We start from the raw sequence: 143,435 nt of genomic DNA on the forward strand, positions 1-143,435 counted from the left end.
CCCCTGAGGTTTGTATAAACATTTCCACAAGGATACAGATAAGGAAGAAAAAGAAAAAGACCTTATGTAAACACTGGATGGCGAGAGACCAGGAGATATTATTAGTTTATTAGGGCTTTTAAAATACTCAAAAGCTCAACTAAAGGAAAATGGAATTTGCTTTTCATTTTAACCTCTGTTATTGTTGCTTGGGTCAGTAATACAATAGAAGCAGGCCTCTTGGGAGACACATGATATTATGAAGATCACGGAGAGGGCAGAGAGGGAAGGTGCAGAACTGTGAGTCTGGTGACCTGCCCAGCCAGTGAGGAGTGGGGCCCGGGAGTGGAGGGGCTGTCCTTTCCATAAATTAAGGAAGGCCAAAGAGTGATGCCTATTCAACAGCACCTTCCCACTGTGCTGTAGAGGATCTTACCTGGCTCTCAGCTGCTTCTGGAACCCCGCCCCCCACGCCGATCCTGCCTTCAGTGCCTGTGTCCCCAGGGGCACACAGACCCGTGCCCCAGTAGCATCTCTATGTGCTGTTCCTTCAAGGTGGAAAGCTGTCCCCAGAAACTTAACTTAACTGACTCCTCATCTCCTCAGGTGTTAGCTTCAATACCACCTGCACAGAGAAGTCTTCCCTGGCCAGCCATTAGGTGGTGTATCTGTAGAGGTCACAGTCTCGGAAGCCTACCAGGCAAGTCTTCGAGTTACCCATCTCCATCATATTTCCATTTTGTAGAAAAGGCAGACAGACAGTTAACCTATTAATTCCACACGAAAGTGTTGAGAACCACTGTCCCAAGAGCGTGAGGCTGAGGGGTTTTCGGGGCTCAGGCCTTTCCCGGGAGTCTCGGGCAAACTGTCATGATTTGGTCACCCCAGGTCTCCTTTCTCTCCAATAAAACAACACGCGACAAACTATCTCTGGTATAATGTTTATTTAAATAGTAATCTTAAAAAGGCTTTATACAAATCATATAAACACAGTTTGACATTGCTGTTTGTTTCCTTTTTACATTGAAGAATCACAGTAAAAGCTCTCAAGTTCCCGTGATCTGGCTCAGCCAGCGAATGGTCGAACACCTTCAGCTGCAGACCCTGGAAAAGTTAACCTTCAGTATGACGGTTTAACTTTCCCCCTTGTTTTCTTGCCACTCATGCTCATTCCTTGGACCCTCATCCCTGCCAACTCCTCATTCCCACCTAAGAGAGAAAGCGACCCTGTGGCCCTGGTGACCATCTAGTCCGGGAGAGCGTGGAGGTAATGCGTCATTCAGTACAAGGCAAAAACGGAGATCAATACTGTGAGTCGGGTTTCCCAGAGGGAATGACTGAAGGAGATGGGTCGGCCGGTCTACCTGCAGATAGAGGCAACAAATGCACCAGGGTGCCCCCTGGCCAAGTTGTATAATCGGGCCCCACTGTCTTTCTGTCTCGTCAGAGCCCAGCCTCCAGTGTTGGTGAGGTATCTACACGTGGCCCTGGGTGGCCTTTTTGTTCGGCATTCAGGGCCCATGGTGAATATGGATACAGGGGGATGCAGGTGGAGTTGTACATAACTTAGAGGTGAACTGCAGGCTGGAGACAAGGCTGGTCTTTGGGGAACTGTAAAGTGGCCCACTGGGCAGGAGACAGCCAGACCCCCAGAGTAGGTTTGTGAGCTTCTCTTCTTCTGCAGGCCACTTCTGGAAATCCCTAGGACTCGCTAGCTTCCGGAACACTGAGCGACACGGGAAGGCGAAGAGGAGGGTAGACTAATTAAAAACTTGCTTCTGCTGTATGCCCAGCTCAGGGGGTGCCTCAAGCTAAGCCCTTGGACTTGACAATGTTACTTTTCACCTCTAACTACCACTGTGCCAACAAATGCCGAGATCAGCAGTTAACTCAGGCCCTAGGTCAAAGTCAAAGTCACAACAACAACACCGAGTCCCACGTGACCGTTCACATACACAGTAGATACAGAGAACTCAAAGGCGGCAACGACACAGACACATGTGAATAAATAGCTGTCGGTATGAAGTCTCCCTCTCTGCATACAAAACACCGGGACGTTACCTTTTGAACCAGCGTTTCCGTAAGTTAACGTTTAAAAGAAACGGCCGGTCCCATTCACCCTTCCCCTTTCACCTGGGTGTGAGACAAATGCCATTGTGGGTGACCATAGCAGCAAAAGTGGTCGGACAGTTTACCACTGATATGCAACAGGCTGGGCACACCGGCTGGACTTCAAATGCATTTCCAGCACACCGGCAATCCTTAGGCGTTGCTACAAAATCAAGATTTGGACCTTGATGTGGACAATCTTATCGTTCACACAGTTTCACTCTATTCCTGATGCCTCCCCTTCTGGCGCAGTTGAGAGTCATCTAGGGCTATGACTGCCACCGGGGTAGCAGGGCTCATGCCATTAGTAGGATCAGCGGTGACGGGGGTGGGGGGGCGACCGGGAGTGGAGCCATTGGGGTTAGGGAGGGAGGAATGCCTTCACTTGTATGATGTTCACTGATTCTGACATAGAGGGAAAATACATTTTTCTTCACTTTTTCAAGGCACTTAATAAAAAACACATAAAACTGGCATGTGTGTGTGTAAGAATATCAGCCTCTCTGGGGCTCAAGCACTGCTGTTATGTTTTGGTTCATGGAGCCTGCAGACTTCTGGTTAGACTTCCACACCTCCCAGCTCTGGCTCTCCCGAGAGGCGGAGGCGGTGGCTGTAAACCCTAAGGAGAAATCGATGTTTACTAGCCTGTCAGAGAAACTAGCTCATCAGAATGTCTCTGTACAGTCTGCTCAGCCTTTGCTGTCACGTGACCACAGTGGTTGGACTTTTTCTTCCCTCCCCACTGCTCTCCTTCCCACCCAGGGCACAGTCACATCGCACCGACAGAGAAAACATACCGATAGCCTGTATCCCTCCCACCCCATCTTTGAGAATATCAAAGGGCATGTGTGTGCACATGTGTACATGTGTGTGCGTGTGTGTATGTACATGTCTTAGAAGAACAAGGGGGAGGGAAAAGCAAAAGCAAAACCACCACCAGAGGCCCCACGAAGTAGCCTCACAGCCATAAGTTCTGGTCTGAATGGCTCCTATTCACAAAGCAAGTTAAGGCGTGTCCACTTCTAACATGGAGGTGCTTTCTATGGATTTTGACGTGTGAAGTTTCCATTCTGGTTTGTTTCAAATCGCATGTAAGAAAGAGCTGTTCATGCTGACCCTAAAATGGCAATTTTCCCCTGGATAAAAAAAGTTAAAGGCAACAACATCCTACTTAAATGCTAGGACTGGAACGGCAGCTTGTAGGGTTGGCTGCAGAGTCTGCGCCTTAGCCAGTCCCATCCGTCAGGAGAGGATCAGAGGACGGGAGAAGCTGGACGGCTTTTGTTTTTTTTTTTTTTTAGTTTTTTTCCTAAAGATGGAAAGTCTGAAAAGACTCTGCTTTTCAAGTGTTGATTAGAAAGAGAAAGTAGAGGATGATGATCACCTCTCTGCTTCTATGCCAGAAAGTCATTCTCTTCTGCCTCTTTGAGTTGCTCACAGACCAAAGAAAGAAAATATAATAATAATAATAATAATAATAATAATAACAACAAACTCAGAAACAAAATAGAACTGTGACCCCCAAAGAGATGAGCTCCGTCTTTGTCCCAGCAATGGCTCGGCCACCGCGGTGCCGGGTGGGTCATAACCCCCAGCGTGGCTGCCTCTCCCCTCCTCCCTCAACTTGCCTGTCTGTCCTGTCCACACCTTTGGTCTCCTGGACCGGTTTGATCGAGATTATGGCATTCAGTTCCCAAAGGAAAAAAAAACAACAACTGTAATCTTCACTAGCCCCTCTTGCTGGAATGAAACGTCAGGTGTGATTTGGGTGTAATCCGTCACGCCTCTGAGCAGCACTTCTGGTGGTTCATCTTGACCTTGTGCTTGAGGCCGTCGTAGAGCTCGAAGTTGTAGTTCTCCAGCGTGGTGCAGCTGCGGGAACTCAGGCCGGAGTAGGAGCAGGTGCAGTAGAGCAGGAGCCCAGCGCACGTGGCACCCAGGAGGACGCCCAGCGAGCTCATGGCGATGATGGTGATGAGGATGGGATCCAGCGTGTACAGCCAGCTCTTTTCTTTGTTTTCCGAAGGGGCACCGGACCCTGAGGTCGAGGAAGAAGAGTTGCTCCAGTCCACTTCGTACTCGTCTGCAACATGAAGGACATGACAAATGGCCCTCAGGGCTTCTCCCTGCAGGGTGGACTCACTGGGCCTCCCCAGCCCAGTTTAGAGCTCCTTTGGAGCACAGGTAGGGAAGCTGGAATTTACAGTGCCTGGCTTTAAAGCCCAGCCCATTCTATCCACGTTCTAGCTGTGTAACTTTGGGCAGGTTATTTAACCTCTCTTTGCCTCAGTTCTCTCATCTGTAGAATGGGGATAGTAATAAAGTCTACTTCATGGGGCTGTTAGGAGAATTAAATGAATATTTATAAAGTACTGAGTGTCCAGCACATCCTAAGTACAGTCTAAGTACTTGATACTTAAATAATTTGACTCATGCCAAGTAAACACATTATAACAGAACTACCAGGGTGTCTTTGGAGCGACTGCGGGGACCCTGTGTCTGGACATCCTTCTTTCTTTGCCTCCTCATCCCTTATTTCCAGCTGCTTCAAGTACTGGAAATCAAAGGACAGGCTGAGACTGTTTGCCTGTGAAGAGTGTCTCAATTTAGCATTTCTGGCCATCCAAGCAGCAGATTTTTTTTTGAACCGCCAGACCTCACTTCCTACCTCACTAACGGGTTGAATTCTGTACCTTCCCCGGATTCATACATTGAAGTCTGAAACCCCAGCACCTCAGAATGTGACCTTATTTGGAGATAGGAGCTTTACAGAGGTGATCAAGTTAAAATAGGGTAAGCCCTCATTCAACGGGACCAGTGTTCTCATAAAAAGGGGCATTTGGAGACAGTCGCAGATGGCAGTATGCCATGTGGGTATAGGTGGCCATCTGCTAGCCAAAGAGAAAGGCTTGTAACAGATCTTCCCCTCACATCCTCAGAGAAAACCAACCCTCTTGACACCTTGATCTTGGACAGCCAGCCTCCTGAATGGTGAGAAATAAAGTTCTGTTGTTTAAGCCACCCAGTCTGTGGTACTTTGTTAGGCAGTCCGAGCAAACTACTATATTTCTATAGTGCCAAGGCATGCCCACTTCATGACTCACTGTGTGGGGTTTCCTAATAATTCCATGCAGAAAGCAAGGTGATGGATATATTTTGTAATAAATGAGGAAACTGAGGTTTTAAGAAATTAGGTGGCCAGGTCACTCACTCAAGGTCCCAGAGTTAGCAAGCAGTTACACTGGGACTTGGATCCAGGCTTCCTGCCTCCTTCTGCCTCTCCCTCTCCCCCCTGTGGCTGGGCTTCGGCTGCTGATCCGCAGCAGCCTCTCCACGGAGGCCAGTTGTACAGCTTTGTCCATAAAAGGAGCGTTAGCCTGGGCTTTGCGGGGAGAGTCTGCATTCAGTTAACAAGGTGCTGTTTGGATTAGTCACTCTGTTTCTGTAACTACACTTGAAGTGTTTGATTAAGGTCAGGTTAAAAGCAGCTGCTCTATAAACTGCTCTTCTTAAATGCATCAATCTTGGTCTAGAGCTATTCTTGGAGGGGCACCTTTGTGATCCCTCTCGGAGATCAACTCCAGCACTCAGAGAAGCCCCAGAAGCCCCGCGCTGCTCTGAGTCGGGGGGAAGAAATTACATCGACATGGTCGCTCGGTGGCCCTCCAGTCACGGCTCGTGCTTTGGCCTTTTGAAGTATGTGTGTTTGGAGGGGGAAAATAGAGCTTGGAATAATAGGAAAATACAAGATGGGCAGCGTGAAAAAGAAACATAAATCTTGCAGCAAGCCCCAACCTGGAGTCCTGGACAGTGTGAGAAGGGGGGCTACGAGCCAGGGATCTGGAAACCATGGCAGGCCTGGGAGAAAACTCACATTTACACGCATTCGCTCATGCCCTTTTAGGAAGGCGGTTAGTGGGTTCAAGCCATGACTTGGGTAGAGGAGCCTGGCTTTTACTTCTACAGGGTTTATCCAGATTTGAAGTCCATCAGTGTTGAGAGTTGCCTGACATAGGGGACCTGTTTCGGATTAGGCAGAGGGAATTCAATAAACTTTCAAAACTCCAAATTTGACCTTGACAGAGCAATTGGTGGTTTCTGGCCTTCTAATACCCTGGGCATTATCTTGGTTGACGTCTTTATAACCAGACTTGGATTTCATGATTATGTGCTAAATCACAGCAACACTCACCGTCAATTTCATCTTCATAGCCCCCTCTCCCATGTACTTCTGGGATGTCCACTGTAATGAAAAAGGAAACAGACAAATCGAGTTATAATAAGTTCTACCACCATGGCTGAAAGGCAGAGTCTCAACCTTTCTGAAAACGACTCCCCACGATGGTGGGCAGCAGAGCATCACATCTGCTCTAGAACACTCATTGGGTATGTTACTGGAGCCTTTCTCCTCAGATGGTTTGTCTTTGTTTCCAGGAACCAGAAGAACAAAAGCAGTAAGAGAGGTCTTTAGTGCCAAGTAAGTCCTCCCTTGTGTCTTTATAGTGATTGTTTAAGACAACTTCAACGCCATTATCTGCTCATCCTCAGCTGCCATTACTGTGATGTTCATTTAGTAGAACACACTGCCCCTCCTTATATGCATGCATCTAAGAGGACTCAAGGTACAAGAGTCTTTCTCTTCTGGATTTCAAATAAATGTATGGTAATTTAAGGAAGTCACGTTTCATTGTTATGTATTTTAATGTAGATGTAGAATTGGAAAGAACGTCATAATGCCTATTCACCCTCACATATCTGTGCTAATATCTCTCCTCCTTCCTTCCCTGTGTATTTTTTCTCTTGGGTTTCTTCAGTTTCGAATAGATCAAACATGGGCATCCAATCTGACTAGCCCAGGCTTGAATAGAGCTAAGTTAATTTACTCTGAATTTTCTGCAGTATTATCACTACTTTTTTCTTTTCTTTTTATGATAATTTTTGGGGGGAGGGCTGTAATACAGGTGTCTCTATTCATTAGGCTGTCCATCTTATGGAAATTAGAGCCAATAAAAACTACCTGTTTAAAATGGTAAAACATTAAATAGAGAATCAAATATGTGGTGAAGAGCAGGGTTTTATCATCTCTTCCAATCTCACAAGTTAATTATGCTTGTCTAGGCTGTCAGCAAAGTGGCACCAAATGAACGTGTGTGGCCCTTTGGGAGTTTTATTCAGTCCAAAGTCAGGCAGACAAACTTGAAGTCAGCGCTATAAGTTGATATGCAAAAATCAAAATTTAAGACAAAACCCCAAATTGCACACAGCTAAAGTATCAAACACAAAGAAAAAAAAAAAGAACATCAGACTGGCCTGAACTTCTCCCTCATCAGCACAACACCTCAGGAAGGATCTGCTTGATCATGACCTGAACTGAGGATCAATCCATCACGGCCACGCATAAAGTTCAGTCCTTTCCTGGAGTCCGTAGTCATAATTGTATTAGAAGACCTCCTCATTCCTGGCCAAAGTGCTAAAGCACATTCTCATCCTCTTGGTCGCTAGGAAGGCATGCACAAAACAACGTGCCAAGACCCCCCTTGAAAGGACTGACGCCATGTGGCACTGATCTGCCATAAATCCAGCCCGTTCCTGGCAGGTTTATAGCGCACCAACTGGCACCCGCAGGCCAGGCCAGCTTCCCCAGCCCAGTGCCCATCCCCTGCATTGTTCTTGAGGCCCCTACATTGCAGCCTGTTTCCTTGGAATGAAGACATGAACGTGAATCAACCAAAGGCAGGTGGTGTCTGTCATAGGGATCAAATCGAGCTTGTGAAAGTCAACTTGGAGATTTTTTTAACCTTATGAAAAAAACAACAAACGTGGAAGGAAGCCATCCTATTGCCAACAAATAATCGTTTTGATGAGATGCTCATAGGTCTTAATGCCTTCGTGGTTAAAATATAAAGAACACTGGATAAGGTGGTATGTTATGAATCAGCCTAGAACAAAAATTGTGGGGCTACTGCCAGTGGGTTTTGGGCCAAATTGCTTTGAGGTAGTTGGTCTTTGCCAAGGCTGTGATGAATTCTTTGAGGCTAGACTGCCATCTTATTCCATCTCACCGCTTCAGGGAAGAACTCTTAGGGTTCTGTTGACGATGGGCTGGAAAGGGCTGGATGTGGCATGGGTCTTAAAGAAGAAACGGTAAGAGGGTGGTAATGACTTATGAGAACATTTTGTCCCAGGAGATCACAGCCTCTTGTCTCTGGAGGCAGAGGACTGGATGAGATTTGTAAGAAAATGGACCAATGAAAGAGGTCTATGAAATCGATTGCCTAGATATGACTGATATTTCTGCAGATTCTGAGAATCAAAGCCTACTTAAAGTGAAGAACACATTAGTGGCTTAACTTGGCTTTTGACTGCTCCCAGCAGTTTGGGTGATGAGAAGGGGTTGAAAAAAGGATAAGTTAATCAACATTTTCAAAAGTGCATCTGCTCACCAAGCCTTAAAGAAAGAATGTCACACTGGGGAAAACCCAAATAAAGGGAACATTCGTACAAAAAGCAATTTAACTTGATAGCAATTTTCTCCAGTCCCTGTGCTAATATTCTTGATATCTGTGTTTGATTAAGAGCATTCTTTCTCAAAATCCTCTTTACCCTTCACAGGCCACCTTCTTTTTCTTTTGAGCCTTGTAGGTAAACCTCAGCCCGTTTCCTCAGGGTGCTGGCAGGGAGGGGTGTGGTCCTGCCACGGGGTCCCTGTAGTTCTAGCAAAGAAAAGGCAAAGGTTCAGAAGAGGGAGAGTGATGGGCTGGGAGCTCGAGGCAGAGAGTGTGGGCAGCACCTTCCTGGGAAGGGAAAATGACAGCCCCAGGATGGGGACCCAGCTTGGGAAGTGAGGCAGATGGCAAAAGTATGGGGCACGAGTGACTTGGAATTTTGTTTTTGATTTTTGTTTTTAATGAAGAAAAACTTGGAGAGAAGCTTCCATGATTCTGTTCTAGTGTGTGGGTGTGAGAGGGACGAGGGAGTGTGGAATGGGCCACACCTTTAGGAGAACACAGACCAGAAATGGATTGACCACCCACATGACTTCCACTTTCAACCTTTGTGCTCACATGACCTTACTTCCTTTTGGGCCCCGGTATGGGTTCAATCTCAGGCCAGTCTGACCGCCAAGCCTGAATTCTGACTCTTAGTACTGAGTTATGGCCGAAGTAGGGCCCCTCCTCCCCAAGTCTGCCCTCAAGTTCTCTGCGCATGGGCAGGACACTACAACTGCCACCACAGTCCCGTTACCCCATTCTAATAGACATAAAGGTCTGCCCATCTTGGGTCCTAGTCGACTGGACACACGCTCTCCTGCATCTCCTGCAGTCGACTGGACACAGCTGTTTGCCTGCATCAATGACTCCCCACTTTGATGAGAACAAATGACGACCACTCATGACCATGACTGTGAAGATGTGGTGATCCGAAATGCAGAGCTTCACATTTTCCATGATAGACATTACTCAGAGAGGTAAGGCTGATAGAAATTATTTTTCATCAGCCAACAAACTAACCAATCAGCCAACCACCACTTATTAAGGGGGTTTCCCAGGTGCCCGGGAGCCATACTGAGGACTCTGGGAAAGGAAGATGTATGGGATCAGGTATTTACAATCAAGGCCTTCCCTGTGGTTGGGAAGCAAAGACTCGCCCACGCCAAAACAGCACACAGGACAGAGGCGCACTGTGGCGAGGACTGCAAGTGCTGCTGGAGCCCAGGGCAGGGAGTGGGCCAGTGAGGCCGGGCCACTGCCAGGAAAGGAACCTGGGGGTGAGGAGGAGGGTGCTTGCAGAACTGGGGCTGCAAGGTGAGGGTCGGGGATTCTAGGAATGGTTTCAAACATGGTACCTGAAGCTTTTTACTCATGCACTGATTTCTTGGTTGGGGGTTTGAGTTCATTTTTATCAGATCCACTGAGAAATTCAAAGAGATTGCCTTGGCTGGCCACAAATCTTCCTCCCTGTGCTTCCCGACATGAGTCAGGTCTCCGTTCCCAGCTGCTGCAGAGCAGCATAATGAGAGGAAGAAGTGCTCATGAGTGCCCAGAAGGGAGTTTAACAGAGCTTAATAGATTTGGAGTAATCAAGTGAGCAGAGTAGCCTACTTAAAAACAAACAAACAAACAAACCCCAATTCAACAAAACATGGTCATTTTCATATTGACATTGAACCTCAGACTGAAAGTCCTCCTGTTTCCCCAGGTGTCCCTTTCCTTAGCAACATCAGGAGGTGGATTAGATTCATAGCGATGAGTGATTCAAGATAAAGCTCCCATTATCCTGACTTTTCAGAGCAAGAGTTATTAAAACACACACTGGACAGCTCCAGGAACTCCCTCCACCCTAGAAGAGTCAAATGTTCTCCAGGGTCCTTATCAGTAGATCGCAACACTATGGCACGAAGGCTAAATGGTCATACGTAGGCAAGAACCAAATTTAGTCTAGGGAGATGTTTCCCCCAAGGGGTCAGGAACACTGCCTGGTGGGTGAGACCACCCATGCTGTTGCAGGGGAAACACCGCAGACACTCAAACCTGCAACCGGGAGGGAAATTCCCCGCTGAGCACGATCTTGGTCTCAAGCAAGAATACTTTCTCTCATGGTCCTTTCGCTCTCTCTCTTTACACACACACACACACACACACACACACACACACACACACACACTTTATCCTCTTTTCTCCTTAGCATACTTCCATTTTTTCTCTTCTATTAAGATTCTTTGGGGTTAGTTCGTTTTTCTGACACAGAAAACTTGCAACCTTCACTTTCACTACTTCTGCTCTGTTGTGGTCCACTGTGTGTAGGGGCATCGACATTGCTCTGTGTACTTTCCGCAGTGTAAAGGGTGCTTTGTAGGATTGCTCGGAGAGTAAGGAGTCTGCCCCACACTACTGGCTACCTTTAGATAAATGATTTATGACAGTCTGTCCCTGGGTCACTCGCACACAGATCATTTCAGGACACTGACATACACACTGGTTCTCTTTGGAGAGTCCCTTCCATGCCAACTCGGAGCAGTGGATTGAGAGGCTTGGTTGATGCTGAGGACAGGTTTGCCCCCCAGAGTGCGTTAGCAGAGAGACCGTAGGGCCATCCGCTCTGTACCCGAAGGGAAGCCACACAGATTATGGAGGAGTGGAGGGCTGGGAGCACTGGCCTGGACACAGACCGCCTACTTCTTGTTTGCATTCTGCCACTGCCCGGACACGTCATCGACCTCCCCGAGTCTCTGCTCTTTCGTAAAGTAACCGCTGATCTTCTTCCCTGTTCTAGAACTCTATCGTCTTCATGGGTGGAAAATGGGAAGGCAGTGAGGGCCCTTCTGATTAAGGCTCTCTGAGGAGGCCTGCAGGTTGGAGGGGACAGGGCGCCGTCTACAGGAAAGGGCTCACCGCCCCAGCCTTCACCCCACATCCGTCCTCCCCCGGAAGTGGCTGCGCCCTGAAGGCACCGATCTCGAGGTGCGCGTGGGAAGGGCAGACCGTGGAAAGGGGACAGATACATGGGTGCCATGCGGTTCTGTGTTTGCAATACTCGCTCATGAGGCTCAGCAGCCAGTCCTGCCAACTGGCAGTCCAGGAAACGACGGCGTGGGTAACCGTGCCCCACATTTTAAGCCTCCACCTTAACAGAGGCAGGGCTGAGAAAACCTCAAGGAACGCCAGCCTTAACACACAACCCACCAAACTGCAAGCGGCCTTGAAAGCAAGGATCGAAGAGACTTCCATGCAGAGAATCATGGGAATCACTCATTTTCACAGGTCCCAGTTGTCATCGCTTCTATTTTAAAGAGGAAGAAATTGAGGAAGGAGGGCAGAAAATGCAGTAAATCACTGAACAAATCAGCAGTAGAACTGAGAGCAAGCCACGTTTTCAACACCTTGTTTTGGGGATATGATTTGTTTGGGAAAAGCTCTCGGCCACTTCGAGCCCCTGTTGAAGTTCATTCCAAGTTCCCGAACCCCCAGAGCCAGCGACACCACGGGGCTGTTTGGATGGGAGTGGCCTTCAGAAAACCCTCTCAGCCATTCCATTTTGACCCCAGCAGGAGACACAACACTGGGACCAAAATAAATGAGAAGTAATGAAGGACTAGGAGATATTTCTTGGCCCTTTAAAGTGTTTAATTTAGTATTGGCTACAGGTCCCCCTCCCCCACAACACTCAATTTCCCTAGTTTGATTTGCTCGTTCCCAGTTGCTATAAAAAGCCAAGAGTTCAGATGTTAATCTAAACTTTGTCAAAGCTCCTCCACAGAGTCAGGCTACTTGAAAGTCATTCACCCCTTGCTGGGTTTGGCTTGCGTTTAGAAGCGCCACCAGAAGAGCCCTCATCATGAGTTTCCCTCTCTTGGGCTATAGCCAAATGTATGGAAAGTCATGGAAAGAGATATTTTATTTTGGAGTTTTCAAATGGTTTCAAGCTGGAAAGGAAAAGGGGGTTTGGTTTGAGATGTTACAAGAGTCTGAACTTAAATTAGGCATTATTTTCTATTATCGTTAATTGAGTAACTGGGAGGAAACACTAAAAAGGATTGGAAACTCCAGCTGCAATGAGAAGGCTGTGAAATGACCTAATAATACTTTCAAGTGTGGCGGCAGAGAAGCAGCGGAGGCCGGAATGGCTCCGCTGGGCCCCCACAATGGCGTGAAAATGAGAAGAATGCAGCCGGAGAGAAGCCGGCTCTGGAGAGAGGCTTCACGAATGCGCGGGCTGGGAAAATCCAGCAACGCCGTGGAAGACAGTTCTGGAATCTCTTCTTTACTCTGGGTCTTAGAAAAACCAGAGATGTCTTCCATCCCTGTAAAAAGGATGTCTTCTTAAAGATGGCTCCTCGTTTTCTACAGGTTCGTGAAAACCCCCTCTTAGGGTTGTATCTCACCAAGACGGTTGGTTATGCTTCCGAGCTGGGCAGTGTTTCTGAACACACGAATAAATGAATGATCCTGTGATGAGATTTTGGGTGTTCCCACAAGGTACCTCTCTCTACCCATTCCAGAGGTGATTTCCCTAGAAGCTCGCTGGCGACCGATGTAATTACATATATTTATGTAAATAATGAGAACACAATAGAACAGTTGCTCTGGCTTTAGTTTTGGTCCCCTCTAAGAATGCGATGAGTTGGAGGAAACAACCAATTCTGCCTTTGTGTGACGGAATCTAATCCATGCTTTTCTGGGAGAGGGCTTTGGTGGAGGGAGGGCAGCGAGAGGGTAAGGATGCCGGAAGAGAGAAACGGGGCCACCGAGAGAGGAGAGGGAGGAGGCTGAAGATGAACACCTGGCACAAAGGCGGAGGGTGGAGGCTGGCCCTGCTGGTGGGGGCGGGGGGGTGGGGTGGGAACAGGAGGGGCGATGGCCGCCTCAGGAGTTCCAGAGCAGACGGTGATGATGCTGTGGACCCAGGGCTTCTCTCGGACACTGTTACTGAGCTCACCGTCTTGGTCTGCACCTGGCCAAGGCTGGTGGGGCACCCCAGGTCTCCTCTGATGCTCCCACATCACCGCCCCATCTAGGTCCTAATGCCTGTCTTCCTACCTCAGTACCAGCTATTGGAACTGCCGTGGAGGGGAATGCCGACAGGGGTCCCCAAGGTCCTTATACCCCCTTTCCCAACTCCTTGATGGCAATAGGGAATCAGTGGGGGACAAAACAGTTCTTTAAATGCCTCTGCTAAAATAAAGTCTCAAACCAGCAGGCTAGCTGAGAACAGGAATCCAGTCAAGGCCACCTCTGCTCAAAGCTTTCTCTGCACTCCCATCATTATGGGAGCTAGCTGCTCTCTAACAAGGTACAGAGAACTCCAGTTCAGGCAACCTGTTAATGAGTCCTGCTGCCGGGGAAAAATCGCTGTGGTCGAAGGCCAAGACATGGTGTACTGTCACGCCAGCTGGTATGTTAGTTAGTGATACTAAAAGGGTTCAATTTTGCACAATTATACACAGAAGACAAAACAAGGCTTATGTGTGTATGGTGACATGTCTCTTAGCTCACCCACACCTCAGGCTTATGCTGGGTTTTTTTTCCTGAACCATCCAGAGCTATCCACACAAGCCTCCTGCCCAGGAGTTAGCAGTCCTGGATTGCTGGCAGAGCACAGAAAGCCCACAAAGCCCATATACGGCCGTAAGAACGACCCATGATGCTCTGAGTCCAAGTCACGTTTTCATGACCGCTTCGTCTCAGTGCGCAGCAGAAATCAGGGCAGTGCTCTTGGAAGAAATGGTGTTTTGAACTAACAGGTCCCTTGGTTTCTCTTTCATTTGCCACTCCTCCCTAGAGCCATTTGCAGCTGGTAGCTTTGCCTGCACATACGAACCTCCCACTAGAAAACAACCTTGTAGCCTGGTGCCTCCCCTGGGTCACAGGAGCCCCGAACCTCCTCAGAGGGAAGCTGGACACTGCCTTCCAGCCCAGAAAGCCTGCTCCTCTCAGGGTCGGTGTGGGGCCCTGGTCGCAGGCCCCAAGGACTGCAGGGTCTCAGTCGGCATGTAGACCTACTCGTGGCTGCTGGAACGTTTTAGTCTGCAGTACAGTACTGCGCACTGACCTTAAAGGATGTTTTTTACATGAATTTTTTAGTAGAAAGCATAAATAAATAACAGCAAGGCACAGCACAGTCACTCTTTGAGGAAACCAAGTGGAACTCATTAATCATGGAGAACAGGGCTCTGCCTGCTGAACCCAGGCACAGAATTAACTCCCGGGCCACAGCTGCTGCAGCTCCGGTGGGCTGCCGCCCACAGCCAGGCCCACATTCTCCACATAGTGGAAGTGTTTTTGCAAAAGTCCCCAGGATTAAAATTCCCTTCGGCGAACACTATCCAGAGAGAAGCTACTGGGCCCACGTTAGAGAAAGGGAGACAGTCACAGAGGTTACGTGGCTTGTGCACAGGTGACAGGGATGTCCACTACCTTGTTACCCTCTCAAAGAGGGACAGGTTCATTTAAAAGGAAAACCTCAGCCAGGTGAGGCACGTACTAAAGTGAAGACGGGCACACCATCGGGCCCCAGAATTCCACCGGAGAGAAATGTGCACAAAGAGGTGACGTCAAGGATGTTCATTGCAACATTGTTTGTAATGGTGAAAAACAAACAGACTGGGCACGATCAGACCGCTCACCAGCGGGGGAGCAGTTAATAAACTATGGTGCTTACACATGATACGGAATGCTGTGCAACAGCTAACATCGCCAGGGTCAATCTGTCCGTGCGCACTGATGTGGCCTTGCGTCGTCGCCAAGTGAAAAGAAGCAAGCTGTCCGAAGAGAGCCAACGCAAGGATTCCATTTATGCAGAACCAAACCAAACCCCAACCGGACCAAACCACAGAATTAGACATGCATGTATATGTTTGTGAAGGCATAAAGCAAGGCCTGAAAATCTCTACCTCCAACCATCTCTCGTGGTTACACTTGCTGGGGAGGGGAGTGAGGATGTAGTCATGTATAACTTGTAAAAAAAGAATAAAAAAGTTAAAAAAAAAAGAAAAGAAACCAGTCACCGTCCCCAAATTTTCCCTGATCTGCTTTAGGATCGATAAGCACTCTAGTCACAGCCTCCCCAAATGGTGCTTCCCTAATGAACACCCAGTGCAGCCGTTGGCACGTCTGCTGTCGACTCTTCGAACTGCCTCTCCTGTTTCTTGGTCCAGTGCCCATGGGACTTCAGTTTTTTTGGACTCTTGGGGGTCAGAGACTGAAAAGCCCAAGAATAATTACTTTACCCAGAAGAGGAGAGTGATTCTGGGTTACCTGCCCACCCCCTGGGCTTGGGGCAAGAATGGTTTCTACCAGTTTTCCAGAAACACCTAGATTCCCCTTTGTGCCATTCCACGCTAAAAGGAATTTTGCCCTTTGGTGATTCCCCAAACCCTGAATCTCTTCATTGCTTAGGTTTGGGGCCACAGGGAACCCCTCCACAGTTAGTACAGTGGGACTCTGGCTGAGGCCTGTGGCCTGGGGCCTGACACCTCCTGAGGGTGCAGCTTTCTGATTACATCTAACCTCCAGACATCCTCCAGTGTGCCCGATCCCTGTCAGGCTTCGTGAATTCCTACACTCTTCCCAGCCTTTAATTTATTAATGTGAGGCGATGCTTTTCCCTGCCGGCTGCATGGCTATCAGCTGGTGTTCCCCTCTCCCCGCCTTTTTCTCGGGTTGGATGCGTTTTGTGTTTTCTTTGGGCCGTCACTGAAGTGGATGAAAGGCAGACTACAGCTGTGCGCACCCCAGTGATGTGCGCAATTAAGGACAGAAAACAAGCCGCACGGACAGATCTGCAGGTTGGCTCAGACGTGCAGCCAGCAACACAGACAAATCAAAACCTGAAACCGAAGCTCCTTCCATCGAAGATTACAGAAAGGCCACATGGTGTACATAAAACAACTGCCATCCGTGAAGAGGGGCGGGGACAATAAACACAGGGCTGCAGCTGATTGGCTGGACTTCAGTTATCTGGGCTAGGAGGGTGGTGTCTGCTTCAACAGCAAGAATGCCCATTTAAACAGTCATAAAGGGCCAGGTAGGAGCCCAAACAGACCATGCTGCGCCTCGACATCTGGTATTTATGATCCATGGGACACAATTTCTCTAACGTTTATGCTGGAGTTCAATCTGAAACACCACGCTGATAATAGCGCTGTGTCTGATGCCTAAGATTAGAGTCCTAACAGACTTTGCCCTTTTGGGGCAGAGAAAGAACCTTGGGACTGGAACCAAGGGGGGGAAGAGCAATGATGATGACGTTGGCAAAGGGGGCTTCAAACACAGCAGTGCTAATGAAGCACAAACAATAGCTAATTTAATTTAGTCTGGTAAATTTGGCCCCAGGCCAGGCCAGGAAAATGTTGACTGAGCCCGGGTCTTTGCCAGAAAGATATACTTTTTGAGATGTTTTCATTTCATCCTTTACTAATGGGAACAAATGGCTTTAAGGAAAGCCAAATGCTATTTAGACAAAATGGGTAACTCTGCTTGTCACTGGGGGAACAAACGGGCTCTCATCAGAGACACTCTACTCTGCTCCCCTGCCCAGGGTGGAGGCATCTGCATGGCACCATCGGTACGAGCAGAGCCTCCTGGAAGGTCTGAAAACCGGAAGCCCTTTGGTTTCCGGAGGAGGTTGAAGAGCCATAAAAGCACTTTTTCCTGGATCTAGGTTTTGCGGGGGGTGGGGTGGGGAGAAGGACTCTGGTGGAAGCTGGGTCTTCTGGACAGGTCCCTTGTAAGACCTTTCATCATGGCTCTCAGACCCCTGAGGAAGCCGCCGGGTGGATGGAGTGCTCCATGAACGGGCAGTGGTGGGAGACCCTTCCACGGCCTCTTCTTCACCGCGTTCGGGAAACACTGAACAGCTGGGAGGTTGTGGTTCCTAGATTTTTCTCCCCTAATCCCCCCATGATAGAAATATGTTATATAACTAATCACTAACAACCCAAAGAAGAGAACCAAAGAAAAATACCTGTCAACGAGACCGGGATTTTTTAATAAGTTCCCCCAAGCCCCTCTCCTCAGTTTTTATAGAATGTTCCTTTTATAAATGGCTCTGCCCTGAGAGTTCCAGGTTCACAGCAATCACATCATTGTCTTTATTACTTGCTCCAAAATGAGGTCTGGAATATCTCTGAGCCTCGGACATGCTACAAGTTCCCCCTTGGCCTGTGAAAGTGCTCACAAATTGGAGATCAGCATTGCCCTGGAAGTAATAATGAGGTATGTTGCCACCTCTCCAAAGGAAGTTTATCTGTCTCCGCAGAGCCAAGTACATAATTCAGCCCCACGGGACCCATTCCCCTGGGGACCCTTTGAAAGGAGAGTGCAATCTCCAGGGGTTTGCCATCAAGAGAAATTTTGTGGAAATCACATTGAACAATGTAGCACTTAGCAACTTCTGCAAACATCCCACACCAATCATAAAAGTTAGCTCAGCTGCACAAACTGGATAAAACTCCTAACGAGCAGTAATAAAAATACTCGAAAGAAAAGCTGGCATTTCAGCCTCAAAGAGAAAACCCACCTACCTCCCACAGAAAGGCCCTGTGGCTCAGAGGACAGTCTGTAAACTGTGAAAACATCAGTTTGTTCAAAGCCTACATTTCAACTTTGTTCTCACAGGCAAAGGAGAAAAGAAAAACCCAGATGTTTGTATAAAAAATATTGACATTTTATTACATTCCACACAATACATTTTCAAATAGTTTCCAATGTCCACAAGTTATTTTGACACACAGGCAACTGAGCAATGCAAGAGTTGTCACAGTTACAGGGCGAGGGGATAAGAATGGGAAGTTCCAATGTTTAGGTTTTCTTGTTTTTTTTTTCTCTTGTCGTTGTGGTTGTTCTTTGGTAATTTTTGATTTTTTAGGTGTTTGCTTGCCTGCTAGCTTCATTTTCAAGACAGGGTCTTTTGAAAGATGGGGTGTCAACCTCGGGAACATGACTGTATCTCCTATACTATTCTGGCTTTAATACCAAAAATGTGGGATAAGGGAAAGGACAATTTTACTTTATTTTAAGCATCCTGTTTTGTTAATGGCAATGATATGATCTTCCCCCCCTTTCTTTCTGCCTTTGTCAGCAATTAGGGGTTAGCAATTGCCAGCACAATGTCAAGGAAGGGTTTTCACCCAGAGATAAGGGTTTCCTTCCTGGGTCTGTTGACATGAGACCTCTACTAAGGCAAAAACTTGAACAGCCCGAGCTAGACCTTCAGTTCATTCATCCACTCATTTCTATTTTATTAGTTGCTATTACCTCTTTGTCTTCCAGGCAGCAACTCTAAACACATGCACGCATGCATTCACCTGTCCGGTCTATTTTTCTTGGAAGAGAGTGAGCCTTCTCTTCCTCTAGGAAACGCAGAATGTTGCTTTTTAAAGCGGCAAGTCATGATTTTATGGAAGAGCTGCCCTTTTAGCATAGTACCTGGATAACACTATGAAATTTGCTGGGGCAGAGAGAGAGAGAAAGAGTGTGAGAGGCAGAGAGAGAGAGAGAGAGAGAGAGAGAGCGAGCGAGCCCCAGTTGAAATGCATCATGGGATTCACAAAGATTTATTTGAGCAGTCTCATGTTCTCAACTATGGCATAAAGATGATGCCACATGGGGCATCAGATAAAGATTCAGCAAATTCACAAAGTTGTTGTCATCTTCTTTTAAAGAAGGGAAATCCTCAAGGGTATGCGGTAACTCAGACAGTTGCTACACTGGCTGGATTTTCCAGGTGTAATTTCCTGACACATGCTTCCATGGGTGCCTGCAGGGATGCCAGTCATTTCGAGGGAATGCCTGGCCCCACATGCAAGGCTGGATGTGGACACGTGACATAAAAGGCCCTTAGTGACTGGCATAGAAGTCACCACATGGTATCCTGGGTTCCTGCCCCTCCTCCCTCTCCCTACTTCTCTTTTCCATCTTCAACCAGGCAAAGGACTCTTCTTGAAATGTCAAGGTGGCTCATACTCTAGCCTTTCATCTTTTCTTTTCTTGGCAGGGCGGCTGTGGTTGAGACAGAGCTGCTCTTTGAAATAAAATTAAGAGTGGGAGAGCACCATTCTTTTAGGAGGATGAGACAAACCAGATGCGAAAGTCAGTGTGTATGCTAGAGGGATGATGCGGATATTCTGAGAGAATGCTAAAAGTCTCTCCCAAGCAGCCGGAAAAAAAACCCCAACAATCGTTAGTATTTTGTTCTCAGAAGGTACCCGGAGGCTTTCAGCCCAGGCAACCACCACCACCTTTGGAGAGAATCTTAACACTTTGCCAGTGGATCCCTAGCAGGAAGGTGAGACAAAAACAGCCTGAAGGGGGACCCCAGTACTCTGAGAATCTCATGAAAGTACACATTTTCTATCAATGAGATTAACTCCATTATGGTATCTACCCTTTGCACAAGATCATTAGGCCATTTATCTCCAACATCCCTCTCCCTGTGTTGCTTAGAGAGGACAAATGGGCAGCAACAGATTTATCTTCATTATACTCTCTCTTGCCGATACGGCAACATCTGGAAACGCCAGGCCAGCCTATGAGGGTGTATTTGCCAGATGCTATGAATGCGTTAAGGGGTAGCGCATTGGTACATTTAAAAAACAATTACTCTTTATTCTCTCATCATATTCCATTAAGTCAGGTGGACAGCCTTACATTTTAGTGGCTGTAGGTTCAGGCACACAACAACACCACGAAAAGAAAGCAAATGATCCCTTTCCCCCCGTATTTTACAAATGCTATCACAATGACCGATATAATACCAAAGAATACGCTTTGTAACATTCTTACGCAACTCTGTCCAAAGTTGGGACGATGAATCCCCTCGGGTGAGGAGACGAAAAGAACGTTTCAGTCCTTCCTCCTCCTCCCTCCCCTCCCCTACCTCCTCTTGCTCTCTACATATAAGCTACTGCTTTTCCTACGTCAGCCTCAGTTCCCTCTTTCTCTATGACTTATTCCAAGATTGGACTTAACTGATAAAAGCTAAACATTCATTATGAGCTTCTCTTTTATAAGGCAACATGAGACAGATTTGCTTCAGGGCTGGAAGTAGGGGTGGTTCCACTCACACCCAATGGCTGTTATCTTGCTACTTCAAAGACGCCAGGAGACGTGAAGGAGGTCACGCCCGAGTGTGTCTGAGTGCATCGCGGGGAACCTTCTTCTTGGGTCAGGTGGGTGGGGGTGGGGATAGGGATGGGAAGGGCCACGTTTCAGTTCATGTGGCCTCTAGTTTTTTTTTAGGTACCTGGAAATGACAATGGTAGCCAACAGAAAGCCAGCCAGAGCTAGCTAAGGCAACAAAAAGCTTCAATCTCTTCTCCAAGTAAACAAAACTAGTATCGTATATTATTTTCTTGTAAAATGTACCCCCGGAGAAGTAACACAAAAGTTAAAGGGGGCCCTCTCGGAACACACCCACACATTTCCCCCGACAACGAACCAGTCTCTCACACCCACCCACACACACACACGGCGCTACTCACGCACGCAAAATGTATATTATGTACAAACACACAGATCCAGGTTTCCCCTTGAGCCTCCCGGCAGACTGCCCACCGAGAGGAATTACGGGGTAAGGCAAGGGGAAGGATCAGGGAACCAGTCTCTGGAAGAAAACCAGCTGGGCCTTGAGCTGTGAAGTGCTTAGGGGTGTATCTCTTCTCACATTTGAAGATGCAACATTAGACTTGGGGTCGGCTGGTTGGTTTGGTATCAACAAAAGGAAAAAGGAAAAAGAACTCAAGAAACATGGTCAGGATGGATAAGGGTGCACAGGGTCTGGGCCCCGAGAGAGAGAGATGTCTGAGAGTTCACACAGAGACTAGGCGAGGAGAAAAAAGTGCAAAATCGAGGCAACATGTTTGCAGTCTTTCTTGTTTGTTTTGGGCGCTGTCCTTGCTTCGGGCCTCAGCAGTGCGAGCTGCGGTCTTGCTCTAGCTTAATGGTTAGGGTGGGCTCCACCGCCAGAGGGGCCCCGTTGGTGTAGTGGGAGGTTTTGTAGGTGATGGAGTGATCGGTCTTCTTGGCCGCATAGCGGAACCGGTGGTAGTGGAGCACCAGGGCCAGCGCGACGGAGACCAGCACCAGCACGGCGCCTCCGGCGGCCATTACGTAATACCAGTAGACTGGGATGGGCTGCACGGGCACCGTGTCCACTGTGGGCTCGGTCCCTGGTAGGAGGGTGCCCCCTGGTGGAGAGACACAGAAGAGTGTTGCTAGGCTGAGAGCATGCAGACTAATAAAAAAATTAATTAAAAATAAAAAAGAAAACACACACATGCTTTGGAGTGGATAGGGAAGGGGAATAAGGTGACACTATTTCATGGCAAGTACTTCTTCTACTACTATTTTGTGGTAGGTACTATCAGACCCATTTTACAGATGAGGAAATAGAGGCTCAGAGACGTTAAACCAACACTGGTTATGCTGCAAGTAAATAGTAAAGTATGGGATTCACCCAAGATGTGTATGATTAGACAGCTCTATTTTTCTTTCTGTTGCACCACAATTACTCTATAATACATAGAAGCGGTATAATTCTCTCTCTCTCTCTCTTTCTCTCTCTCTCTCTCTCACACACACACACGCCCCCCCAAGAAAATGATGTTGAAATGACTTCTGGGATTCTGTAAGGCTGATTCCCCGAATGTGTAGAAATACAGTATTTGGTCTGGCTGGCCTGCATTTTCAAACAGTGTATTAATTAGGCTGGCTAGACTTGAAGGTAAATTCCACATTGGATTGCCAAAGCTTCCATGCCCACTCAAATCAGCCTTGTCTTGTCTAAACAGGTCAATTACCACAGTCAAGCAATGACTAACGATTCAGTTTTTTAATTGGATAGAGGACCTTAAAATCTGATTGGAAGGATGTTACAGTAAGAAAGACATGTGGGCACAAAATGATAGTGGGTGTGTGAGAGCGAGAGTGAGTAAGAGCAAAGGGAGGGAGATCATTCTTAATCACAGAAAAGACAGAGGAGGGAAGAGAAGCTAGCAGAGGATTTAGAAGGCAACCGCATTCGCTGGCTGGCCTCTGGTTGCCATGGAGATGATGTAGTAGATTTAAGCCCAGGGTAACTCTGGGGAAAGACTGGCTGGAGTCCCACTTGATGCAAAACAGTACTACAACTCGATTCTCCCAAAGATTTACATCAGATGAGGATCTGGCCCAGAATGGGACTAGGAGCTTTTGAGCTTGCCAAAACCAAACATGATCTTTACTTCTGAAAAATGATGTATGCTTAACCTATGAAAAATTCCTCCCTAGCTGCTCACACCAAGGGCCAGTGGCCAGAAGGATGTATCCTCTCCATCCATGGGCTGCCCTGGTGGGGAGCCCAGCCATGCTGCTGCCTTCTCCATACATCGCTGGTCCCACTCTGTGGGTGTATCTCTGCTCAAGACGCAGACAGAGCTTATGCATATTTTCAGGCCTCCCCCACAGGACCCGGAGCTCCTCAAGCAGAAGAACGCATCTCATCTTGGTTTCCACCCCCGGGTGTGCAGAGAAGGCACTCCATAGATGCTTGTGATTAAATGACTGAACCGAGGCAATGACTTCTACTTGAGTCAGTGTCCACCCACTCCTGCAGCCCAAGCACCGGAACTCCTCTCTTTGGTTGGAAGGGGGGATAGCTGAGGGGTGGTCAGACCCTCTGATGTCTTCTCACAAGTGGTATAAAAATGAGAGCATTTTTCTTGAAAATCTTGCGGAGCCTGTCTACCTCCTCAGATCTTAATCACTGGTTCCTCTAGCCTTAGGCCTCCCTTCTGCTAAGGTACAGGGTTCGTGGACCCCTTTCAGGCCATCTGAAGTGCCACAGTATTGGAGGAGCTTTGACAAGATGTGTCACACAGCATATGCCCTGGCAGCCTCATCCACAGCCCCCAGGGTGGAGAGGACCCCAGAATCCCGGGGTCCCCTCCCTACCCTGTCTGTGTGGTCACCTTCATCATCACCTCGTCTGTTTTTATTGATTCCCAAACCATTTCTGGAATCGGAAAAGTGCTCCCCCACCCTGACCATATTAAGAATTATGCATAGAAACAGAGGAAAGGAAAGCAAAGTGCTAAAAGCAGCTCCTTGAAATGGCCAGCTTTGGAGTCCCAGTGACTAGTGTCAACTCATTATTCAGGTCACCAAGAGTATCTGCTGCCTGGCAACCATCCTGCTGTTGGGTTTTTGTGTGGGCTCAGAAGAATGCATAAGGAACAAGTGTGCAGGAACAGCCCTGAGTTCCTCCGTGCCAGCGCCCCTCCCCAAAGGGAGTCCTTGGGCTCGCCTCCGATGTAGATGGGGCTGCACTGTGAGGGCCGTCCTCTAATGAAGCTGCCGCTCACCCGTGAGAGGAAAGGAAGGCGATCAATCCACAGGGATTAACTCCCCACCCAAAGCACCTGACCAGACCACAAAGGCAGGGATGCAAATGTTTGCCAAGTGGAAAATGGTCACAACTGCCCACATTCCCTCCATCACCACCTAGTTTCAGTGCAAAGGGCTGCTGCCCCTCAGCTCGAACGCTGGTTTTCAACATTAAATATACCACCCAGGGCTCCGAGGGCTGGGGCCGAGGAAGGATGTGGCCTTAATGCTATTCCTGAAGCACTTCTGGTGACAGAGACAAAGTTGGAGCACTGTGGGAGCACCCAGGGGACCCACTGGAGGAAGGTGACATTGCAATCTGGGGATTACCCATTCAAAATCAGAGATAGACCCTGGCCTCAGAGTTCTGCTCTGCTTCAGAAGGCTAGCTCCACTTTGGGTAGGAGACCCTCTTCCTCTTTGCGAGCCACGCTCCCTCTCTGCAAATTGTCAACATGTAGTGAATGACATCGGATTGGCTCCTTAAATGATTTCCTTAAACACTGGTTTGGAGAAACGAGAAAACAAATTACGTGAGTTTGTGCTTTTAATGTTAAGGGAGTTACAAAACAGAGGTTGTACCTAATACTCCTTCCTGCATCTCCAACAGGTGATTTTTGGGTGACCTGCAGTTGGGGGTCAGAGAGCCTCCGAACATTCACAGGCTAAAGAGACTCAACTCCCACAGGCAGGTGGGTCGCTGGTTGGGATTCCGGCTCTGCGGCAGCCTTCAAGGGCTCTATGCTAATGAGGCTGTGGTTTGCCAGAAAAGGAAGGTGATGGATCAATAGCAGTTCAATCCCTTTCTAAAGCATTTTGCTACAGCAGCAACCCAATGAGTATCAGATGGCTGGATGGACGGACGGATGAATAAATAGATGAATGTACTTTGGACCAACTTTCAGATTCCCTGAAAAATGTTAATGACCCTGAAGTCTTTACCTAACAGTTATTCTTGGAAAGGGCTACAGATTCAGCTAGCTCATGCTGTGCCTCTAGGTAAAGTTGCACAGAAGGTGCTCCCTTCAGGCAGATTCTTCCTGCATCAGGTGCCTGGGTTGGGGAGTGGCAGTATTTTCTCCCCGCTTATACACTCAGCGGCATGGGGTGGCTGGGCTGTTGCTTTACCTTAAAGGAGCCAGGGTGTGGTCCCTGACATGGGAGAAAGAGCGCAGGTGAGACTTGAACCTGGTCTAGAGCTGGTCAGGTGCTGACCTGAATGTTCCCTTTGATTGCTCCAACTTCATCTGCTTATTCACATACCTTCTTTTTTCCCAATTGGAAAATCAACTCCTGAACTATTTTTTTATTAATTACCCCCGCCCCTCACCCCCATTCCCCACAGAGTTTTCTCCTTGTGTGATAACGAGAAACATATTTAAAGAGTCAGTAACTGCAAGTGTATTTGCAAGGCTAAACAGGCCTTCATCTGTAAAGGTTCTGAGCTCTCTGGAGAGGGGGAGAGTGAACACACAGAATTTGAATTTGGAGAAACAATAAATCTGAAGAAACCATGCACGAGAGGAAAGAAAGGAGAGGAATTACGTAGTGGGAAGCGCTCCTTCCCTTCGTGCTGTGAGAACGGGGTTCCTGGATGTACATGGAATTGGGAAAGGCGGCCAGAAACGGAGCAGCCACACGGGGGCGTTTCCCAGGCCGTGGGCACAGGGCTACAGGCGTCAGGTGGATTATGCTCTTTACTTCTCATGATTCTCAGATGGGAGAACTGAGAACTTAGGGGGGCAAGCGAGTTTCTCCTGGTTTTACCTGGAGGAAGATTGAGGAGGAGGGCGGAGCAACATGCAGTGAGACCCTAGAGATAATGGCCCAGGGCCCTCAGAAGATGCTCACACCAGGGAAGGGGCAGGGGCAGGACCAGAAGCACGTTCTGCGCTCAAACCCTGGGCTCACAGCAGGGGCCGGCAGGTCCGCCTGGCCCGCCCCGCACACCACGCACACCGCGCACCGCACATTTGATTAGCACACAGCCTCCCTCATTTGCTCACTTAGTGCTCACGGCGCGCCGCCTTTGCGCTCAGGGGCAGCACTGCGTCCTTGCCCCGGGGCCTCACAACGCCCACCACAGTAGCTCTCCGGCCTTCCACAGAGAAAGCGGGCAGACCCCGGCTCTCGAACCGGCCAAGGCCCGCTCCCGTCCTGCCGCCTCCCGCCATCGGAACCTGTCTGCGGACCACCTCGGTCAGGTCGGGGTCTCACGGAATCACCCAGAAGAGAAACCATCTGTTGCAGCCAAGTTTACTGCACGGCCTCCGGACCCCGGGCAGTCGCCCAGGTTTCCTACAGTAATGTTTTGAAAGACAACAGTGGCGAGTCATCTCTTTCAGAAGGGGAAAAAGGGTTCAGTGCAAGTAGGAATGGTCTGTGGAGTCCTTTTTGTGTAGGTCGAACCTAAAGTGTTGGTGAAGGGGCATTTCAGATAAAAGCTTTATTGAATTTGGGAGATTAAACAAACTAAAAAAAAAAGGTTGGCTTCTCTAGAGCAGTTTACAGAAGATAGTAGAAGAATGTGGTCTGTTTGGCAAAAGAATGTGAAAGTGTGAACTATCCCGGAGACATGACTTACAAGCGGTGTCTGAGCTGCGGAGGCCGCGCTGGCCCCGCCCCCGGGCTATCTAAAATGCCTCTATTATTTTTTTAAGCACAGAACACAGACTTATGCAGAAAGGATTTTCTACCCTGGTGTTCTAATCTTGCCGAAAGATTTTAAATCCGGGGGATTCCATGCTCAATGGGCGAATGTAGACCAAAAACAAAACTGCAGAATTTGTATGAAGATGGAAAGTATTAAAAACGTTTTTCTTTCCATCCCACTTTAAAAAAAAATGTGAATTGCGTCCTATACGACAGCTGTTTCAGGAACAGTTTGAGTTATTGCATCAAAAAATAAATAAAAACAATGCCTCTAAATTCAGATCTGTGGTTGGTTGGCTCTAGCCTCGGAGGCTCCACCCCTCGTCGGCAGCGCGGCCGCTCCTGTCTTTAGACTAAGGCTTGTCCTTTCTGTGCCTGGAGGGAGGAAAAGTCCACCAGAGAAGCACTCTTCTCGCCTTAGAGACACTGACACCAGCAGCCATTTAGATGAACGGTGAACCTGCAGGGGGCACGTGCCCGGCCTCTGTGCCCCGGAACAGCGCCGAGCCCCGGCGGCCCTCACAGAGGAGGCCTCCGCGCCCCCTTAGGCAGGCAGCGGCAGCCGGGCAGTTCCCCGGTTTACACACATCTGATCTCCAGGCTTCCTTGCTCAGCAACACCTAGGCCTCATCTGGCAGCTGGAGACGGAGCGGGGCGCAAGGAGAGGGAGTCACCCAGCACAGCTGCCTATCTGGAACCCTGGCAGGGTGTAGGAGCACTTCTCTGCCTTTCATCAGAGGATTACGTGCACAAACACCATTTAACCCTCACTGCGTCTCAGAAGTGCTTCTAGTGGAGAGAGCTGTGGGGAGGAATGAGCCACGGAGAGCGGGACTTGGAGGCCAGGCCCAGGTCCTGTGCCCTGGGGTGGCACACCCCAGGTGGGCACAGGTGGGCAAAGCCTCTGGGAGGCGGACGACAGGGAAGGAGGGTGGGAATAGGGAGGGGGACGCGGGCCAGTTGGCACCAAGGAAACAGAACGTGAGACCTGATGCAGAGTCCAGGCCCACCCCCCCAGCTCCGTTACTGCCCCCAAATGGCTCTCTCTGACCACTACTCCCCTCTGTGCCCATGAGAAAGGCCTTTGATGTTCACTTTCTCCTGGCTTTACCTGCACGAAAACTGTGGAGGGCTGTGGAAAGTGAAAACCAAGCCCTGTGACCCTCAGACCTGGTCTGAGACGTAACATCCACACTCACAGTCACGGACAGGACACACTGAGGTTCCTCTCAGCATCCATCATTCTTGGCCCTAACCACCACCTTCCACAGGGCACCCAGCCAGGGACTGCTGTGGGTCTCTAATGGGCAGGGTACCAGACGAGTCTCTCTGCTCCTGCTTTGCTCAAAGCCCATAGCCTCTACCCAGAACGAGAACTCTCGTCTCCACGTGAGCGGCTAAAACTAACCCCCTGGCCAACAGCTACAGAACTCTGACTGTGGGCTTTCTATATTTTCACTGGCTCCTTTATTATTCTTTTCTCTTTTATTGAAAATAGAAAAGTATTGGTTAATAGGAAATAATCCATCACCTTAATTACTCCACTTCTGTTTTTGTTTTTTTCCCTTTACACCTAGTTTTTCATTTGTCACAGCTCAAATTCTAGAAAAAGATACATGGCATACTCATGTTTGTATCCAGTGTTTAAAAAAAAAGAAAGAAAAGGAAAAAAAATGTGCACCCAGGCTACATTGTTTAAAATGTGACTCATAACAACAAGAAAAAAGTCTTTTTAAAAATCACATGACAACTCAGTGCATTCATCCTCTCTTCTCCGTGTCCCTTTCCCTGTGGCTCTTTTTCTCCATGGCTTGTTTCTCGTCACTACTGACTCACACCCTGCTATGCAATCGAAGTGTACACACTAAGCAGAAAACACAAGGTGATTTGAACAAAAGGAACGTTTCATGGCAAGAAACAAAGAAGAGGCAGAAAATGAAAGAGGCTTCAAGATGAAAAAATCAAGAATATCTAATGAGCCCAGGTCCAGAGGCCACTTTTACGGCATTTCCTTCCAGATTTACCCAGTACACATTGGTGTCTCCTGAAGAATGAACACGCTCCTGTCTCACGGTTAACTTCTAACGGGGAAGAAGAACAACTCCAATTCAAAAAGACACACTAACAATGTAAAGGCCTGTTGTTAGTGGTGTTTTACCTTCCACTTCCCATATCCTGCCACCCAAGCCTGCTTTCTCTTTCTGAGGGCAGAGGCTGACTTAACCCCAGGGCACCCATACCCCTGCCCTGACCAGGAGAGGAATGGCATGCCCGTTGCTAGGTTAGACAGAGCAAGTGGTCCTCTTTCCTCTCCCAAATGGAAAGCTTTGCTTGAATCAAAACAGAGTTGCGCACTGAGGTCCAATGGGCCTCCATCCACACGAAGACACTCTGGCCTAGGCTCTGCTGGCCACCAGTTTGGAGGTCGGTGTCAAGCCTGTCAACGGGACCAAAACCATCCACTCTCGGTTCTGCTCCTCCTCTCGACTCTGCTCCTCGGCCAAGTCTCTGCTCCCCCAGACTCGGTTTCCTCCTTCCCTAGATGCCCTTTACCCCCCAAGACAACAGGCGTGGGCCGATCCATGCCGCCTGTGCTCTGCCTTTGCCTAGCCCTAGACCAGCCAGCCAGAAGCCCTGGAAACTCCTACCTTCAAATCACTAAGCTCTGTGTTTATTTTGGCTAAATGAGCGCGGTGGCTCTGATGATATTTTATTTATGTATTTTTTACGAGGGAACATGACTGGACTGCGAAGCCCCTTGGTAAACACAGCCTCAAGGAGAGCACATGTGCCCCGGTTTGTTTATTCTCTTTCGGAAGCAAAGCACTCAGCCACCGGACCTGTCAGTCACGGACCCGGGCAGGCGTGCGTGCGCGCACAGAACGGCGTCTGCGGCAGGGGCTGGAAGTCTTTAACCAGCCTTCCTGGGAGCTTCGAATCTCAACAGCCAATAAGAGTCCCATGAAATCGCACGAGTGCAGGTTTCACTTCCCCATCGTCAACGTTACCTTGGGTCCTGAAGGTCAGCACTTGAACTCTACCATAATCCAAGTCGCTCAGTTTTGACCTCAGCTTTCCTCCCCGTGCTCAGATTCGCATTGACATAAATCACACACCCAAGACGCACCAACACGGGCACAGGAATACTTTCAACACTTGCACATGTGCAGCCGGGAGTGGGGAGGGAGGCTCGCGAAGGTGAGAAAGGAAGAAAGATAATCTGCGTGGGTCTGTCATCCCCTGCTCTGCCGCCCCCGTCCTCGTCTATTGTCCTCATCTATTGTCGCAAGGCTGTGCGTGATGAGTGGCAAATTAGGTGACATGATTTGGAGTCAGAGAGCGCATCTAGGTGACACACCAGGAATTCATCTCTTTCTAGCCAGGAGCTGGACAGATTAATGAGAGTGAAGATAATGAGTCTGGACTTCAGATATAAAACTGACTTCTCTTATCTCTGAAATGCTGTCACCTGCAGGGTTAAGGCCAGCGGGGACAAACAGGGCCCATCAACCTTGCAGGTGTTTGCATACATTAGGTTATGCAGAGCCCATCCTCAGGTGAGGGCAGTGTCTCTGAGTGTGCTGTGACACCCAGGCCAACTGTCCGGAAGCATTTAGAGTGGCCTCTAAACGCGTAGCACTGGAACCTGAGTGGAAACTTCAGCAGTGTCAACTAACCGGATTGCAAAGAGGGCACACTGTGAAACCCGCTGCATTATAAAAGCACCAGCAGAACCATCCCCCCGCCTGGAGGCCTTTCTCCTCATACAACCGCTAACCCTGCTCCCCCTAACCCAAGCCCCCATGAGGCAATCATCTCAAATTCTTCTCTCTTTGATCTGCTCTTTATTTACTGTATTAGGGAGAAAAATGTCCTTTTCTGTTTTTCAGTCCTCTTTTCAAAGGCTTCTAATTCCAGTCATCAGATGTGCCTCCTAATTCCCTTTATTAGACACCAGCTCCCGAAGTCTACAACTTTTCCTCCTTCAGATTATCCCTCTGTGTTTTTCCCCTCATTTTCCTCCCTCGCAACGCCGCCTGCCCCTGAATCTCGCTGAGGGTTAATGGAGACTGCTGCCTTGGTGCCCTGGCACTGGAACTGGAAAGAAACCATCTTCAGGCTCAAATAAATCATTGCCACCTCATTTCACTTTTAATTTGCTACTGATTTTTTTTTGGTTCAGTTTCCCCACAGCCTCTCCTTTCTCACCACTCACGCGTTTTCAGCCTCATTGCTCCCCGTTGGACAATGCAAGGCTGAAAGGTTTATCTGTAACCTATTTGTCTCTATTATAGGTTCCTAAACTTTAATTAAACAGGAGACAGCGAGGATCTCAATCCTCCTTTCCCTGTCTCTACAGGTGTTGCTGGTGCCATCTAGCGGCGGGAAGGTGTGGTGTTTGTTTTCTCTTGAGACACGTGTTAAATTTGGAGGGGTATCCCCTCCATCAAATTCACATCACATGAGGGGAAGGAAAAGGCATGCAGAAAAAAAATTTTTTTTACCTTTAAAATTCTCACCTGCAAAAGCTGAGATGGGTTCTGGAAAAAAAAACACAAGAAAACATTTTGAGTTAGATAAGGGGAAGAAAGAATCGGACAAACATAGGGCATGATGATGACTTCCATTAACTTTTTAAAAAAAAAATACTCCTCAGAACATGTCCCATTGCCTGCACATGCTCTAGACTGCATCTAACACACGATCATCACAGGGGCCGGTGGGTGGAGAGAGATTCTCAAAGTTGCTTTGGAACAAAAAGCCCTTTATAGGGTAATGGGTCCCAGAAGCATTGTAATCAGTCACTTACCACTGATTACTTTCTCAGAGTCTGGATTACTTTTAGATGCCCGGGGCCTGAGAGCTGCCTGAAGGGACTGGGGTGGTCCCAGGTGCTTCTGACATCATCAGGCACGCACACACGCTCGGGACCCTTGTGCCAAGAAAAGCACTTGGTGAGTTATTACTGTCACTGAGCTGACAGAAATCAGGTTCTGTGCCTTCTCAGGATCCCCTCTTGCTATTAGGAGCATCTGTGGCTCCGATAGAAGATGGCCAGGGTGCTCTAGGGATGGGTAGAGTGCATGTATCTGAGGTGGGCTGGCTGCTCCGCACTCTGTCCGAGGGGACAGTCATGATGTCCTTCCTCTACTGGTCACTGTGTGTGCAATGGTTAATCTTACACTAATTCTGGAACCTTGAGCATTGGCGGTCTGAGCTTCAAAGCAAAATCTATGGTGTTCCTTCACGTGCCATAATTTGCCCTGCAGTTCATTCATGCAAAAGAACTACTTGGGTAATTATGTTATCACTCTGATATAACATATCTACCCTTTTTGCTCACCAGTAAGGCTTCCATTAAAGCCATCAAACCTTTCCAGCATGTAATTCTGACTGGCAGTTGTTCTTGTCCTCAAGCATTTTCTTTGTTAAAAGCTTGAGTCTGGTGATGGGGTCTTGGCACCCCGAATCTCCATACACTTTGTGCATGTCTGTTTCTGAATGGGAACGGGGCGATAAGACTTCCGCTCACCTGACACCCCTACCACCCAAATGCTGCCTAAGACACAGCGACACTCACACCTCACCTCCTGCATAGGCAGGTTGCTGCCTCCCCCACTGGGAGACCACTGTGTCTGAAAAGGGTGTGCTGCCTTCCCTTGTGTACCCCAGCCCTCAGTGTCTTGTTTGGAGGGGCCACGGAGAGACCCGTACTCAACATACCCATGCAGTTCTCCAGCGGGACATCCGTGCTGATCCGAATGTCATCAATGGCAATTTCTCCTGAATGTCCTTTTCTGATAACTCCCTCGAACACAATCTAGAAGCCAGAAGAACACGAGCCATGGTTAGCTGAGCTTCCTGGTGCAAACAGTGCAAGGGTTCCCAATTTTCTGTGAACTGCAGCTTGAAATGTGTGTGTGTGTGAGAGAGAGAGAGACTCCTCCTGGCACACATCTGCTGGCCACATGGTGAGGTGCTTGAAAATCTTAATTTAAAAAGAGTTGGTTCAAATCAAATATGTCTTTGAAAGGATTAAAAAATATATATTACAAGGTGACAGCTATTGTTCAGTAACTCGAATGTATTGATTAAAAAGACCACATTTGGGGTATGTTTAAAGAAGGGTTAACATTTCCCTAGCCATTTTTGAGCTTCCTTTCTCATAAATCTTTCAAATGCCCACCCCAAGTATTTGGAAACTCAGGAGACACGAGCAGGGAGGGGTAAGGGGAGAAATAGGGCACACAGGTTCGGATAGCCTTGGGAGGAGCACTGTTTTATGGCTCTGTCATTACAACCAGAAAGGAAAGGATTTGTTCCTTCACCAATAGTTTACTGAGCACCTACTGTGTGCCAGGCATGAGGATGGTTACAAAACCTCATAGACAAGGTCCGTTGAGAATCTCACCATCTAGTGGGTGAGACAAAAATGCAAGCAGATACTTACACTATGTTGTCATAAGATTTAAAGCAGGAATGCAGGTGGGGGTGGGGAGAAACGCGGGACACCCTGCCACCTCAAAAGTGACCGCACACGGCACACAGAAGCCCCTCCGCTCTCTGGTCCTCAGCCATTCCCCACTCTCACGCTCGCCAGATTCTCTCCGCAAACGAGCACTCGTCCTCTGGCAAGCTGAGCGAGCAGTTGGCTGCCTCACCAGCCATCTGTTGCTGCTTCTCGTCTGGGGAGGAGCAGGTTAATGCTTTGGCTGGTTCGCAGTCACCTCTTCCACGGCGCCTACTCTACCCAAGTTTCAGGCACAGCTGCGCATACCCATCTGTGCCTCAGTCTCTCGCTCTGTGGGGCAGAGATAATAGAACTACACTCCTGGAGCCATTGGGAGAGAAACCACTCATTTAGGGATGAGTCTCTCTGGTCTACTGGCCGTTAGGCACAAACAGCCACCCTCCCCTTCCTGTGTTCACACGCGGGCCGGGACAGGTCCCGGAGGTTGTGCCCCTGGCTCCACAGGAGTCTGAGCCTCTCCACGGGCCTCTTCCCTGTGTCTGGGGGGGTGTGTTTGTGTTTATTTCCCTGGCTTCTGTGTCCCTTTGTCAGCCTACCTGATAGCAATCTAAAATAAAATGGAGAGAAGAAACATTTGCTGGAGAAGATTTCAGCAATATAAAAGGCAATAGGAGGAACAAAGAACCAAGTCTGGGTGTAGAGATAGTCACATTCTGAATAACAAATAAGAGTGTCATTTAGTTGCCATGGCAACGTGAGAAACACAATGAAAACAGCAGTGCTTAACCACGTTCCCTAATGATGAATGGGCATGGCCCTTTGAAATATTGAAATACAGATCACCACGACTCCCGCGGATCTCCGCACCCACCTCCCGCCACCACCCCACCTGATACTCCATGTCGTAGCTGGGCAAGATGATCCGCCCGTGTTTCCACTCGCTGCCCTGGTCCTCGCGGATGACCCAGAGGAGCTTGCTCTCCTGGCTCGCTTCCCGCAGCACCTGCAGCGCCACCCCGCGGCCGCCTGTGGCTTGGTACTGGAACTCCATGCACACCGGGCTCCGTGGCAGGTGGACGGGCGGGCTGATGAGCCGGGCGTACTGGCCCTCTCTCCGGCCATCACTCTGCAGCCTCAAGAAATTCCTGTCATCTGGGGAAAATAAACCAAACAGAGGTTTTCTTGGTAAATGCCAGGGTAAGACACCGGGTTTGCAGCTGTCGCTTCTCCAGGGGAGAAGCAGGGATCAGAGTTTGGGTGTCTTGTTTTTTCTTGTCCTTGTTCTCCAGGTCCGGCATCCCTTTCTTAAGGCTCCTTCAGAGCCTTGATTCAAGTGCTGCGTCCTCTTTGAGCCCTCTGACTCTTTCCGTCCAGGCGGTCCCTCTGGCCCATTCCTGGACTGGACTTTCTTTGAGCCTCTTTGATGTATGGCACCTGCGGTTGGCCTTATGTCTGCTCGTGTCTGCACTGGTCTTCTCCCCCTAGATTCCAAGAGGCCGGGCCCGCATCTTACTCATCGCTGGCATACCAAAGGGGCCACTGCAGTCTAATTAATGAACTGCATTATGAGGGGGTGAGGGGGCTGCTAGAGTAGAGGATGATTCTGGCCAGGTGGCTTACGCTTCCAGCCTTTATCATCTTGGCTGGGCGCTGTCCAAATGGAAGACATTTAAAACCTTCTGTCTCCACCAGTGTTACTAGATGGTGCCTGGGCGACTATAAATCAGAAGCCTAGTGTCAACTTTGAGAGGACAGGGGGTGATGGCTGATAAGGGGTGATTCACAGACTCCATGCCCTTCCTTGCCCAGCCTGGGGAGGCCTGCCCTTGGCCTTTCTCAGACAGCCAGGCGAAACACCTCCAGCGAATACAGGCACTGTCATGGTCACTAACAAAGGCGATGTGGTTAGTAGAGGATAGACACAGGTTGGAAAATTAAGGTTTCACTCAACCAAATGTTTAGAGAGTGGGCCTGTTAGCTGACTAGTGTGCAGCTACACCAGACGCTGTGGAAGACTGAGTTCCTCTTCCTGTTTGCAGACCTCAGGCCTCGCAGACACAGGTGGGAGGACCTGCATCTGCGAGTCCGACTCGTGCAGGGGTGTTGCGGCCACTTGTACAGAGAACGGGGTGGCATCCGAGGAGAACATCTCGCTGCCTCCTTGTTGGCCCTGAGGTCGCCGACGCTGAACGCTTCTGTGAAACAGCAGGGACGCTTCACACCACACACCCAGCACAGCGCACACCTCAGGATCTTGCTAATGGGAGACATGTGCACAGAGCCTTCCTACTCAGCCGGGCCTGTGAACACCCTGGGCTTGTCGGGGGAGGAGAGGCAAGGACTTCAGAGCTCGGAAACAGCTGGCTTGCTGTTGTTGCTCCCGCTGACATCATCTTTCTAGCGAGAGCTGAGCCTGCCACAGGCCTCCCATCGGTGGCCCAGAAACAGCTCCTTCCTCCCCCTCCTCCCAGCCACCGCTCTTCTCTCCCCAGGCTTCCCTAAGTCCCTTCTGGTTAGATTCTCGGGGATTGTTGCTCTAGAAGCTATCCTGCCCTGAAGTCAAATTAGAGTAGTTTAGGGTGCATAGTTGGAATTCCAGTTTGTGCCTCCTTCACCATTCAAAGCCATGTCTGTCTAATACCCCACAACATAAGGCCTCTTCAAGGCCAAAGTCAGCACAGATAACGGGGCAGCTGCCTACAGCTGAGAATTTTAATGATGGTGATCTACTGAGAGGAGGTACTGGTGCCACAACCAGACACTCAGTGAGCTTCTGAACCTGTGCTTCTCCTATCAGATCTCATTACTACTGCTATTAATGATAATAATTATAAGTCCTATTTGCATAATGCCTTACAGGTTACAAAGCATGTTCATAAGCACTATTTAATCCTTGCTTTCTGCCCATGAGCTCAGTTTTATTAATTGTACTTTGTACAGGATGAAAAAACTGAGGCTCAGAAAGGTTCAAGTGGTTTGTCCAAGGTAGCGAGACTAGTAAGGAAGTAGTAGAGCTAGACTTGACATTAGGTGTTCCAACCTTCGGACAGCAGGCTCCTCACACCAGCTGTGCCCCACGCACCCTGCCCCAAGTCTGGGCAGTCAGTCACACTCTATTCAAAGTCAACTGGCTTCCCCCAAGGCCCTGCTCCTTTTTCTCCTCTTACCTATAATTCCTCCCTCCCTGACCAATCCTCCTATCCTGCCTCTTTTGCTAGTTTTTCTCCTAACCCTTCTGCCACATTTCAGCATTAATTCTTCCCTTCTCTCAACAACCTGGGCATTTACTGACTGTATCACTGGTGTTACCTTGTTTTTTAAAAGGCTGGAGGCCATTTTTTCTTGCATTTTGGCAGGTAAACACCCACTGCCTTACACCATAATTTAACTGTGTTAGGTGTACCTTTCTTATCGCCCCAGTTAGATAAAAACATCCTGGTATCACACATATAAGGCTTAAGATGGCTTCTTCTCATGGCCCCTAAATAGTGACACATATAAGCCACTACGCAAGGAAATTTTGTTTCCGTGAGTCACTGAACAACAAGTACAAGGATAAGGAATGCTATGAGGCTACATATTGGAAAGAAGAACAGAGGGAGAATCAGCTAGCCTCTGGCAATCCCTCAGACTCACAATTCCCTCCCACTTGCCTGAGCCAACACACAGCCCTTTTCAAAGGTGAGGGGAACTGATGATAACAGGGGCGACCTGTGGATGCACCCGCCCACCGACCACCAGTGAGAAACCCCCAAATGCTCCCACGCTCTAGTCATTTCCAAGCCCGGACTGTTTCCGCCTCACAGATAAAGAAAACCAGATTTCAGAGACTTATTATTCAGTCTTCTTCCTTCACAGTTTCACAAATAAGGCCCCCTTGCTGCCTGAAAATTGCTTGGCAGAAATACTGTCACTTGTGTGAATTTACATTCTTGAGCAGGAGGGGAATCGTGGTATAATGGTTAGCATTTAGTGAGTAAAATGCGCGTGGAGGTGTAAAGAGCTGGGCCTGTTCTGCGCACCCCTCCTGTCGCTAAAACTTCAGGCCCAGTCAGGCCAGAGGCTTCATGGGCTGCTTCTCCGAGGGGCCCGAGCTCATCCCCTCTCCTCTCCCCCCTCGCCTCTCCTCCCCTCTCCCCGCTCTCTCACACAATACGATGATAATCACTATGCATGATTTAAAGGACCACGGGAAGACCAGGGAGTTAATGCTGGTGGCGTGCTAAGCACGAGCAGCTGAGGGATCATAATTCAGTGCTGACATCTGAGCTAATCCACTAGTTTGCAGAATCTCAGGACAAGCAGGCCTCTGAATTTCACTTAGTTAAATCATTTGTGCCCCACTTGTCCGTTAAGTGCTATGAGCTCCAGGGAAGAAAGATGATATGTAAATTTAAGGAATTAGCAGGAGACATCAGTCAGAGGGACGCTGAGCTGCAAAATGTCCCTGCCTGTCAATGAGAGAGACCTGATTAGAACCAGGACATCACGAAGGAATGGCTCAGACCAGGAAAATCCCGGGGAGGGGGAGAGAAGAAGCAGGGGGAGGCAACCGATGTTAACTGAGCACCTACTATGTGCCAGATATTACCCCGGAGGTGTTATCTGCCTCTATTATGTCTTCTTCCCTGTGAAAGAAGCATTATTTTCTCCATTTTTACAGAAAGAGAAAGGGAGGCTCAGAGAACTGAAGTGATGTGTCCGAGACCCTAGTTACAGAGTGATGGAAGCAGGATCTGAGCCCTGATCGGACTGAGTGAAATCGCCCCAGCACGGCCTTTTGCCTGGGCTGGGCTCCTGGCCTCATCCTCACTAATCTTTTAAAGCCTCAGTCTCCCCACCTGTAAAATGGGTGTGATGGCATCATCACCGCACAGGGCTCTGAGAAGGGGGAAGTGGCACGATGCCTCACATAAGCATTCACATTGATGCTTCACACAACGCTTCGCATAGTGACAGGGACACAGTAAAAACTATGGTCTTTATCACTCCTACTGGGGTTGCACACACTGCCTCTGGTGCATGCCTTCATGTTTGTTTTGTTTTGGGTTTCTGATTTTTTAGAAAGAAAAAGGGTTGAAAGAGCACCAACGACTTGGGAAGGCCAATCCAAGACACAGGGGAATATGGTTTGGCCTGAGGATGGTAAAGATGCTTTTTGGAATAAGACAGTTCCCCAATCCATCGTCTCATCCCAGAAACCAGCCGGCCCCAAGCTGTACACCATGCACCGTTTCCCACACATGTGTGTGCGAATCTATGGTAGATGAAGTAAAACAACACACGATCCTGGACAAGAGCGGGACCTCGTGAGACGGTTTGGAGCAGGTCAGCCCTGTCGTCCAGGGGAATGATGCCGAAAACACCCAGAACAGCTGTCCACCTCTTCGCTTTAAATTTCCCAGAGAAGGAGTTTCCATAGGCCGCACTGGACGTGTGTGTGCCGGGTCACAGCCCCCACTGTGAGGAACTCTTAAATTCAGCTTTAAGTTTTCCTGCTGTCATCTGGACACATGTCCTCTTTCTGTCCCTGATGGAGCACAGCCAGTATCTGTCCTCTGACTTAGAAACACTGTCGCTCGTGAAGAATTAAGACCCTTGGCCTTCGCTTCCTTGGGAAACACAACCCTTCTTCTTTACATGTCCACTTCCCAGGCCTTTAGTTACAGTGGTAGGTCCCCACTGACCCTCCTCCAAGCTAAGTGCTTCTGTTCTTTTAAGTCAGGGCACCCACTGATGTCCTGTAATGAAGCACATGTGCATAAGTGAAGTTTGTTCTTCTGGAATGCCCCGGTTTATGGCCCATAACTGCCAAACACAGGGGGAGGTTTCAGCACACACTGGCTATTGATTACTTGAGAGACAAAAGGGTTGGCATGGCATGGGTGGGCTACTTTAATGATTTACTTGGACTTTAAAGAAGAGCCCTTTGACTTGTCAAGAGGTTGCCCGAACATGACAGTTGACTAGCCAGGAACCAGCCCTGCCCGCTGGAGCCTGTCTTCTTATTCTCGTAGCTGGTGGCCGTGATGCCGGCAATGCAGAGCTTCCGAGAAAGTGACAATGGGAAGGACATATGTTCAGTTGTTGAAGGAGAATGAAGAAATAACGTCCCAGAGACACAGCTCCTTTCCTCCCAGGCCTGACATACTTGGGAAGCATTTTGCGAGGGTCCCTGACTCAGAACATCTGTTGTTGCCCGTGACGCAGGGAAAACAGTCACATGGGAGTGAGCCACAGGGGTTCAAAAGGGCAGAAAGGAAGTGCAGAGGGCGGGCCCATTCAGGCGTTTCAACCTGCTGCTGTCTCCAAAAAGGGTCTCCTGACGTTTCTCCTGACGTTTCACCTGGCGATTTACGGCCACATCTGGCTTCTGCTGCAGAAGCGCTTTGTGAGCACATAACAGCATCCAGCCCAACAGCAAGGGAACCAGGGTGTCCCCACCTTACTGGACCCTGAAATAAATTACCAGTCTGATCCTCCTGGCTACCACAAAGCCAAACACACCATCTGTCCGGTACGTACATCTCCTGGCCAGCATCTTGCCCTCCTGCTAGAGCAACCATCTGAGGGAAGATTTAGTGCTGCAGGAGATGTGGTGTCTGCATGGGTCATGCTTAAAACATGAGTCAGCCCCTCAGCCAGCCTCCCAAGGTCAGTCTGTCTCACTAAGGCCCTTGAATTAACAGCCAGGGAATGGAAAGGCTGACTTTGGGTGAACTCAGCAGCATGTTCTCAAGGTTTACAATGGACCGTTTTGTGGACAATTTGAGCGTTCAGGCCTGGTCTTTGCAGGAGTCTACCTGAAGCTTTGTTTTGGGACATCAGCTTTCATGAGGGTTTGCCGTGGAGGCCGTGTTGTCATCAGTCTGTCCCTTTATTATCAACCCACACCCTGCTGGGGAGCTCAAGCAATCATGACTTCCAAAAAATAAGAGTAATAATTGCTTCTCCTCTCTGCTGCTGTCTTCTCTCCCAAGTCAGAGAAGTGTTTCTACTTTCCTTAATGAAGGACTTCTATGCTTTTTTTTTCAGGTTGGAGTTATGAAGGTACTGCTTGAATGCTGGCTTTCTTTTAGCCAAGCTGGTCTTTAATTATCTGTCATGCTCTCAGCCCAGGAAGTCCCTGTCTCAGTCCTGCAGCGGCTGCAGAGGCGCCGCCAAGCCACAGCAACCTCTTTCGAAAGGCAGTTCAAGCGAATGCCGGTCCTGTGTCTGGACTGTCTGCTGCCATTGGTCCCATCCATGGGGAGGGTCTTTTGAGTTCAGGGAGTTGCTTTTCGACTCTCAGAGTCCCCACTAGCTCTCTGACAAAATTCAAGCCCATCATAAGCAAGTTCACTCACCAATGACTTCCTTCGATTTCTCTGCAGTCCTCTTCCCACCATACGGGCCCACACTTAATCCTCTCGCATGTATGTCCCACTGTCTTGGCCCCCCCCATTCTAACGGCGCTTATTTGATGGCCCACTCTGCATCAGAACAGCCCCACGTCTACCACGTACACTTGATGGGACAGCCACCATTTGTAAGATTCAAATATTTCAGAAAATTCTACTGTTGATTTTATGCCCATTGAAGATTGCTTTTGAACTTGGAGTAAAGATTCTGTTCCCCCAATGCAATAAACATATAAATGAGAGGCAGCCAAAGCTCTGTCCTTTCGTAACGGCATATGGCATACTGTTCCAAACGGGCTTTGCCTGTTGCCTTTATATCACTTCCATGATCCGAATGCATTGAAATGAAGTAACACTGCAGTCATCCTTCATGAACTCAACAACCGCATGCAGAGCACACACTTAGGGAGGCCACACACACACACACACACACACACACGGCCTCAGGGCTGACCTGGTGTAGCGCCTGTACCTCTGGTCTTCTTGTCTCATTTCTGACAACAACAACGATGATGACACAAACAATGATTATGATGACTGCTATTGGTACTACTAGGTATTTATTTAGGATACTCTTTTTGATAGAATGAAATAGTTCCTACACTGTCCAATGACTATGTTACTTACTTACTTTACTGTGGTTGTGCACCAAGGTAAGATGAAACGGTGACCAAAATACCAGCCATCGAACACACCCATGCAGGGATAGTAGAAATGGCACAACCCCCTAATGAATTGCTTCTTGCTTTGCACCAAACTGAGGAGCAATAGCGTCACGCTCATGTTAATGCCCCGTGGTGCTAGAGCAATGCTCGCCAAGACAACATTCTGTGATGACGAGCAAGCTGCACACCTGCACTACCCAATAATACAGCATGGCTATCGAGCCCTGAAATGTGGCTGGTATGAAGCAGGGACGGAAGATTTAGCTGTATGCAATTTTAATGAATTGAAATGAAGACGGTGGGTACCATATTGACAAAGGGGCCACCTCAAGGAGCTTTTGCCTTGTGCTTTAAAGACCTCGTCCTGATCTTCCTCAAAACGCCCCCTAGGGGAGACACCTTCTGCGTCACAGCAGCTGCAGAGAAAAGGCAAAGTGGCTTCTGAGAGAACATGGGAGCGGCTCCTCTGTAACCACCAGGGGTCACTGAATTGGGAACAGGTTCCCCAGGGGCGGCTGTGAGCACACTACAGGCTTCTGAGCCCGAGCAAAGAGCTAAAAAAAGAAATTCCGAGTGGCTTGAAAGACTATCTTGGAAAACAAAAACAGTGGAATGAAACCAGTGGGTGTCTTGTCAGCCGTAAGCAACCACTACCGCTAGCCAAAAGAACAGAACTAATTGCTTACTTAAAAGGAAAAGAAAAAAGAAACTCAAAAAAACAAAACAAAACATGAGAAAAGAACTAAATCAGAAAATATCTCAGGAATGTAAGTAGTTTCCACAGACACTACTAACCCAACGGCCTTGAGTATGATATTTCAACATGGCTATTTCCTTTTTTCTTTGCTTCCTTCATTCTTCTCCCTGCTTGACGGAGACACCTCCTTCCTTAAACGTAATTACTTTTGTTTACCAGTCTAAGAAAGGGATAAAACATATGGCACACTTCCCTTCAAGAGCAGAGCAAGCTCCTGTCTGTGAGACTGGGGGTGTGTGGGGCACACAGCCGCTTTCAGGTTGCACTTGGAAGGCCCGGGGCTCTGATCCCATTAGCATTTGCCCTGCCCCTAAGCAAGCACAGCTGTTTCCTTTCTCCCAACTGCTCCCCTCAGGGCCCCATTTTTTTTAAGCAAGGACCACCCTGAACAGAAAGGGCTTTCTATCCTCTCTTCCTTAAAGCCTGGTATCCAGTGCTCTAGGGAGAAGGAACATGGGAAATAACAGCACACAATTTCGTAACTCATCAGAGGGTAGAAGGAAGGGCTCTGAAAACAGGATTATGATTTTGTGTTCTGGAGGCAAGTTACAAGTGCCATTTTTCCCAAACTTCAGGGATTCCTCTGGAAGAGGAAAATAATTATGTTCTTTCTCAGTATCTTAGGAGGAAAACACCATTAGGTCTAGCAGTTCCTTAGGGCCCTAATTTTCCTTCTGTCCCCGTCCGTCCAGCCGCAGGTTGGAGTTCTGCCCGCTTGGCGAGTTCGCTCTGAGAAGCCCTCCCAACCACAGGGTGTAATGCATCAACCGGGATGAGCACGGGGACTGGAATTCCCAACCGCGGCCAGGTTCCACCGACAGGGTACTCAGGTGAGGCAGAGGTGACCGGGCAATAGAGCAGAGGGAAAGGCCAGGGAAGAAGGGACAGTAACTTAAGCTCTCCCAGAAGAGTCACTGGCTAATCGGTGGCCTTGTGACCTGGACTGGACAGGCCTCTGACATTCTTTGAGGCGATCTGCTCAGGAGTGTGCAAGGGAGGAGGCTGAATGACTGGAAAGAACCTGACATTGAACTCTGAATAAGAGCCAGTAAGTGTCCCCATGCTGTGTCATCCACATTCCTCTGCCAAGCTTCCCTCTTACACACACACCCATGCAGATAAACCACGAACACACGCAAACACAAACCTGCAGACGCACACACATAGAGATTCACACATAAAACACACGCATACACACACACTAAATGCACATACATCTACACATGAAAAACACAGGACATATGCACACACACAACATCAACACCTTGAGAAAGGAACACACACACACACAACCCCCAAATACACACGTATAATGAAGCTATGCACACACGCACACAGAGATACATTGTCCACAAATCTTTAAGATAAAAAGTGGGGGTTGGGAAACCCACCAATTAATTGGGCCAAGTCTCAAAGGAGAGGAAATAAAATGAAAAATCCAGGCTGGGTTATAAAAATAAGTATTTTTTTCCGACATGCAGGAGGCTCATTATATTAATTAAACATTATTGCAGTGAACGGGAGGAGGGAGGGTGATTAGGGCTGGGACGAGGGTAAGTGTTCTCTCCTGTTGCCCGAGGCTGCGGTGATCTTCAGATATTAATCTCTCCAAGCACTTGAATGCTGAAGAGATAAACACTTGAAATATGAAAATGTTTTTCTCCGGAGCAGACGCTGTGACCCTCTGGGAAAGCAAGTGCAGGCTGAGCCAGGAGGCCAGCCGTGGTGCTCCGCTCGCCCGTCCTGCTGCAGCCCCTGGGGACGGGGCCACGGCCACGGCCACCGCTTGGGGTGAGGGGCAGCGGGGCAGTGGGGCAGCTCTGGGAGTCATGCAGAAGGGGAGGAGAGCTTCCCCTTTTTATTCTCTGGGCAACGTCAATCCACTAATTTCCAGAATGAACCCCTTTCTTCTGGAACACTTACAGGGACCTAGGGTCCAGCCTGGGGGTGTAGGAAAACGACAGCTAGCGCCCAGAGTGCGGGGCTGGTGTTTGTGAGAGCCTGCTGTGAAATTATCTGGAATTCTGCAAGCCAGTTGTCAAGCGCAAGCATTATTAAAAATTAAATTATAGAACATTACAATGAAATAAATTATATTAAAAACTAAAGGTAATACATTCTCAAAACTCAAGACATCCTAATTATTTAGCTACAATTTACCAGTACCTGTGCCCCCGAAGTTGTTTGTGTGTGTTACATCTGTCTGATGGGAAAACACTGTACAAAGCGGCATTACTGCACTTTCCCCGCTCTGCCTCCAGTGGCGGTGGGCAGCTCGAATCCGACCCTAGTAGGAATCAACCCTAGCAGGAGTATTGACATCACAGAGAGTGGCAAGCATGACAAAGCAGGGTGTTTTGATCCTCGGAGAGCTGGTAGTTCGACATTTACCAGAACATCACAGTAACGGTACGCGACAGGGGAGACAGTAGATGACTTGCTTCTGTCTACTCAGAAGTGCCAAAGGCAACCCCTCTCTGTCAAGGTGCCAGAGAGGCTTCTGAGATCAGAGTCTCTGAAGGGACAAGTGCCAGGTCGCTCTGCTGGACACCCTTGGGTATGTATGGCAGCATGCCAGGCCCTCGACTCGGTTCTGCAGGAGCAATGATACCCGAGCAGGAGGACCCGTCGGACGTGAGGCCGCTGGTTCCCTAACGGGCCACGTTAGAAACGACATCTGGGCTGACGTTGGCGAGAGGCTGTGTGAGGGCGGCAGTGAGTCCCAGCTATGGGAACAAGGTGACATTGATTCATCCTGTCTCCTAGGACCTCCCAACTGCTCTTTCTTCCTCTTCCTTTATCGTGGCCTCTCTTGCTCCTTCCCAGCTTCTAGGCTGTCCTGTAATCATAGGCGAGGGGAGGAACCACCAACCTGCTATTCTGTGGGGTGATGTTGTGAGCAAAGACTGTGGTGGTTTGCGGGCAAAGAGCAGAGGATGGCTCTGTGGCGGGAAGTCAGGAAGCCTGCCAGGGAATCTGAGCTGAAAAATGTGGGGAGGGCCAGCATGAACTCCTTCGTCACTCACTTTGCAGCTGGCTTACCTGGAAACGTCCTGTCGATTGGGCTGGTGCTGCTGGTCCAGGTGCTCCTGAGCCACTTGGCATGGTCGTACATCCAACCACAGGCCTCCTCGGGGAAATCGAACTTGCAGTTGAATCCTGAAGGGAGCTGCAAATCATTGTCTAAAGCGGGGAGAAAAATAACCCAAAGGAAGGCAAATGAAATGGATTCAGAGAACAGCCACAGTGGTGCTATTTAAATGGCTGGCAAGGCCTGAGTGCAGAGCAGAGAAAAAGTGGCTCCCTTTGCTTATTCATTTAACTCATCTTGGCGATCATTGGCTTTCAGGTCAGCCTTTGGTCTCATCCTTCCCAGGCATGAAAGCCAAGTCTGCCAGGGGTTCCCATAGTGAGCAATTATAAACGAGGCCACCAAATGACTTCGGGCTCTAATCAACCTCTTCTGTCCACCTTGGAGAGCAGACAAATGTGAAAATCGCTGTTCCCTAAATGCCAGAGAAGAATGTCTTCCCAGAGCCTCAGTGCATGGCTGGCTCCTGCCAACCTGGCTCTCAGAAGTGATGGGGCAGCCCATTAGCATCCAGAGAGGCTGAAATGCCGGGAGGTGTGGGCCAGGGAGGAGAAAGTGGCCTCAGAAACAAGGAAGGCTTGTCTGCCACCCTTTACGCCGTGTGATGGGTCTCCTGTCTCAGAAGTCCAGGTCATTTTGGCATCCCTGGGGGGAGGCACTGCCAGGTGGCATGTTAGGGTGAAGTGAGGGGACCAGAGCAGCTGGACCAGCCAGCCCCCCAGCTCAGTGCTGACCGGGAGGAAAAGTAATTCCACATGGTGCTGAGTGCCCAGAGGCCCGGATCTGAGGTCAGCAGAGAGTGCATTCTCATGGAAATCTCAGAAGTGACCACCCAGCGGCTTGTCCCATCTGCTCACTTGTCCACCTGCCTAAGTGAGGAAGACGGAACACGAGGCATTTCTTTTGAGGTTCTACTCGGCTCTAAAAATTCGGAATGAGCTGCTGCCAAGGAGGTGATGAAGTAGGGGTGAGTGTGGAGGTGGGGAGAAGAGGAAACAGGAACCCAGAACTGGACGCCTGCCGGCCGCGGCCGTGGAAACAGCAGCGAAGGGTTGGCTAGTGCTGGTAGCAGAGAGGAAGTGGGGTCTCTGGCCTTCTCACTTCCCTTCTTGGGGTTCCCAGGGAGGAATTTCCGAGGGGATGGCCTAGAATGCAGGTTCAGAAGCCTAAAGGGAACAACAGACTGGTGGAAGCAACTTGCTCATGCCTTGGAGGTGAGGAGGGCTGGCCTCTGAGGGGAAGGGCAGCACTGGCCCGAGAGGCAGAGGGTCACCGGGCGCTGTTTATGCCTCTCCTTCCCGAGGGGGGATGTTTGATGCTTGCCCACATTGGCCAAAGTCAGCTTGAGTGGAGGAGAAACACATGGAATCTATTACAGAAGCATCAACCTGTGGCTTGGAAAAGTCAGCCCTTAGCCCTTGCCATCCCTTTCTCCCGACAATTTCTGAACTTCTATTTTTCCGTTTGAAAATATGGAGTAATTCAATATACTGTAATTCCTCTCTAATGTTTATGTGCATACTGTATCTCAGGAACCAAATTCCGCATGAGATCTTATGCAAAAAAAAAAAAAAGCCCCCAAAAAACAGCAAAGGGAGGAACCACCAAAGAAACCTCAAAGGAAACAAACCACTACAAAGGGGAAAATTATATTAAACTTCTGAACGTTTGCAGCAGAACCCTTAAATTTTCCTTTGGACTGCCATTTGGCTAGAACCCCACCCCCGCCCTCCACCAAGCTAACCTTGCTAATCCCATACCGTGTATTAACTCCCTGCGCATTCCACTTTTGGCCCTCAAACTATCACCAACATGTCTTGGAAGATTCTTCAAGTCTCTCCTTTCCACAAAACAAAAACAAGTTCACCGAAATGTCAGAATTCTGTATTCCACTGACTCTGACCAATAGTGTCCCTCCACCCACACAATATAGTAAAGCACATTCCTAAAAGCATATGCATTAAATTATCATTTTTCAGCCACACGACTTCAGCATTTATTTTTGGCTTCCCTCCCATTCTCCTTTGCAGCCACTTCTGTGGAGTCGGCCACTCCATCAGCGCAGCTCCTCAGCCTGTCAGACGGCTGAGTGTGCGGGTGCGGGTTCGACAGACTCCGCCCCCCCCGCCCCCCCACGGGAGCCAGCGCTACCACTTCAGGCCTCCGTCCCTTCCCAAGTCTCTTCACCAGTCTTCCCTCATTCTGTTTAATGAACGTTTAAAAATGGTCAGTAAGCTACTGTAAACGGAGGCTGTCAAGCATTCGGTTCTAGCCAGAAATGCCAGGTGTTCCAAAATCTGTGGTTTTCAGGAAGGTCCTCACACTCGGTAACCTTAGTGGCATGATTTAAAATGTGCCGCGCTCTCGGGGCCCGCCGACTGTTTTATCTAACGTGGGTGTGTTTGGAAGACGAAATGAAAGCCATGCAGGTTTCCCGTGTGATGAGGAGGAGGCCCTGCGTTCTGAAGAAACATCCAAGTGCCTCTCCCCCTTTCTGCCTTTGTCACTGACCTGCCCTCCCCTCCTGCGGGCTGCGCTATCTCATGGAGTCATAATTATCGCACTTTCTCGATCAGCGGTGAAAGACAGGGAGAAACAATGAAGGCGTGGTTAACTGCTCGGTTAACCCGACCACTGCACTCCATGAACCACGTCAGCTCCAGATGGTCACCTGACTGTATGGTGAAGACCTGGCTTAGTAGAAAAAGGACCACAGGTGCGGATTCTGCAGATGCAAAGTGGGGGCTAGAGAAGGAGACTTCTCGGAGGAGGCTTCATGCCCGTGCGGCTGCACAGGCTGTTTCCAGTAGCTGAGTGCTTCCGGACTGCTTGTCAACAGCCACTGCTCCAAGCCACGGAGACCCACACTCCCTGACCTCTGACCCAGGGGACCTCCAGGTTCCTGTCCCAGCCACAGCTAAGCTGCCACCCCCACTGGTTGGCACCCATGCCATCCTGGATGAATTATGACTTTGACCCCCCACTCTCACCGTCCTCAAAGCTGCAGTTCTCTCCACACTCTGTGGTCTCCTCATCGATGGGGTATGGGGTGGTGGTCTCTTCACTCTTCACAGTGGGTCCCAGCGTTTCTACTGTGGGCTTTGCGTCTGTGTAAAGGCAAAAGAAGGGGCATGAATGTTGCATGCAGCAGCTTGCATTAAAATGCAGCAGGAGGAAGACGCCAAAAGAGAAGTTTCCTCTCTAAGTGTGCACTACCAGAGAAGGAAAAGAAAGGAAAATGAAGATGGACACACACACACCCCGCCCCTGAAGTCACCTCTGTGTGCTGTGAATGCTGTCAGGAGCATTGTGTGCACTGAACAAAAATGGACCCAAGCTGCAGAAACAGCCCAGAGAGCGGGCCAGAGAGAGAGAGAGAGAGATGCACGATCCTTAACGTACACCAGAGGCCCTGTGGTGGCACACAGGCTGCGCCAGAAGTTAACAAACGTGGGTGATGTGGCCCGCAGGCGGGGCTCAGCCATGCTGAGGTGCTCTGTTTAGGGCAGAAGTGCGGCTGGGCACAGGCACAAAATGAATGGTGCCCATCAAAAGCGGTTTGAGAAAATCTTGGTGCTTAACGAAGAGCTCTTCCATTCCATGGAAAACGCCTCTCTGTGCGCTTCCCCACCCTTGGGTGGTGCGCCTCACTCCTGCTTTCAGGTGGAATAGACTTCCCCCTTCCAGCCTTCTCTGAGTCAGACAGAACTTTCTGAACCACAGCTAACCCGATCTAGGAGGCCCACCTATAACAAGATCATCAGCAGCGCCGTCACCAAAGCCATAAGCAAAGCCATCCGCTTGGGAGGTGTGACCCTAGACACTGTTGTCTTGTTTGCACAGAAGTGAATAGAAAGGAATATGGATTCAAAGGGACTCAGACTCCATTTGGTGGAAATAATTGGGGGCTGTGCCTTTAGGTTACAGGTGGGGCAGATTCAAATGCTTCCTGGAGGCAAACAGCAACTGTAAACCAGGATACACGGCTGGGGGTTGGGGAGAGTCAAGTGTGGCACAGAGGGTGGCAGATGGGAACTTGTGGGCCTGGTTTAAAGGAGGCCACCACGACTGCTCCAGCAGATCGAAGCTCCGAGGGGTGGGGGTGGGAAGGGGTGGGGAGGTGGCCCAGTGTGGCCAGATCTTACAAAAATTTTTTTTTTGCCCACATGAACCCAACAACCTCCATGGAAGACCTCTGGACGTATCAATGTGGGCAACTTACTCAGAATATTATAATAAGTAGGATGCCACAAAACCGGGCTGGGCCAAACCTAGCTGCGGGAAGTCACTTCTGACCCAGGTGATTCATTCACCCATCTATTCACTTGTTTATTTGCTCACTCCAATCATCCATTCAGCAACCATTCATGAAATGAATAAAGTTGTGAGTCAGGCCCTTGATGGGGCAAAAAGGAGTTCTGGTGACTGGTATTCAAATCCTGTGTTGTGGGTGGGGTCTTCTCCCCAGAGCTCCAGTGAGACTCCCCAAAAAGCTCGTGCGTTGCCCCTCCCACTTTTCTGTGTGTTTCTTGGCCCTATTGTGTGTGATTAGGCGTCTTTGTCAGGCCCCCTTCAGGACACCATTTAATAAAGCCAGGAGCTGAAAAGAAACCACTAAATACGCTGAATAGCTTTCTCACGGTCGACTTCCCATCTTTTTGCTATTAAGTACCACGCACATAACCTTTGAGACTTCCCTTTGCCGTGTCTGCCTCTTGCTCACAGTAAATAGCAAATAACCTCACAGTGTCCTAATTTGTAAGTTCAAATTTGTCACTGTGTCACAGAATCTCAAACTCATGTGTAAAGCAATCTCCGGGCAGCAAGGCAAGAAGTAATCATTTGAAACACAAACCAGCTAACAGGTGAGGCAGCCCTGTCAAATTATTTAGCTTCAGTGACTCAGCCCGGCACATTATTTTCCTGGGACCCTTCTGGGGTGGGAGTGAAGAAGCGAACCAAGGATGAGTTGCGGAAATGGACCGACGTGTGAAAAGCAAGAGAGCCACATGCCCTAGCAGAGCAGCTTCTGGAGATGCTAGGTAGCAACACGGGCAAGCTGGTTGGTGCAGATGACGTTAAACCCAGGGGCACAGGGGGCCAGAAGGCCACAAGTGGGCGGGGCGTGTGACTGACAGTGAAGAAACGGCAGCCGGCCTCTGCGACCACTGTGTTTGTACTGGGCGCTCCGAGGTAACTGCCCGTTAAACTGCAATTGAAACCAGATGTCTGAGACTTCAAAAGGAGGGAGGCCGGCCCCAACTCTGATCTTCTGAGGAATGACCAGGCAGGACTTTGAAATGAGAAACCTGTTGCTGACCATCACCAGTGTAATTTGGGCCAGGTTGGGGTGGGGGAGCAGTAAGTGGAAAAGGCCATTTGCAACTGTCCGGCCGGTCACAGAGCAGGGCCGGGCTGGGAGACACATGGCACCGAGGGGCCGAGGAGGGCAGGGAAATGCGAATCAGCCCCCAGTGAGCTGAGTGACCCCTGGCGAGTCGTTGCCTCTCTCTGGGACTCAGTTTCCTTGTCTGTGAAAAAGGGATTGGCTTCGATTTATGATTTTTTTTTATCAGACTGTATGTTGTCCTCATTAGTAGGTTGTGGGGTCAATTTAACGGGTTAAGACCAGCGTCTGAAAAGTAGGAACTATACTCTCTGTAGTGCACAGACACGGTGAGGATGAGCACTGCTCTGGGAACCTTCTGTCAGTCCTGTTCACTTGTCCTAACACACCAGGTGCCAGGCAGCAGTGCAGGTGCTTGAAGTCTGTCATTTTATTGACCCCTCACAGTCACCTGCAGGGGTGTAGCTCTGTCACTTCCATCCCCGTCTTTCTGCTAAGCTAACTGACCTGTTGGGAGGCTAAGTAACTTGTCCGAGGTTACACCACCAGTGGCTGGCAAAGGCAGGGCTTATGCATGGCAACCTGTGAGATAACACATTATTTCCCACAGGCCCGCACATGGGTATGCTTGTGTGTGTGTGAACGTGCACACTCGTGTGCTTGTAGGTCAAGTGGGTTCTTGTATAAAATTATTTTAAGTTGTGGATGATGGTTAAAAACATTTGAAAGCCACTGGCCCAGAGGCTCCTGGGTCTTGTGACTCTCTAATCCTCTGGCTCCAAGGAAGCCGTAAATGCCACCAGCTTGTGTCACTGCTGGAGGGAGAGTTTTCAGCACCTCAAGCGGACAGGTGATGCACACTCAGCAGGCAGCAGGGAAAGTTGGCCTTAGTCCTGCCCGATGGGGAGTAAAGTGCCTTCCCACTTAGTGTGTGCACTGGGGCTGCCTCCAATCTGCGGGTGAGAGAGGCTAATCTGGGCCCGATTCCCACCTGCGCCTCCACGGGCCTCCTCCTCTGCACCACGGCAGCCGGCACACGGGAGGCACTTTTCTCCCTGGGAGCCAAAAGCACTTCTCCGACATGCCCTTATTAATCCTTCAGGCTACCCTGCTGGGGGAGCTGGTGACAGGTACAGCGCAGACAGGAAAATGGAGACACCTGGGGCCCTGGTGGGGCGGGGCCGGGAGGCTCAGCCTGCCTGCCGCGCCCGCTGGCATGGGGCTCCTGTGGCTGCCCGAGCCCCTTCTGACAGGCAGTGGCAGGGGGTGCCCAGGGGAGACCCAGTGTCAGCTCTGGGGTGGAGGGAGGGCCAGTGCCCAGAGGAAGGATGGGGTCCGACTCAGAAGGACCAGGCACTTCCTGGCGAGAGTGGGCATGCGTACTCAGCAGACCTGGGCCGCCTGGCAGGGGCAGGAACACGCAGTCTCCCGCCACACCCTGGGAAGCAGTCCCCAGCAACAGGGTCCCTCCTGAGCAAATGAATGCCTTTTACAGATGTGGCTTCGAAATGAAAATGCAGTCTCTTCGCCACTGACATCTGGAGGCCAGATTCAGACATAAACCAATTACTTTATTATCGTGAGGGTTTTTTTCCTTCCCTAAATCAACAGCCACAGCTCCCTGGCCTGAAGAGTCAGGGTCTAATTGAATTTGGGTGGGTGGTGTGTGGTTATGATTTGTTTTTGAGACTCAGGCTGGAGAGCTGAAATCATCCTTTAAAAATGACAAAGCCCCCCTCCCTTGTGAAGTTGTCCCAAGACCAGAGGCTGTGGTCCCCACGGCCTGAGGCAGGAGAACACAGCGGAGCTTGGGGTGGGCAGTTCTGCAGGGTTCGGGGCTAATCGGGTTTCAACTGGGGGTGGGGGTCCCCTCTGGCCCCATCCACATCATGGTCTGACCTCCTCCCAGGGCATCTTGACAAGGCGGGGCCTTACCTGTCCAGTCACAGCCAAGCACCTCCAGCCGCATCCCGATTCCTGCTGGCGACCACCTCTCAGGGTACACCCGTACGTACTGCGCAGGGACGGGGTCGAACCTTCGGATGTCAGGCGTGTCGTAGTGCATGTTCCCTTCAAACAGCTGCAGGGGAGTCAGGGTGCTCAGCCCTTCTTGTGAGGGACCCCCTCCTCCATCATCCCTTCCTTCCCTTTCCTCCCCCTCTTCCCCTTCCCACCCTTCCCACCCAACCAGAAGGCAGCGTCATGGTTGATTCATGGTCGCTGCGCATTATGACCCATGGTGCTCCGTTCTCAGACCAAGGCTCTTATTCCTCGGGAAGGTGGTTAGAGGCCCAGAGCACGGAGAACAGGGAGCAGATGTACGTGGCGATGGCCAGGTCCCGACTTCTGCCCTGGGACCGAAACTGAGGTCTCAGAAAAGCATTAGGCTCCAAAGGAGTTGTCAGCTGGACCGCGCCAGAGAGAAGAGAAGGGGATTTAGGCTGCCTTGCCCACTCCAAAGTTCTCTGTCTACTAGGAAAAGAAGTTCTAATCTAGTTCTTTTTCTGATTTTTGAAAGTCTAGATTGAGAAAGTCCCATTGACTGATTTAAGGTTTTAAATTCACTGAGAGGCTGAAGGGAAAGTGGCCATCGCCTCCTCTAGATGAACAAGGACGCCTTCTGGCCACACGCTGATGGTCAGAGGCTGTGTTCTCCAAGCCTTTGCTTTAGTGGAGGCAGTTCTACCAAAAGAAAACTCCCCTAGAGCCCCAATACTCGAAACTGATGACAGTGGGACTGACTGCGCTGGTGGGGATGAGGTGGGGGACCCAACCCAGAGCACACCTGGGAGCCACCGGTTTAGGGGAATGTTGGTTTGGTGCAGGGGCAGCCAGGGGTTATGGCTGTTCAGCCTCCAGGAATGCTGCAGAATCACCCCACTGTGCAGCATGCCCTGGCTCCACAGTTCCAGAAGAGGGGGGCTGTCAGGGGGAGGGCAGGCTCTGACCCTGGCTAAGACCATCTCCTTTCCCAGGCCCCCACAATGGTTAAGGAGAGCCAGGGTCAGCTCTCCCGGGGGACGCCTGTGGTCCAACTTCTGCTCCATCCCCTGAAGGTTCTGGTTACCAAGCCCTGAACCCTTCCCAAGCCTCTGGAATTGCAAGCTGGGAGTTTACACCAGCATTGCAAAACTTCCAAGCCAGCCCTCATCTCTGCATTAAGAATGAAAACATTTTCTTAGTAAAGGGGCTAGACGGAGACATGCGATACCCCCTTCCTTGTTAGGGGCCCTGCTCTTCTGAGAAAAACGAGGGGGTAACTTAGAAGTGAGGATGGGGAAGACCGTCTAACTGGGACATTCAGCTGGAGAAGAGAAGGGATGTCCTCTCCCCTTCCTGGGGCCCCTCCATGCCCTGTGGGACGCTGACCCTCACTCCTCTGCCGGCTGGAGGGGCCACCCTACTCTGGCCTGTGCTTGAGGCCGGCCCAGCCTCGGTATGAGAGGTGGGGAGGATCGAAGAGTCAAGACTAGGAAACTGCAAAGGAGGGCAGCAACGTTCAGAAGAACACAGTTGTTTTTGGACGTAATATCCTTCGTTTCCACGGTTTAGCCTCCAAAAACCACATCTCCTCTGGATGTCTAGCCAATTGTTAGGAAACTTTATCTGAAAGAGAATACAATGCGCATCGAACTTGACAGAAAGGCTTTGGAATCAGACTCGCGAGGCCCGAGTCGTGGAGCCGCCGCAGGGACACCGTGTGACCCTGGGCATGATGTCGAGCCTCAGTCTGTCATCTCTGAAATGGGAGTGGCAAAAGGGCCTACCTTCTAAAAACGTTCTAAGGATGAAAATAATGATAAGGGTTAAAAGAAAGCATTTTGTGCCGTGCCTGCCACAAAGTAATTTCTTAAGTAATATTTGTTACACTGGAATAGAGGGGTTTGGTGATGACCCCCTAGATGGGAAACCAGCACCCCGAACTTAAACTGCCCATTCAGGAGAAGGTTACAGAGTTCCTTGGGAATGGCTTACCTTCGGCTGCTGGGTCTTGGGGTCCTGGATGTATTCCCAGTCCTTGCCGTTGAGGCTGTAAGAGACTTTGAATTTGCGCACAAATGCCCTGGCTTCCACAGCGGTGATGCTGTCTCCTCCTCGGGCCCCCTGGATGATGACGCCTTTCACCGTCTTGGGCACTCCCAGGTCCACCTGAAGCCACTCCTCGCCTGGCTCGACCTGCGGGATCCTGGGGAACCAGCCCGAGCGGCTGCTGACCAGGCGAGCGGCACTGGGGCTCCAGAGGTACTCGCGGGTGGAGGAGGCAGAGATCTGGGAGTCGGTGATGAGGCCCGACAGCATGCCCAGCATGTTGGAGCAGGGGGCGTCTGCGGAGAGGCAGGGAAGACGCCAGAGGTCAGAGCTGATGCCATATCAATGGGGGACCACCCTCTGTTATTTGGGGGCTGTAAAAAAGTCCCAACTGGTATCAAACACTCTCAGTTGGCACTTAATTCTTTGCATTTCAAGGTAGAATAGTGCTGTGGTTGAGAGCCGAGAGTGGGCGCCAGGCTGCCTGGGTTCATGTTTGCTCTGCCACTTACTAGCTGTATGACCTTGGACACATGACTGAATTGCTCGGTGCCTCAGTTTCCCAGGTCTAAAGGAGGAGTAATACTGACCTCTTGGGGGTTGTTGCAAGGATCCTGCTAGTTATTATACAAAAGCTCGCAGCCCAGTGCTTGGCATGTCTAAGCATGTAATGCTGTCAGCCACAGGCTCTTGTGTCTTTGTTGGTGACACCAGCCCCCCAACCATCCCAGGGGTGGTGAGCACAGGCGGGAGCTCAGCGGAGCGTAGTTTCCTGGGTAACTTTTCCCAACTGGAGGGAAGCTTTCCTGGGGTCAGATCTCTACTTCCACAGGTGGTATCTCAGCCCCTTCCTACCTCCTGTCCTTCCCACGTGCTGTTCTGCTGCCCCGGACGCTGCTCCCCTCGGCCACCACCAACCCAGCCTTCACTCATCTGCCAAGCTGACGTGCCACGCCCTCAGAAAGGCTGTCCCCAAGTTTTCGAGCAACAGTCAGTTAGGTTTCTGTGGCCACTCTTTCTCAGAGCACCCCGTTCTTTTCCTCCAGACACACTTTTCCGTTTGTAATTATCCAGTACTTGTCTTCGTGAATTATCTGCCTTGCCCACTAGCCTGAAAGCTCCATGATGGCAGAGACCGCATCTGCTGTGTTCCCTTCTCCAGCCCCAGCTCCAGCATGGGGCCGGCCCACAGCGGGGTGTTTGTGCAGCCAACGAGCGAGCAGAGAAGGCAGGATCTACCATCAGCACGCGTTCAACACTTGTAAACTGAATTATAGATCCTCCAGGGGGTCCCACTTCTTCAAACCCACTGGCTCTCCCTTCTCACTTTTCCAGAAAAATGAGTTTTAACTGAGCCCTTGCTGGCTAGCCTGTGCTGACTAGAACAGCAATGTGAAAGGGACAAAACACAGTCCCCTAGGCAGGGCTAGGGTGAACCTCTCCCATACGAGGGAAGCTGAGTCTTTGTGCAAAGGTGACCAGAGCAGAGGATTTGTACTGAGAAAATGTGGGCTCAGTTCCAGGCTCTGTTGCCTCCTGGTTGGATGACGCTGGGCAAGCCGTTGATCCTCCTTGAGTCTTGGTGTTCTGCCCTGCTGACCTCACAGGGTTGTCACGGACAGTAGACAAGGTGGTGTGCAAAGAAGGCATGTGAAACGTACAGGGACCGTATACACGTGAGGTATCTTAACTATGAATAGAAGCCTGCGACAGGGCCCCACCATGGAGCACTCCCTGCCTGAGCTGGAATGGATGGCTAGGGGACAGGATGGTGAACAGATGTACATTGAAGATGCTTCCAGGCTGAAGAAGCAACTCGTTTGCTCCCGGCCTAGTCTACAAGACGAAGGGTGTGGGCTCTTCATGAATGGCCGGGGTTGGCCAGCCACCATCTTCTCTCCTCCCCACCACTGCACCAGCCTTCTGATGCTATCCCTGTGCCCACCAGGGTCCTTCTAATCTGTCCCCGATATTGTACCCCTGGGGTGTCAGCTCACAGTCCATGCCCACCCCCTCACTTTCTCTTTTGGTCTCTCCTGCCCCTGTGCCATTGAGCAAGCTGTGACCCCTCTCTCGTGAACCTCCCTTCCAGTCTTTACGAGGTGAGGCCTATGCGCCCTCTGCGGCCGGCTCAGTCACCGCTTCCTCCAGGAAGTCCTCCTCCTTCCTGACCTCCAAGGTGGGGTCAAGTCCTCTACAATGTTCTTTACCATAGTTTTGATTTTACTTTCATTTATGAGTTTGTTTGTGCATTACTGTATCTTTCCAACTTGTCTAGATGTCCCCACATAGTTTGATCTGTTGTGCTCATCACCGTGTCCACAGCGCCTTGCAGAGCTCTTGGCGCCCAGCTGAGGCAGCAGAACGTAGTATTTGAGAGCCGGGCTCTAAGTGCAAAATGCCTAGTTTCAAACCCTGGCTCTACTGCTTACTGCCAGGGGGACCTATGTCTCCAAGTCTTGGTTTCCTCATCTTTAAGATGGAGAGAATAATAGCATGTAATTCATAGAATCCTTATGAAGATTATAAAAGGTAACACACCTGAAGTGCTTAGAGTGGAACCTGGTACCCAGTAAGCATTCAATAAATGTTAGCCAGTATGAACAGAGGAATTCTGCTAGGACTTGTGTCCCTGAGCCAGTCCTTCTAGAAAGGTCATGCGGCGCAATCGTGCTGTGTGCAGAGCCCGGGATGCCACCAGCTCCCTAACTCACCGGAGCCCCCCCTCACCTGTGACCCGGCAGCCGAAGAGCTCCAGCCGGAGGGCGATGCCCGAATGCCAGGTCTGAGGGCGGACCCGGACGAACCTCGTCAGCAGCGGCGTGTGCAGCTTGTTCAGCACCACCTCCGTCGCATCGTTGTTGGCTTGGAACACCTGTAACACGAGACGCGAGGCCACATTGATGAAATCCCCATTTGTAGCTGGGCCACCCGCGCAGCCTTTGAAGGGGGTGGGAACGTTCTGTTGAATTTTATTTCCCTCAAGTTTAAAAATAATCAGTGGGTTTGTTGTTTGGGGTGTTTTTGGAAGTACCATGAAAAAAAATTTAATTTCTCACAGAGCTCTAACTTGAAAACAATAAACGGTCTTCACAAAAACTTTTGGAGGCAAAGAAAATTTTGCCTCTGGGCTGAGCGCAAGCAAGGGAGGCACTGTGCAAAGGAAAACACTCCAGAAGCTACGAGTGGGGGAAGTGGAGTAGCCTTTCAAAGCGGAGCAGAAATGTCATCTTTTAGGGCTAGTGGACCTCACTCACTAGCTTGAACTTGTCTCTCCCCCATATTCATGTTGCAGGCATATAGCAATATTTGCAGGGTGTTTAATAATTAGGAAGTGCCTCACAATTGTTTTTGTTAGTTACTTAGAGGACTCCTTGTGCCACGGACGGGTGGGAGGCCCTGTCCACCCTCAGTGCCCCTGTGTCAATCAACACGTTCTTGGTTCTCTCTGGTCTTTGTTGTAGGGTCAGGGTTGCAGACGGTCCCCTTAGAGTCCTTCTCTGACTTCCTCTCACTGTAGTCCCCGCCCTGTAATGAAATCCATCCCTGTCCCCATCTGACCAATGCATCTCTTACCAGAGGAAAGGCTTTTTGGAATAGCTTCTAATCCAACATGGCGGGAGCCAGTCCTAGCTTACCAGATGGCCCAAATCAATAACTGCCATATGGACCTTATGTTTTTTTGTGTTTGCTCTCCATTAGAAAAGTAGCTGGGGCAAGTATATGTGAGTTTCTTTTGGTTTTCTGGATAAGGGTGGAGGGAAAGACGAAGTAACCAACCATCACTTTTAAATCATACCTGTCATAGCTGTAATAACCAAGTGACTGTGAATCTACTCACAGCCAGCTGTGTCACAGCTGGCCATTTCTCCTGGGCAGGGGAGTCAATGCATCAGCTCCTGATTCCTAGATCGTGCCAGGTGTTTGGTCACGGACGGGGCTGGGAAACTGGTACGTCTGAATAGGAATACCTTTGAGCCAGGCACTCTGTAAAGCCGAGTGCATCCACGACACCCCAAAGTTAAGTATTATCATTCCCACTTTATTGACGAGGAAACTGAGCCATCTGTCTGGATTCAGAAGCCCTTGCCATGTTTTTAGGGTCTAGGCTGCGGTTTCCTAGGTGGACCATCATTTCTTTGAATACATTTGCAGTGTTTGCATTTGTGCCTAGAAGTCGTGGAGCCCTTCGGGTCTCCAAACAGGGACTGAATGGGTGTCGAGCTGCTTCCTGGTGTGTTTATAATCCCATTTTAGAATGCTCTGGGAAACAGCGAAGAACAGCATGGAAGCTCAGAGCTAATGAACAAGGTGGTCCTTTCGTCCCCAGGAAGTGTAGCCAGAAGCTCTACCTTTTAGCAACCTTGACCCCACATTTCCTGCTTGCTAACGTCCAAAGTTAGAGCCATTTAACAAAAAGCACACAGCTGAGGGGGAGGATGAAGGGTTAAGAGACATCACACCTTCTGCAACCAAATGGGAAGGGGCTTGCTTAAGACTCATAGAGGAAGGGAGAGGAAGAAATAGGTTTCTGCCAGTCCACCACATTTTGTTGAAATCTCTTGTTCCGGGTGCTAAGCCCACCGAGTCCTGGGGAGCCTCCTGTTGGGATCCTAAGGATATCAGTTTCCCCCTTGGCGGCCTTGGTGGTTGCAAGGAGCACAGAGGCAGGATGGCTTGACCCCTCATCTCCCCCGGGTTCCATCTGGCTGCTTTATCCACAGGGACGGAGGGGACAGAGGGGCAAAAAGACAAAGCAGGGAAGGCCAGCGACCAAGGAAACACACAGAGAGAGGGCGAGAGCCGGACACCTGGGAGAAGGCCTACAGAGAGAGGTGGAGAGAGGTGCTGAGGCTCTTAATCCCAGACCAGGAAGACTGGAAGGAGGGAGCAGGGCCCAGGAAGGCCCCCACCTCACCATGCCCATTCCTTGGCTTCCTGGGCACTTGTAAAGTACTCCGGGGCTCTGAGGAAACTGAGCCCATTCAGGGAAGATTAATCAGTGCTCCTAGAATCCTAGAATTCAGCATGAGGCAGAGGCTTTGTGTTTGTTTTTTGTTTTGTTTTGGCAAGGAAGAAGCAAATGCAGCGCTTTGCTTATTTCGGGACGGGTGCTGTGAGCAGTGGGGGGCCACCACTGGCCAGCTCCCTGCGGATGATGACAGTGACTGTGTGTGGCCTCCATCAGGAGACACTAAGGAGTTGGAGGGGAGGGGCCTGATTGGCCATGTGAATGCATAATTGGAGTGTCGAGTGGATTTGAACTTTAACACAGCTGCAATCCACAGCACACACACCATGCTGGTACTGTTTAGTTAGAAACACAGCACGTCTTATGTGTTTTTAATATCCAATTTTATCTTATCTGACCCCTTCATGTCTCAGCCTTGGCAGATAATATGAGGGAACCTTTCTTCCCCTACCTCAGCAAGGAAATGACTGAGTCTTTGGACTGCCTTCGGGAGGCTGGTGTGTGTGTGTGTGAGTGCGGCTGCATGCGTGTGCTCACGCACGCCTGTGTACACGTCCAGGGAGAAGGCCGATCTTCCCATAGATGCATGAGGTCACGGGCTCTGAGGGAGCACCCCCAGATCTCTGCTGACAGTGACGTCAGTCAGACAGGGAGGCACACACGTGGTCTGTCTGCCCTAGGCCCCCAGCCCGGCTGCTCAAACTGAGCTTCTCTCAGCCAGTCCATTTCGCTCAGCTTTTCCCAGCCCTGGAACCATATCAGGCTCTTTCGCTGTGGCCTCACAGCGCTTCAGGTTTCCGGGCCCAGTCCCTTCTCGGTTTCTTGTTTGCTCTTGACCTCTGCCCTCTGCAATCGGGACCCTTTGCTGAAGGAATATCATCTTATTTCAGTAAACTATTTATATGCCTTTTACTCTGAGTGTGGCATGTGGGGGCTGGGGGAACCAAACACCACTGACCTAGGAGCCCGGAGACAGACTTTACCGCTAATTAACTCAAAAGTGTGAGCCCCAGCTTCCTCCTCTGTTAAATGAGGGGACTGAGTGAGTTTATTTGTAAGGTCCTTTTTGCCCCCTAGATTCTAAGCCTGCACAAGAGTTTTCAATCTAGCACTGTCCCAGGAGAGTTCACTTTGTCACAGGGCATTTTAGTTACTCACGGTCCCCGACAGCCTAAGTGGCGTGTGGACAAGTGCCGTGGGCGTGCCTGCACCTTAAGTGGTGACCAGAACCCAGGGCGAGTGCCCCACCCAGAGGGAGAGTACACCTGGTGGATGTTTTGCTTCAACAACAGTTCAAATTATTAATAACGAAGAGTAATAAATAACAACACCGTGGGCCTTACATATTGTCTTTTGCCCAAAGATATCCAAGTGCAATTTATGAAAATCCATTTTAATGAAATATTAAGCACTTTCTATTTCTCCTGACCCAATGGATTTTAAGGCCTCTATTTTTCTCCCTGCATCTCCCTATTTATGGCTGGTAAATGCTATCATATATTATACATCTTTATGACTTTCTCAATGCTTCTGTGGTTTCAGAATCACCTTTCATAAGTTTTCTGGCCAAATCCTCTGAGATGGATTCTTGGCTTCCAGGCTAGGCATTGCAAGGTCAGGGGTTGTGCGCACGAGAGGCGGTGCCAGGAAACTGGTTTTATTCCCTGCGCCCTGCTGGCTCACTGAGTCACTACAGGCAAATCAATAAACCTTAGATACTTTGGTCTCTCCTTCAGGAAAATGAAGGCAATAACGGGCTTGCCAGTAGATACGGTAGAGTCCACCGGTCCTCCCCACTGCCTCCAGGGCCGACGTAACACCCAGGACAGAGGGGAGAGGGGAAGCCATGTCCCAAGTCACAAGTGGGTCTTGGTGAGATGGGGAGAGCTCCAGCTTTGAAAGCCCTTGGCTCCCAAGTCGAACCTCGAGGGCAAACATTTTCAAGCCGTAACTTCGTGGTGAGGCTTCCATAATGCTGAGAAAACTCAGTGGATTGTCAGCATAAGGTACACGCAGAAAGGTGTATATCTAATGCGATCAAATTATAACATCTGCTTTAAAAGCTGGATGTCACAGATGGTATACATTTTTGTTAATTTTAAAAGAAAAATGCTAATTTGGTTGCCTTAGCACCCAAAGGAAAACCAGAAGTGTGTTCAAGGTGACCCTAATTTTTCTTAAGAGGTGGGAATAGAGAAAAAAAATCTATAGATATAAAAGCTATGTTGAGCATAAAGATTTCTTCAAATGCATCTTTGTAAACCAAGTTTAAAAAATAATTCAGGGCACAAAGTGGTTTGGATAACCCATCTGATGTCTCACTGCATTCTGAATATAATCCAACACTTTGCAATTGATTCTTGGGACCTTTGGTTTCTTTTCAGTGAGACAGAATCTGAAACCAGCAGCACCTCACGGATTTTCTGATTTGCACCTCTGGGGGAGGGGGCATCTGCCAATTAAATTGGCTGCTACCCAACATCCCAGTTTGGTTATTATCTATATCCCTCCCCCCACCCCCCACCAGGAAAAGAAAATCAACATGTTTTGACCATGCCTGTGAGCTCATAAGGTGTGGACTGTAATACTATGTAAAATACAAGAAAATTATAATTTGAAAGCATCACTGATGGTTTCTAAGGTCAACCTTTCTCTCTTTTCCACCCCATTTCTAGTCACAGCTACCTCTCTGCTGACCCTGGCTTGAGTCCTCGGTGAATGATATGTGGTGAATTTGACACAGCTGGGAATGGGGAGCATTTCGGCCTGCCTACCCTGGAGGCCTCTGGGCTGGGGGACTTTCTGCCAGACCTAAGTCCCTTTCTTACACACTATGCTGTCTGCCATCGACACCCCGGTGCCCAGGACAGCGGAGACGCTGCACGTCCACCAAAGCCTGTGAGTGCCGCCTCACGGAGCTCCGTGGATGCTCAGCCTTCCTCAGCGAGCAGGTCCCTGGTGGAAGATGCAGGCTCCCATTACGGGCCCTGCCTCCCCTTAGGTAGGGCTTTGGTATTCAGCCTGCACTCACCCGTCTCCTCGTTACCTATGATGCGACCTGCAGTTTATTTCTATTTTTCTGTAAATATCTGAATGCAGCCAGCTCCGGGGACTGCAAAGAAAGCAGGAAATTTTTCAAAGCCAGCTCAGTGCTGGGGCCCTGAGGTAGGAAGTGTGCAGGCAATGTTCTTCTACTTCTTTCTTAAAAAAAAAAAAGAAAGAAAAGTACTTCTCTCCACTAATAAATGTTTCATTGCACCTGAAGTTCCCCTTTTCTATCTACTTGGTACAGACACAGAGGGAGGAGGAGGACAAAGCGGGCAGCAGAGAGAGGCGGCAGGAGTGAAGGGCGGCAGCCGGGGAAACCAGGGTAGAAACAAATGCACCGACTCATCCTCCCTGCAGAGCCCAGGGGCCTGTCCTCCCTCTCCACCCCTGCCCTCGCACTTTCTCTGGAACCAGCCATGGGATCTACACGTAAAAATAAACTGTCAATCAATGCATGCCATCCTGTTGAATTAATTGGCTGCACGAAAGAGGCGTGTGTGTGTGTTGCGGGGGCACTGCTACACTCGGGGGAAAATGACGTTAAAGTAATGGACATTTCCTCCCCGCTTTTTCTAAATCATGGTCCTGACATTTCTCTCTTAAAACTCCTCCTTGAAGACTATAAAAAAATTTTTTTTAAGCTTTCATTCTAGTGGATGTGGGAACTTAGCCAGACGCAGAGTCGGAAAGGATGTGCCTCGCTCTATACACGAGAGAGGGACTTGAAGTGTGAGTAAGGATGGGGGCGGGGCAAAGCCAGTTCCCTAACCACCGAATGCTCATTTATGACCGATGCCCTCCTGGCTCCTCCTCCTCCTTCACTTCAGGGCTGTTTTTGTCATCAAGCTGTTTTTTTTTGCTAACGTGAAGGAGGAGAGGGAGAAGCAGGAGCGTGTCACGGGGTACAGGGCGGGGGAGGCCTGTGGGTTTCTTTCTGGGGGGGTGGGGGAGGGGGTGGGGGTGTGTACATCCCCATCTGCGTGTGCAGGATTATGTTACCCCCATGGAGACGCCGAGCCCTGGAACACAGCATACTAACAGGATTAGGGTTTCAGGATCTGAGACAGGAAAGCATCAGGGAGGAGAGGAGAGGAGGGCCGCTCAGGGATTTGGGGCTGGAGGAGAGATGGGGTGGGGGGGAGTATAGTGACAGAGCAGTGAAGGGCTGGAGGGAATGGTCAACGTCCTCCTATGGGGGTGGGGCGGGGGCGCAGACATTCTAACTGGGTAGGAAGGGTCTACACGGAAAACCTCCTAAAAGAGACAGTGCCACATTTTTTTGTAACTTGTAGGTGGGTAGCAGAGAAACCGAGAAGGTATAGGGAATGAGGTTCTTGAGCCTACCTGCCACCTCTCTAGCTCTTCCGGGGGAATCTCAGCAAACCGGAGAAAGAAAACGGCGAGAGCAGAGCACCTTACAATCCAGCGGATGAGGTGTCGGCGCCGGTGCTCATCTAGGGACTCTAGGGTTCGGGCGGAGAGCACGCTTTCCCAGCCCAGCAAAATCAGGATGCCCTTCCACATCCCTTGCTCATTTGCTCCATCCCATCAGCCCCTGCGCACAGCAGTGGTCTGGGAAGCATGGGAAATTTAGCACCAAGGCTGAAAGCGCCAGGGAGGCTGGTCTCAGCTCCCAGAGACAATTCAGCACCCAAGGGAGTTGGGTGAAGCCAGCCAGGGGAGCCTGATAGAGTAAAGGTTCCAAGCATATGTATAATGAAATTTTCCCTTGAGCTTCCTAAGTGGCGAGGCTAAAGGTCTGAGCTCATCCCATGGCAAATGGATAAGGAACAAACTTAATTACCTAGGGCCCTGGATCCTTCTCAGTTATAACTGAGGGGGGCAGATAAACTGGGGGACGTGAATTTGGGAAGGGCATCGGCCCTCTTCCAAACACACATAACCCTGGCGAGACAATGTAATCATACCCAAGGCTTCTGAAGGCTGATGCCCAATCCCAGCTGATGGTTTGAGTCACTGTCCTAATCTTATACACAATACACACAATTACAGCAATCAAAAAGAGAAGGGGAGGCCAATCCTGTACCAGGGGGTGTTTAAAAAAAAAAGGTACTTTTGGGAAACTCAGCATCGTTAATTGGAGGAATGACTGCACTCCTAGGAGGAGAAGGAGCCCAAGAGGAAAAGGCTGACCCCGGGCAGCTCTGCCACAGGCCCCTCAGACGCAGGGAGCGGTCTGGACGACCTATCGGGCCCCTTCCAGACCTCTGACTTTAAAAGAGGCACATAAATATCCCATGGGGCCTTGTTACTTTTTAAATTGATAACTTGCTTCTGCTCAAGAAGAGCTTTGCGGGCCTAATACATTAATTATATCGGCAGAGAGCCTTCCACCTACAGATCCCAAGGTGCTGTGCCAACAGCAGCCGCGGCCCATTCCACCTGGGCAGACGCAACACTGAGGCACAGGGCTGAGCACGGAAATACCCGAGGTCACGCTGCGCAGCGTCTAAAAGTTGACGCCGCCATGTGGTTTGAACTGTGAGCCAGCTGATCTGGGGGGGGGGGGAGGTTGGTGTTCTGACACCGCTCTCTCTCCTCCTCAGCCTCTGATCTGTTTCACAGAGGTTTTGAAATTCTCAAACCGCTTTCGAAATGATTAGTTTTAATTTAGAAAATAAATATAGTACACAGGATTTTTGAAGTGGGGCATTTGTTTGTTTTCGAGGAGCGTGGCCAAATCAAATGCAAAGCAACCTCTTTCAACTCTACATCCTCAGGATTCCAAGACGGGGCCCAGACTCTGAAACGCTGAGCCTGGCACTCCATGCCGTGCTGTCTAAGCGCGACCTGCCTTCGGATCTCCGCCCTCACGGAGGCTCTCCTAGGGAAAGCACACCTCTTGACCTCTTGACCTCTAGACCGAACATGTAGGAAGCCAATTTCCCCCCTGGATGCAAGATGATGAGCCAGGCGTGCGTGCACCGCCAGTCTGGGAATCAAAGCTTGGTGACCAGGTGCCTTCTGTAGGGTTCTTCATGTCCCTGGGACAAATTACTTGTCTTTGAAATCTTCAATTTCACAGTCTTTGAAACACCGATGGAAGTGTATAAGCCGGAGTCTGAGGGCTCTCTGAGCCCCCTGGAGGTCATCCTCCCATTGATTTGATGAGCTTAGTGCATTTCTGCCACTCACTATGGGGTCATTCTACATATTCTTGAACCCCAAACTTTCCTCATCTCAGTCCTCACCCTCCCATCCTCAATGTGGTCACCAGGATATATTTAGCAACCCCTAGACTTACTTTTAACCAAAATGATTCTAAGTACATCAGAGTAGCCCGGCAGCATGGTGATGACTAAGAGAAAGGTAACCAGAGCTGTGTCAGCGAGGGAGATACCCACATTCACCAAATAAGGGAGGACCGAAGACAAGGGCTTTTGCTTGGACATATAAGGGCAATGGCCTCTGTCCCCCTGTCCTGACACCAGTCTTGGTCTCACTGCCTCCAATGCAAACTCACGGCACCAGCGACTCCGAGGTGAGCAGAAACTTGGCCAGCTCCTCCCTTTCTCCAGGCCTCTCCTGGGTTTGTGCGTACATAATTGTGCCTATAATTACAGACACATCCGTGAACCTTCTACTGCTGTATTTACAACACTCCGTCTGTGCTTGGGGTGTTATTAATACAGCTGGGGAAACCAAAAGCAGTCGTTTTCTGCTTGTGGTTTCTGAGGAAATCTATGTGAAGCAATTTGTATAATCTAAGGGAGCACATGGGCTGGGCATGGGCTGCCTCAGGCGGACGAGCTCCCTGCCTTGTGGTTATGCCGTATATGTGCAGAAGGGGGCCCGCCCTATAGGAAAACCATAGGTTCCATGCCTATGGCATGTGGAATTGGACAAGGACCCGGGAATGTGCGGTGCATATGGCCTGCATAACTGTGCTGTGTTTTGCCTGGAGGATGCTTGCAATGCCCACAGCAACAGTGTAAGACCTTTCTCGTAGGCAATCTCACCACGGCCTGTTGGATGGAAGAGACTAAGAAGATGCTGCTCCGGGCTGGGGAAGGCTGGAAAAGAGTTCTGAGTTTTCCTCGTTTTCTGGACACAAGGAGAAAGTCATCTCCCCAACAGGCCCAGTCCTTGCCTTAGCCCAGCCTGGGTCCAAATTGTAAATAGTGTTTTGCAAGGAAATAGCACAGCCACTTCCCGTTACCCTGAGGGCTCATTAATCTTGTTTTTCTCCAGTTTCCCAAATTCCCTGGCCTTTGGTACATTGCATTGCTGTTGACAGTGACCAGGGAATAAAATCAGGTTCCCACATTTCTGCTCCAAACGTCGCCATCCCTCTTCACACTCCGTGCACTGGTTTGCATCTGTGAACCCTCCCCCATACGCAGAGCGGAGCCGGCTGCTGCCTCCTCCTCGGCTGCACTGTGCTCACAGGTCCTGCTGTCTGAATTTTGCTTTCAAGCCCGCTACTTAGCACCAGTTAGCTTGGCACGGCGCCCGCCATCCAGTGGCTACAAAGAAAGGCTCAGCGGTAGCGCCCGGCATAGACGGAGCCTCTCCCTCCACTGCCCCCAAGTCCCCTCCTCACCCCGCCTCCCCTTCATGGCATCAAATCAAACTGCAGCAGACTTGACAAATCTATTTGGCATGGTTCACTCAACTATTTCAATCCGAACAGCCCAGAGAGCCACGCTGAGGCTCAGGAGCGGTATGGAATCTGCACATTAAATACAGACATCTAGGGGGTCGATCTGCTAATGAAAGGGCACTGGAGATCACCCTTGGAAGGGAGGACCCAGCAGGTCCCCCCTGTCACCTGCCTGCCACTTGCCATGGGGGGAGGGACCGTGGGGGAGGGGGCAATGCCTAATTGGCAGGCTTTGCATTCTCCTGCCTCCTTTTAGGTGCCACGAGGATGAATTTCTAATGGCGAGAGACAGGGCTATTCCTCTGCCCCAGTGTCTTTATGTGGGCAAGACTGAGTCACTAAACAACCGGAGAACAACAGCAAAACAAAAGCAAAATTACCCCTTGGCTGCTGAAGAAAAAAATTTAGCCAGTAGCCAAGGGTGGGAAGAGGAGGCGAGAGAGAGAGAGAGAGAGAGAGAGAGAGAGAGAGAGAGAGAGAGAGAGAGAGAGAATGATGTATCCAACATGACAAAGTGGAAAAGAATGATTCTAAAGGAGCCCAGAAGGCAAAATTCAATTCTCAGGAATATCTTCCCTGCAGAACGAATACCAGGGATAAAGCCAGGAAGGACAGCGTTCTATCAAAATATGCAGTGCTAAGGTATTTCCAAAAGCAGATTTCCTACAAATGGTGTTTTAAATAGCATCCCGGTCCATCTGCGTGCTTTTAAAATCGGCTTATGCTACAGTATCCCTCTGGCCAGTGCTGCTTAGTCATTGAGCTTGGACAGGGAGGTGGTCAGGTGGGCCTCCTCCTCCGCCCCCAGGACCCACACCTACCCAGCTGCTGGCCCTCGCCTACCTAGCTAAGCTTCTGGGTTCCACCAGTTTTTTGCCACAAAGAGTGGGTGGAGAAAGAAGGCATGAAAATGAGTGGGGTGGGATGAAGACTCAGTCCACAGTGCGCCCAGCCCCCAAGGCCCACCTGGCTTGCCATGGCCAAGTGCCGTTTGACAACTCTTTCTGAAACAAGTGAAGTCAATGAGAAACTAGACCTGACTCCATACGCCAGGGTGAAGAAGCCTTTCACTTGCATTTTCTGTGAACTGGGGAATTTCTGCATATGTGTGCATTGATACCTAGTAATATCTAGAAGCCACGATTTTCAGATGAATGGTGCCATGTTACTATGGCAATTTTAATTTAAAAAAAAATCCACTCCTTTAAAAACTCACATTTCCCGAGTGAAGCAGTGCCACCAACATCATAGCTTGGGATTTTCTGGGTCCAAGATTTCCAGTTGCTCTGGGAAGAGTGAGCTGCCTCCGGTCAGTGAGAGCAGCTGAGCAGACTCGGGAGATCGGGGGCCCCTCTAGGTCTGGCCGCATGTGTCCCATTTTGATCATTCACGACCCGGCAGACCAGGGGCCTGGGGGAACTACAGCACTAAAGCAGAGACACTCTTTCCCTCCGTCCCCAGTTCCCTTCAGAGAAGGGTGAGCCTTCTCCCTCCAGACCTGAGAGCCAGCCAATGGTGAACAGAGTCCCCCCCCCCACCCCACCCAGGTGAGACCACTGGCCATCACCAATTAGCCCCCCAGACACCGAGCGCACAACCACTTCGCCAGCGCGGGCTGCCGGCCTGTTTGCTGCCAGGATGCCATGCGTCTGAAGAAAACTGAGTGCCAGACATTCATCCACACGGACAACAACAAAAGCCCCACATCACACAGGTGGACACACCTCTGGGAGCCGCAGACACCGAAGGCACCGGCTGAGAGAATTCAGTGCTCGGCTGCCAAGCACGATCGCCAGTTCAGATGCCGTCCCTGACAAACTAAATTTCTCCTCATTAAGTGTTGTCTTCTTTCTTCTTCGAGAGATTGTGATTCCCTCTCAGGATTTGTGCCCCTTTCATTTCCAGACCTTGGTAACTCCTGAACTGCCATTTCATGTGGTTTTGCGATTGTTAACCCAGCATGTGGAAGGGACTCGGGCCATAAATGCTCAATGAATCCTGTGTGGGGCGACATGGGCTGGGAGCACGTTTTCCCCTTCATTTGTAGTCAGAGAGCAGGCTGCATGTTCTCTCTCTCTCTCCCTCCCACCTCTCTCTCCTCTTTCTGCTCTGCAAGATGCAACTGCAGCCAGGCTTTTGGAGAAATGGTATTTTCCAATCATTTTGGGATAAAGAATATTTTCCGGGCCAGTGTCTCCCAAGCCTCCATCAATTATTTGAGCCTCAGTGCTGGAGCCAGGCCTCCTTTCCTGTGTGGGGTCGACTTGACACTCTTCCTGCCCTGCCCCTCCCATGCTATCCCAGCATGCCTTTGAGGCGGGGAAGTGGGTTTACCTTGTGGTTTTTGCCATGCCGGTACACCATCCAGTCTTCGCCATTAGTGCTGACTTCCAGCTTGTAGGATTTGACATAATAGCCATTCTGAGTTTCCCTGGAAATCGCTCCCTGTGTTGCAATGGCCGTGAGCAAGGTTAGAAAGCGCAGGTCCACCTGAGGAAGAGAGATGGAGAAGGGAGCGGGATGTGGCTTGCAACGCCAGGCAGCATCTTGTTTGTCTTCAAAGGGCACAGTGTTACACCCGTGGCTGTGATGAACTCACATGCACTGGTGATGAAGGGCCGATCTGCAATTCCACGGGATGGTTAAACTCACCTTATCTGACACCAAGTTGGGCACCTTTGAAATTGTAACATTTATCATTTTTCCTCCTTTTTATTCTTTTTGCAAATCCAAATGGATGGTATTAAGTTTATCTTAAAAGAATCATTGAGCACCTAGAAGAAGGGACCCTTCTTACTAAACCACAGCCTGCCTTGGATAGCGAAAGCGGATTCTGTTTTAAAGGAACAATGGCTAAATCCAATCCAATTCACTTCACTCCATCCGGTCCAATTCAATCCAATTGACTTATAATGCCCTACTTGCAAAAGTCTCAGCTCAGGGCTGCCTCCCCTCCCCTGAGCACCTCACTCCATTGTGTATTTAGTCGTTCAGGTCAGGAAGGGGTCAAAGGGCATGCAGAGTCTGTCCAGGAAATTAGGCTTATGCACCAAGTCCTGACCTTTAGCTCGGTGAGAAGGATGGCCAGCATTTTGAGGCACCTCCTCTCCCACAATGCCAAACCCATTTGGAATTTGCTAGATGTCATTCCTTTGCTGGCCACAGCGTTTCTTAATAGTAACCCCTGTGTGATCAAAACCCGTGGCTACCCGTAGCCAGGACACACTGGTAGAATTTAATTCAGCAAGCATTTATTGCCTATTTAATATGTGCTCAGCACTATTAAGCATTCAAAAGAAGTACCCAGTGCTGTGTATGTGCATGACAAACAGGTGGACAGCAGTAAGAGAAAGTATGTGATTAAGGACCAAAATTAAGGCTATAATCAATGGGATGCCCATTGTAAGGAAGAACTTTCTGGAAGCTCTGCAGGATGAGAAGGATTTTTGGAGAGGCAGAAGGAAGACAGGGACAAATGGCCTCAGGGTTGTGCTGTGAGAACCTCCCTGGAAGTTTCTAAGTGGCCTTCCTCTCTTCCCCGTTGTGTGCTCTGCAATGTCCTTCTCAGAGCAGAGATCACCATGTCGCATCAGAGCTCAGGCAGGCTTGTCACTGGGTCACAAGGCTGTCTGCCGTGTGTCATAAGTCATTGCTCTAGCGTGGAGCCAGCAGCTTGCTCTCCCCTGGGGATGAGAACTGGACCAGCCTGTCATGCAAGGAAGGGTTACTTGACATGACTGCAAGTCTTATTCAGAAGAAAAGCAAACAATAGTCTGCAAAGATGCTGCGGAGCATCTGGGCGACTCGAGTTTCATTGCCGGTAGTGACATTTTCCCATGTGTTCTTCTGATAGCTATGTGCAAATCCTTCCTGGCAGGGCTCCTCCCCAGCAGCAAAGATCAGGAGAAGCTGCCATGCTCAGCTAGCAACTCAACAAGCCTGCCCTTAGGAAACTGTCTGTAGTCCCCTGCCCCCCATCAAATTCCGGGTGCCTGTCTGTGCCGAGAAAGAGGGAGAGCTGGAACTATTCATAGACTGTTCCTTGGATGTCTAGAGTGAAAGGGCAAACAGCACCCTGGCCAAACGACTTCTCCAAGGCTGGGAATCTTCACATGAGCAGGGGCAGTGCCCCTTTTACTCATCATTTTATCCCAGCACCCAGCACAGTGCCTGGCACATGTATCTGTTTGGATGGATGAATGAACGGAGGTCTCACATCTGCTGTGTTTATTTTCTTCGTGCCCTTTGTTCACTTGAGATGAGGAGCCATATCCCCCCGCCCCCACCCAGCAACACACACACACACCCTGCATACTCTCTGATGTCTGAGTAAGTACCTGGAGATATTCCTTGTTGGAATCCAAGTTGGGTGTCCAGCCATTGTCATCGCCATGGAGCCGGCTTTGCTGAGGTCTCCACCTCCCGTCGGAGTAGGTAGAGGAGGCACTGATCTGTTCATTAGCAATCCTGCCAGACTCCATTCCCAGAGGGACATTGCACTGAAAGTCTGGGGCACAGAGATGGTCAAGGACAGAGTTAGGTATCTCAACCTCATACCCCCGGGACTCTCAAAGCACTCCTCCCTTCTCAGGGCAAGTCCTTGCAGGCACTCTCTCATCTTAAAGACCTAATTATACGCTCGCATTTTAAAAACAACTACACCAAGACACAGAGCTTGACAACCCCTCTGGGTCTGCAAGAAACTAAATTGGACCTAAAAGAAATCAGGCTGTGGATAAATAAGAACCATCATACAAATTAAAAATGCAATCTAAAGCACAAGAACTGTTAGTGCTGCAGGCTACAGATGCTCACAGATGCCAGATGTACCATTACTGAAGTACAGGTATACGTGTGATAGACTTGTGGCAGTTTGGGTGGGCTGATACATCGTGGGAAGCCTGCTTTATTAATAAACACCCAGGAGGCACTTTCGCTTCTTTCTTTCTTTCACTCCAGTGTCTAATGAGTTCTAGCACAGAAGACAGACATTGCAAAGCAATAAATATCTGTCTTGGGAGACCTCTCTCTAAACACATGCATGTCACTCTACATTCCCCCGAACCACCTGTCTGGGCAAATGGACCCAGAAGTCACTTACTCTGACCTTGTGTCATCAGTTTAATTGCTGTCCTTCCCATGGATACTGTGGACACTGTTCAATATGTGTGTGTGTGTGTGTGTGTGTGTGTGTGTGTCTGATGAGGACCAGCACTCTTTTCAGGTATCAAGCCTATTCTTTAGCTTTGTGATGGCCCTGGCCATTTGTGGGACATGGTGCAATTTGCAGTACTATTGTCTTGTCACTTGGTATGCACGAGCTCTTTGGGGAAATGAACAAACAAGCAAAAAATAAATAAAACCCAGAATACGACCCATCAACTTTCCAGCAGGCCAGGCTGCCATGTGTGTAGGTCAGGGTGTGGTGTGCCATCTGCAACCAGGGCAGGGCTTCCCCAGCTCTAAGCATCCTGCAAGTGTTCCTTTAGTCCTTAAAGTGATCGTTTGGGTTTCTTCCACTGAAGCACATGTCCAAGAGGAGCTGATATGAAGATGTAGCTCAGGGCAAGAGACTAGAGGTCAAGTTCCATGACCATTGGGGTCGGAGCTACACTTTCAATGCTTTGTAGAGTGCCTGGCACATCGTAGAAGCTTAAACAGCTGTGCTTATGGGAAGTGTGAAGTGAAAGCCCAACCAGTGGACCAGTCCAGTGAGAGAAGCTCTACCCAGGGCCAGAGATGTTTCATGTCAAAAATCTATATAAAGAGAGATTTAAAATCACTGCTCTGTGACAATGGCCACTGAGACTTGGAGAGGGAGAAAAATGGCCCCAGACTCAAAAAATGTTAGCATGGGGGGAGACTTTATACAGATATCCTAATTAATTAACCTCCCTTTTGTTCATAGATGAGAAAACTGAGGCTTGAAATGGTCTCATAATTTTCCCTGGGAATAACTAATTCTTAGTACACCTGTTTTTCTTTTTCTTTAAAGAAAGGAGCACCCAGATAGATAATTATTCTGTTTTCATTGATCTTTGCCTAACAAGAGGCTACAGCTCCGTTCTCCGAACTCAGATGCCATTGCAAGTTCTGTAGAAGTCCCTCCAGGCCCCTTGTCTTGGCGAGGTCAGCACACCCTCACAGTTCTGCTGGAAGGACAGACAGAGGTTCCCTGAGGCCAACTCACTCTCTAGCGGTTCTTGGGGAACCAGGTAGTAACGTGCAGAGAAGCCATCCTTGGCCACCGCCATGTCCGTGTGAAAGGTCAGGGAGAGGATCTCAGTCGACGAACGGAGTTCGGAGGGGGTTTTGGTCCCACAGTACTTGCCAATCAGGGGACCGACTGGATATGCAAGACAAAGAAAAGTCAACAGTAGATGAAATGTCAAACTCTGTTTTCAGTATGTTCTCCTTTCCCACAACGGTGAGGCAAGTCATTTGATGAAGCGTACGCCTTGGCATAAAAGAACAACTAAAGACATGTTTTAAGAACAATGTGTCATATTTTTCTTGCACATTAAAAAGTACTTTTGCTGACCTGGCTTCATTCTGCTCTCACAGCCCTGGGAGATGGGCTGGAAAGGTGTTATTATAATGCCTGCTCTGCGGAAGAATAAATTGAGGTTTGGAGAGGTCACATGACTTTTCATTGTTCATGCAGCAAGGAAATAACAAAGCTGGGATTCAAACCCAAGTTTTGTGACTAAATCCTCATTTAGGAAATGAAACTGCCTAGCTGTTGAGTCTCCACGACAGGACAAAATCCTTAGAATGGCTACCAAAGCGAAAGGCGGGCTTGCTCATTGATACTGGTTATACTCAAGACTTATGCTGGTCTTCTCCTGAGCAGTTCAGGTTCCTGGTTCCTCTTGGTCTTGGGTGATGTACCTTCTTGACATCTATGACTATGCTAATGACAATGAAAGTATAGCAATGATAATGATGATGACAGCAGCTTATCTACACAGATAAGAAAGATAGGTTAGTACCTTGCCCAAGGTCGAGGAGGTGCTGATAAGCACAGCCAGGATTTAAACCTCATCAGTCTGGCTCTAGAGTCCTATTTGGGCATAGAGGGTGGCTACTGAGTCATTCTGTATGGGAATCCTGACAACTTGGAGCAGAGAAGAACATTACCTATAGTTTTTCTCCTCCTCATCCAGGTATCTACTCAGCCTCCTCCTATCCTTCTCCAAACAAATGTCTCCAAGGAAGGAAACTGCCTTTTTGCAGTTTCGCTGAAATCGTCCTTGGTGAAGGATAAGAAACGAAAAGCATCATGGGTCATACACAAGCCCTAAGGAGTTTTGAAGTCTTGGTTCTCTCTTTGAATTTTGACTAAAGCAATTAACATGCACAACAGGAGAGGCTGCAGAAGCGCCTTGTGACAGTGACATCACTCACCGTGCGGAATGCCGTCCCAGATGTCCAGCCAATCGTATTTGCAGTCTCCCTCTCCCACCTGCAAGGGGTCATACTCCAGGTCAAAGGTCAGAAATTGCAGGACGATTTCCATCTTGGGTTTGGCCAGGATGGTAAAGGTGCAGTCCAAGTTGTGTGGGTACTTCTCGGGGAACCCGGGGGATTCGATGGTCCCGTTGGGGCTTGTGAAGTTTTTTGAACACTCTTCAGAGCCTGTGTGGAAAGAGGACCCTAGCATTAAGAGAGTAGAAGAAGATGCCTTTCTTAGCTGTCTCTGTTGTATGGGTTATTTAAATGTTTGGGCCCAAATCCCCCTACTCACGAGGCCTTTGTTTCCACTGGAGTGGCCCTTGAAGCAACACACTCTTCACAGTCACGTTTCAAGCCCTTAAGCCAGACCCTCTTTAACAGAGAAATTAAGGAGTCGAGATGGCTTGCTCTGCATATTAGAGTAAGCAGTGATTAAAGAATTGGTCGGGGAGGGGCCGGTAGAAAGAAGTGTGTGTGTGTGTGTGTGTGTGTGTGTGAGAGAGAGAGACAGAGACAGGGGGAGAGAGAGAGAGAGAGAGAGAGAGAGAGAGAGAGAGAGAGAGAGGTTGATTCTCTTGAAAACAGGAACAGAGTCTTCTTTCTCCATTACTCAGCTGCTTGCTCCAGAAATGTAAGTTATTTCAATCCTTAAGGAAGGCTTGCTGATTGCCAGCAGGGCAAACAATGTTACCCCTTATTTATTGCTGACCTCAACACAGCCCCTATTGTACCAGAGCCAACTAAGTGCCCCCTTCTCCCTCCAAGATCCAAGGTGCCTCAGGGGAGGGGCAAAGGGGAGCTTGGGTCTCATTCATGTCAAGACTATATTAAAACGAGTTGCTCTGTAGTGGCCAGACAATTAACAATCGACGTTTTTAGCCGGTGGATCACAGCGGGGCGTTGGGGATGTTAAAGGCCGCTCCAGCCACAAGTTTGGAAAAATGCGGCAGTGTATTGACATTTGGAAGGCTTCTGGTTCCTTTCTGGTGGGGATGGCCTTGTTTCCCTCCTAAGCGCTTGCGTCTGCTTTCTTGGGATGGAGGAGGTGTCCTTATTAAATTCAGCACACATTCTGCATCCTGGTGCGGGCTGGGAGGGCAGCTGCGGCTGTCACAGTATTACGGCACCATGTCTCCTCGTGCCTCTAGGTGGAGTCACCTTAAAAGAGCCCTCGGGCACTTTAATTGGGCCACCATTTGCCAGGAGGGTTCCGGGGGCCATCCCAGGACAATGCAGCCCAGACTATAGCCGAAGAGTTAGAATGGATTTCATGACATCCTGATTTTAAAATTAAAAAAAGGTAGCAGGATTTATGAGGAGGATAAATAGGCACTCTTTAAGCATGGAGAAAAAACAGAGAAATACTCTATAAACCAGGTGTTTACTGGCTGGAAGTGTCCTCTGGGGATCCCACTGAAATATAACTATGCGATGTCAATATGCCGATCTTAGCCCGCAGTGATGTCTTTATCCGTGCGCCTGCAGAGGCCCCTCCGCGAGCCTCTTTATTGATGATGGCTTTCTGGAAAGCAGCAAATGTCTGACTTGGAAAAGGTGCCATGCAAATGAGCGGGGGAGGGGATAGCAACTTTTTTTAGCATCAGGCAGGAAATTCCAATATCCCTACCGATACCGGCCCATTCAACACCTCCACCCTTCTCCCAAGCTCTGTGCTTTGGCAAGGTGGGGGCTGGACACCTGGGGCTAGAGCGAGCCTTCCCAGGGCTTGTTGGAGGTTCTCTGTGTGCCACATCTTAGCAGGTCTGCATTCCATCATTCGGGGCAGGGCAGCCCGATGGGCGGCCAGGGCCTCCCCCAGTTTGTAAACCATAGAGTCCCCAGCTTTGCCATCGAGCCCTCCGCTCCCGAGGGCCTCCTCAGTGGCCGGAAATGAGGCAGTTTGGCAAAGCCACGCCAGCTGGCAGCTCCTGGGGGGCCGAAAGGAGCTTTGAAAGGTTAGTGTTTATGACTGCCGTGCAGCCTTCTTCGTGTGGGCCACTTAGCCAGAGGAAATTAACTCTCTATTCACAACTCGCTTCCAGAGCTAGAAAAGGCATCCTGACATTCCCTCCTAGAGTCTGCTCTATTGTCCTCCCCTTCCAAGGCAAGGGGACTCTCCAGCCCCCCTGGGAGTGGGGAATTGATGGTGGAATCTTTCTTTGGTCCCTCTCATCCATGGGTGACAGGGAGGGGCTCCACAATGGATGCCTAGTAAGCCCAAGAGAGGCCTGGAGAATGTGAGTTTCTAAAGAATCCAGTTTCCAGTGTTCTGAGGCCCTGCATGTGGCTGGACATAATTTTTCAATCTCAGATCCTTAAGAAAAAAAAAAAGTGTATCTATCTATGACATACGGCTATACATGGGTATATCCCCTGGCTTATTTTGAATGAGGTAGACAAACAGTTTGATCCTTTTTATGCAAAAAAAAAAATCCATTATAATTGTGAATTTGTCTGTAATTGCACCATCTCCCTGTTTAAACTGCAGTCAGGGTGTCAGAAAGCAGGCGGCGGACTGTCACATGTAGAGTGGAGATCTCAGAAAAGGGTGAGCATCCTTGAGACAAAAGTTGAGTCTTGCAGATTATCTACCTAATCCCAGATCCTTTCTGTAATGCGTTAAAAGGACTAAAGGTTAAAAAAAAATAGCTCAGTCAACAAATACTCAAGTTCACTCAGTGCTGAGACTGTCCACAGAAGCTGGAGGATTTCGGCTGGAAGATTTTGGCTGTAATGAATGATCTCGTACCAAAGGATTCTGGTATGAAAAATGTCTACTCCATGTTTTTTCACTGTAAATTTTATACCAACCCTGCAAGGGGAAGAAGAATCTGCACGTATAAAGCTATTTAAAGTATGGTGGGTTTATCCAAAGCTGAGTTTGGCCTGATCACAGATATGAATACAGTTCTTTAGTTCTGGCAGTGGGGGTTGGGGGCCCTCCAGGTTTTCTCTGTCTGTGAATGACCCCAGACATTTCGGTTCCCAAAGTGTCACTAAGCACCAGGAAAGAAAACTTGCTCTTGAACTTTGGTCCAAGGAACATCAGAAAACCAACAAACTAAACAACCCCACATTTTCCAGTGATTCAGTTTCCAATGTTACATTTTAAGTTATTTTAAAATTCCTTTCTCTGTTCTGCTCATGATTTGGTGATTTGAGAGCCTTTAAGTTTGTGAGTTGTTTTGACTTACCCTTTTATATGGGGGTAGTCTGGTAACATATAGACTCTTTTATAAACCACTTCATTCAGGGCAGACATGGACTTCCCACTCCAGAGACATGTCCCCTGTCTGTACCCAAGTTGTGGGTTTATGTCTGTCAGTAATTTTGCAGCAGAGTCTTGCCAAAGCAATGTGCTGTCGAAGGCTTCCAGAGCCCTCTGCACGTTTATTTGCGTATCTGTGTTTACGGTTCCCCCTTCTTTCTCTATGAATCTGACCAGCAAACATAGCTGTGTTTGTTTGGATTTTGTTAGGCTGTTCATGCATTTCTTTCATGTGCTGCAGATGATGCAAATGGCGTATTTTCTCTCAGGACTCCAACAGTGGGGGCAGGACATGGCACCTAGAAGAATGTTGAGTTTTGCACTTTGGAACGGCAGGTTAGCCCTGAGGAAACCGTGGGCTCTCACCTTCTTTCTTACATTCTCTAGAAGTGGCTGCTGTTGGTGGGAGATGCCTCCCACTGCAGTAACCTCCTCCTTCCTTGTACAGATGATGCCAGTCCTTCAGGCAGGCCACCCCATTTGTCCACACCCAGACCGCCTCTCCTGGCTGGCACTATGGTTTCCAGGAAGTCCACAGACTTGCTGCCTCTTTCGAAATCCTACTTCAGCCTGTCCTCAAAACAGCAATGCTGAGTTATAATACCCTCCTGGATGTTTCATCTTTTCACATCATCCCTTCTCTCCATCATCTGCGTGGTGGAGAGAATTAACATTCACTTTTTTCTGTGGCTTTCTGGAGAATGTGGCAGCCTCCTTGCGAAACACAACAGAGGTGAGTTTGAGTGGTCCTGCCCATATCGTCTGACTTCCTGCGGCCAGCTTCCTGGAAGGCTTTGCTCAGAGCTGTTTTCCTTTCACAGTCAGTGCGGTCGAGCTGAGTGACAGCTTTAGCACTGGGGACTTCGCTATCTAATAGACTTCCCAGATTCTCCGCTTGCCACACCCGATGGAGCCCTAGTTTTCATAACCATAGCATGTCAGTCACACCTTTACTTAGCACTTACTCATTGTGCCTCATACTATAGTTTTTCTTTCAATTTGCATATCTATTTACATATAATCACCCAACATCATCTACTGTGCATGTGTTCCATGCTGAGGTTTTACACACCTCTCTGGCCCACAAGAAGAGGGCAAACATTCTTTTATTCCTTTCCTCCTCTCGCTCCCCGCTGCTCCCCAGCAGCAAATGGTACAATTAGCATTTTATCCATGATCTGATTCTTGCACAGGACTGCAGAGAATGTTGATCAAGCTCTTGAGGAGGATTCCCCTAGCCCCCGGCCACTGGACACAGATTGCCAGTCCCTGTGACCTCATGGAGCCAGGAGCCGGATGACTCACAGCAGATGGACCTTGTTGGGGGAGTCGGCTCCCACTCTGGCTTGACACAGTTCCCCCGGCCCCGCCCCTTCATCGGACTCTACGCTCTTGTTCTCAGGCAGACAAATCCGACAAATATTTAGACAGAGTGGATATAAAAAGTGCTTTCAGCAGCTACCACTTCCTTTCAAGAACTGTTTAGCGAAAAAGAAAATATATATGAATAGCTCCCCTCACACTGAACTCAACAGGCGCCGGACTTGGGCCTCTCAATGACAAGGCCTCCCCTTTCACCAGGCTCCAACCACAAGTTGCCAAACCCGGGCTGGAGAGCAGAACACACTCGGTAGATGGGGCGGGAGCCTCTTGGGTGGAAGAGCGGGCTGAGGGAGAAGGGAGAGCGGGAGAATAAGCTTCACTTGGCCTCAAGAAAATGAGCTCACATATCGGAGGGAAGGGCACACTGCACGGAGTGCTTAAGTGTAGGTGCTGAGCCAGCGTCTTGTGGATGAAAGTTGGCTCTACCCAGTTACGGAAATAAGCACTAGCCCATGTTCTCAGGGCCTGAGATAATCGAAGGGGGAGCTAAGGGAAAGCAGGCAGTCAACTTGACGTGAAGTGTTCTCCGCCTCTTTTTCTCCTGTCTTTTTCATTGCTTTTCGGGATGAGGGAGGGGGTCAGCCTCCTTGGCATTTAGCAAGTGGGCCATTGACATTCAAGGCTAGAAGTGGTGAAATGGATCAGCAAGGGGGAATTTCTAGGAGCCACACCAAGCTACCGCATGACCCCAGTGGGAGGGGGCAGGTTATGGTGAAATCTTTAGAGACTCCAAACACTAAAAAGAGTATGTCTTCCTGCTCCATGTAATTCTAAATAAAGGCCACATTAAACCATGAAGTAATAGGGAGGAAGTTCAACCAAGTTTTGCTTTTTTCCCCATGAAGATTATTATGATTTTTTAAAAACTTATAAAAACCAGACTCTTTTCAAAAGTGGTTTTCTATTTCATTGGTGCCCCTACTCTTTCAGTGCCACAAACAATGCTTGTCAGCCCGATGCTTGTCAGCCCGCTTGTCAGGCAGCACCCAGCACTAACCCTGCAACTCGCCCTCTCAAGTTGGATGATAACTTCAACTGTCTTTTCATCTTGGGCTGTTTCCAAGTTCACCTTGAACCTCTGCTCCCTCCATCAACTTCTATGAGCACACAACGATTACACAGCTCCCGTACGCTGTCCCCCATGGCCAGACACAGATGGCGGTGTCCCATCTTCTCTTAGATGCCCTGCTCCTGGCTTTCCACCCATGACCACACTGACCTGTCTTGAAGATCTCATAGCGCAGGGAGAAGCCTGCACCCTGCCGGGCGTAGTCGGAGGTGAACTTGATGTAGAGAACGGAGCCCGAGGAGATGATGGTGGGTGGAGCGATGTTCCCACAGTGCTTTCCCAGGAGGTCTGCAGATTCGCTGTCTCCATCTCGAATCTCAATGAAGTCATACCTAGGTGAAGACGGCACCAAGGGGCACGTATGAGAGTAGCTCACTTTGAGGAGATGAAAAGGACCCTTTGTCTTACTCCAGCTCATGGGCTCACCATCCATGTCTAGACATACAGGTGTTTCAGATTGCTACACCACGGCCACTTATGTTTGCTTGCAGACCGTCCAACACAGATATAGGAAGTTTCACTGGTTTATTAAAGCCACAGAAAGAATGGATGGCCAGATTTTTAAGGCTTTATCTCTTGCCTACATGAGAGCAGTAACATCATCATACTATCAACTACCTCAAAAAAACACACAAACAAACACCCCAAAAACCAAAACAATTTCTTTGTTCCTTCCATAGCACCATTTTTATTTCCATTATGATCTCTCCGAATGTTGGCCTTTTCTTCTTAGTTCTGTATGACTGCAAGTTGCTTTTACCCATTTGAGCATCCATTTCTTTATCTATAACATGAGGATAAAAATATCCACTTCAGAGGGCTGGGCTAGAGACGGAATGAAACAAACATAGGTAAGGTGCTAGGCACCAAGCCAGGCACAGTGGGGATGTTTCAGAGATGGTTTTATTTTCCTGCTCCCTCCCCCATATCCCAGTTTTCTCCTGGGTCATCCCCTCTTCTCTCATTTTTAATTATTAATGACAAAGACTCCCCACATATGGGCCACCTCCCTCCCCGAGATGACTCTGCAAAGTTCACATCGGCGATGTCTCGTCAACAACACATTTAAAAAGGGAATCAGCATTGTATTAGATAAGGCAATAAAAACCTCTCTCCCAACGCAGGGGGTGAGTCCCCAGAGACCAGCATCTCTGAGCGCACCACTCCTAGGCTCAGCAAGAGGGGGATCGGCCACCCTCCCTACACCACCAAGGCCTGTGCTCATTTCAAACAGAATCAAACCGGCCCTGGGTGGGGAAAGACACCGCAAAGACATCCGTGCCTAGGCTCATGGGGTGGTGCCATTTTACCTGTACAGACACACCTGGTCACCCTCGCTGTGTGCTCTGCCAGTCTGCACGGTGGCCCTGTCTGCACTCCTTCTCTGGGCTCCCAACTGCTCAGGTGGGAAATTTCCACCTTGCTCTCTTCCAACTTTTGGTCGCTATACCATTATTTACTGAAAACTATCTCCCTATTGCTGTGTATTTATTTTGCATCAACCTGTTAAAACAACATGGAAGAAATCTCTTTCTTTTGGTTAAAAAGAGGCTCTGGAAAGGCTGCCCGTCCTGGGAGGTGCCTGCCACACCCACAGGGTCTGAGGGGGCTGGAGGTCGGCAGATGTGGCTTGTTTGGGCCGGAGTGACCAGAGGCCTCCCTCCAGCCCCTAGGAGCCCTATTTCAGATTGCTGAGCTACTTCCAAATAAGCAGGCCTGTGAAGAAAGTATAAGGTGTGGACCAGGGTTAGTTCACTCTTTGATCCCAGAGAGCTGGAACCCTACAGTCAAAAGAATCACAGGAGTCGGTCAGAGTCTGGGGAAGACGACAGCAGAGATTCCCAGAAGAGCTCTGGAGAGGTGGCCACAGATTGGGAAAGGCAGTGGAGGGTGGAGAAATCTGTGTGGGTCTGTGATTTCAGTGGGGGAGATGGTGCAGACTTCGAACAACATGCTTCCTCACTTCCAAAATAAAAGTGAAAAGACACTTAGTTTGTTCTCAAAGGAAATTCCCCAAACCTTCTGGAAAATCCCTTCTTACTATTTCTACGCTGAGGCAGGACTGCGGCCCAGTCACTCTCAGCTGAGTAATGGTGATGTCCCTCCAGCACAGCGTGCACAGTGCTGGAAAAGCCACGTGGTTGCCTTAAACAGATATTACCTGGTTCACCTGGATTAGCAAAAGCTAGGACCTGTAGGCAAGAGGCCCCACTTCCCCCCTCCATCCCAGAAGTGACACAACTCAGTTTGGACCCCAGCTCAGCCTTATTAACTGGGTGCCCCCAGGCAAATAGCTTAACCCTTTGGCGCCTCAGAAATGGGGGAAATAAAAGTAAAAGAGGGATATCTGAACTTTTCTCCTAGAGGTGTCGTGAGACTTAAACACCGACATAATCTATATATAGTGTCAGTGCACAGCCTGGCAGTTAGTGTGCGATTAACAAGTGTTACCCGTGACCTGTGGTCCTCACCCCCGTGTCGGAGGGGAAGAGGCTGAGCCCGGAGCAGAGGCGCCTTCCCCTGAGAGACAGAGCGAGTGGGGAGAGCTGCCGTGTAAGCAGGAACGCACATCTGTTCAAACATTTTGGAGGGCATCTTGGCACAGAGGTGAAAAAAAGTTAATATGTACATACCCTTTACTCCAGCAGTCCCACTGCTAGGAATTTTTCCTAAGAAAATAAGCAGACAACTGTGCAACCTATAAGAAGCACATAAAGAGTGAAAAGATGCTTTGTTTACAAACAGCATCATGTCTGGATGCCCAGTGACAGAGGACAGGTGAATTAGTTTCCGTGTGTGGATAAAACGGAATATTCTGCTGTTGTAATAAATCGTACTGGAGGTGCATGTTGTTTTTATGGAAAAAGGGTTCATGATATATTGCTAAGTTGAAAAAAGTAGATATTTTTAAAAGTATGTTTCAAAAACGTGTGTGTGTATATATATTTTCTCACATACATATATGGAATAAAGTCTAAAAGAGTGCACACTAAAATATTAACAGTGGGGAGATTATGTGTGATGGGATAGTTGGTAATTTTTACTTTCTTCTTTGTTCTCTTCTATTATCTATATTGTTTACAATAAGCCTATATTTCTCTAATAAGCTACAAATATATAAAATAAAACTGCTTTCATTAAGAGTTTTTTTTCAAAGTCAAAGAACTGGGAAAAATAACCTAGCTTTCATGGTTTAGCAGGTGCAAACCTGAGTATCAGCATCACCACCACCATCACCATCACCGCCACCCATCTCGCAGACTGGCGGTGAGGACCCAGGGAGACACCTGGGGGCACCTGGCGTAGTGCCAGCCACAAGGCCCAGCTCAATGGGTACTTAGAAATAAAGACCACCAGACAGCTCCAGTCTCCTTCATCCAAGGTGGGAGGGTGTCACCTGGGCTTACCTATGACCCACGGAGCACCTGAGGGGATTAGCAGCATCAGCCATGGGGGCAGGGCTGCCCAACAGATGCCGCAGCTAGGGGCTGGCCTCAATTTCCTCAATGGACACCCGGCCCCACACTATTCTGTGTGATGCTGGCAGCTACAAACACTTCCTTGCATGTCCACATACACACAGGGTGAACAGATGCACTTTTGAAAAATGTTTTCATATAAATCAATTGTTGTTATAAATTTTCTCTCTGAGCTTGTTATTTAAAGGACCCCTCCCGTGAATCCTTTTGTAAAGCAAATAATCAGCCCTTACTTGCACTTCTTAGAAAAGCTGGACTTTCCTATCAGGTTTGCTTTCTGGGGAAAACTACCTCGAGTTTTAGTTTGGTGGTGAAATCCCCACTCCCGCCAGGATCCAGGCTCTGCCCTGCGGACAAGCCCCAGCTACCCACAAGGGCTCTGGCTGGGCTTTTTGTAGACAAGGCACACTCCAAATGACGTGCTGGCTTCACACAGAATGTCTCATTTACCTCCTGTGTGGCTGACTCATTGGGGGAAATTTTTATTAGGGATTTGCCACAGCTGGAGTAAATCTCAGAAATTTCAGTGTTGTCGGGTTCATTTGGGAAAGCTCGCAGGAGCCCGGGCAGTTTGTGGCCTTGGAGTAAATATGGCTCTGTTTCTGCACCTCAGACCCAGTGTTTGCTTGGTGAAGCAATCTGGGCCACAAACTCAGGGCTCACCCCCTCCCCCAACAGTCTAGTAGGATAACCTGAAAAGCCGCTCCTTTTGGAATACCATCATTCATTTTCTGGAAGGACACACAGACCAGCTAACAGACACAGGAACTACCGTGTTCGCGTTTCATTATTCACAGTCCCCCTCAAGTGAAAAAATGCCTTTCAAAGCTTTAATGCTTTTTAGTATTTTATTTATTTACTCTCTTAGGCTGAAGTAGCCGGCCCTCTCCACTGCTTGTTCTTTGGGGGGTGTGTGTGTGTGTGTGTGTGTGTGTGTGTGTCTAAAATGGTTCCCCAGGTGCCTTTTTACTTTTCTCCTCTCAGATTCTGACACCTACAGGTTGAACATTTGTCCAGAGGATGCTGTCTGTTTTTTCTTTCTGGACTTCAAAGTCTTAGTTTCTCTCCGGAAACCCACATCTGGGGCGTGGGAATCTTGACAGTGGAATTAATTTTCAGAGTCCACGGGAGAGATATGGAAAAGCAACAGTCTCGTCGCCTCCTCTCATCACCAGGCAAGCGTGAAAAGAGGCTTTCTGCTCTCCATGACTACACCTACACCCGACACTTCGCGGCAGGAAAGGCCGGCTGACTGAGCCTGTGCAGGAAGACTCCCTGCACCGGGGCCTGTCTCTCGGGGCAGGACGATGTCGCCCCTTCCAGAGTCTACCTTTGTGAGGGCATTTCCCTTATCATAGGTGAGCACGTGGGGGCTCTGAGGAACCACGCTGTGCCCATCCTCTGGGATTTCGGTCTACACACCAGAACACCTGTACCCACCTGAGTCGTGAAGCCACAACATTTTACAGCCAGGTGATGTCTCCTTTCATGTTATCTGTATTGTGAAACATTTACAACATCACATTTGGTTCCATGACATGCTTTTTCCAGCCTCTGGGCCTTTGCACATGCTCTTCCCTCTGCCTACAATACCGTGAGCTTTTTCTATTGGCTGAAACCTTCTCATTCTTCTAAGTGCAAATGTTACCACCGCAGAGAAATCTGCCCTGACCACCCTATTTCAGATGCCATGCCCTTATTATTGGGCCAGCCCACCCCCCTCATTGCCTTCATACTGTTATCATCATCTGCAAAGGGCGTGTCAATGCACTTACTTGCTTGTTTAGAGTCTGTGTCCTGCACTGGACAGTTGGTGCCAGGAGGGCAAGGGCCTTGGGTTTGGAATACTTGTTTGGCGCAGAGCACATAGGAGGACTCACTAACTCACTCTTGAGTGAGTAAATGAACGAGGGACTCGAGGCTGGCGCTACCCAGGGACTCTGTGATGACACTTCCAAGGAATTTAGTATGTTTGGTCCGTTTCACACTGTTTGCCCATGTGTTCCCACGTACTCACTGAGCTGTTCTGGCTGTATCTGCCTCGTGCCTCAGAAACACGCAATAGAACATTTTGAGTGGAAGAAACATCTCAAATCACACTGACAGCATTTTCACTCGTAGCGGCAAACAAATCAACTCTAATTAAAATGCTGTCATAGCGATCTGAGATTTTTCTCACTCGTTCAAAGTTCCATATTTCCTGAGTAGATTATCCAGGCCAGAGAATTTATCACCTCCTGGAGTGCCTTTCTTCCAGGAAGCTCAAAGACATCCACACACACTGTCTTATTAACCCTTACGTTAAAACCTGCAGGGAAAATAGGAGGAAAAAACCCATCATTTACATCTTCCCGAAGAAGAAGTTGCCCAAGACAAAAGGAGGCTGCCAGGGGCAGGTCTGCACAACGCTGAAGTCTCTGGTCACTTTGGGCCCAAAGTCAGCTCGCCTGCCTCTCAGGGTCAGTAGGGACATCCAGCCTTGAGGGAGAAACCAGCTTGCTATCAGGTAGGGGTTATTTAAGAAGCAAATTTCATTTCCTTGAATTTTCTCCCTCTCACTGCTACCACGCATTTGATAAGAAGCTGGCGTTTTGATGGGATGAGCTCCCATTTACTGAGCACTTACTACACATTAGGCCCTCAGTTTAGATACTCTTTCATTCAACCCTCATTTAGTGCACGCCATGCCCTGTGCCAATCACCATCCATTTGCAGATGCTGATACTGAGGCTCAGGGAGGTTAAGTGGCCTGACCAAAGTCACATGATGAGAAATGGTCAGAGGCGGGCTTTGAACCCAGGCGGTCTCACTCCAGGGCACACGGACCTCGCCTGTGTCCCTTCACCCCATTGTTGAAGGACTCTCTGAGAGCGGAGGGAATGCCAGATTGCTAAAGCACAAGAATATTAGAAGGTACCAGAAGTAAAGAAACGGCTTGGTCTTTTTATTTAGCTGTTTTGTTTAAACAAAGCCTAGAGGACTTGGTTTAAACAAATCGCCAATAGAGGCCATGAGCAGATTTGGAATTCATGGTTTCAGGACTTGCCCAGTAGAAGTCTAGCATGTAAGCGTTCAGATGGGGTAACATACTAATTTTTGTAAGTGAAGTTATTTCTATATGCACATATACACCCATATGGGAACATATGGCCAATCGAGTGAGAAAATAGTATCCTGTGTATTTATAAGCTTTTAAACTATGGTCTAGAGAACATAGTCTTGAGCCCATGGATTTTCTGTAGGGTCCACACGTGAGTTTCAGTAGGTTGGGGACCCCTATAATCACGTGCAGAAATGCTGTGTGTTTGTGTGTAGAAAAGGGGCCTGTGACAAAAACAAATCTTAAATTACTCTTACGCAGAAACATATCTGTCTATAAGGGTGTGTGTGCCCTGGGAAGAGAAGTACGTGGGCTTTGCAGACAGACCCATCTAGCTGCTGGCTCTCACTGATGGCGTGACTGTGGGCAATGTGTTATCTTCCGAGTCTCGGTTTCTTCATTTATAAAACGGAAGTGATAATAGCCCCCACCTTGCGGGACTGGTGGGAGGATTGCAAAGAGACCTACAGGCCCAGCCTAACGCTGGATGCCTTAGGACGTGCCTGGGAGACACTGGCCATTTTCATTATCACCTGTGTTCTACAAAGCAGGGTGGTAGACTTGGGGGAGTGGACAGTCACATCCACACGATGCTTTGGAAACCAAACACATGACGATGAAATGAAAAATCATAGAGTTAGAGAATCTCATCAATGCCCCACAACTTGGGTGCTAGTTGGGGTGGGGGGAAGGGTGGTTTCTGAAAATCCTCCTCCTGTACAAATCCATCAACAGTGCTTCAGTCACTTGAGTTTTCGAAATTTCATTTCAATTCATTCTCGTGTTTCTGAGCCCAGGCTCTGGAACCAGCCTGCCAGGCTGGGTTCAGGCCACGCATCCCCGCATCGGCCAGGTCCTGAACAGCAAGGTGCACAACTTCCCTCAGTTTGGTGAGTTAAGGCACACGGGCGGCTCAGCACAGTGCCTGGTACGTATCGGTACTCAGTAAGTAGGTGTCGGCTGTGATTGCTCCTGCTGCTGTTATTATTTTTTAGTTATCTAACTTACTATTATCATTTGTTCTCTTACTTCAAGGACTCAAACAGTGCCAAGACTCTACATTTGTTTGTGTATTTGCCGTGGTGCCAGTTGTTTTTTAAATAGTGGCCACTTGCAGTTCCCTTTTCTTCCTTCATTTCTTCCCAGCCCCAGTCTCTGATATTTTGAGCTTATTCACAGTCCCCTCCCAGCCAGGGTCACCATGGCTCTGGAGAAGGGAGGAAATCTGACCGCCCGGCAAAGGAAGGATACGAAGAGAATAATCCAAAACAAACTGCACGGATTATTCCCCAAAACCTTGAAGGCAAGACTCTGGAAACTACAAATACCATCTATTTATAATTGCTGGTTGTTTTTCCGCAGGAGCCCTGGGATGATGGAGAGGGCCCTGCCGCTCTCATTGTTCCTGACGGAGCAGGCTGCCAAGAACGCCTCCCAACGTGAGGACGGAGGCCGCTCCAGACTGGGTGTCTGACAAGTGTCACTGCAGATGAACTTTCAGAGAATTGAGGGCACACAACAAAGCCTCCACCACCTCTCCCCTGACCCTCTGGCCGAGCACCCCCTCCCCCACCGCCCTGGCTCCCCAGTGCTGCGCATTCCTGAGGCTACATGGCCACAGACCTGCTAGGCTCCTGGAGGTCAGCTTGGATGGGATGTGTTTGCTTACATAAGAAATGATTTCCTAGGCAGACGGTGCCTATGGGAGGTTTAAGGCTTTGGAGTGGGCTGTGTTCAGGTGATGGCTGGGCCTTTCTTCTGTCTGCTGCACATGTCCATAGCGGCCTCACCCTCTGCGGTTAGCTCACTCACTTTCCAATGGCGCCAGAGCCCACAGTTTGTGCCTGCTCACCAGCAGGCTGGCGCTTGGACCTGAAGGTGAACCCCAACAGGGCCAGAGACTCCCTACCCTGTCCTAGCCGGCCTGGGCCAGTCAGATTTACATGCCTCAGTTTGCCTCACCTCATCAATGGGAACAGGAGGCATGGCTCTGTGCCTCTCGGGGCTGACCAGAAAAGGACAGAAAGTGACTGCTTCCCACCAAGGGAAATCAGAGCACAGCACCCCAGGCCTGGGTGCTGAGAGCATCCCTGCACTTGGCTGGGTGAAGGGCTCGCTCTGGGACAGGTGTTCACTAACCCTGGCTCCCAGAGGGTCTAACTGTGAGAGTGAATCGAGACCTGCCCATCTGTCCAAAAAGTAGGAGTCTGCCGGGAGCGGGGTATGCTGGGCACGGGAGAATCCGTCGTGGCCTTGTAAAAGTCCTTCATGGTTTTCCAGGAATTCAGGCTCCCAATCATTTTTCTACCCACTTTTTGCTGGCATCCAGGCTCCATAACAAAACTTGGAAAATGTGAAACCTGTCTGAAAAACGTGCCATGTGGAAATCTAAGCAGGGGACAGTTAGGGAGTAGGTGGCAGGTGTGCTGGGCCTGTCCTGGTATTTCATGCTCTCAGAGCTTCAGGTTACAGAGCTCAGAGCCTCCTCTGGCTCCAGGGCCCACGCTGTCATTGTTGTGCAGAGAGCCCCAAGCACCGCGGTGTGGGAATGGAGGCCTGCACTACTGTCCGAGCAGGAAGGGGATGCCGCCACGCCAGGGTGGAGATTCTGAATACAGCACTCGGGGGCCAGTCAGCTGGAACTTCTTCCGCCTCTGAAACAGCCACTCGCTAAGTGTGACTTCTTGGGCGGCTGCGTTCTGAGGACACTGTGTCTGTGCTCGGAGGAAGTGCCGTCCTGGCCACGCTAAAGCGGCATGTGTTAAAGTGCTCCTCTCTGCAAAGGAAAGAGCTGACTGACGGGCGTTCGTTATGGGTGGAAGCCACGGATGTTCTGGAATGTTGGGGGATCTTGGCTGGGGGCTCCATAAGACCAGAAGGAAATATGTCTAGAAAAGACACCAGCTTCTCCAAGAAAGGGAACCAGATTGCAGGAAGTCTCCTCGAAGGATGGGAACAGTGTGAGTCACACCTTGAAGGACGCAGTCCTGTGTGTTGTTGGCTTCTTGCACAGAACTGCTGGCTGGCTGGCCGGCTGCAGGAGGAGAAGGGCCCTGGTGGGCAGTAGAGACCCCCCCAGGAGCCCCAGAAGAGGAGTCAGCACCCCAGCACTTAACCCAGCAGCCTGCCAAGGGGCTTGGCCTTCATCCTGTATCTTGTTGGACCTCAGTTTCGCAGCAGATAAGACCAAAAAAACGATACTGCTTTACCCTCCTACCACTCTCAAAGGGATGCCGTACACACAAATCACTTTGAACTTTTAGATGAAAGGTGCTCTATAAACCTGAGGTCTCATCAACTGTAATTGTTACGGTAATTATTTTAATGATAATAATGATGATAATGGGAGAAGAGGGTGGGCGGGCGGGGACGAACCCTCCTGCCTTGAGACAAAGAAAAACTCTTCCATTAAAACCTGCATCAGGATTCCTTCGGCTCCCAGCACTCAACCATCTCTTTCAAACTGTTGATCCCTAGGCTGAAATATTATTTACTCCCCCCCCCCAATAAAACAATGATTTGTTCCACCATTTCCCTCTCGCTCACTCTCTGGTGTGTCTGGCTGCACCCTGACAGCCCAGCCACGGACTGTTTACACGTCTTGCTCACCCTCCAAGACTCTGGTTCAGCTCCACTGACACCCAAGGCAGCAGAATCCTCTCTGTGTGAGGAATCAATTACTTCCGCTGACACTCTATTACTAGCCCTCACATCTTTGGATTCCAGATGGAGGGTGAGGTGGTGGGGGGATGGCAGGCCATGTGAAGAGGATGAGGAGGGGGCTAGAAGAGACCGGGGGCGTGGGAGGTGGGTGATGGGGAGGCAGACAGAGACTACCAACAGTCAGTATAGAGACAGAAAGCTCTCTCCCTCCTTGACCGCCCTGCTGGCATCCGGAGGTGACCGCATGGCAGGAAGAGGCAAAGAAAAGGAAGGAAGGAAGAGAAAAGGCAGACTTGTCGAGAATAGCTAAGGGAATCAGAGCGTCCCCAACTCCCTGGGCATTGGGACAGCAGATGACAGCTCTAGGTACACGAGTACAGGCGTACGGAGGCAGCTTTGGGTGGCAGGCTTCACACCCCAGTCCTATCATTACTACCTGTGTTGTTATTTCTCAGGGTCTCAGTAGGCCCGTCTGTTAAATGGGAATGCCGGTAGTGGCAGACCCACACGGGAGCTGTTGAAGTAAAACATGGAACGTACTTGGTGTAGTGGCATCTGACACCTGTTGAGGGTGCAGTAAATAGTTGCTGTTATTGCCTGACAGTCCCTCTACCCCAGCTACAGACATACAGTGAGGCAGAGCAGGAAAGTACTACATGGAGACTGCCAAGATGGTTGGCTACAAAGCTAGAAGAAAAAAAAACAAAAAAAACCATGTGGATTTTCCTTTATCATGCTTTGCTGCCCTCTCAAACCTAAGTCCAATTCACATTTCTTTCTTTCAGATTTTATTTTGACCCAGCTAACGTTTTTCAGGGATTTTTCTCTGCTGCCTCTGCAATCAGCGTAGATGAGCTGTGAGGCACCATGTCCCCTAATGAAGGACAATTATGAAAGCTCTTTTCTAGAAAAAGACAAGGGCAGCTGATGTATTTTTTCCCTAAGATGATTTATCCAGGCAGAAGCAGAAGGATGGAATTAAATTATCTGTCGAGTTTCTCTTAATCCAAAGATTTCAAGCCCCCCTGCCACTAAAAAGGACAAAACAAAAGAGAATATATATATATCCCCCCCCTCCCCTGCAGGACTCGTGACTACAGGAAAACACACAAATCCCTTTTTTAGAAAAATCCAATGTCTTCACTTGGTCAATTTCCTCTTCCTCTTTATCCCCTGCACACCCAGGGCTCCCACTGAATTTCTGAAGACACCCTCACCCGGTGTAATTAGATGGGAGAATTACACGGAGTTACATGGGGTGAGATGCCGGCCTTCTGGGACCGCTGGGTGCAGAGAAGGTGCCCGGGCTGCGTGCGAGGCAGAACAAGGGAGACTGTGTATTAGAAAATCTCAAGTGGTTTTTCCCAATCAGAAGACAAAGTGCATTGTTAAGAAGGACGTCCACACCGAAGCTTGCATTTGGAGGATTGTGATTGCAACATCGCCTGTTTAAAAACAAATGGCCAAAAATAACAGTTGTCCCAACTGCTCTTTAACCTTGGTGGGAGGAGCAGAATCATTCTGTGGTGTTTTTCCTCACTTCTTCAGTGAGCTAAGTTGCTGGGTGGAGTCCTTGGTCAAGGCTGGTGAGCGTGGGGTCAGCTGCCAGTGGAGCCTGAGTCAGCAGGACTGTTCCCCTTTATTGCACCACATACCTGGAGGGGGATCTGTTTCTGTTATTAGCGGTGTTGTTGCAATACAAAAAGCATTGCTGCTTATGGTTCCTTGGGGGAATCAGAATATTTCTGTGATTGGGCAGGCAGTAATTGTGGGGTAATGTTGTACATAGCCTGAGGGTCCCCCCTGAGTGCAAGACGCCCTCCTGAACCACAGAGAACTCTCACTTCTGCTTTGATTCTAGAGACTCAGGTGGACACTTCCAGTTGGACGATGTGGCCTCCCACCATCGATTCACAGGAAAGAGACGTGTGTTCAGAGGCAGCCCTGTATAGGCGTAAACTGACCAGCAGAGCTTAATCCAAAGTGTTACCAGGAATTTCACAGGCGACCCCAGTTTCAGGCATTACACTAGGGTTCCTGGACATAGGGTATGAGACCAGAGACCCTAGCCAGGGAGGGTGAGGGCAAAACGAAATATTCCTAAAACCTCAGCCTTTCCTGCTTCCTGACCACAGCCCTTCTCTGAGGTGGTGGAGGTTGCCTGGCCAGAAAATAAAATTAAACAGCAACGCTCAGGCACCTCTTTTCCAAGAAGAGGTTTGTATCAGCAAGTCACAAGAATGGCCCTGCAATTACTGTGATTCCCGAAGTCATTAAATTCTCTACCCTCCTTGTCTTGACATGCTGCTCTCTGCCTGGACCATCAGCCATATATATACACACCCCTCTTTTGCCTGGTTCACTTCTCAGGATCAGGACAGGCGTCACCTCCTCCAGGGAGCCTTCCCTGATCTACCCAGCCTATGTTGGATTTCAGTGCTGTGTACTCACAAAACATGTCCACGTCATAGCCCCAGTTAGAATGCACAGTGTAGGGAGAGGCAGGAGAGCATAAAAGTAAAGAACACAGGTTGCAAAGCAGAGCATTCCAGCTTTCAAACCCTTCTCTGCCACTTGGGCCAGTTGCTTAACTTCTTTGGGCCCATGTTTCTCCATCTATATACAATGGAAAGAGAAACAATGACGTCACAGGTTTTCTGTTCAAGAATCAAATGAAATGATGTAGAGTGCTTAGGTGATACTCCACATGTGGCAGCTTTATCATCAGTTACTACATGTTTTTACTTGCTCCCTCCTCCCAAACTCGAAGTTCCATGAAGGCAAAGAGTACGATTTACTCATCACTGGGTTTCCAATGCTATTAGCATGCCTGGCACGTTGCAGGCGCTTAAAAACGAGTTTTGGATGAATGAACGAATGGTTGGTCTACTGACATTTTGTGGGTGAGAGACCAAACCACAGAGAGCTTGGGGACGCCCACAGCCTGTGTCTGATCCTCGTGCTGTCATTATGTCACCTCACAAGATGGACGAATGCAGAAGACAGCTGTCAGCCTGCCGTGCAGGTTCATGTCATGCTGACCTATGTCCTGGCATCTCACATGTAAAACAGCACTAACACCATCGTCTGCACGCACCTGCCCTGCGGATATAGACATGAAATATGGGGTCCATGCCCTTAGAGAATTTACATGCTCAGAACACAAGGTAATCACACATGAGCCAAAGGCAAGCAAGCAAATCAAGGTGATGTGCAATGCTGTGAGTTCGGAGTTGAGGTCCATCAGAGAGACCTGGAGAGATCCGGGAAACCGAGGGGAAGAAGAAGGGCATGCGTGGGTGGACACTGTGGAGGGGAGGGGGAGAACGGTCGGAGCACCAGGCGCTCACAGGGTCTCGCACAGGTCTGGCTGTTTGACTAAAATCGAGAGTGTTTACTGAGCACAGGAAATAAGTGCTGGCTGGGTGGGGGGGGGGGCCAGATTATTGAGGTCTGATCTGTTTCCTCTGTTTACTGTAGTCAATTTATCAACTGCTACCTTTCTAAGATATCATCCTTTATTTTGGGACAAATAGACACGTCTTCTAGGATTTCGAGGGCTCCTCTGGCTGTCAGTGAATACAGGAGCAACTTGTCTATCCAGGGCATTTAGCTAGAGGCCAAATAGCCCAAACCTCTAATATCCAGAACAGGGGACGGGGGTGGGGGTGGGGGGAGGGATGGTTTCAGAAGAAAAGATCACATGCAGCTCAGTTAATGCTGAGGGCTTCATGCGCAGTTGCTCTTAGACTCCGCGGTGAGCTTGGCGGATGGAGCAAAGCAGCTACGCTGCCCTGGGGGTGCCCTGGGTCGGGGCCAAGCTCTGACCTTGGGACCAACACTTCTCGATAGGCTAGTGGTTTTCACCCTTTTTATCTCATGGCAAATGTAAACTAACTATGAAAATTCTGCAGCACACCAGAAAATATGTTTTTTGCTTATCTGACAAAAAAGGGTATAATTTTGATTCATTCACACCTAATGGTTATTGTTGTGCTGGCTGTTGTCATTTTTTTTTAATTTGACAATCCAAGGTAAAGAGGTCAGTGCCTCTGACTAAATAGTCAGGTATTGCGTGTTTAAAAAATTCTTGCAGCACATCTGGCGTGCCTCTTGCAACACACCAGTTGGAAATCGCTGTAAGAGACAGAAGACCTGTGGAAGCAAAGTCCATACCCGTTCTAAAAGAGTGAAAACAGGACAGAAGAAGAAGGCCCCAGGAGACAGGCTACTCATAACAAGAAGTAACAGCAAGAGGATCGACTGAAGAAAGTCCCAGACATCCCCAGGACCAAACATAAGGATGCTAACATAGTTGCTTATTTATTGTGCATCGACACTAACAAGGAGTTATTGTCATCATCACAGTTTTGTAGATAGGGACACTGAAACCTGGAGAGTTTAAAATGTCAACAGAAACTCAACTCTGAATCTACCTGATCCAATATGACATTATCAGGTAGCCAGGGCAGCCAGGCTACCCTAAAAGGTGAAGTTTAGAATTAGAAGCCTGAATCACTGAAAAAAAAAAGGGGACTCTCCTTTGTCTTAGAAGACAGGGAAGTGTGGCACATGCTTTAGGAGGCCCTTTAGCACGTAGACTTTTTAGGAAGAATTTTTGGAACTCTAAAGGTGTATGTTTCAGTACCTGGCAATTTCACCTGGGTGGAGCGTTATTCTGCTCCTGTGGTAAACCATACATTGTTGAGTGGAACACACACGTAAAGTCATTAGTGTAGACTTCTGTGTGGGTTTTTAGCCTAAGAAACATTCTTTCAAGACTTTTTAATGGTTTTTGCACTTTGTGAAACACACTTTTCAAGATAACCATCTGGAAATGACCAATTCTCTTTTTAAATACTTTTTAAAAAAGTGTATGTTTTCTATTACCGTTTATCCCCCTTATGCCCACCATCACCGCCCTCACTGCAAGGAAATGGCCAGTTCTTGAAAGACCCAGGCTCTCTCAACGTTGGTTTCAGCGGGGGAGCCTCCAGTTTGGTTCGGGATCAGGCCACGCATGAGTGAGGAGGACTCAGGAATAAGTTGTGTCTCACATGAGGTGGTTGTTCTACAAAACGCATAAATTTTAGATGTCAGAAGTGGAAAAGTATTCGATTTTGTGTGCATATGCTTCTAAAACCCATGCATTCGGCCTATTGGCCAATGACTCAGGTCAAAGGCAGCAAGCTGGAGCCTCTTCCCACCACAAGAAGTGAGGTGGCTTCTCCCTGTTTGCTCAGCTGGCCCCGAGTCCTGCCCCTTTGTCCCTGGGCCACACCAACCCGTCAGGGCGTCAGGGCCCCAGGGCCCTCTGGGCTCTGCCCACAGCAGGTGACTGGGCTCCAGAGCAGCCTGAGGGTGCTGGGGGGTTGGATTCCTGGGAACAGCCACAGGGCACTGACTCAGATGGGCTGAGGCTTGTGAGTGAAAGTTTCCAGGCAGCCAGTGCGACTACGGGAAAAGGTCTTGTCTGGGGTTTGTTCAGGGATGGCCTAAACCAGCAATTTTCAATTGGTATGCCGCAGAATTTTTAAAACATGTGACACCTGACTATTTAGTCAGGGGCAATGACCTCTTTTTCCCAAACCAATCTAAGGCTTAGATTGTCAAATAAAAGAAGTGACAACAGCCAACACGGCAACAGCCATCTGTGTGAATGAATAAATGATACCTATTTTTTGGTCAGATGGCAAAAAATATATTTTGGGGGGTACCGCAGAATTTTGGTAATTAGTTTACGTGTGCCATGAGTTAAAAAGGTTGACAATCGCTGCTCTAGACCTTTGGTGGATGACTTCCAGGCACAGAGTGCCAGCTGCACTGGCCGGGACAACCACCTCCGACCAGGGACCATTGTATGTCCAGGTCCCAGCGAATCTCCACAGTTAATCCTGCTGCACAAAGGAGGAAGAGGGGAAACACATGGGGCTGGCTGACTGACTGTCTTACTCATTTCCCTTTTTGCAGGGGTGTTACTGCTGTGTTTTCTCATCAGAAGGGTGGTTCAGGCCGCTTTCTCTTGGTAAGCATCCACTCGATGGGCTTCGAGAGCCAAATCCAATTCGAAATATGCATCCGAAATGAAAGGAGAAAGGAGGCTAATTTCCTTTGATAGTGAGTGCTTTCCAAACCCAGGAGCTCCCTTGGAACAGAAATGAGAGAGGGAAAGAGAGGAGGAACGAGACAGAACTTCCAGGACTTCAATTAGATTAATTGTTCCTTTCACAAGTGAGCAAGGTGGTGGTGGGGAGAAGCTTATTTATTCTGAATGCAAATGGCCAGGGACAAATGTTAAAAATACCTTGCAGAGTGAGAGGTTGGGAGAACCGGATGTGTCTTTCTAAATACAAAAATTAATCAGGATGAGAGAGAAATGGGGAGTGGAGGGGAAACGGGGGAGGGAGAGAGAACGGAGGACGAGGTTAAGTAGCAGAGGCTTGACCCCAACAGACCCTTTCTGATGACTTGGCACTGGAAGAGAGAGACCCCAGAAAGACTTTTTTTCTGACCTTCCTGACCTTTCTGGTTCAAGCCAGAAGCATTGAATGGGGGAGTATGAAGAAAAACAGGAAGCTACTTAGTGAAGATGATAAGCCAGAGATAACCTGTCACCGGCCTGCTTCCCCTCCTCTGACCCAGGCATGAAACTACTTTGTCCCTCCTCTACAAGACCCTTCAGCAATCTGAGCTCTCCGCATCCCTGGTACTGAGTCCTGTAAAAGGAAGGGGTCCCCTGCAGCCCCAAACAGGACAGGAGCCTGTTTTCCTGGCCTTTCACACTTCAAAACATGTGTAAAGCCATGCTTACTAGCTCCCGAGTTTTTCTTTCCAAAGCCATGCCTTCTCCCTCTGCCACTATGAATATACATAAGATGACCTCTTAGCAATTTCCCTGGGAGATTTGCTGGCATAAGCATAGCAGAATTTGGCCCTCGGTCTAGAGAGGTGCTTAGTCAAATTTCTCTGAGCTCAGTCCCAAGCTCTCTGTGCATTACGCTTCAGCCTGTGCCAACCTTCTGCAGCCATGCCAGAGGCCCCACGAGCAAAAACACCTTATAAAGAAGCTCTTCTAACAGAAATTCTTGGTCAAGTTCACCAGCAGGGAATGGGCAGCCTTGAGAGTCTGTGCAAATGTATCCCAGGGTGTGCATTTGACTTAGACAAAGAGGAACTGACGAGTTACCCTGTGTCAAGAGATGATTTGTGATGAGAAACTCCGTCTTATGACTCTTTGTCACATGAGGCATCTATCCAGGAAACCCCTGGGTTTTCAACAAAGACTACCCCTTGTTGGGGAAAAACAGTTAGGTGTTGTAGGTGAAAACAGAGGACAACAATGACATCGATTCACAGCTTCGCAGTCCAGCACTGGTTACAGGAGGTCCCGTCTCCTTTGTGAAGTGCTGGCTGGACCTAGGCCTGTGTCCTCTACCTTCCCCACCAGCTGGCCCCTGCATTCATGTTTCAGTACTTGCAATGCCTTGGCCACAAGAACGGCTCAGCCTATTTAGTAATCGTAAGGGGCCACTGAACGCCCATCAGAGCAGCAGCACGTTGTCGGAGCTCACCTGGAGCAGGTCAGGATCGTCTGCACAGTCTTTCCTGCCCAGAAAACTCTTTGTTGTTTCAATGACAAAATACCATGAGAGAGAGCCCAGAAGATGGTACAAAGCACATTCCTCACATGACAATACTGCCTGCTCCCTCACCTTACTTTACAGGGCCCTGAGTGTTGACATGGCATTGCCGAAGCACGCACAGATGTCACAATGTCCATGTGGTGTCTCCTAAGCCACGCACTTCCACAGTGACAGAGCTGACGTTGTGAGACCAGCTGAGTCACCTCGGGTGACGGACTGAAGTGCTCCGGGCTTTGGTTTTTCTCACTGGCAAAATGGAGGTCGTCGTGACCCCAATTTTCCAGGGCCGTGGTGAGAATTGAATGGATTGATACTTATAAAGCAATTAGAAGAGTGTTTGTTAGATAAATCCAGCTTTGAGACTCTAACCTGCGCAGCACAGATACCAAGAATCAATGCAAATCTTAGATCTACCAGTGGAGACCCAGATTTTTAACTGTCAGGAGAGCAGCTGCTGCTTCCTCAGATAACAGCCTGATCCTCCACAGCTGAATGCAGAGGAAGTCTCCACTTGGGGATTTGGCTACCACTTTATTAAGGAAGCTGGTGGGGTTCCTACGTGTGGTAGCAGCAGTGGAAGCGGGGAGAGCTCCAAGGGGGAGGCAAATCCCAACGTCAAGTGCTCGAGGTTTTGTAGTCCACCCCCCACCCCTGCTCCCGCAGGGAATTCTCCTCACTGCCAGCTTTTGAAGATAGGATGCTATTCTTGACACAATTCGCTCAAGAAGGGTCTTTCCTCGATACGAGGGGACCCACTAGGCCTTTATTTCCCCCTGAGGAGAATGCCACCTCGGGACAGATCCAGCACTGTTTAGCAGGACCCGATGTTGGGGGTGTGGCCGTGAGGTGGCCACAGTGGTGGGGTGGGGTGGGGTGGGGGAGGATCCTAGGGGGTGGGCAGGGTTACATCTCGTGGATGGGCCCTGGGCAGGAGGGTGCTTACTTGCAATCATGCTTCTCGATTTCAAAGTGAGGGTTGAAGTTGAGGACAATCTTCTGGTTGGGTTCCGGGGCATAAACAATCCACTCGCAGTTCTGGTGGGACGGGTAGTCCTGGGGGTAACCAGGGGAGGTGATGTAGCCAGCATCTTTGGAATTCAAACGGCCGCCACAGGGTGAGTCTGAAAGAGAAGGCAAACAACCCAAAGAACTTCAAATATGTTCCAGCATTTTCCCCCCTCTCCCTGTTTCTCTTCTCAGTGGCCGTCCAGAAACCTAACCTGCTTACTCATTCGGTGGAAGAGATTACCAGCTCATCGACCCCTACTCCGAGACTGAACACACACACACACACACACACACACACACACACACACTCTCCCCAAATGAAATATTCCAGAAAATGGTCATAAATACTCCCAATCACATGCTCTGGGATTAAAAAAATATAAGAAAGCTACAAACGTAACATGCCCCCTGGACTTTTCCTGTCTCCCTGCCTTGGCCCATCTTCTTCTGCGCTGCATTCAAACCTCTCCTCTCTATCTTTACCTCATAAATCCTTGATGGTCTGCGGTGTCTCCCCGCCCGGCCCAGCCCCGCCCGGCCCAGGCCGCCAGAAGTAACGGCTCCGGGAACTGACAAGGGCGGTTTTGTGGTGCCGACCCACAAGCGGGCCTGGTAACAATTACAGGGGATGCGGAGGAAGCGTTTTCAGCTTTGGGCCAGAACAGGCCCTGGAGGGTGATTTCAGCCTTTTTTTTCTTTTTAAAGAAAGAAAGAAAAAGCAAAACCCCCAAACACTTAATTCCACACACACCACAAATTTGATTTATTATTTCATTATACACCGAGTGGAAAATCTGCATTGGAGAATCCACTGACTCTGACCTCAGAGTTTCGACAAAGAGTGCTTTGTGCTGAGTGGACGGCTGTGTTTTTTCCATGCTTTCTGCCCACTGTCCCTCCTGCCTGGCCACCACCACCAGAGTGTGCTGCTGCTTTGTCCAGCGGGAACCAGCCCTTGGAAAGGCAGCTGGCTGCAGGGAGCAGCGCCCCCACCCCCACCCTTCCCCACAGTGCCTGAGTGCCTGGCTGGGGAGACAGCTTCCAGGGTGCCAGGAGGAAAGGGGGCAGTCTTCAAAGGCAGAAAAGGTGGGTGATGGCATTTGAAGAATGGCATATATTTGGGAGTGCAGTTCTTCAATCCCCAGGAGAGGGTCCTGGGAAAGTGGGGGGTGGTTCGCTTAATACCACGGTAGATCAGAGGACAAGAAGACACAAGAGACCTGGAAATATTCAGAAGCCTCTTGGAGAGCTGCGCCCCTCTGACCATCAATCACGATTTAATATCGCCATCTGCATGGAGCAGCATGGGCCCGTGAATTATGTATTAGGGCTCAGCAGCCACCTTACAGGATGGGTCTCTCTCCTGTGCTCACTCTTTGAGGGAAAGGGTCATGCATTTTTTAACTCTACAGGTGCACTTTACTATTTCCCCTGCCTGTTGGCATTACTGTCTTCCAGAACTCTGCTTTCGATTACGAGGCTGACAGGCTTTAAATGCATAAAAGATGGGCACACTGCACAGCGGTGGCTGGGACACACGCATCCGCACAAGTAGCCTTTCAGGCATCACGCCTCCAAGAGCTCAGATGGTGCCCTGCTGAACTGCCCAGAATTGAATGGCTTCGGGTTCCACTTCCTACTGGGTGGAAAACAAAAGTGGGCCATTTCCTCTGACTAGCAGAGACATCATCTCCTAATGACCCCATACCCTCCCCAGCCCAGGAGGACCAGGGGCCCAGGCCTCCTGCCCAGATGAAGATGAGGCCAGCGGTGAGGCCTGGTGCCACCGCTCCCTCTGCGGCCAGTCCCTGCAGGCCTTCCAGTTGCCCACACCACTCGCCTGAGCTGGGCACCGAACATCTTTCAGCAAGTCCAACTGCGGCCCTTCGGTCCTGGCTCAGGCCTGTGACCTAGGGCCTAGAGGGGCCCTCTGAGAAGGCAGAGGCGTGGGGACTTGGGTCGCCAGCTAGGGGACCCAGCTAGCAGGAGAGGACATTTTCTCCTGAACTTTTTTCTACAGAAAGAAGAACTTCGCCCCATCAATTCCCCTGTCACACCAAGTTTAAGTTTTCAGCAATTAGAGCAGGCACACACGGTCAGCAGGAAGGCAGGAAACTTCCTCCTAGGAAGGTTTCATTTCTGAATCGCACCAGGAGTCATCACTTCCTCACTGAAGAAAAGCTTCCAGCCTCGTATGTCCCAGAGCTGCCTGCCTGCCTTCCTGCTGCTAAAGATTTAGACTCAAATGAAAAGGAGCAAGTCACCCATTTCTTTTTTTTTTTTTGTCTTTCCTTTATCTGGAGAAAATCAAGGCACTCATTAAAATATTTGAGAACTCATTAAAACATCTGCTTTGCTTGTGTGTAGTAAGCCTTTCCAATATCCAAACATTGATAAACTCACACTCAGAAACACACACATAGGTACCACACATACACAGGGTACACACATGTAGTAGAAATTAACACTAATCCTGCACACACTTTGACACCCTCTCATGAAGTATCACTCATCGTTTGCCCAGACACAGATCCATCAAGAGAAATACTAGAATTTCCATCTCTGTGTTTCTTGGAGAAAACCAAATTCTTGAAATACATCAGTAAAAATTGTAAAGAAAACACACAATCCCTTCTGTGCTTCCTCTTGATAGTTAATCTTTCCTTTCTAGGTTTGGGGACCCCCCATTCCTAAAAGACAATCGTGCGCCCTAGAGAAATGCTCTGGGCTTCCTCCTGAGGAGCTATCCCACCCAGCCCTTTGGAGGCCTCCAGCATGTTCCAGAAGGAACAGCATGAACACTCCCTCCGCCAGCCCAGCCCAGGCGAAAGAAGGCTGAACTCGAGGGCAAACCCCAGTAGGCCAAGATGCATACACAGAAGGCAGGTTGACCAGGTTGAAGTTTGAGCTACTGAGACTGTTTGGTGAGTTGACAAGGGACTTCTCTCTCCAAACATGTTGTGAACGCCTTTCACCTGTGGCAAATTCACTTCCCAGGGAGGAGCAGGCAAAGTCAGACCTGAACTGTTCGGAGACGTTTTCTCCTACATCCGAGATGGGCCGGGTCAGGACAGATACAGACCTCAGAGGCCCCAGGATGGGAGGGTTGAAGGGGCATCTCTAGACGACAATGCGGTGGTTAGCAGAGGGGGAGGAGGCTGGGAAGGGGATGAAGAGGGTAAAGGGGCTCAAATACATGGACACAGAAGGAGACTGGACTTCGGGTGGTGAGCACGCAATGCAATATGAAAGTGATGTGTTATAAAACTGTACACCTGAAAATTACATGCTTTTTAACCAAGGGTGCCCCAAATTCATTTAATTTCAAAAAGTAATCTGAAACAAAGGGAGTATTATGTTCTAAAGTCACAAAGGTCTGATTCCCCTGCAACCCCGTAAGGACTACTTAGGTGTTTTGATTTGATATATTAAATGTTAATTATTTATTTATTTTTTAGAGAGAGGGGAAGGGAGGGAGAGAGGAAAAGGGAGAGAGACATTGATTGGCTGCCTCTCATACCCAACCACCTCCCCTACTGCAACCTGTAACATAGGTATGTGCCCTGACTGGGAATCAACCCAGCAACCTTTTGCTTTGCTGGATGTAGCCCAACCCATTGAGCCACACCGGCCTGAGCAAAATGTCAGCTTATTTCTGACATTTCTCTCCTTCTCTCTGCCACCACGCCTCCCTCCCTCCATCCCTCCCTCCCTGTCCTTCCCTTGCTCCCTGAGGTTTCCTGCTTTACTGGGGCGCTGGGCACCTTCCGATGCACCTTGGGGTAACCAGGCCCTGTCACCCTCCCACAGAGCCCAGTTTCAGACAACTCACTGGTTCCTAGTAATGTCTGATTTTTAGAAAGGACTGAGGAGGAGAAACTCTTTTAACAAATCTGGTCTGCCTTCTAGGAAAGTCAACTGGAGTTGTTTTATAGGAACGCTGTATGGCCACAACTTGGCAAACGTAGTTAAAAACTGAAGCCTGACTATAGTGAGGACTTTGAAATGATCGGAATCACAACAGCCAGAGACACCAGGCGACACCAGGCGACACCAGGTGACACCAGGCAATACCAGGCGACACCATGTGACACCAGGCCACAGCCTGCTGGCATTCCCACAGTAAAAGAACAATCAGATCACTTGGTTTAGCTGAACTGGAGGAAAAAGTCCTTGGCAAAAACAGGGGACTTTAGGACTGGCTGGATGTGAGGTTGCAGAGTCAGGGTGTTGCTAAAGGTGGGTCCGGGTTAATGGGACCAGGTTGGCAGGAAGGGGTGGGGCCCGACATTAGCAAGAAGAGAGATCAAATTCAATGAGTGAATTGAATTAAGTGTGTAAGTTTCAAATTCTTTTTGGAAGGGTTTGTTTGTTTTCCCCTTGAACAAAACTCTACCCTGAACTCCCATGTGCAAGGCAGCTGAAAGTGAAGCTCTTCTCGGGTGCTGGGACGGAGGGTAGGGCGTAGAACCGGCGTAGGGCCCCCTCGAAGCCCCTCCCCTCATCTCCGACGGGCCTGCTCTGTAAGAACATCAGGCCTTGCTGGAATAGAGTTGGAAACCCACAGAACCAGACACCGGGTCCTGTGTGCTACTTTAAAATGCCAAGGCAAAGAGAGCGCAGAAGGATTGGAATGCATCTCTTTCTTACACACACCTGAGGGCACTTGGTGGAGAAAAGTAGTGGGTCACATTTCCATTAAAATAATATACTTTATTTACTTTAGAATTTATCCTTTATCCACAGTATAATCCCATCCTGTCCCTATTTCCACAGCATTGTTTTCATTTACTTACTAGTAGCCGAGGCAAAGAAGATTTCTTCTGCTAAAAAGAGAAGTTGGTACCTTGCCACTTTGCCAGGAAGGATTCTCGCCCAGAGTCTGATCATACCACTAGCAAGCTGTGGGACCTTAGCTAGGTTAGTAAACTACTCTGAGCCTTTGTGCTCTCATCTATAAACTGTACAGAGTGAGTCTAGAGGTCAGTTTCAGTTCTAAAATTCAAAATCTGTATACTGAGGTGGGGGATCTTATATCCCACAGATGAAGCAAAACAGTAAAGGTTCTCCACCTTCCTAGACAGCCAGATTATTTATTCAAGGTGGTACACCTGTTTCATCTGCTTTAGGCAAGCCTAAAACAAAACTCCAGGAGTCCTCAGAGGAACACGTCTGTCTCGCATTATGGAGAGTTCAAATGTCTCTTTTAATCACAGTAGCTCTACTGACGTTCCTTTTCTTAACTGAGTCTGCGGCTGCGTGTGTATAAACATTATGGGTACACAGCTCTGTGTGCGAGTCAACAATTGCGACGCATAAAAAGACCAAAAAGAGTTTCTTAAAATCTTTCGCCCCAGTCATCAAAGTCTTTCGCTCAGCGTTCTAATCAAATTTTGCTCACTTACCCTGGATAAGCTGTGTTTTAAGAGTTTTTTTCTGTGGGCCGAGGCTGGATTTTGTTTTATTCAAAGCGACTTCAGCCTGTCACAAGACAGTCTCATAAAATCTGTATCTTGGCTTAAGCTGGGGAGAAATGAGCCAATCCATCAGCCCAGGAATGCGGCTGTTTGACCACTTCCTAAGGCAACTGGGAAGGGATGCAATCTATTCAATTTATGGGGCCGGGTGGCAGTGAGTGATGCACTCCTGAAGGCACAGCAAATGGAAATCCTTGTGAACTTCTGCAGTGATAAAGTTCAAAATCTGAATAAAAGTATCTCGGGGAGGGCAGAAAGGAGGGGATCTGAGAGCAGCGGGAGAGGAGGCCGGCACCGGAGTGTGGAAAAAGGAGAACAGGACACGGCGAATCCCCCTCTTCTAGGAGAACCCTCCAGTGACTCACCAAGGCGAGAGCTGGGTTCTGGGTGTGGAAGCGGGGCTTTGGGAAGTCTCTTCCCCTCAATTTGGATTCTGAAAATGAACCTTCGTTTAATCGTTAAAATGTATGTTTGATGCGATTACTTTCCTGACCTCGAATCATGCCACCTGTGGTAACCTTGTTATATGTCATCTTATATCATAAACAAATGCAATTCCAATAGGGCAGCCAATATAATATCATTAGTTTATATTTATGTCCACTCTTTCCCAGCCTTCATTGTAAATGCAATTTTGATGCCATTGATGAGAGATCTGGGATTACAATTCCTGACCATTTCAATAGACATTTGGGGAAGGAAATAGAAGAAGAATAATTTTGAGGTCTCTCCAAAAACCAAAGGAGGAAAAAAATGGTAATGTAATATATTTTTTCATTTATTTTGATTAACTGAAGCCTTACGTTGAAACATCAATGGCTCCCCATTGGTTAGTAAATGAAACCTAAACCCCCTGGCCTAGCAATCTGGGCCTTGCATTTAGCTCAAGCTACTATTTCCAACCTTATTTGCAATTATTTCCCCCCATACATTCTAAACTGCAGCTTCTGAGGGTTGCCTCAAACAACCCCAGTGGCCAGCTCTCTGCTCCCACCTTCCCCTTACCGTGGAATGCCCTTCCCAGCTCTAAGTCCCATCTCTTCTCTCAGTCTGGGCTCAGACGCTCCCTCATCACCCACACCAAGGGTACCCTTCCCCTCTCCCCACCTCAGACCTGGGAGACTGAAGCTCTTCCATATATCCACAGGCAGCAATCGTCAACCTTTTACACATAGATTAATTACTAAAATTGTTCAGCATAACTCAAAATATATTTTCTGCCTATGTGACAAAAAAATAGGTATAATTTTGATTCATTCACACCGGATGATTATTGTTGTGTTGGCTGTTGTCATTTATTTTTATTTGACCATCTAAGGGAAAAGAGGACAGTGCCCCTAACTAAATAGTTGGGTATTGCATGTTTTAAAAATTCTTGCGGCACGCCGGTTGAAAATAGCAGTCCCAAGTTGTGCAAGAGCTCAGGACAGCCTAATCTGTTCTGCTGGAGGTCCGCAACTTGGGGGCGTGGCCCCATTCCGACTCATCTTAGCGAACCTTACAGGATCAGACCGGAGCCTTTCCCAAGCAGCAGTCTCAGTGAGGTTTGATGAGTTAATACATTACTAATTGCCTAAAGTAACACCAAAAGTATTGGTAGGGATCACAAATTCCAAGAAAGCCTTCTCGCCCATTGTTCTGCTTCTCCAGCTACAGCCCTTTCTTCCCAGCCCACAGGCGCCATTACATGGGAATTTTCTTTAGTGATAAACTGAGTGTTTAAATGTTTTGCTGGGGGTAACAACACCTAGTCACAAGTCAGGGTAGAGTTAGTGTAAACTATGTCTCTGAAGACACTCTAATCTCAGATAATAAGTTCAAACGACACTTACATTTTAATCCTAATAATGGTAAAAATAACTCATCAGAGGGTTTTCTTGCCCCCTCCCACCAGACCCCCACCGTCCCTCCCAAAGGCAAGTTCTAGATTCCTGTTGTCAGGAGCATTGGGAAGATGCAAACTGTTACTTCATCACTGAACTGGTGCTGGTAATGGATCGTCTCTTGCTGGGTTTCAGTTCATTTCTCTCTACCCACCCCCCTAGTGCTGCCGCCCCTCCCAGTGCCTTTTGGGCACATCTGTTTTATTTTTCCCCTTTATCAAAGCAATTATTATTACCACTCAGTCCAGTAATTTGCAATTCCCTTTATCTGTTTCACTGGCAGACTGGCCAGAGCCCTGGTTATCACGGGATCTTGGGAGGCAGTGAGCAGGGGCACCCTGGACGTGTGCATTAAGCGGGCCAGTGGCCCCGGCCGCTGCACACCACAGGGAGAGGTCTCCTTTTGTCAGTCCCAGGCCCCCTCCCTCTTTTCTGGATTAGATCATGACTCTTTTATGAAGACCCAGAGGGAAATGGGATTATTAAGAGTCTTGCTGGGTAAAAGCTATTTTGTCTTTATGATGACTTTTTTGAGTTCAGCTGCTGAGGGGCCTTAATGCCAGAGTAGAAGTTATTGCGCATTCGGGGTGGAGGGGGGGGCACCTTCCACCCTGTGATCCCTGCTGAGCACCCTTTCCTGATGAAGGATAGAAGAAAAGGAAAGGAAAAAAGGGAGAGAGACTTTAAAAACATCAGTAGAGGCGAGAACACAAAGTGGAAGAACAAGAAGAGAAAAAAACGCAAAGAGAAGAAGTGGATCTAAGATGAGGACCCAGCAGTGAACAGCCTTCTCTGAAGGACAGAATGCTGAGAGATAATCTGAAGCTTATGGGACACAGGCAAAGGTTTGGTGGGGTAAGAGCTGAGAAGGAATAATTATCTACTTATTGAAAAAACTCATAAAAATAACATGAACTTACCACAATGGGTATAGTGGGTTTTCTGTAATACAGTTAACCCCACTGAAGCTGTTTTCTCTTTTCAAGATTTTGTTTATTTTTAGAGAAAGGGGAAGGGAAGATATCAATATCAATGTGAAACAAAAACATCAATCAGTTGCCTCTAGTAGGCGCTCCAACCAGGGACGAACTCATAACCTAGGTATGTGCCCTGACAGGGAATCGAACCGGTGACCTTTTGCTTTGTGGAATGATTCCCACCCCACTGAGCCACAGCAGTGTGGGCTGATGCCGTTTTAAAGACGAAATAACTTCAGAATTGGCAGATAATAGTAACTATGATGCAGGCTATATTATTATCCAACACATCTGACAGACCAGGAAGCTGAGGCACAGAGAGATGAAGTATTCTGGATCACAGGACTGGCAAGTGGCTGGGCTGCATGTTAAACCCAGGCAGTCTGTCTCCGCGGCTTCAGAAGCTGGAAAGCCCACTGAAGTTCTCCCCAAAACCTCCATGGGGCAAACTTATGTAGCGGCATTCAGGGAAAGACCAACGTGTTGCCTGTTTGAAACTCCCTTTTCTCCTCCTGTGCCAGTCATCTGTCCGTGTGGACAATGGAAGACGTGTTCAAGGCTGGGGCGTGAGAGGGCTGGAAGCACTTAACACCTTCTCCATTCCCTGCTCCCCCGGGACCCTGCTCCTCGTCCTCCTGGCCCTTTCCTGTGTACTGGAGACCAGGGTGTGTGTTTTGGGCGTGTGGGGAGTCGAGAGGATGATCGGGCCTGAAACTCTGTGTCAAAACATGGGAGGGGTTTTTGCTGGCAACTCCCCCTTTTCTCCTTTCTTCTCAACCTTACTCTTCACCTATGCCAAATACCACATTGTTATTGTTCTACTGGATAAGAACAGCATTTTCAGAAATGGGGGATTTATTTTTATAGCACAGCTGGTCTGCCAAAGGTCACATAATTTGGCAACGTGCCCAGTGGTTAAAAATTAATTTCTCCTTATTAATACAACCAAGGTCCCATAGGATCAGAGCTCAGCCTTATCTAAACTTGACAGTTTCCTAAACCTTTAGAAGATGCTTTCTCCTAGGGGGCCAGCCCCACTGCCAGGAACCACCCCACTGAATCCTGAATCCTGTTACGTATCGTAAGGAAGCCATTAAGCCCTCAGCCATTTCTCATCAAGATAGATGGAGCTTTGAAAAATGCCATAGGCTCTCCAGTACAAACTCCCACAGGATCTTCCAGGAATGGGTTAATTTTTTTTTTCTAAGTGACTTCCTTACCTGGAAGGAACAGTACAAAGACTTAACTTCTGGGGATCAAACACATGCCTGCCACTCCAGGAGGGTGCCTCAACAACCGTCCAGTGGCAAATGATGGTCAGATGATGTAATCATCACATATGTTAATGACATTACAGACTACTTCTCAGACGTCACTTTTCAAGTCCTTTCTTGTCAGTGAAAGAAATTAAAATGGTATTTTGCTTCCGCTCGATCTTGTAAGAATGGGAAATCACATCTTTATTTCCTAAAGTCTTTCCAAACTGGACTTCTGGGGAATGCATTCTGAAAACTCTTTACCCACGAAACCAGCTCGGAATTCTGCCAACTCAGAATTGTCCCACACTTAGATTATCCAAGGTCAGCTCATTCTCTTGATTGCTTTAATGAGCAGCTGAGTCAAAACACCAGGTAGGTTACCCAGAATTATCTAACTCCCCGCCCCCACCAGGCCCAACTGTTGTTTGCATGCATGCCTCTCAATTCAATGCATATGAACTGGCGTTTGGGCTCCTAGCTTCTCCTACACCATGAAGATAGGCACTGGCCTTTCATGGCCCCAGTGCGGACTTTACATTCAATAGCAGGGGTTGAAAGCCATTTGGTAGGCAGCAGGAGTCCTGTCTGGATAGCCTGGGGTTCCAGTCACTTCCAGCCTTTCATTTTGCCAGTCGGGTGCTCTGCAGCGTAATCTGAGGGCTCCACAGAATGACAAAAGTCCAAACGCAGGGTGCTGCCTGGGCATTCACAGTCCTACCAGGCTCAGTGGACAAGAAGGGGCTTGCCCCGTAGCCCTGGCAGGAGCCCGCCTCTCCCGGCTGTTCTGCACTGTGTGCACTGTTGGCAACAGGCAACAGTTTCGCTACCTCCGGGGCCTGTTGATGGGGTAAAGTTCACTGGGCACCTATGGAGTGCAGGCGGGCGTGGGATCAGTCCCCGGGACCTAGAACAGGCTGTCTGTGAAGAATCTAGAAGTGGATAGTTTTGTTGCAAATTATTATGCCCGCTCATAATTATCCTGCCTGGCGGTGGGGGTGGGGGTGGGGGGCAGGCTAAAACAGAAACCCTCTCCAAACCCTCATCTGGAGCCTAGACTATCATTGCCTCTCTTTCAGGAGTTGTTTGAACACAGAGACCTGTCTCCCACAGCCAATTTACACCTCTTATCTGATCATTTCAGATGGAAGGTTGAATGGAGCGTCTGCCTCAAGTCCAGGCAATGGTGTTAAAACCCCAGCACCATCAAAGCTCTCTAGGCAGAGGAGGGTATGTGGGGTAGGTTATAGGGTCTGGGTTCTTTTGGCTCCAAGCAGTGTGGACACTGGGGCTGGGAGTTGCCACTCTCTGAAGAAACCCATTGTCAGGGACTGAATGATTTCCTGAGCGTAACCTAGTCCCCTGCGGACCACGATTAACTCCAGCAAAGGGGAGTTTTGTGGCCAGGCGCTGACAGGGGATGGCTAGCGCCAGGGGGCTCTCCTCTCCGTCTGAAACTGAAAGGAAGGAAGGGAGGTGGAGGGAGGGAGGCAAGCAGTGAGCACGTGCCAATAAACCAGAGCATGCATTCCCTCCCCTTCCAGACAAATTCAACCAGAGCTGCAGCAGCAGCAACACGAATGTGTCGGACCGTCACGAGCGTAAGTTTGTGATACAGTCTTTCCTATAACTCAGCCAGGCAACTGCTCTGCTAGCTGCCTGCCGAGCAGCCCGGCACCAAGGAATAGACCAGAGTCACACACAGTAATTATGCTGCTATTCACTCAGCTTTTATTACATGCAGGTTCACTCAAAGTAGAACCAACATACATTAATATCCCACTCACACTCTAACGATCTAAGAGAATTATAACACATACACAGAATAATCAATGGGGATTAATGAACCCAAGTCCAAGAGCCTCAGTCTGTAGGTCCATGAGACAGCACGGTGGGCTAGGGGATCTTCAGCATCTTGCAGGGATCTCCAGAGCCAGGTGGGCAGCAGGGCAGATGAAGTCCTCAGTCCAGCAGGGTAGAGCCTCTGGCAGCCCATGCCAAGGGAGATCAGCATGGCATGCAGCAGCACTCTGGTGTGTGGAGCTCAGCTGTCTCAGCAGTGGTCTGGAACCTGACTCTGTTATACCTTGAAAGTGGTGGACTCCACCCTTCTGGGTCTTTTGGTAACTGTCTTGGCACCCCTGATGGCAAGTGGGGAATTTGCCCAGGAGCCTATCTGTGTGGGTGGTCCCCTTCTGCAGATGTGGCTGCTCTGACCACGTGTGCAGATATCCTAGGTGTGTCTCCTTGTCAGATGTGTCTGCTCTGACTTAGACAGTTTCCCTCTTGACCCAAAGTGTCCTGGCGTACAGGCGGCCATCTTGGTCGACAGGAGTGACCCCACTTTATTGGACACACTTTATGCTGTCTTGATGGGGCCGGTGCCATTGTACCGGTCCTGCTCTCCGCCGGGATGAATCCCCTCAGCTTGGCCAGGAAAGCTGATTCCCACCCTGACAACCCCCTGATTCCCAGGGGGTTGACCGGTTTTTTCCACCACCATCCCTCTCCAGCCCTAAAGAGTGAGCGCTGCTCCCTCCCTGCCCCCAGCAGCCAGGCGCCGGGACCTGGTGGGAAAAACTGCGGTGGTGCAGTTAGCTCCAGGCGAAAGGTGGGGGCAGCCATTTAATCACAGCTCGCCTGCCTCCATTAAATTGTGTTGATATTAAAAAGAAATCAATCAGCAAAAATGAAGCATTGGCAGTGAATATTTCTTTTTCTCACGTGGAAAAGCAAAGAGCGAGGCGGCAGGGGGAGGCGGGGAGGCTCACCAGCTACTGCAGAGGTTTCTTCCACGCAGGGAACTGCAGCCGCGACTTAACTTTCTGGCAAGGGGCAGCCTCGAGGAAAAGCCGCAGGCTTCTCCCTGGTGGTGTCCTTAGGCAGGAGCGGGGGACAGAGGCTGGAGGAGTCAGAGCCTGCCAACTTTGCCCAGGCTTGAGCCTCGGTTTTGCTTTCACTGGGAATACTTTTGCCTAATAGAATGTTTATGGATTGCTCGGCTGTGTTTCTACTGCGTAGCCCAAACAAATCGATGCGGCATTAGAGACGGCGCTGGGGGCTGGGGTGGGCTGGGGGCCACCAAGTCCTCACCACCACGTGGATGCCGGAGCCGCGTGCTCTTCACCTGTTTCGGTGCACCAGCGGGCGCTCAGCGCGCAGCGCTTCTGGAGGCGGTGCGTGTTGCGCGCATTCCCGAGGCTCCAGCTGGCTTCTTTCCGTCCCTCTCTCCGCCCTCGGCTCGGAAATCCCACCCCGGCTTCCCGCCACCCAGTTCAACCAGGGCTCAGACCCTCAGCTCCGCCGGCCGCGGGCCTCAGCCAGTCAAAGACGGCTCTCCAGGGATGGAGGGAGGGTTGATGCAGCGCGGAATGGAAGGCGGGAAGGCAGAGAGGGAGCTCCGGACAGGGCCTGGCCAGCGGGCCAGACTAGCCGGGGCAGAAGGGAGGCAGGAAGGCGGCGGAGCTGCGATCTGGCTGGGCAGCGTGTGGAGGAGAGGGGGAGCCTGGTGCGCGCCGCCCGCCAGTCCCAGAGGCCGCACGCCGCGGGGCTATTTGCTCAATTGCTCCCCCTCTTTCACCTTCCACCCTCCTTTCCGCCCGATTCCTCAGAGTGGGTTCCCGCCGTCGCTGCAGCCGGCGGGGCCCGGCCCCCTCCGGGCCGGCGCGCACTGGGTGAGTCAGAGGTCTGGCTGGGCCTCGCCCTTTGCCACCCGCCGCCAGCTGCCTGAGTGCCAGTGGGCTGCTCCGAAGGAAAGCCCGAGCAGCGCGGGGCTTACGATCTCCTTTTCGCGGGGCTGGAGAGTATCTGTCCCTGGGCGGGTCCCAGCTCCGCGTCCCACCGAAAGGGTGACTTGCTCCGCGCCTCCGGGCTTCTCTAGGACTGACGTAGCGAGGCTGCGGGGTGGGGGCGGGGGGCTCTGCAGAGAGAGCCGAGGCAGGTGGCGGAGGGGGAGTGGGTCCAATTCCATGTACACACTCCACACAGCGCTCGGGGACAGATGTGCGAACATCTGGGGTAGAAGATGTCCCCCGTCTTCACGACCCCTCCCGCTCTGCACAACACACAGATTCTGAAGTTGTGTGTACATGTGTGTGAGTGTGTGCGCTTGCCGGCGTGTGCGCCAGTGTCTGCGCACTCGTGAACCGGGGCCTACCAGAGACTGTGCCTGAATACATAATATACCGTGGGCATCCTCATTGCGCGCTCGCGTGCGAGTGCACACACACAGCGAATCACACAAACATACATAATTTATGCAGCCTTCAGGTCGGCAGGAGGTAATTTCATTTCACTTCAAACTGGGAACTTAGAATTAAGGTGAGAGGGAATGCGGAGGCACAGGTAATCTCCCCAAGTGGAGACCAGTCATGGCAGAGAAGGTACAGCAAACATGTGGATTTGGATTGCAAGGGCGATCCTGTATTTCCTTCCCCCTCAAATAAAAACCCGAGCCTGTGTGTGTGTGTGTGTGTGTGTGTGCGTGTTCGAAGGTGAGAACCAGAGAACCAGGCACAAACTTCCCCTGTACTCAAAGCTGGCTCCCACCCGACCCACTGGCCGTTCTGATGGGGGGAGGTGCCCAAGAGGATGCAAGGGGTTAGCTCTACACTGCAGCTGTAGCCTTGGAAATGCTGCCGGCTGAGCACGCAGGAGGGCTTTTTCTCCCTTCTCTTTTCCTTCTTTCCTCCATAGATGGTTTCCTCATTCTCAATCACCTGTAGCAGCTTCTGAGAGTTTTGTCAGATTCCAGACACTGTTCCCACAGGGGAGACAGGCTCACCCTGGGAAGTGGTGGAGGGAAGGAAGGACAAGCCCCACCAGATTCCCTGAAACCAGCGGTCCCTGCTCCGAAGTGCACCCCTGTGCCAGCCGCCCCTCCACACACACACATACCCACACAAATACTGGTCTCCGACATTCTGGGCCTGCGGTGCTTATCTCCGCACTCAGTCCACACACCCTTCTTGGCAGTGGTTGAGAACAAATTCCTCTCAAAAGTTTCTAACCACTTCACAAGGGAGACCTTGGAGGGCCACACCATTTGTTTTATCCAACAATTTTTTTAAAGACCATGATTTACTTCCTCAGAAAACACATGGATGCAGGAAAGAGAGCAGGGACATTAACCGCCTTGGTTGCCAGCAGCGCCCAGCTCCAAGCCCCTAGCTCAGCCGAAAGCCAACTTGCTCCAGCAGCCTGAGCCCTGTGATTTTGAGGCGTATCCGCACATTCTGCAAAGAATCCACAGCACTGGAAAATCAAAACTAGACTCTTGCCTTTCCCAAGCCCTTCAGTTAACATTGCTCAATGTAGCTAAGTGGAGAGAATGCAAATGATTTATATTCCGCTGGCTAGGTTAGAGAAACTCAAGGGAGATGTGCTCTGCTTCAAGAAAGGGAAAAAAATTCCCAAAAACCGTAATGCAAAAAGGCTTTGTAGTATTTTTAAACCTTTGATTCAGTCCATATGTGACATCTGAACACCGCCAAATTCTGTCTATGTTTCAAAACACACACACACACACACACTCCTAGCAGGAGAATAAAGTTGGGTTTTAGCAGCAGCGGTGGTGTACGGCAGGGAGGGCCGGCTGGGATCTCTCTTTAAATTATTCAGTGCTGAGGGAGCCTCTTTCCTGTGCCATTCCTTGTGCCCCCACCCCCTGCATTAGCAGTCACTTTTAAAGGGAAAGCATGTTGAATAGATAGAGAAAACTTCGAGGGGCTTACCTGCTTGGCCTCCCACTTCGAGTCCTGGAAAGTAGAGAGCTAAGAAAATCCAGGTGAGAGGAAACATATCCATTTTGGAGAAAGAGGCTCTCTCCAGAGCTGGATTTGTAGGTTTCTTGTATAATTGTAAGTCTTTGTGTTTTCTCGGTCTTCTGTCTTCCTAACAGTGTCTTCTGCAGAGGTTCCTGATGGCCAGTGTTTCCCTCCCGGGTTCTGGCGGTCCGTCTTCACCTTTATTCTTGCTGGATTCCCACCTCACCAGGAGGAGGGTCGCTCTTGAAATCAGCAAAGAGGGAGCAAACCGGGAAGAGAGGACGGGTTTCCTCTCTTAAAAACAAAACGGATCTATGTCCTCTCCAGTTCCTCAAAGTATCATTTCCTTTATCCTACAACATCACGAATATTTCCCGAAAGCCAAGCGTAAAAAAAATTGTAATAAAAAAAAAAAGCCAAGACTTGCCTTGGGCATCACACTGCCCCCGGGCAGCTGTGTGATCTCAGAGACGTAAACTGACACACAGTCCCCGGCACCCGGGACCCACGCGAGGGCGGAGGCACCCACCACCGAACGGCCGGAGTAGGAGGCGGCCGCCCGGCTCTTGCCCTGCCGGCTCTTGCCCTCGCCGAGTTCCCCTAGCGAGATCCTCCCCCAAGGGCTACACCCGCTCAGCCAGCCTCAAGAGGGGAATCTGAAGAAGGAAGCCGCTGGTGCTGCTGCCGTTGCTGCTGCCGGTGCGGTGGAGGCGCCTGGGATCGCCTGGGAGTGAGCGAGCCCCTCTCCGAGTTCGCTCGCGCCCGCCTTCACCTCCACCTCGCCCAGCGCCTGGCCGAGTGTCTGAGCGTATGAGGATGTGCTGGGGGCGGGCTGCCGGCTGCTGCCTCGCTCGCGTTCTCTGCTTCCCCTCCGGCTCCCCCCTGCCTTTTCAGGCCGAGCAGCATGTGGATGTCAGAGCCGCGGCAGAGCTATCCGATTACGCGCCGGCTCAGGGCCCGCCCCTTCTGTGTTCCTGATTAAAGAGGCAGCCGCGGAGACGCGCGGCGCAGAGCCGAGCGCCGCGGCACCCACCTCGGGCGGGGCGGCGTCGGCTTCCCCGGGGCCTCGGCCGGATCAAAGTTAAGTCAGCTCCCACCCAGCCGCCCCACTCCCACCCGGAACCTCCCGCCCACCCTAGACTCCTCAGCTCCTAGCTGCGCCGAGCCGCCCGTGCCTAAATGCTCCGGAGAAGGAGCGCCCCCGGGCACATCCAGGGCGCGCTGCCCTTGGTCGCGTCGCCCCCGCCCGAGGGAGACTCCGCGGGAAACGGGGAAACCCTTGTTCCCCCCAAGTCCCTGACTCCGATGCCACACACGTAGAACCCAACACAATGCCACGCTCAATGGCGTTACAAGAGGAGTTGGGTGGCGCACGGTGTTTGGAGTAGAGAGCGAGACGGCAGCTCAGCCATGCGTTCGCAGAGGCAGCAGTGCGTGGCGGCGACACACACGCACAGCCCCGGCTGAATAAAATCCCCAACACCCTGCGTTTACTGCTCAGATCCTTTGTTGTATCCCAAACACACTCCTCGCCTCTCTAGGTGATGATTTACTTCTCCTTACACCCCTAACTTGCAACTACCAAAAGAGAAAAGACTTCAAAGAATTTGTTCAGGTAATTAAACTGGATTCCTCCAACCCTCCAGAAAACGGACAGGTACATGACGGCTTCTCAAAATGCTGCGGTGACTACTTATATACACATTTGTCCCTTGGAAATGTGGCCACAACCTGGAGTGAAAAAAGCAGCATTATGCCAGCTATTAGGTGGAGGTGTGACAACTGTTTAGAGGGAGCTGCAAGCTAACAGGGAAACACTTGTATCTTTGTTTCTGAGGATGGCTCTGTGGATTCTACACTGTCTTGTTTCACTAGGCACCTATTACTACCTTATCATAAAGACTCTAACAGAACAGTCTAAATAACGCCCTGCACGTACCTTTTCTGCCACTCTGCCGATTAAGAAAAATAAAGTTTCCGTGACAAGAAACACACACATCTGACTATCCCATTTATTTCTTTGCTTGTACTTGTAGATTCTTCTGGGTGGTTTTCCTCCTTATCTGGACTTGCCATTAGCTTTGTTTATCACTTTTAGAGTTTGGAAAATCTGTAACTCCCACTTAACTGTTATTTACGCTGAGATAACCAAAACAAAATTGAATCAGAAGTGATTTGCAAATAGTGAAGCCAAGCCATGGAGGGGTTTTACAGTTGTGTGTAAATCCACAGGCTGCATATCTCTCTGGGAATCTTAGATGCCTGGTTTGAAAGGGCATTTAACAGACACCCGGTGATTTCTTCCAGCAAGCCTATCGCCAGGCGGAGGGACTGCAGGCTACCTTCCATTCCTTTCATTTTTTTCCCTCTTTCCCTCTTACTGCCTTCTTTCTCTTCTTCTTTCCTTGGCTTGAGAGCACATCCACAATATTAAAAACTCCAGATTTACTTCTTTTTCCTGTTGAGGTGTCCGTTATAAAGAAAGACTGACACTCCCCACTATTTAATGGAGTAAAGAGGCAGTTTGGATTTTGAACCTTAAGCAGAGACCTCGGCGTCTATTATGGTCAAGATGCTAAGCTAAGGACAAATAACAGTACCTACAGTGATGGTGCCTAAATGAAGAGGGTCATTTAGTATCACCTTGACTCACCACTTACCAGGCTTGCCAGGCCATTCCAGTGCACGCCCTCCATGGAGGAATACTATTTCTGAGGACATACTGGCCAGAGTGTAAGGGAAGGGCATGGGGAAGAGGAAGGAGAGAAAGAAAGAAAAAGCAAAAAAACCGAAGTGCACTGGGAAACCACAGAATGACACAACTTGGACTTCTGATCTGGGGGTCTCAGGGTTGCCAGTCTGTCTCGTGTCATCAGGCTGCTTCCAGAGTCCTTGGTCTGGTAGAGAGCAGTTTCGTTTCAGGCTTCTGAGCCTGGACCTGACCGCCCGCATGATGAATTTTAATTTTTCAGCGGTGTCCTAAAGGGGGCGCTAATTTACTTCCTGGGAGTGCTCAGATGGCCTGCTGCGAGATCTCTCCAGAGCCCACTTGAGGAAAGGCCTGATTTCTGGCAGTTGGGTCGTCGAGGTCTGGCGAGTCTGGTTCAGAGCCCTCAGGACTCCATTTATTAATCCTCTAGGGGGCAGCACTCAATAAATAATGGTAATAACTACCTGCCGTAGCACTTCTGTTGCTTTTACTTCCAGGAGCTCACAGCCCTTTAACAGACCAGGGAGGACCCAGAGTGAGACCAGTTCTCCCCCAGTCCACTCTGAACAAGATCCCATGGGTCCAGGGAGGACTTAGAATTGCTTTAATCCTGGACTTCCAAGGACTCTTGGGAGCTGAACACAAGTCCCACTTGTGCGGGGTGGAAAATGAACCTAGGGAAATTCTCCAGACTGGGGCTGGCTCAGACCTGCCGAGCCCCAGCTCCTTTGTCTAGACTGGAATCTCAGGGGTTTGGCTGCAGTTGGTTTGGTTTCCACCAGACGCGCAGGAGTGAGGAGCCAGGCACCGTACTTTTCATAACTTGGGGAGTTCACATCCTTGACTCATGGAGAAGCCTGCCTACCAAATGGCTAGTAGGTAGCATCCACAGAAACAATGGGCTTGTGAACAGAAATACCGAATGATTAGAAATGACTAGGAAACAGCTAACCGGCAAAACTGAGATTCCTGGCAGCATCACTGACTCACCTAGGACGGCTCACAGCATTATCCTTAATTGTGAAATAATAATAGATAATCCCACCCTGCATTCCATTCCTTTGACAGGAAGGGATGTGCGGAACATAAAACAGATTTGTAGAAGATGCTAGGAGAAAGCTCTAACGTAGCCACACCCCAGTGGAAAGATGGGCGTTCCCAGCTAGGCCGTCCCAAGCCAGAGGGCACTTCAGGATCACCCAGGGTGAGTAGTGTTAAAAACTCAGGTCCCTGGGTGCCATCCTCCTGCAGGCTGGATTCCTTAGATCTGGGTGGTGTCTAAAAATCTGTATTTTAACACACATTTTAGGTGATTCTGATGTAGGCCAAGCAATTGGAAACCTCTCTCCTGAGGTATTATATTTACACATAGCCTTCGATATTTGCACTTTCATTGAAGGGCTCTGGGATAAGTATTTTTTGACATTACCTCTCCAGGCACTTTTTAAATAGGGGGCACATGTCTCAAATTCAGGGAAAAGCCACCGAGAACATGGTTCTTAAAATGCCAGTGTGGGGGGATTCCCAGCTTTACCTTGTGACCTTATTTAGCAGCCACAGCAAAGAGCCTATCTGAATGCAGGAAAAGCTCAGGTGCGGGGCAGGAGGATTGCAGGGATGAATTCAAAGTGCCAGCTGATGGGGTTCGTGGGTGCGGATCCAGCCCTTTCCCCACCCACCTACTCAACCATTGGTTGTCACTAGGGGTCTGTTTCAGGTATGGTTCTCCATCTGTGCTCAGCGCATTGTACTTGTTAAATGCTTGTGGAAGCATGACTGTGAAGGAGGTGTGCGAGCAAGGAAGACATTTGGGTCTTGCCTCCTGGGAATGCAGGATTTAAAAGCTGCAGAAACTTCATGCTTCCACAATAGATGCCACCTGTCACATGGTGCATCCCCTTATCTCAGCCCTAACATCGTCAAGCTTTCACCCTGAAAGGGGGAGTTATGAGGCATAATTGCATCTTAATCTGTAATTGACTACACTGCTTTAGTTAATATTTAGCTGCATCTGTCTCAGAGGCAAAGCTTTGGTTAAAATGTAATAGCTCCTCATTTTTTATTCTTTTGTTTGAAGCTAAAGTCCAGGTTTCTGGTCAATAAGCATTTTCCCTCTCACCCTTTAAACCAGCAACACGTTTATTTCTTTTCAACACATTTGAACACTGCCTCATCATTTCTATTTGATGTTGCCTTTGGTGGGTTTCCAGCATTCTTCAGATTTCCATACAGTATTAAAATCCCCTTCACTCTAAACTGTGTGTGTGTGTCTCTGCCAGATCAGGTGGGAGGGACTCTTATGAATGAAAAAAAGAGAAAAAGGAGTGAAATGTGCAAAATTCATCCAAACATTCCTGGAATCCTTGCAAAGGAAAAGAAAGTCATGTTGCTCTCTCTCCTCTGCTTGTCTTAAGCCTGAGGCTCACACCCCTCTGCTACACTCATTTTTAATACATTTAAGGTATCAGTGCTTCAAAAAGGACCCAGTGGACGTCTCCCTTTAGAGAAGTGTTTTCCAGTGCAACTCAGGCTATGTTGGCGATATCTGTGCTCTTCATTCAAATGGCTATTGGGCATTTGAAATGTGCGTGGTGTGACTAACTGACTACCATTTTATTAAATACAATTTCCCAGAACCTCAAAATACATGGATTCTACATGTGTTTAACAGCTACCATATTCAGCAACTCACCTTCAGGTAATCATAAGACCAGAACATGAAATTTTCCATAGAAGCCCAGAGAAATTCAGACTCATAAGTCTCTGAGGCTGTCTTATCTGCTCACCAAAAAGTGAGCCCCAAACGATGCTTATCTACAGAAGCATCATTTGAAAATGTTTGGTGTCTATTTAGTGAGGAAGAGAAGTGCTGGCTCATATGATTGTCCATCGTCCCCGTCACTTCTGGGTGCTCTTGGATGACTCTCTGGGCACTCACTAGGAATCAGGGCCTTCACCATGCTGCTTAGGCCCTTGGGCTCAGCTTCAGTCCGCAGTGGAGAGAAGCAGGTTGGAGTGGCAGATACCAACTTGGAGGGCTACCCTTGCTCACCTCTCCACCACCCTCAGCTCTCCAGCACCCTCGGGTGTCCTTGAAAAGTCTATGAACCAATTTGGGACCAGTTTTCTCACCTGTAGAAGGAAGACGTTGCTTTGAATGACTATTAGTCCTTTCTGGTTTTGAATTTTGGTTGGGATCTTTTCTGACTTCATCCTCATTCATACGTTTAAAACTGGGTTTAGTCCTAACTTCAGCTACCCTAACTAATTGAAATTAATAATCACATATCCCCCAAGAGGATGTTAATGTACAGGTGGGGCTTAATGGGATGGTCCAGTATCACAGTATTTATACTGGGTACCGTTTGTCAAAAAGTATGTTCGTCATCTTGGCAGGGCTTTTAGAGGAGATACTTTCAGACAAAGGACTTTCCCAGTACCTCAAAAAAATATACATACTCCACTTCACACTCACAAACAAAGCCGAGAACTTATTTGTAATCTCATGGCATTTATAGGGGATGTCATTGGGAATTTTAGAATCACAGTCTGAAATTGTTTACCATTCAAGAAAATTATCTTATTTTTGAACCCCAAATTCCCATTCTCTTACTAAATTCATAGATTAATTTTCCTGGAAACTTGAATCTTCCATTTGTGAGTGCCCATTGCTTTTCCTCCATTCACATGCTTACATATCCAGTGAAACCCCAGAGATTTATAAGGGACTTTTTTTTGGCTATTGCTATTTTCAAATTTGTAACGTGTGACTTATGGTACCTTAATTAGACCTCTATATGTCAAGTGATCGTTACATTATGATGGCAATAGTTGCTAATTTGAGCATGTAAGCCATGATGGAAAGGCTAGAGTCAGGGAGCTGACCTTTTGCTATTGAGGATACTCCAGGGTAGGTTAATTCACACTCACCATAGTCATTAGTTCCCACACTCCCCCTTCATTTTTACTCCTACGCAGTTTACTGAGCTGCCAATCAACCCATAGAGTCCAGATGAGAGCCCCGATGGGGAGGGGGCTCTGAAGGATGCTTGCTTTCTGCAGGGATCAAGAAATCATTTGTAGAGACAGCCTGCTTTTGCAACTCCAGACCTGGATTCTACTTATTTTTTTAAATTAAAAAAGACAATAATTGGTGCATGGACTTCATTAAAAAAATTTCAAAAACACAAAAAAGGAGTTCAGTGAAGACTCAAGTTTCCCTCCCATCCCGCCCCCCAGGTTTGCAGTTCATGTCTCCAGGGCTTGATCCAGGACTTGGGTGCCCTTCCAGAGATATTAGACTATGTTCCAAGTTAAAAACAAAACCACATTTTTTTTATGTTTTTCCTCTGCTTCCTTTCTCCAGCTCTCTCCTACCTCTCTCTTCTCCAGCGCTAAGCTGTAATGATCCTGAAAACCATTAGGGGGCAGCTGTGACCAGAAAAGGAGGAAGCAGGAGAAAAGGCAGAACTAAAATCCAAGAGGAAAAGATGCAACAGGAATGCTAGGAGGAAGATCAGGGAAAAAAAGGGGGAAATGAAAAAGAAAGCAGAAGTAAACCAACACAAACTGTTACAAAATAAAAGGAAATGGAGCATGAAGTAGTAATATGGAAAAGCTAAAGGAAGTGTATGTGTTAAGAAAGGGGGGATTTATAAGGAAAGGCCAGAGATCGAGGGGGTTAGTTGGTTTGTTGGTTTTGTTTTGTTTTGGGCAGACCTGCAGAACCCAAATTGGCTCACTGTCGGCAGAAGGTGGGAGGTTATCTTTTTCTGAACTGGGAGGCATTTATCAGGCTGGACTTCACATTCTTAGGACCCGGTGCGTACTCAAGGGTTCAGAGAGCTTAAGTTCCCTTAAGCTTGATGTGGGGGTTGGGAACAGAGAGGAACACTCCCCTTCCTATACATCTTCAAAATGCTTAAGTGCCTTCTGCCCTCAGCAAGGCAGCAAAATTAGCCTGATATAAAGGTGCCATTCTGTTTCTCAATGCCGCAGAGCTCGGAAAGGAGGGAATGGGTTTCTTTTGAAGCTGATGCCATAATCAAAGTGCTTTCAGGTGTAGTTCAGGCAAACCTCCCCTGGTTTGAGCAGGTTAACTTCATTAAAGCTCCTCGCTACTGCTTTAATGTTTTCTAGGCTTCCCCCCTGGGGTACATTAGGCAGAAACAAGCCCTCATGGGAGACCCGTGCCCTGATGTTTGGCATTGTGAATGGAATGCAGGGGCAACGTTTACACTGGGATAATAGCAAATGGAAAATTGCTTCTAGAGCGTGGTGAATATGACCACTTTTAGGTTAGTCTTCCTTTCTCTTTCTCATCTAAACCTCCCCTCCCCAACTTTAAAAAAGACAACAAAAACTTGAGGAAACCATGGTCTAAGGTAACCAGATAAAACAGGGAATGCTTGGGTGTCTTGTGTGTATTAGTTGCTAAATTTGATTCAGAAGATGGAATACTCCCAGGCTGTCCAAGCTCTATACCCAAGGTTATTTTTCCAGATCCAGTGAAAACTTTTATTTTAGGATCAAAGGCACTTGGTCTCAATCACCCATCACGGTTGTTAGTCTCATATTATTCACTGAAGACCTAGGATGGGAAGGGGGTATTTTGGGCATGTGGGTGTTACTAAACAGAAGGTTGGGGTACACTTGCTGTAGGGTACCCCTAAACCCTGTGTCAGAGGCAGCTGGGCTTTCTCAAGTGGGCACTGGAGTTTTGAGGAACTGAGATAAGTTGCAATGTGAGCTATTTCAAATAATGGTCATTTTGCAGAATTTGGGCTTTTCCCTGTAGCCTGAAGTCAGAAGTTCGCTTCACTTCTCCCATTCTCTTTTTCTTTAACATGGAGTCCAGGAATTTCGTTTCTAAGAAGTTTTAAAAGTCATACTGGAAATCTGGCCAAACAAAAACCTGTCTGACCAGAAGCAATTTGCTTCCCCTTAAACAAGTTCCCTAGAGTTAAATCACAAAGAATGTTAGAATTTGTCTAGGATCTAAAAACACTTCCCATTTGTTTTGACCATAATTTAGAAGAAGCAAATGCAATTCCTCACCTCTCAACACATCTGGAAGTATACCTTCCCTATGGCTTCGCTAGCCTGACTGTATTGTTGTGTAGTCTGTAGCTTCTTCAACACTGAGGCCCTCCAGCCCTCAGAAAATGGACAAGTTGCACTGTCGAGTTGAAGAATGTTCTAGGGCAAGTCAGCCTAGTACCACTAATAATTAGGTTCACGGTGTAAGTCAACGGCCATGTCAGAAGGAGCTCAAGGCCCTGAACCGGGGTCGGGAGACCTGGTTTCTGGTCCTAGCTTTTTCATGGACATCGTGTGTGCCTTCTGTCAACTCTTTTCATCTCTCCCTGATTTCGTTTCCTCACTCGTAAAAGGCATGTTGTCATTTCAGAGTGATGGCCCCACCAAACATTCAGGTGAATCTACCCTTGATCTAGAGCAGGGTCCATTTAGAGCCCTCACTGTTTCAAAAAATATTTATTGAGCCTGCAGTGTACTCAGAGCGGTGCAAGGAGGGAATGATAGAGCCCACATCAGTAAACACGGCTGTTCTCAAGGGCTTTATTCCTGGTGGGGCGGCAGCCAGCACCCAAGTCAGCAACGAGCAGGATCACTTCAGAGGGTGCTGGGGAGTTCTAAGAAGAAAACCAAATGAGATAACGTGATAGAGATCAGTAAACCGGGGGGACAGGAAATCCGGGTTAGTCTTCCCATTAACTAAGAGTCAACTAGCTCAGGCTTCCTCCCTTGTCTTTAAGATAAGGGGCTGTGCGGCACTGGTGTTTTCCGAAGTTCGGTTTGGGATCCCTTAGGAGGTTATTAAATCTACTTAGAAGTTTGTGATCACTATTTTTTTTTAAAAAATGCAGTACATGGGAATGAAATAAGTGTACATTGTTTTATGAAATTAGTTTTCATTTACGTATGCATTTTATATGAGCACCAAAAACCGGAAGTATTCTGGGTCGTATATAAAATATATTTCTGTGGGTCATGGTGGCCCAGGTGATTTTCAACTTAATTTCAAATTCTCAAAGTCTATGATTCTGTTAAATTTTGAAAGCAGGGGCCCAATGGAACATAGTTCTTGCTTGACTTTACTCATCATTGAATAAATAGTAGCATTGTCCATCAGAGAATCCCTGTGTTTAACTCAGTTTCAGGGACATGATTGGTGCTTGATAAATGTTTTTTGAATTAATGGAAACATGAGGTTTATGCACTAAGTCTGAAAATAAATACAGCCACCTAATATAAGTTGCCAAATAACTTACCAAAATATCTAAGTAATTTATTATATTTTACCAAATGCCAGCTTTACACACCAAATTCAAAATTATATTGCCCTTGTGATGCTAGGAATTGTATTTCCTTAGAATTCTCATAAACTCTGTTAAGATATTTATGAGAGAGAGAGAGAGCATTTAACATGTTCTTCTCTCAAGTAGGGTAAACTGCCTTCTTCCTGCTTATAACTATAATTCTATAAACCTTTAAAATGTTTTTTTAAAAGAATTTAGTGGGGAAATTTTTCTGTTTCTTGTCCTCGGGGAGCCAGATAATTCTGCCTTTCTAAAACTGGCCTTGTAAGTTTCCATGTGTTAAGTCACCCTTTTCAAAGCAGCAGTTATTTTACTTTAACAAAGATTGTTTCCCTCTTAGTTATGGCCTCAGAAGTAGGCTTCTCAGTCTCAGAATCAATTTTTAAAATCATACATTTGATTAGAAATAGATGATCCAAGCCTTCCATCCTTCCTTGCCAGGAACCCTTGTGGTGGTCGGGTGGGACAAGAGTACCAGACCAAGGCGATCTCATTGGGGAGTCAATGATACATCATCCTTAAGAAAGGCGGGAGTCAATGGACCCTGTTCAGGGCCCAACGCACATGTCCATGAGTTAATTTTCAAGTCCATTTCCTTAATTGCCAGAAAATCCGTGGCCAGGCAAATTGACTTAGAGTTTGGAATTGCTACACACCCAGCCTTCTGTATCCATCCCCTCCCACCTTCCCCAGAGCAGAGCAGAGGGACTGCCACATACAGCAAGAAGAAATGTTGGCACCCGGCAGTCTCATTGCAACTGCTCACCCGGGGCGGGCCAGCGCAGTGGCCACAGGTGTGCTTGTGTTGTGGGGCACCTTGGTTCATGCAGAAATGTGCTCTTGAGCTGTAACACAGGAAATCAGTTTAGTGAACTGAAGTATATTAAAAATAATCGAAAGTGGCAGGATTGTTTGAAGGAAACTCATATTTTTAAAGCAAATAAGGATCTCAGAGTTGATCCGCCCAAGAAGTTTAGGTTGGCCTGGACCTAACTAAAGCATATTTGCTCTGAATTAGTTCTGAAACTACTGTTTAGACCAAAATGTGTAAAAGTCACAAAAGCCTTTTACATCAGCTTATTGTGGTTATACTGCTTTTACTAATGATGAATTTGCTTAGGTCAGGAAAATTCAATGTAGTCACTTTTTTCTTCCTTTCTTTTTTTGGCCAACTATAAGTCGTGTGTCAAATACAAACCTATCCCATTGTTTCTCTGAGTAATTCCAGTCTCTGTAGATTTTCCCCTTGCAGGATCTCTCATAGAATCACCTTGATGATGACACTGTGGTGAAAATGCACCAAGACTCATAATTTTCTTCTGGTAGCTGAAGCTAACTGTGCGCATCATTTTGAGACGCGACACCAAAATGGCAGCTTTCAGTTAAACAAATGCAAAGCTGTATTTAGGCTCTTTTGCAACATTGTGATGGAAAGAAATCAAAGCCTCTTTTGCTGCTATTTTTAAAATGCTCACAGGGCAGTGCCATCAGAAATATTGTTATGATAGCTTTTGTGTTTTGATTTTTTTTTTCTGTTCAACGGTAACGTGTTCAGAGAAACCCCAGATCCAATGAAAACTATTTTAAAAAGTCAATTTGAACAAATGTTGTTGTGCTATTTCTGAGTTAACTTAGAAAAATTCTCAGACTCTCTTAGAATGTGGTAGCAAAAGGGCTGTTTAAAGAGGAGGGAGCCACATAAAATCAGTGGAAGGAGTGTCAAGTCTGGGACCCTCACTAAGTTTTTCAGAGAAGACCCTTTACCTTTTTGCTAATTGCAGAGTAAACAGACCTCCCTGCCCCAGAGTCAGGGAGACAGTCTTTCTGCCGGTACAGGGACGTCCATCTATCTATCACACACAGAGTTGCTGGCTGAGCAGGAAATGAAACTTTGAGCTTCTGACACCGAGTTCTGAACTTTCACCACAGGGCAATGTTCAGACTCCAAACTCCAGCTCCCCTTACCTCTCTCCACATGCTCTGTTTACTCACACGCCTGCGAAAGAACTTGGTCATAGATTCCGAAAGAAATCTTGCAACATGCTGAAAATCAGCATCAGCTGGCCAAACTGGGCTGTGTCACCAACACGCTGATGTTTTAAAAAAACAGTTATCACCATTGTAGTAAAAACATATCATCCTACCACAGCATTTACTAAGCACCTAATTGCTCCTGGGGCATAGCCGGAGCCACATAAAGAGCTAGTGCCTCCTTCAGCCGGTCTATGGGTACAGATCACAGAGTTACATGTTCTGTGAGCAAGAGAGGGAAAGACTCATGCATGCCCTGCGTGGAGAGTGAGATACATGCTCCCGAGTGATAACCTGTCTAGTGTTGGTGTGTTAGCTCGGGGAACAAGCAGATAGGATGTGCTTGGGTGGGGAGAACCACTGAATGTTATTTCTATTGGTTCCAATGGGAACTAAGTTAAATAAACCAGCGCCTACCTACATGGGAACTAAGTTAAATAAACCAGCACCTACCTACATGGGAACAAGTGGTCATTACTTGTCATGTGACAGTCTCAGAAATACAAATATCTCAAATACCCTCATGTTGGTTTGTTGCAGAAAAAATTACTGTGCTTAGTTAGCCCAAGGAGGTGCCATGGTGAAGCAGAAAGAACATTGCTCTAAAGAGTTAAGAAGTATATTTTCTGGCATTACCAGCTTTGTTTGCAAGTTATACTCAACTATCTAGGTTTCTGTTTCTTCCTCTGTAAAATGAGAGGGTGTCCTGGTCAGGTAGATCAGTTGGTTAGAGTGTCCCCCTGATAGGCCAAGGTTGTGGATTCCATCCCTGGTCTGTGCACATATGAGAATCAACCAATGAATGCATAAATAAGTGGAACAATAAATCGATGGTTATTCTCAAGTCAATCAATCAGTCAATCAATAAACATTAACAAAAATAAAGGGGTTGGAATAGATTGGTATCCCCACAAGATGAGTTTTCCTTTTACGCTGGGGCTCTATGGAGCAGGCGCTCACTGGAGGTTTGCGTCAGCAGCCCTCTCACAGCAGGTGTTCTTGTTCTTTCACAAGGCAGTCAGCTTCACGTGATCTCAAATGGTCACCCACACTTGAAAAGAAAGAGCCTGGCAATTTATAGGTTAGCACCCTTTGTCCCCAAGCAGTGGGATTAGGCTCAAGGATGGAATGCAAACACCACGAGGGTCAAAGGTCATGACCTTTCTGGGTTGAAACCAAGGCAACTGCATACCTGAATAGCACTGTGTCTTGAGCTGAGCCGGTCTCAAGGTCCCTTGTGCAATGGAGTCATCTGTGAGTCCCAGGCCCTGGGTAGAGGGGATCTTCATCAGGGGAGACTGGAGGGTGTGAGCAGAGTTCAGGCTGGAGTTCTCTCAGTGTCTATAGAAAGACAACTTGGCAAAGTGAAAAGCGGAAGTCCTGGTGTGCGTAAGTGTTGTTTTGGAGATGATTTAGGAGTACTGGGGGATGTGGCTACAGCGTCGGGCTATTTCCCTGAAATACGTGGGAGCTTAAACAATGGTATGAAATGCTGCACTAACAATAGGGACAGTGCGATGCTGGGAGGAACCCACGTGGATATAGGCCTTTGAAAATGCTCATCTGTCCCTGGCACCTTCTGGACAGGAGGGAGTTCCTGCAGAGTGTTGTCTAAAGAGACAGTGGTGCCTTTGGCAGAGATGAGCGAATGTGGTGGCAGTGGTGGAGGGGTGACACAGTGCCTCAGATGTGGTGGCACCCTGCAGCAGGTTCGCACTGAACTGCTTTCATTCACTGCTGAAAACAAATAAAAAATAAAAAAATGGAACACACACAAGCACACACACACCGAGGAATGTTAAAAGTGCAACCACTGGGTATGTCTCTCAAGGATAAGTTGACAGAAAAGTAATTTGTCTGTAACCAAAGGTTGTGAGAAAGACAGATATCCTTTCAGCCTAAGAAAGTGCGAACGCTTTGCTAGCAGGAAGAATGCAAGTCTCATCCGTAAACTCACAGAAAGCCATTGGCAGGAGATAAACTCTTGCAGTGGGAGATATCTGATTCATTTAAAATGCGCCCATGGTGCCCGAGAGACAGAGAGAGAGAATGACGGCATGCTGACTCCTAAAGTGAAGCCGCACTGTGCATTTCTTTCCTTCTCTTACCATAAGGACTTGAGGCTTTCCTCTTCCCTCGCCCGCCCCACAGAGGAAACAGGGCCAGGCAAGAACAGCTGTGCCTCCTACCCCTCAAGGCGTCTGAGGCACCAGCAGGGCCTTTGGGGAAGACTACGGCCTGGGAACGAAGGGGGGAGGGCTGGGAATTTGGGAGACTGAAGAAGACCCAGCTGCTGTGTGCGTTCCAGGTGAAGAGGGAGGTAAAGAGTGAATACTGTGGCATAAAAAAGGGACAAGAAATTCTGTGGAGGACCCTCAGTGCTGAAGCATAGCAATGAGTTGATAATGAATTCATTATTTCCTCCGCCCCACTCCCCCCACCAAATCTAAACAGTGGAACTCCATGACACTTTGTCATTGGAATAAATAAGCTAGCTTCTCTGTGGGAGCTTTTCTCAAACTTTAATGTCACCAACTGAAATAGATCGTATTATTGGTCCTAATTATTCACTTCATTCACTGCAGAGGCACGAGGCAGCCCTCCTTTGTGGTGCACAGGGCCTCACTAGGGGGTAGTGTACATCTCTACCCCTCTGACATCAGACTTGGCCGTATAACCTGCTTTGGCCTCTGGAATGTGAGTGAAAGCGACGTAAGTCATCTGCAGGCAGCCACCTGAAGAGCCGTGGTGAGGTTCGGCCGTTGTCCATTGCCTCCGCTGTGAGAATGGCATGTACCAGCCCAGGGCTGCTCAGCAGCTGAGTCTCAGCATGAAGAGGACACAAGGAGCAGACCCAAGCTCTAGGGAAGCCATGCTGATGTGCGCTGTGAGCAAGACACAGACACCTGCACTCGGAGTTGCTGAGGTGTTCGGGGCACAACAGCATAATCTAGCGAACGTGGAATTGACCAACCCAGCTTACAATGTGTGGGTGCTCCCTGTGATCCTGGAACAACGAGACAGGTGGGAGGAGACTCACTGTGTTCTGAGGGAAGGAGTGTCCCTGCCAGCAAGAGGTGTCCCTGCCCCTCACAGAGTGGGTAGGGAGATCAGGAGAAGTCTCTGGCAACCAGCTGACCAGCTACATTGTCAGGTAGCGTTACTGCCCACATTTCCCCAGCTCCAAAGGGGAGCTAAAGTTCCCCCTTGAGGGGCCAAGGAAGGACCGAGGGCGTTATTGGTAATTACAAATTCTTTAAAGCAGAAATAACTGGGGGAACCAACCCAGAAAGGAGGAAGTGGAGGGCAGGGAGATTCTGTGGACAGACTCCAGGAAATTCCGCTGAGTCAGAGCGTGGGTGACAATGAGATGAACAGTTTTTGTCTGGAAGCCGGAGATAGGAGAGGCGAGAGCTGGCGTTCAGAGAGCAGAGACTCTTGCTTTCCCAGGGACCTTAATAAAGAGAAAACCTGGAAGAGAAGCTGGAAATGCCTCAGGTACTGCTTATTGAGAGAAAGCATTCTGTCATCAGGTAGTGGCAGTAGGAAACGATCCGGGTTATTTGTGATAAAGTCTTCCCAGGGAGACGCAAACTTTCTTCACTCACTGGGAAACTCACCAAGCTTCAGGTCATAAACGCAGGCTTCCCATGGACTGGATATGGCTGAAGCTATATCGGGTGGGAGGTAGGACCAGATGACCTGTCGAACTCTTTCAGCTCAAATAGATTGATATTTATATTTTAATGCTATAATTTATGGCATGAAAATGTCAACATTGACTTCATTAGGGCAGACAAGTCGAATTAAATCTAAAATGCAAATATACTGTTTTACCGGCTTTATCTCTGTGAGCTGCATCAACGAATTTACAGGCATAAGGTGGGGTGTAAATAAGGGGATGGATGAATACAATGTCACGTTGCAGCCTAAGGCCATAGTCAGGCTATTGCGAGGGAGCTGTGGCAAGTTTTGAGCGGTGCAAGAACATGGAAATGGAACCTTCGGTCACAGGGAAAATTCTAATAAATTTGGGTGAGGAAGGAAAGAGACTGATAGCGTGTGTTAGATTCATGATCGGCAACACTTGTACAAAATGCTGGAAATGATTCAGAGGAAAAGTGAACCATTAGGTGGTTCCCAGCAGGCACTGGTGCATTCCAACGAGACATGTGCCATTGCTATGGCTTTACGTTAATTTCTTTTTCATCCCAAATGTTCATTGTAGTCTCCTGAGCGGATTTTCCCCCTCAGTGTGACAAATTTTCCAATTTTGTAATGGAAGCTGGAGAAAATGGAATTCTCTTTAAAGAAATCCATTTTGTAGCCAACTTTCTTGAGATGCATGTATCCCTGAAAGTAATTTTCCTCATGCAGTAGAGGCAGCTGAGGTGTTTAGGGCTAAGTGGATGGTTGACGATTTGCTCATGGGAGATTTAACAGCAAGGCCTTGGGGGGAAATGCAGTGAGGTCCGTCCTTTGCTGGCTGCACTGAGATCTGTTTTCCAAGTGGTGATTTTACGAGGGAGTAGGCAGGATATGGGGCGGCAGAGCTGGGAGTCACTTCGGCACCTGAAAGCAGCAGGTCAGTGATCCTTCGTATGTCTCCAGCAAGCTCTAGAATCTGACCGAGAAACCCGTACCCCTCACCAGTGAGATAAATGGAAGGCAAGACAAGAGACAACGGTTGTGTCAAAGTACATCCCTGTCACAGATTGGAGCGGCCACTGAGGACGTGCAGGAAAGTGGAAGGAGTTTTCTAACAAGGACGAGAACTCATGCCTGGTTGGCTCCTTGCCCTGGCTTACATTCCAATGCAGCCTCTTTGGGGGCACATTTGTGATTGTGTAATGGCAAAACAAAGTGTTTGGTAGTACATTAAATCAGTTTTAGACTATGTGGGTGACTTGCATGCAGTGTATACCGCCAGGCTTTGATGCATTCCGATGTGGGAAATGTACTTGAAGCATGACAACTGGCTCTTCTCCATCTGTTCATGTTCCCCATTTGACTCATCCCTGCTCTGTAAGTACTCTCCGACTTGTTAGCAAGTTGAACAAATTTCAAAGCTCTGTGAACAAAGTGCATGTAGGTCAGAAGTTGCCTTGTGGGAGGCCTCAGAGGACTCGTGAGCTTGCCTTAGCATGAGAATCGTTTCATCTGCTCGACACTCATGAACAACTACGTTTCTCACGCAAGCAAGGAGATGCAAATGAAGATCAGATGAGGGCAAGTGGGGAGGGAAATGGGTGAAAAAGTCAAAGTTTATGCCCCAAAATAGAGAGTGAAAACCTACTACTGGGATGTGAAAGAAAAATAAACGTTTGCGAGAGTGACGAGGGAGGAAAAAAAAAAACATTGACAGGCACAAAAAGGAGATTCTTAACTGAATTAAATGATTTTTAACTACAGCTTGATGGGTGTCCTCGGTCCCCCTGACTGGCTTCCATAATGGCATCTCAGGATGCCATCTGTGCCTTGCCATGGTGGCGACACACCATCGAGAGTTTTCATGTGCATGCCACCTGCTGTCCAGTCCCGAAGGACAGTGATTTAGTATGGAAAAACAAGTATCTGATTTCACAGGCAAACAATCAGAAAAGCCAGAATGTGCCCAGGGTAGCAGAGAGGAGCTGGTCGGTTCACAGGTGAGTGAGTACCACAGGCCAGATTTCACTCCTAGTGATACTGGTTTCCATTTGCTATGTTCTAACTGATCTACTGGTGCAAATCAATTTAATTTTCACAATAATGAGATAGGTTCATTTCATGCCTTCTTTTTGCAGGGAAAAAGAGAAGGAGAATGAGGCACAGAGATGCAATAATTAACCAAAAGTCACATACAAGGTTTAAACTCAGGCTATCTGGAACCAGAGATAGAACCTGTAACCAATAACACTGGTATAAAATACCTCAATCTAGTCAACAAAGAGCCTATGAGTGAGTACACACACACACACACACACACACACACTCTCTCTCTCTCTCTCTCTCAAAGGTTTTGATTGGCTTAACCAATCAGACTGATCTCAGAATAAAAAAATCATCCTTGGGTGCTTTAGCTTTCTTTTAAATCTAGTGGGCAGTATGTCGCAGCCAATACCACTTCAGTAAATGCAAGCTCCAGCTACATACCAGGCAGCACATGTATGCTGTCTCCAAAGAGCTTTTAATTTACTCACAGCATGGCATCTAGCCTTATTGTGAATAATATGATGCAAACGGCAGAGCCGTGAGATGACAACAAAGACTTCTGATGGCTTAGAGCAGAAGAGAGCGGGAAGCCCAAGCTGAGAAATGAATATCAGGAGAATATTTGCTGTTGACCCAATGGATTAAATTATAAGAAGCAGGCAGAGAGAATGTACTCCACACTTCTAATGATGCCCAACTGACTTGTGGGAGGTCAACTATATTCCCTTTAAAAAATAGGGTTATTTCAAATCATCTTCGTATCTACTTTATAGGCACTGTGAAAAGATTCACAAAGCAACTCCTTCATCCAATTATGGATGTTAGACTTATGTGGCTCACCTTCCCCCAAAGTGAACTGATCAGCCTTGTTTATTCTTCACCGGTAAGCCTGAATTAAGTAAACCTTTTACTATAACAAGGAACAGGTATTCAACCCAAATTAGCTCAAGCAAAAGGGGACTCATTGGCTCATATAATGAGGAAATCAGGGATCCAGGTACAGCTAGAACCAGGAGCCCAAATAATGTTGTCAAGTTATTAAGTCATTGTCCCGTAGCACACAGGTCAATCATCTTTCTCTTGCCTCAGTTTGTCTCTGATTGGTGACGCTCACAAGCAGGCTTTGTTCACGTGTCAGAGAACTCACACCCGCCTAGCTTTAGCTGCTTCAGTGAAAATTGGACTTCTCTCTCCCAACATCCAAACATCAGTCATTGAAAAGTCTCCATCTGGCCATGGTTAAGTTGATGCTCATCTCTTAGGTCAGAGGATGGTGTCAACCTGGGGCATGTGGCCCCCCTCACAGGGGGATGGGGATGGCACTCCATACATGAAAGCCCCACCGTGACTACACAGTGTTGGGGAGCGGTCCTAGGAGGCTAGGAGATGGGGGTGGGGTCAGGTGGGGGAGTGGGAAAGAAGCTGGAGCAACAGAACCATAACTGCTACAATCCATCTGATAAGACCTAAGGATTACAAAGTCTTAGAGCTCTTTAATTTTCCTTATCCATGCTACTTAGCATGGATAATACCTAGAGAGGGCTACCTCAGTGTCATTTATGACTATGAACAAGTTTGTCTCCCTATAGCTGTGGGATTCTTATGATGACTTGCCTCCTACCATTAGCAGCCACTTAACTTGCATTGTTTTCATGGTTTACCAAGCACTCCCTCATAAAAACGATCTTATCCCATCAACACAACAACGTGAAAAGTAGGTAGGGCAGCCACCATGATTCCCACTTCGTAGATAGGACATGGGGCCTCAGAGCAGATAATGGCTTGTCCCAGGTAACATGACTGGTAAGTGGTCAGTCCAACGAGCAACCCAGGTCTTCCGGCTCCAAGACGAGCACAAGAGAAACTGGAAACTTTATGGGAGCTTAGGGAATGTTTCTGAGGTCACACAGTGACTCAACCCCTGAGATAGGATTAGAGTTGCAAATTGTGATTTTCCTTCCAGGTTTTCATGACTAGAATGTTGGCCTCCAAAGGAAATTCCTGTCTTAAAACCTGTTCAGAACCAATGCCAAGAAGCTCTGTTTCCAAATGTATTTGGTGAGGACTGCGGGGCTGATTTGTCTCCAGCGCACACTGGAATGCTCCACATGCTCACTTGATCTCCAGGTTCCTTTTAAAAGGAGCCAAGACAAGAGATTTGTGCTTATGAATTACCGCACTTGTAATGAAGAAAGAATTACGATACATGTTTGAGATGCTCATACATAAGATGAGCGTGTAGTTTCTATGGTAGGTTGCGAACATGGCATCTAACTGCCCAGCCTATTAATAATCCCATTAAAATTTTCACAAAAGGTAAGTCAACTTTTTTTCGGGCATGTGTGTGCTGGCTGAGGGGAGCAACCTGTTTCTGGAATTACAGAAGCTAAGGAATAGGATTAGAAGGTGGAGTCAGAACACCACCTTGTTACAGCGGCTAATTGGGCTCTTATCTGACAAGCACCTTATTGCTTTACAGGGGAGGAAGAAAAATAAAACAAGCAGCCCAGGCAATTAGGGACCAAGCAAAATTAAACAAATCCTTATGACCATAGGTACTGGGCAGAGTGCTCTGCCTTGCACTGTTAGCAACTCATGTATTATGAAGCACTTAGGGATGCTCGCTAATGGGGCCTCTCTGCCTCCTGGAGGGCGACTTGAACATTCGACTCTGTGACTCAGGTGTAGAAACTCGGCTGTATTAGCGAGGGCAGAATGATGCCTTCCTCCCTCACAGGGGTGTAGCGAGGCTTAATTAATTGTTGGGGAAGCACTCTGAGATTGCGGGATGAAAGGCAGTATAGAATGATAATAATTTGCATAGACAAGGTACATTTCTTCAGTGGAATTCCAAGCACTTCACAAACATTAATTAATCCTCATAACACCCTGGCGAGGCAGGTAAGTTTTCCCAGGATACATTAAACAAACCCGCCATGTTATGAGGAGGAGGGAGGCTACTGCTATGAGCTCACTTTATTATTTATTCTCGGTGGGAACTTCCAGAAAGGCTGATGCAGACCCTGCTTCCCATTAGTCCCAACCAGTTGCCATTCGCTTTTGATTACCCACAAATATCATATTCTGCTGGAGCGCTAATCATTCTGCTGGGGGGACACGTGTCCTGAGCAAAGCGAGTCGTAAACAGCTGTCATTCCAATGGATATTAATGCCTATTGTTCCTCATTCTGGAGCTCTGTGCCTCCCTTTTGCGGGGAGAATGGCGGAGGAGCGGGAGACATCTGTTTCAGAGATAGTCCGCAGCCATACTGGAGAGCATGCACCTGGCTTCTACTTTCAAACCCATGTAACCGGTGGCTTCCTGGCCTTCCTTTGTCACTAGCGCATTTTATATTCTACACTCTGGCTTTTCATCTCCATGCAGCATGAGGAAACGGAACTGAGAGGCTGGGTAGGGGAGGGAGCTCTGAGCTGCATGTAAACAGGGCAACCAGTGTTTCCAGAATCAAGGGTCAGAATCAGCAGTGCAGAAGCAGCTCAAGTGTCGGGGCCCAACCAGCTCCCCGAAACCCTACCACCCTGCAACTGAAATAAAGCTAAAGGGGGAAAACAACCCTTGAGACAGACAAATGACTTCAACATGCTGAGTGGTTGACTTAGTCTTGAGTGGCTCCCTGATTATACCTCTGTCCTTCCACTCCCATCTTCATTCTCAGATTCATCGACTGCAGGGATTCAGGTGGAAAAGATGGAGAACTGGAGCAGAGACACTCACTGGCTGTTGTTCTGCACAGCACCTGCACTGTGAGACACTTGTCTCTCAGCCAGCCCCCTGGGCTGTAGGAAGAGGGTGGGGCTGATGAATCAGGATGCCGCCCAGAGGGTTATGGTAAGATGCCCTCAGGAGAGATGGAAGCATTGTTTCGAGGCTTCCCTCTGATCAAAGGGAGAGTAAGCACCTCCTGGACTGGTATTTGATTTGGTCCAAGGGCAACCCCTGATACCAGCCTGGCACACTCTTTGAGTGAGTCACCCACCTCTGTAGATTCACTTTCCTCCTCTGTGAAATAAAGGAATTAGAACAGACCATTTTTTCTGAGATCCACCCCCCTACCTCTAATGGTCTACAGTGGGATGACTTGGTAACAACTCTGGCCCCCACTCACTCTTCCCAGAAAGCCCCCCAGCCAGCATGCCTTGAAAGGGACACAGTGTGAGATCACCTCCCCGTCTTTGTTTACTCTGGGATGCTTTACAGATAGTTTAGCTTTCCTTGCGTTCCATGACATTAACAAATTTGGAAGGGCTGCTCTACTTTTTGGCCCACAGATGAACAAACTGAGGCAAGGAATGATCAAGGGGCTTACCCATGGCTGTACAGCTGGTGCACAGTAACGAGGGTCTGTCTGGTTCCAAAGACTGAGCTCTGAACTGCTACACCAAGAGTACCCCATCCCAGAGGCCCATTAATACCAGATGAGGAGCCTTTACAAAAATACCCGTGTCTAGCCCTAGAGATTCTGATGTCACTAGTCAGAGTGGCATCTAGGCTTTATTTCCGATAGTCTCCCCAAGTGATCCTCGTGTGCAGGCCAGCACTGAGAGCACTGAGCCAGGCAACGTTGTTTCTGCTGCAGCAGTGGAAGCCGGGGAGCAGAGTCCACCCTTGAAAAGTCGGTGAGTGGCTGAGACGCGCCTGCATGATGCAGTAGAGGCAATCTTCCATTTCCATTCCCACATAATGAGAACTGAGAATTTGTTTGAAGGTGAAGTGTCTGAAAGGCCACAGAGAGCTAAATAATTTAAAATCCTAGATTATGTGCTAGATTATTTGGTGGGTGGCTGAGAAACTTTCTGGCCTCTTGGAGTTGGGGCTGGAGGTTGCTCTGGGATGCTTCCTTTCTCCCTTGTCCTTGGGTTGGGGAGCTAGTAGAACCCAGTGGTATACCTACTTCCCAGAGCCTGGGACTTTCTCTATCACTTCACACAAGGAGGTCCCATAGCCCTTTGGTCTTCAAATATCCTTCAATGCCTGGATAGGTGTCTGGAATCATGGCGAAGGAAAGGGTCAGGTGCAGACTTAGTGCCCGCCCCCATTCTCAATGACAGTGAAGTTCCCTGGGCTGCTGCTAATGCCTGTAGTAATGAGACCCTGGTTGGTGGGTAGAGGGAGGGAGGGACAGCGTTGACACCTAATGAATGGGAGGGGAGTTGGGGCAGGTCCTTTAATGCTGCTCCCAGGGTGGACGTAATCTCCAGCCCTTACAACTGGAGAGGGGCTCTTCTTGGAGAAGTTAAGGAGAGCAGAGCAGGGCCAGGCTTCTTGGGGAGAAGGGCAGAGTGCCCACCGTAGCTCTGCTCCAACAGTCAGCCTCAGTCACCTGCGTTGGGGGAAGCCGGCTCTGTCTCCCCACTAAGATGCTCCAGCAGTCCCATCCAGCAGGGATGAGGAATTCCTGCAAGGTAGGTTTTATCACCTTCATTTTAGAGGTGAAGTAACAGGCCTAAATGTTGAAGCGATCGCTGATTGGTGAGAGTTTCCTAGCTGGGAAAAAGGGGAGGAGGTAAGACTTTAATCAGGATGTTTGGCTCCAACTCTAGCGCTCTCATTTCTGTGACTCAGCATGGTGGTTTGGACAACGCATGGCATTGGGGTTCCTCCGCTTCAGTATTTGTGTGACCTTGGACAAAGCACTAGAGGATATAGTAAAGATGGTGTGAAGTGATGTATGTGGCAGTGTCTCCCACAGTCCTAGCAAAAACAAGTGTTCAATAAATGTGCGAGGCTTGGTGGGGTGGGTTTTTGGGGGGAGTAAAAACAAGGATAACACTGAATCTCGGCCCTTAGGAAGTTCATTGTTAAGGGGCACAAGATAGCATAGCAATTAGGTTCATGGATTTTGGATGCACACCACCTGGGTTTAAAGGCTGGCTCGTCTTCTTCCTAGCTGTGTCACTTTGGGAAAGTGACTTATCCCCCCAGTGCCTCATCTGTAAAATGGGTGTAATGGCATTATATACTTCAAAATGTTATTGTGAAGATTAAATGAATGAATGTGTGTAAATGCTTTGGATGGTGCCTGTTAGTTGTCAGTACTATTATATCACTATGTAAATACATAAATAAAAGATTTGGGCCATAATCAATAAAAACAATGGAAGAAATGGCACAAAGGAAAAAATAAAAACTTTTCAAATGTTTTCTAAACAACAAATTTCCTGCTATGTCTGGAAACATTCACAGGTACAATTCGTGACCAGACAGCAGATGATCTCGTTCTTATTTCATTATGAAACCGAGTCCAGAGGATGATGCAAATCGTTCTTTAAAAAATAGTCTCACTGTGTTTTTTCTCGACTTGTGCTGTGATCCTCTCTGGGCATCTCGCTTCAAGGTCAAGACCTGCGAATTTTCCAGGTTTCATGTGGAGAAAGTTTTTGGCATAGAGCATTGTACTATTTTCCTATTGCTATGATAACAAACCAGCATAAAGTTTCCAGCTTCAATAAACACTAATAGATTATCCTACAGTTCTGGAGGTCGGAAGTCTAAAATAAAGGTATAGCATTCTTTTTGGAGGTTTCAGGGGAGACTCTCTTCCCAGATCTCAAAGTCTGCCTATGTCCCGTGGCTTGCGGTTCCTTCCTCTGTCTTCAAAGCCAGCAATGTAGCACCTTCTCCCCTTTCTGATTTCCTGCTTCCTTCCTATAAAAATCCTTGTGGTGACTCTGGGACCACCAGGATAAACCAAGATAATCTCTCTCTCTCTACTTCCTTAATACAATCACATCTGCCTTATAAGGTAACACATGCACTAGTTCTGGGGATTAGAATGGAGACATTTTTAGGAGGCCCCTATTCAGCTTATCCTAACTATCTAGAAGTCAAATACATCTTTCTTTTGCTAATGTGGGCAGCCTTGCTTAGAATCCTTAGCATGAACTCTTATGCAAATTTGTCTTTATGCATGGTGTGTGGAAGGGGAAAAATGCCAATGGTGTAGGGGAGTGAGAACCCTGTTCTACCACTTATCTATATAATAATTGCTAGGAAAATTCTGGCGGGGGCAGCAAGAAAGAGAAGGTTTTAGCTGGAACTAAAAATTTTAAAATCTCTTGAGAAAGGAGTAGGTCCAAAATATATTTTATTTACTTATCAAAACTTGATGTATGCCAGGCACTGACTGTTCTAAACATTTCGTTAACAGTCATTTAATCCTCCTAACAACCCCATGAGGTACATTCTATTATCATCATTTCTGTTTTACAGATGAGGAGACTGAGACACATCCAAGGTTAAGTTAGTGCCCAAAGTCACACAGCTGGAAGTGGGGGCTCCTTGTAAGGTGGTATCAGATGATCTTGAACAGCAGAACCCCTGGTTCCTGCCACCTTGAGCATTCTCCCCCCAGGGCTTCATGTGCCCTCAGATTCAGAATTGTCGCAGCGTCCCATCAGGGTGGCTTTTTGTTTAGATGGTATAGTGTGAACGTGGGGAGAAGTAGTTCTCACCTACGGGAATGTCTTTGTCTCAACTCTGGAATAGATGAGGGTCCCAGGAAAGCAGGGAGCAGGTGCTTTTGAATCTAAGAGTTGGAGCTGACCTTAGTTATCATTCTGACTATCAAGGTTTCCCAAACTTCTATCGGTGGGGGCAAAGCAAAGTGGCTCAGCTGGCCTTGGGGTCCAAGTACTTTGCCTGAATTTTCTGCCTCAAGTAAGAAAATGCCTTTCAAGTCTCATATCAAGTTCTAGCTTAAAAATTCTCAAAGCAGTTTGCATTTTAAACCTCTACTGTCTGTTGAACTGTTTTTCCATCACATAAATCTTTGAATAAAATTACCCGAGCATTGTACAGTGTGTATCTGGTGATTTTGAGTTATCCCAGACCTACCTCTAAACTGAACACCTAATTCCCACACCTGTTTAGGAACACAGACTCTAACCTCACCCATTCATAAGTCTAAGCAGCAAACTTATCAACTGATGGTTTAGACCTGGCTTGGATACACTGCACTGAGGAGCAGAAAGGGACCTGAAGCTAGCTTGTGAAATGCACCAAGTGATGCTGTCAGTCTGTCTTGGAGCTAAGGGCTGAGCTCTTCCTCTTGCTTCTCATTCCTCTCATGTCAGACCCTCAATGCTGGTGTGAGAGAAGAGGCAATGACAGTAGATGGGGACATGGGGACCCTCCCCTGCCTTAGCCCTGCCTGGGCTGCTGGGGACAGAATGGCTGACTTTAATAGAGAATCATTGGTGCAGCAATCATTGGTGACATGGTCAGACAGCAAAAGTGCTGAATCCCCATAGGACTGGAGGCATTTGTTAGTTTGTACCAGAAGCAAATAGCAACTGCTGTAAGGCAAAGGGGAGCCACACCATTCAGTTCAGGTTCAGTGGGTTTTCCCAAGCAGATATTGAAAGGGCTGGATTTAGGGTACAGGGGAATGGTGTGGTGGGGAGGTGAGGGTGGGGGACAAATGCACCAAATAAGGCAACAGTCTGTGTCCCAGTCTCTGGCTGGCCCCTGAGGCAAATGGTAAATTCCTCTTAGTGACTACCTGCCTTCAAGTCTCAGTTTACCCTACAGGTAAGAACTCTGTTGCTTAAGATTCCAGCAGGCCTAAGGTGACTGAGTGGACAGCTTGTATGTGTCATTCTCAAAGCTTCATAAGACTTTGTATTCATGCTTGGTTTAGGCAGATGGAAGGCTAGGGACCTGTTTCTGTCTGGTGATTTTGCCCAGCCAACTTGGGCATCTCGCCCTTAAGAAAACAAGAGGGCAATGAGGAGAAAGGAAGAAACCCTGGTTTGTAGTTGGTTGTGATAGGATTACACCACACATGCTCCAAGATCCATAAACTATGAAAGTGCATCCCAATCTCAAGTTAAAACCAGATTTTAAAAAAAGCACCAGGTGGCTTTAGCATGGTTCTTAAGATCAAGATGGGAAATGGCCACTTTGCCATCCTACTTGCTGCTCAGAGCCTTGTTTTAAGTCTTTTAGAAATATGGTTCTAATCAGGAATGAAATCATAGGAGGAAGAGGATTAGAGGGAGAAATCCAGGAGCTGTGCCAGGGGCCTCTTGGTTTCAAGACCCAACCCACTGGGAGCTCCGAGACAGAGCGTTTCAGCTTGTGCGGCGAACAGGGGGTTCTCATCAGAGCAAGGGGGCGGTGCAGAACTGCAGGCGAGCTTTCCTTTGAAGCCTTTGTTTCTCGAGTAGACACAATAACGGAAGGGTCCGAAAGGAGAGGGAACCCAGCAGACTGGGTGTTACTAGATACAGATGACAACTCTGCCAGCAGAGGTAGAACCTGAGGACAGTGTCGCTGCCTGTCCTTCTTGGCCCTGCTTGCCCTTGCCAGGGAGCTGCCGCAGACTGAAATCAAGCTCTGGCTGTGGCACTTTGAAGTCTCTGCCCCACTGAGGTTTTGGTGGAGGACTAATGAGTGGATGAAAGGCCTTTTTAGCTGGGGCTGTGAACAGCTAGTTCCAGATGAATGGGTACTAGCTACACAGGGTGGCCTGGGGGGGCCTGTTCAAGAGGGGGAGATAGGAACAGAGCAGGCCTTTGGAGGGTGTCTACCCCCCAGTGGTAGCCCTGGAAACAATTAGTGAAGGGTCGAGAGCCGAAGGGAAGCAAGGGCGGAAGGATGGTCTCCTCAGACTGGGTGACTCACTCCGGCTTTGGCTTTGCCTGTCCTTAGGCATTTGAGTGGACTGAGGACAGTAGAGGGTGTGAGCTTGTAGAACAAGGCAGATTCTGGCAGAAACCCCTCTTTTCTAGATAGGAGGCTTTTCATCCTCCTATATTTATGGGTCAAGGGCTATAATATCCCAATTTGGGGCCATCGAGCAATCTCTTGGATACCCAGGCCTTGAGGTCCCAGTGAGACCCTGTGGTCTGGCCCCAGGGCCCTGGGCCCCTCCTCTTATTTTGAGGACATTTCTCTCTCGCTTTCCTCTGTCCTTCCCTGAGAGGACAGATGCCTTGGGGTTGGTTTTCCATTATCTCTGAAATCCATCTTGAAATAGCCCACAATCCCAGCAGCCCGCAGGTGGGCTGTGTGAGGCTGAATTCCATGTTATCACTGAACAGTCCAGAAATTTCCCTGTTCAAAAACCATTTTAATTCAGAAGCTCGGCCAGCACCTGGCCTGGTAATTGGCTGGAGCTGAATTGGGGCTGCCATCTTTGGAAGGGCGTGGGTGCTCCTGGGCCCAAAGCATAATCTCTGTCCCCACCCCATCTTCTCCCAGAACCTACATCTGCCTGCTCTTGTTCTTGACCTTGTTACATGCTTCACATAGCCACACAATCACCCCAAAAGCATTTGAGTTTGTGACCCCTGATGAGGTGAGTGGGTGAGAAGCTCATCTCTCCTCTTTTGTGTTTGTATGTAGAGAGAACTTTGGGTAGCACCCCTGGCCTGTCTCCTTCCCCTGACTCGGTAAGTTTGGAAGAAGGACCCAGGACACGCCAGCTCAGACTTGCCTGCTGATAGGAACATCTCTAATAGCTCTTTTCTTACCTGGAGATGGGGCTGTCTCTGTAGAAGACCACTGAAGTTTTCCATCACTGCCTGTCCCCAGGAGGTCTCATTGGACTAATTTGGGGGTTACATGTTAGCAAGTCCACTTGTCTGCCATCTCAGGCCATGTTCTTCAGTTGGTTCTATCAGCGATCAGCTGACATTTCCATCGGGTATCCTGATACGCGATTTAGAACACGTGAGAGCCGTTGTTCAGATGGCGAAGATTACATTCGAGCTCTGGACAGCAAACTTCTTACCCCAAGGTGCTTCCTGAGTGGCCCCAGGCCTCATGGACGTGTGTCCACACTTAGGCCACAGGATTTAGTCACATAGTTTTACAGACTTGGGCTCCCGCGCCTGTATGGCAAGGGCTTCAGCCCTGTGCAAAGTACCCCGTCCTGAAAGCCAGACAGACTGTGAGGGGCGTCTCTCTCGCTCTCACCCATGGCCCATGTATGGACAGCTTCTGCCCACCTGGTGCTGTCCCTGCCTACGTTGTTTCTCAGTGCCACCCATGGGTCCTCCCTGGGAAAGCGGATATCTGTCCTGGTGGTACTCTCTCAGGGTGTCCTTCCAGTTCCAATCCTTGTGATGTCCAAGGTCTGTTGGGTTCTCTTCAGGGCTCACTGCCCAAGAGCAATTTGTGTTCTGTACTAAAGTGTTGGGGAGCCTTCTTCTTCTCATTCTGGGTCATGCTTGGTGTAGCAGTGTGTGTGTCTTCACATCCCA

The 143,435-nt window shown here is 48.8% G+C and overlaps 1 protein-coding gene across 4 annotated transcripts; it reads right to left on the bottom strand.

Moving 5' to 3' along the window:
• Nucleotides 1-908: 908 nt before the first annotated feature.
• NRP2 (neuropilin 2) lies at nucleotides 909-115,321 on the bottom strand. Of its 4 annotated transcripts, none has more exons than XM_045855376.1 (17): nucleotides 114,399-115,321; nucleotides 99,009-99,186; nucleotides 80,331-80,512; nucleotides 74,413-74,643; nucleotides 73,196-73,351; nucleotides 71,343-71,512; nucleotides 69,340-69,495; nucleotides 57,092-57,236; nucleotides 54,308-54,657; nucleotides 52,268-52,412; nucleotides 47,976-48,092; nucleotides 44,937-45,077; nucleotides 33,962-34,224; nucleotides 32,325-32,421; nucleotides 31,121-31,141; nucleotides 6,281-6,331; nucleotides 909-4,171 (listed from the first exon to the last, which is right to left on the bottom strand). In XM_045855376.1, exons 1-17 carry the CDS (start codon nucleotides 114,469-114,471, stop codon nucleotides 3,867-3,869), a joined length of 2,781 nt encoding a protein of 926 aa, XP_045711332.1. In that variant the 5' UTR covers nucleotides 114,472-115,321; the 3' UTR covers nucleotides 909-3,866. The 4 variants fall into 4 exon arrangements, with proteins under 4 accessions (XP_045711332.1, XP_045711322.1, XP_045711348.1 ...); XM_045855366.1 differs by having other exon boundaries at nucleotides 31,106-31,141; XM_045855392.1 differs by lacking the exons at nucleotides 909-4,171; nucleotides 6,281-6,331 and adding an exon at nucleotides 18,231-21,772.
• Nucleotides 115,322-143,435: the final 28,114 nt, after the last annotated feature.

This window comes from Phyllostomus hastatus, unplaced genomic scaffold (genome assembly GCF_019186645.2).
Source record: "Phyllostomus hastatus isolate PE091 unplaced genomic scaffold, TTU_PhHast_1.1 phas_contig_137, whole genome shotgun sequence".
NCBI lineage: Eukaryota > Metazoa > Chordata > Mammalia > Chiroptera > Phyllostomidae > Phyllostomus > Phyllostomus hastatus.

What these genes read in the sequence shown, in the direction of transcription:
- NRP2 (XM_045855366.1), bottom strand. Translation starts at nt 114,471, where the DNA reads ATGGATATGTTTCCTCTCACCTGGATTTTCTTAGCTCTCTACTTTCCA. An exon ending in CTTCGGCTGCCGGGTCACAG is followed by an intron (nt 54,658 to 57,091) that starts GTGAGGGGGGGC and finishes GCCTCTCCGCAG; the next exon opens with ACGCCCCCTGCTCCAACATG. An exon ending in GCTACGACATGGAGTATCAG is followed by an intron (nt 32,422 to 33,961) that starts GTGGGGTGGTGG and finishes TCTGGCTTCTAG; the next exon opens with ATTGTGTTCGAGGGAGTTAT.